Below are 134130 nucleotides of genomic sequence, written 5' to 3'. Positions count from 1 at the left end.
AGTCATATTTGCAAGATGTTTCAGCGCGCGAACAAAGGAAAAAGGACAGGGTAGACAGAAAGAGCGCTGACTTCCAACTAACTTTATTTCACAGAGTGGCAAGAATATATACTGCTAAAAAGGATGATAACAGAGCATAAAGGTAAAATGCAAGCCTAATCTACACATCAGTAACAAAACACGTGTGACGGGTCCTCTATTGCGTCAAAGTCCAGCCAGGTAATCACGTTCAGCCTGTGATAAAGCAATCGACTATGTGCTCACATTTATCTCCTAGCAAGTGTATTTTTTCGGCTTCGATAATTTCTCGGGTAAGCTGGTTCCTGTGCCTTGCCAATATTGAGCACTGATCAAAGAGAGGGGTGCACCCACAATCTCGGCAATGAATTCCAAGATGCCCTTGTACCACATTGTGCACATTGTTTCCGTGTTCTCGAAGGCGGTCATTTATGCACCTGCCGGTTTGCCCGACATAGATGCACCCACACGTGAGTGAAATCAAGTATACGACTCCCACTGCGCATGGGACGTAGCGTGTCCTGTGCGTGACAGAGCACGAGGCAGAATTTGCGCGAGGTGCATTGACCCGTTTGCAAAGCCTCTGCAATTTTTCCGGTGCAGAAAAAATCACAAGAACGTTGGCGTCACGAGCAATCTTTTTTAGCCTGTGTGAGACGTCGTGCACGTAAAGCAGTACGACAGGCCGGCTCTTTCTGACACTGTTTCGCTTATCCGGTTTGTCGCCTCGCTTCAAGACAGTGAGCAGCTTTTCCGCCACCGAAACGAGAACATGCGTGGGCTAACCAGCTTTGGTAAACCGCTCCACTTGTAGAGCAAAGCTGTGGTGTGCCATGGGGGGGCAGGACTTCGTTAAAGCATTGACAAGGCAGAGGTTAGCAATGCCCCGTTTGACCAATTTAGAGTGAGCTGAGCTGAAAGGCAGAAGTGGCTTGCCGCTTCTTGATTCATACATCCAGCAAACATGTCGGGATTCTGGCAAAAGCTTCAAATCTAGAAACTTCAGGTTGTTATCAGTGGGTGATTCATGGGTTAGAACTAGTGGTTTCAGGCACTCTCGGAAAACAGTCAACACGTCAGAGGAAATGGCCTGAAAATTTTGACTATCGCATTTCAACAACACTAAATAATCATCAACAAAACGGCAAACTTTAAAAACTACAGGGACGTCAAGCTTGTTTGACAAGACACGATTATGATGTGCTAGGAATATGTCATTGATAATGGGTGCCAAACATGAACCAATACATATTCCACTTTTTTGTAGGTAGTTTTTGTCTTGCCATGATACTAAAACGGCCTTCAAATAAAAACTGAGTAATTCTAATAAGGTGCTCTTATGAATTCCAGTACGCGTTTGGAACGCTCATGATCCTAACCTGTCTATGGATTCCTCTACACATTTAAGTAGTTGTTCATACGGCAAAGAGTAATACAAGTCCTTAATATCCGCAGACATTGCCTGGAGTCCTGTGTTAGTTCGCCCAATAATGTAAATAACAGCGTCAGAGTTCTTGACCAAAAAAGGATCGTCTATTGTTAGATGTTTTAGCTTTTCCTGCAAGAAAAGGGCTACAGACTTTTGCCAGGTCCCCCTTTCTGTTGCAATGACCCGCAATGGGCAGTCCATTTTGTGAGTTTTCGCAGAAAAGAACAGGTCAAGGCTAAGCTTTTTGCAACTATATCGCCTTTGAAAGCTTTTGAAACCCCAGGGCCCCGGTAAGAGTTTTCGCACGCTTCTTAAGCTTATCCAGACCAATCTCATCATTCTAGTTGAAAAGAGACTGCATTTCCTGCATAGCTTTCACCTTAAACATTGAACGAGGAAGAACCGCAAAACCACCTTCCTTGTCAGCCGGCAGAAGTGACAAGGAATGTGCCTTTAGGTACACGACAGTGCTTCCTGTATTGACAACTTTGTTCGAAGGCTTACATCTCGAGAGCACCTGCACGCCTTGGGCAACACATCTATCACATTCAGAGTCAGGAGCACGACGGGCGATTTGCCTGACCAGAGTGAGGAGCTCGTGCGGTGTTCTTGAAGGTGCCACCGCGTACTTCGGCCCGAGGCATAGGGTGTGCTTAACGTTGTCGGGAAGAAAAGCATTCCCGAGAACAAGCACACGGTCCCTAGCAGCTGGAGATTTCCTTGGTGTGATGGCCCGCAGGTAAATGAGCGACTGATGCCACATAAACTCGACGTTTCGGTGTACGAGGCTTGAGAGTTCACGACACTTCTGTTTAACTGCTGTGCGTTCGTTCCCTAGGATTTGTAGTTGCAGGGCTTGACGGTACAGGCGAGCCTGTCGAAGCCATTCTGGGCGTAGAATCTTGGATATTCTTAAACCATGGCCAACCGAGGGAGTGAGGCCACCAAACAACGCCGTGACTTCGGGAAGAAGTATCTTTAGCCGGATGCAGTACGCCAATCAGCGTGCACGGCAAGCAGCCACACTGATTAAACTGACGAGAAGAGAAGGGCTTGTAGAAGAGGAGATATAGATGCCCGATGTACTAGAAATGTAACTCACAAGAGTGGAAGCTTGGGCTAGTTGGTGCGTAGTCATATTTGCAAGATGTTTCAGCGCCCGAACAAAGGAAAAAGGACAGGGTAGACAGAAAGAGCGCTGACTTCCAACTAACTTTATTTCAGAGTGGCAAGAATATATACTGCTAAAAAGGATGATAACAGAGCATGAAGGTAAAATGCAAGCCTAATCTACACATCAGTAACAAAACACGTGTGACGGGTCCTCTATTGCGTCAAAGTCCAGCCAGGTAATCACGTTCAGCCTGTGATAAAGCAATCGATGATGTGCTTACACATTTACCTCCCAGCAAGTGTATTTTTTCGGCTTCGATAATCTCTCGGGTAAGCTGGTCCCTGTTCCTTGCCAATATTGAGCACTGATCAAAGAGAGGGGTGCACCCACAATCTCGGCAATGAATGCCAAGATGCCCTTGTACCACATTGTGCACCTTGTTTCGGTGTTCTCGGGGGCGGTCATTTATGCACCTACCGGTTTGCCCGACATAGATGCACCCACATGTCAGTGGAATCAAGTATACGACTCCAACTGCGCATAGGACGTTGCGTGTCCTGTGCGCGACAGAGCACGAGGCAGAATTTGCACGAGGTGCATTGACCCGTTTGCAAAGCCTCTGCAATTTTTCCGGTGCAGAAAAAACCACAAGAACGTTGGCGTCTCGAGCAACTTTTTTAGCCTGTGTGAGACGTCGTCCACGTAAGGCAGTACGACAAGCCGGCTTTTTCTGACACTGTTTCGCTTATCCGGTTTGTCGCCTCGCTTCAAGACAGTGAGCAGCTTTTCCGCCACCGAAACGAGAACATGCGCGGGGTAACCAGCTTTAGTAAGCCGCTCCACCTGTAGAGCAAAGCTGTGGTGTACCATGTGGGTGCAGGACTTCGTTAAGTTATTGACAAAGCAGAGGCGCTCTTTCTGTCTACCCCGTCCTTTTTTTTGTTTGCGCACTGAAACATCTTGCAAATATGGTTAACGCTCACGCGTTAAAATTTCCCATGTGTGTTCTCGTCATTCCTGGGTAGGTAGTAAGCGTCAATCACCTGGGGCACATACCCGCCCATGGGTGTGTGTCACTGTGTGGCGGGAAGTGTTTGACGAGCCACACAAGGGGATTGTAACAATATTCATGTCTTGAGCAGGGCGTCATATTCATCAAACCATCTTACCCTCCTATGCTAATTCTGGTTCATATATATATATATATATATATATATATATATATATATATATATATATATATATATATATATATATATATATATATATATATATATATATATATATATATATATATATATATATATATATATATATTGCCACCATTGATGAACGAGCCACTGTGGCTCATACGCGTTTTTTGGGCGCGAAGAAGAGAACATCTTCGTTGCTCTGGTTCAAGTGAACTCCTGGCTGCAGGTCTTGTTTTTGTTCGTGACATTACTGGTGGAGGTGCTGGGTACGTGTACTTCGGCTGTGTCGGCCATCGTGGAGACAGCTACATCTCCCAGAGCAAGAATCAGCCGCCGCCTGCGTGGGTTATCTCCTGAATTTGGTCCCTTGGCATCGACACCCAGAAAGATAAAGATGGCAACTGCGATGACAAGCCAGGCGGTCCAAACCAGCGATGGCCATGATTCGCTTCTCGCCCATGTTTTTCACGTGCCACAGACACCAAAGCCGTTCCATGGAGACATCTTCGAGGATGTTGATGACTGGCTAGACCACTTTGAACGGGTTGCCAGTATCAACGAATGGGACAATGTTCGCAAGCTGCGCCGAGTTTATTTCTACTTGGAGGATTCTGCGAAGACGTGGTACGAGAACCACGAGGGCTCCTTTGCAACATGGCAAGAGTTTAGCCGACAGCTCCGTGACGCCTATCGCAACACCGAAAGGAAGGAGAGGGTCGAACAAGCCATATCCAGCAGAAACCAACGGCCGAACGAACGTGTATCCATGTTTGTCGAGGACATGCTTCGACTCTTCAAGCGCGCGGACCCTGCCATGCCTGAGGAAAAGAAGGTGCGCAATTTGATGCGCGGAGTAAAAGAACAGCTTTTTGCTGGGCTCGTGCGCAATCCACCGACGACAGTCGCCCAGTTCATCAGTGAGGCAGCTACGATGGAACGTACGCTGCAGCAGCGGCCGTCACAATACGAACGCCAGATCCCGGCCACCACATGCTCTATCGGCTCTGACAGCGAGAGAGAGACCCTCGCAGACTTCATTCGAAGTATCGTTCGGGACGAATTACGACAGCTGCAGGCAGTGGGATCCCATCCACCCATGTCAGCCTTCGCGGATGTAATCAGACAAGAAGTCCGGCAGGCCGTCACACCCCTAGCCCCAATCGCACCGCCGATTCCCGAGGCCCCAGTCCTGACATACGCAGCGGCATTGTGATCCTCTGCGCCACCGGCTACAGATACTGCTATGCGGCCAAGGTACCAGGCTATGCAGCCATTTCACGACACTGCTTCAGGCCCACCTCTCGGCTCAAGGTTTTCGAGCCCACCCACCCATCCACCGTCCATCTCAAGACAAAGTGGTAGCAAGGCAAGCACGTGGCGCACCTCGGATAACCGTCCGCTCTGCTATCACTGTGGCGAAGCGGGTCACGTATACCGGAACTGTCAATACCGGCAACTAGGTCTCCGCGGCTTCCACCCTGATGCTCGATGCCCGCGCTACGGTGAGCGCCCCCGCGAAATTGAAGCCTATCTCACGAGCCAACGTACTCCTTCGACTATTCGGCACTACCAGTCGGGATCACCATCGCCTCACCGGTCTACGTCACCCAGTTTGCCCTCATCGATTGATTGATTGATATGTAGGGTTTAACGTCCCAAAACCACTATATGATTATGAGAGACGCCGTAGTGGAGGGCTCCGGAAATTTAGACCACCTGGGGTTCTTTAACGTGCACCCAAATCTGAGCACACGGGCCTAAGTTTGCCCTCATCGCCTTCCGCTCCTTTCAGGAGCCGGTCACCAAGTCCCCGCAGGGGAAACTAGGAACGGCGACTTCTGGGAGTGAAGTGGCGGCCCGGCGAACTGTAAAAGACCCTCCTTCGACGCAACGACCAGACGAGGGCGATTCCGGTTTTGCAGTGTTCTCCGACAGCAAAAAGATTGTTTCTGCCGAAATTGCCGTCTTCGTCGACAATCATGCTGTTAACGCCCTCGTCGACACCGGTGCCGACTATTCCGTAATGAGCACAACACTGGCATCTGAACTGAGGAAGGTTACGACGCCTTGGCAAGGAGCTCAGTTGCGCACGGCAGGTGGCCATCTGGTGACGCCTACTGGTATGTGCACGGCACGCATTCGAATACGTACGTCAACATTTGCAGGCTCTTTCCTTGTATTGCGCGTGTGCTCTCGGCCAGTCATTCTAGGAATGAACTTCCTTCGTGAATACGGCGCCGTCATCGACCTCCGTGAATTACTTGTGTCGTTCGAGGATCCTTTTTGCGCTGCAACTGACAGTATGCAATTCCGGAAAAGAGCGCTCCGTGTTACCGACGATTCTCTGACTCTCCCACCTCGAAGCAGCCTCTTTGTCAAAGTAGAATCGGGACAGGACTTGTCTGACGCGGTAATTGCAGAGGCCAATTGGTCTCTCCTTATTTCACAACAAATCTGTGTTGCCCGAGGAATCATTCAGCCTAGCAACAGGCATGTTCACCTGCTGGTCACGAACTTCAGCGACGAATATCGCCACCTAACGAGACACACTGCCATTGCATATTGTGAAGAACTTGCCGATGCCGATGGTCCATCTACGTTAGCTTCATTTTCATCAAATGGCCACCCTGACGAGGCCTTCGTGAGCACTCTCGACGTAAACAAGAGACTACCTACAGCTCAACGAGAAAGCCTTTTGCGTATACTCGGCTCATTTCAAGACTGCTTTGCCACTACGTCAAAGGTTAAACAGACACCACTTGCTCAACATCGTATCATCACGGAACCTACTGAGAGACCCATCCGACAACATGCCTATAGGGTGTCGCAAAAAGAGCAAGATGCTATACGTGACCAAGTCCAGCAGATGCTTCAGGACGACGTCATTCAGCCATCGACCAGTCCCTGGGCTTCGCCAGTTGTGCTAGTAAAGAAGAAGGATGGTACGTTGCGTTTTTGCGTTGATTACCGTAAACTGAACAAGGTCACCAAAAAGGACTTTTATCCTCTACCCCGGATAGATGACTCGCTGGACCGTATACGCAACGCTAAATATTTTTCCTCCATGTATTTGCGTAGCGGCTACTGGCAAATCGCAGTGGACGAGCGCGACCGCGAAAAGACGGCGTTTATTACTCCCGACGGTCTGTACGAGTTTAAAGTGTTGCCTTTCGGTCTATGCTCAGCGCCAGCTACTTTTCAAAGAATGATGGATACGGTTCTCACGGGGCTCAAATGGCAATCATGCCTTGTTTACCTTGATGACGTCGTGGTCTTTGCAGACACGTTTGAACAACACGTCCAACGCCTTTATGCAGTTCTTCGGCAATTAGAACAGCGGGGTTGTCTCTCACACCCGACAAATGTCATTTTGGATATGAAGAACTGAAGTTCCCTGGTCACGTTGTGAGCCATGCTGGCATCCGCCCAGATCCCGAGAAAACCCGCGCCGTTGCCATCTTTCCCGTGCCCACAAATAAGCGCGACCTACGCCGATTTCTGGGGCTCTGTGCGTATTACAGGCGCTTTGTCAAAAACTTCTCGAAGATTGCTGAACCCCTCAACAAGCTTACAAAAGACGGTGTCTCGTTTGTTTGGGGTCCCGATCAGTGCCATGCGTTCGACACCCTCCGAAACCTCCTCCAGGCTCCGCCTGTACTAGGTCATTTTGACGAAAGCGCTGACACGGAATTACACACTGACGCCAGCAACGTTGGACTAGGAGCGGTATTAGTTCAGTGGGAAAATGGCATAGAGCGCGTGATCGCTTATGCGAGCAGAACGTTATCCCCAGCGGAGAAAAACTATTCCGCAACCGAAAAGGAATGCCTCGCTGTTGTCTGGGCCATAACAAAGTTCCGCCCATACTTGTATGGCCGCCCATTCAGGGTAGTTAGCGACCACCATTCCCTTTGTTGGCTCGCGAATCTCAAAGATCCCTCAGGTCGTCAAGCACGATGGAGCCTTCGGCTACAAGATTTCGATGTCACCATCGTCCACAAATCTGGGCGGAAACACACCGACGCCGACTGTCTCTCACGTGCACCGGTCGAAAATGCCAACACTGACCTTGAAGACGACGACACTTTTCTTTCTGCCGTATCAGCGACCAGCTTAGCGGAGCAACAGCGTCATGACTCGGAGCTCATCCCGCTCATTGACTACCTGGAAGGACGCAATTCCCACCTTCCTCGAAGCTTTGCGCGCTCACTATCTTCCTTTTGTTTCTGTGATAGAGTGCTTTATAAAAAGAACTTTCATCCTACACAAGCTATGTATCTGCTTGTTGTGCCAACTACGCTTCGTGGTGACATTTTACGTGCGTGTCACGATGAGCCATCATCCGGACACCTCGGCTATACGCGCACGCTGCAACGGATTCAACGCTTCTACTACTGGCCACGTCTCGCGAAGACTGTGAAGCACTACGTTCGCACATGTCGCGACTGTCAGCGACGTAAGATTCCACCTTTACGACCAGCGGGACTACTGCACCCAATTGGCCCACCAAAGGCGCCCTTTCATCAGATTGGCATGGACTTGCTGGGGTCATTCCCCACGTCTTCGTCTGGAAACCGGTGGATTGTCGTCGCTACAGACTACTTAACACGCTACTGTGAAACCAAGGCACTTCCAAAAGCCACCGCAGCAGATGTCGCTCAATTTTTTGTTAACAGCATCGTCTTACGTCACGGTGCTCCAGCTGTCGTCATAACTGATCGTGGGACAGCTTTCACCGCAGAGATGCTGCGGGAAGTCTTGCGATTAAGTGGCACGGAACATCGTAAAACAACGGCTTACCACCCGCAAACAAATGGGCTGACTGAACGACTCAATAAGACAATTGCAGACATGCTGTAAATGTATGTGGACATCGATCAAAAGAACTGGGACTCCATACTTCCCTACGTAACTTTTGCATATAACACTGCTGTTCAAGAAAGTACCGGTTTCACGCTTTTTCGCTTAGTCCACGGTCGTGACGTCACGACGATGCTCGACGCCATGCTCCTGCCCGACAACTTAGGAATATACCACACGGATGCCGCCAAATTCGCGCAGTGCGCAGAAGAGGCCCGTCAACTTGCTCGTCACCGCATTCAACGTCACCAAACCGCAGACGCGCGCCGCTACAATATTCGCCACCGTGAAGTTATTTTTAAGCCAGGTGATGAAGTCTGGGTGTGGACCCCTATCCGACAGCATGGACGTTCCGAAAAGCTTCTTCGCCGCTACTTCGGCCCTTACAAGGTTGTGCGACGTCTCAGTGACGTCACTTACGAAGTTCTCCCACAAGGCAATTCGAGACGTTCCCGTTTCACCCCGCAAACTGAAGTCATTCACGTTTCACGTCTCAAACCATACTTTTCGCGCTGTGAATCGCCAAGGAGTGACTGACTTTATTAGTAACTTCGCGTCTTTCTTTTTGTTTCGTCTTTTCCTTACATTTTTTCTATTTTTCTTATTTCTCTAACTTTTGTTCCCACAACCAACTACGTTATTCCGCCTTACGCCATTCATTTTGCTCGCATGCTAATTTTCATCTAACTTTCTTTTCTTTTTTTTGCCTTCATGTACAGCATCGAGACGATGCTTCTTGGGAGAGGGGGTAATGCCACCATTGATGAACGAGCCACTGTGGCTCATACGCGTTTTTCGGGCGTGAAGAAGAACAGAACATCTTCGTTGCTCTGGTTCAAGTGAACTCCTGGCTGCAGGTCTTGTTTTTGTTCGTGACATTATATATATATATTGATTTATTTATATATATATTTATATATATATATATATTGTGACGGGGCGAGGTCTTGGCTTACAGGATAGCGTCTACCGAGAATCGGCAGCCGAACAAACTGTCTCAGTTGCTTCTCGCGCAAGCGCCTAACGCACAGGCGTCTTCTTCAACTTCGCTAAGTGCCTCGCTTGCTCCTGTCGATGATGCACCGTAACATCACTCCCCTGCGGCGGAAGCGCGGTCACGGCGCTTAGTACGGCGGCGACGAACGAGGAGGGTGATACGGTTTCATTCTGGAAACGTGTACAACATCTGTCTGGAGTGAGGTGGTCGAAGAGGCATTGTTTAGGGGTGCGATCTCGTAGCTCACGTCACTAAGTGGTCGTAACAATTTCTAGGGGCCATGGTAGTGTAATAGTAGCTTCTCTGATAAGCCGACTTGGCGGTTTGGTGTCCAGAGAAGTACCAGAGACCCCGGCGAGAAGTGCACGCTTTGGTGGCGACTGTCATAGCGGTCTTTTTGGTGCGCTTGCGACAAGTGCAGCCGATCACGGGCAAGCTGACGGGCTGAATGGGCTCGAGAAACGACATCGCTGGCGTACTCAGTAGACAAGGGGGGAGCCGAAGGAAGGAGCGTGTCAAATGGTAATGCTGGATGTCGGCCAAATAGCAAATAAAACGGCGAATAACTAGCTGTGTCGTGCCGTGAAGAATTGTACGTGAACGTGACAAAGGGGAGTGCTTTGTCCCAGTCACGGTGATCTGGTGAAACGTACATTGACAGCATCTGCGTCAGCGTTCGGTTCAGACGCTCGGTCAATCCATTTGTCTGTGGATGATAAGCGGTGGTAAGCTTGTGCTCAGTGGAGCAGGCGCGGAGAATGTCATCCAAAATACGTGGAATAAAGTACCTTCCTCGATCAGTAAGCAGCTGCCGCGGAGCGCCGTGATGAAGAATGACTTCATACAAGAGAAAGTCAGCCACGTCAGTGGAACAGCTTGTCGGCAGTGCTTTAGTGATGGCAAAGCGTGTGGTGTAGTCTGTGGCGACTGCAACCCATTTATTTCTGGAGGTGCACGTAGGAAACGGGCCCAACAAGTCAAGGCCAACACGGAAGAATGGTTCCGTCGGTATGTCAATGGGCTGTAGGAGGCCAGACGGTAGCACAGAGGGGCGCTTGCGGCGTTGGCAGCGGTCGCAAGCAGTGACGTAGCGAACCACAGAACGATACAGTCCGGGCCAGAAAAAGCGACGTCGCACACGATCGTAGGTACGAGAGACGCCTAGGTGACCGGCTGTAGGCACGTCATATAGTTGTTCGAGAACGCTGGTACGCAGGTGATGGGGAAGCACGAGTAGTAATTCCGGGCCATCAGCGTTGAAGCTGCGACGGTACAGAATGTTGTCGTGCAGTTCGAACGGGCGAACGGAAGGGTCTGTTGGAGCAGAGGTCAGACGCTCGATGATGGAGAGTAACGACGGGTCACATCGTTGTTCGGTGGAGATATCACCCAAAGCGTGGATGGAGAGAACGCAGGGGTCTGAATCAAGGTCTGTCAAGTCGGGCGTTTCAACCGGATAACGTGACAAACAGTCTGCGTCTGTGTGGAGGCGTCCCGACTTGTTGTGGACCACGAATGAGTATTCTTGCAGACGGAGCGCCCAGCGACCAAGACGTCCAGATGGCTCCTTTAGCGATGACAACCAGCAAAGAGCGTCATGGTCCGTAACAACAGAAAAAGTTCGGCCATACAGGTAAGGCCTGAATTTCGTCATGGCCCACACTAAAGCTAGGCATTTACGCTCAGTGATGGAGAACTTCCGTTCGGCAGGTGAAAGAAGACGACTGGCGTAAGCAATCACGCGGTCCTTCCCGTGCTGTCGTTGGCCAAGGACCGCTCCAATTCCATGGCCACTGGCATCGGTCCAAAGCTCTGTAGGTGATGCTGGGTCGAAATGGGCCAGTATTGGTGGCGTAGTCAGCAGATGGATAAGAGCCGAAAAGGCGTCCGCTTGCTCTATACCCCATGCGAAGGGAACGTCCTTCTTTAAGATATCAGTAAGCGGTCGAGCGATGTCGGCGAAGTTGCGGACAAATTGACGAAAATAGGAACATAGCCCTACGAAACTTCGGACGTCCTTGGTTGAGCGTGGTTCAGTAAATTGTTGTACTGCTCGTACCTTTTCGGGATCTGGTTGAACACCATCGGCACTGACAAGGTGGCCGAGTATGGTGATTTGGCGACGTCCGAAATGGCATTTTGCAGAATTGAGCTAGAGAGCAGCTCTTCGAAAAACATCCAGAACGGCTGACAGACGTGTTATATGGCTATCAAAGGTAGGTGAAAAAACGATGTCATCGTCTAAGTAACATAAGCAGATAGACCACTTATATCCTCGAAGAAGGGAGTCCATCATGCGCTCGAAAGTTGCCGGCGCATTACACAGTCCAAACGGCATGACTTTGAACTGGTAGAGGCCGTCGGGCGCAACGAAAGTGGTTTTTTTACGATCCAAGGGGTCGACGGAAATTTGCCAATAGCCGGACCGAAGGTCGATATACGAAAAGTATTGGGCACCATGGAGGCAATCGAGGGCGTCATCGATCCGAGGCAAAGGGCAGACATTTTTGTGGGTCACTTTGTTTAAATGGTGATAGTCCACGCAAAAGCGCCAGCTGCCATCCTTCTTCTCAACGAGCACGACTGGGGAGGCCCAGGGGCTGGATGAGGGTTCTATTACGTCTTTTGTAATCATTTTATCCACTTCATTTTGAATTACCTGGCGTTGCTTGTGAGATACGCGATATGTATGCCGACGTATAGGACTGGCATCACCAGTGTTGATCCGGTGAGTCACTGCAGTTGTTTGGCTGAGGGGGCGGTGGTCAAAGTCGAAAACGTCTGTATATAATGTTAGCAGACTACGGAGGCTGGCAGCTTGCACTGCAGTGAGGTCGGGAGCAATCACCTTGTTAATGTCATCTGCAGGCAGAGTGTAATTGCGGCCAAGACAGGGGGATGTAGTATCGGTGTCCAAACCAGTAACGTTGCAGCTGTCAAGTGGAGATAGGGCGGCCAAACACATGTCTTGCGGAATAACTTGAGTCTAGAGACTCATGTTGAGTAGTGGTATAACCACTGTATTATTAGCGATGGCGACAACAGTGTGAGCAAGGGCGACGTCTCGGGCCATCAGTACGTCGACTATAAGAGTTACGAGGTAGTCACCATCGGGCACATGACGTGAGCACGACAAAGTGACATATGTAGCAGCTTGCGGAGGCAAGCGATTGTGGTGACGAGAGCATAAACGGGGAGAATAGTCAGCTGGAAAATCGGCAAACTGCGGCAGTTCAAGCTGAAGAGCACCAGTGGCACAATCAATGAGCGCAGAATGACGTGACAGGAAGTCCAAACCAAGTATTAGGTCATGAGGACACATTTCAATGACGGCAAACTGAACTTATGTAGGATGACCGGCAATGGACACACGGGCCGTGCACATCCCTTGAACATCAGGGGTCCTCCCATCAGCGACACGAAGTTTGTGGGAAGCGGCAGGCGTGAGCACTTTATGTAGGGGTCGGCGAAGGTTCGCGCTCATTACAGAAATGTGCGCTACAGTATCTATAAGGGCAGAAATAGCCACACCGTCAACGGCAACGTTTAACAAATTTTGTCTCGTCGGAAGCGTCAAGAGAGGATTTGTGGAGGGAGTCGGAAATGCAGCGTCACCTCCGAACGCTGCACCGTTTAGTTTTCCGCGTAGGCAGGAGCGGGGTTGAATGGGGACGACGGCCTGCGAGTCTGTGGTGAGAGAGACGACTGGCGACGTCCTGGAGGCGAACGCCACTGACGACCATGCGGTGACGGAGATCGGCTGTTGAACCTTCTGTAGTTGTTTTGCGGAGAAGGCTGCGCGGCAGACGCGAAGCGGGTGCTGTCCTGTCGGTAGTGAGGTTGAGATGAAGTCCGAGGTGGCGAGGACCAGCGGTAATTGCAGTAACGGACGACATGACCAATACGGTGGCAATGAAAACAAATTGGTCGATTGTCGACGGTTCTATACGCAGCAGGGTCACGAGATCGGGCCGTAAACTGCTGCTCGTGATAGGACGAGGGTGGATGCCATGAAGCTCGCTGCGGGCTGGGCAAAGCGCACACCGAGGGAATACCTATGCTGGCGATTTCTTGGCGGATGATGGCTTGAACCGTGTTAGCAGTGAGTGGGGTCGTGTCACTTGCAGCGGTGTGAGACGGAGCAGAGGCAATGGCTTCAAGTTCGCGCCGTACAATTCGGGTCACCTGATCCGATGAATCTAGAGGTGGTGGCTGTGTTCTTGCACGGTCTTCGCAAGATGATGTTGCAGCCGTATTCGGAAAGCGGGTAAACACGCTGTTAATCCGCCGGCTCTTCGCTTGCTCAAAGCGCCAACATTTTTTTATAATGGCGTCCACTGTAGAACAATTTTTGCAGATGAGGAGGTTGAATGCGTCATCCTCAATCCCTTTAAGAATATGCCCGACCTTGTCAGCCTCCGGACTCGGCATTGGCTTTGCGACACAACGACAACACATCTTCTATATAGGAGACGTAAGACTCGGTCGAGGTCTGCGCCCGAGACGGGAGCATTTTGTTCGCGGCCATTTTTCTTCCAATCGGCTTTCCGAACAGGTCCAACATTTTCTCCCTGCACACTGCCCAACTCTCAAGTTCTGTTTAATCGTTCTCATACCACGATTTGGCGGTTCCTCTAAGATAGAATAACAGGTTTGCCAGCATAAGAGTCGGGCCCCATCGGTATCGAGTATTCACACGTTCGTGCTCTGCCAGCCAATCTTCAACGTCAACTTCATCTGGATCGCCGGAACCGCTGAACGTGCCAGGATCCCGCGGGGGTTCGAGCACGAAGTGTGTGGTCGCAGAAGGAGATGTAGTTACCGCATCATCTCCGGCCGCAGGAACACCAGGAGCAGATGCAGACGCCGTACTCTCCGTCATCGTTGTGGAATGACCCTTCAAACGTCGGCCGCTGCGAAGTTCCGTTGCGAGGCGGTTACCCAGCACCTCCACCAAATGTGACGGGGGGAGGTCTTGGCTCACAGGATAGCGTCCACCGAGAATCGGCAGCCGAACAAAATGTCTGAGTTGCCTCTCGCGCAAGCGCCTAACGCACAGGCGTCTTCTTCATCTTCGCTAAGTGCCACGCTTGCTCCTGTCGATGATGCACCGTAACAATATATATATATATATATATATATATATATATATATATATATATATATATATATATATATATATATATATATATATATATATATATATATATATATATATATATATATGAGTGAGAACTTGCGTTTCAAATAAAACCCAAGACCAAGCCTACATTTTTTATTTAGCAAGCGCGCATTTGTACGAAATGGTTTCATTGGTTTCATTTTGCAGTATCCAACATTTGCGTGATACAAGTCGTCAAATTCGATCCCTACAACACCTACATTTCACTATACGATAGCTGCAAACATATCGCACTGTGTCCCAACACACGATGACGCTGCAGAGTGTCCACGTTGCATACACCTACTGCTACTTCCAGAACGAGCATTTCGAGTTGGGGTTCATGGGCGCCCCTTTGGAGCAGGAGAACGCGGCCGCAAACTCGGGCATGTTTCGCAGTGGCACAATGCAGCGAGAGCGGCCGGGCCAGTAGCGGCTCGTGGGCTGCCTCTTGGCGATCAGGTCACACCACTTCAGGCAGTGCGCCACGAAGAAAGTCTGCTCGGCGGTGAGCCCCACGTCAGGCACCACGGCCAGTCGCTCACGAGGCTGAAGGCGCCTGTACGCCGAGTACGCCAGCTGGAGGCCCGTGAAGTCCGCGAAGCCCTCAGAGTCGACCTTGTCGTCAACCAGGACCATGGCTCTTTCCGACTCCACCTGGGACAGGCGTCCAGTGAAAAGGGCGTTATGCTTATCCACAAACTACTCAGTTGTTAGCCGATTGCAGGGTTACGAGATGCGTAAAAACGATTGGGTAAGGCAGTGGTGCCACCTGAGAGCGCTGTTCTGTGGACATTTATCATACCCATTCTATTTATTTGTACATTGTCACCATCATAATTCGTTGGTTATGCATCATCATCGTTGTCGCGTATGAGCATCGTCATTTTGGTTTCACTGCAACAGTCGGATGCCCGGTTCTTGGGCCAAATAAAATTAATCCCAGCAAAGAATACAAACACATAGCAATTGCTGAACTTAGCAACCACATATGGCTTTACTGATAGTGTAAACTTGGATGGCAGCGTGATTTGGAATTTTGGCTGTTCAAATGTTTTGTTTTTGACAAGCATAAAATCATAAACGTATGTATCACTGAAAAAACTTTGCGTACCCTGTAGTGAGAGTGCTTTTGGGCCCACCTCGTCCACTGCCCTTGCAAACAAACATCTCTCAAATGTGGTGCCCACAGGCCACCGACCATGTACAGCTTCATCAAGCTGCTTGATAGCACAATTATCACCTTTAAAAATTGTGGACGCGGAATTTTCAGTGTCACTTTTATTAGCATTTAAACGGACACACCATCAAGCGTTAGTATTGCCGGTGCTGCTGTAGGTGCCGCCGTGCTGCTCCTATATGATGCTCAAAATTGGCGCGATAAAAGGCCTCCAAAGGAACGATATGTCTGTGTGCTCGAAAGGAATGCACATGTGAATGCATTTTATTCGAGCTAGTTTTGATGCATGACCTGTCTTCATTCTCTTGCAACAACAACAACAAAACAGGCTTTCTTCATAACACCAAATGGTAGCTTCTTCTAAACACCGTATAGAAACACTAGACGTGTGCCAATGTTAGAAAACTTCAAATAATGAATCGTATAGTATTGCATATTTGAAACACCGAGGATTTTTCTAATATTTCTAAATAAGGTGTACGGACGAGGAAACACCGTATTAACAAAGCGCTCAAACAGCGAGGGGTCTTTTTTACTACTTTTAACGACGAGGTTACCGAGATAACATGCAGCGTCAGATTTTAAGTGACTATCGACACTTTTCTTATCGCTGGATGAAGGCGTTATTGCTTAGAACCGCCTTTTCGTCGAAGCAAACGTGTCGCCTCTGTACGCCATCATCGCCGTGTAATTGCTGATGGGGTGGTGGGGTTACGGCTGCATTAGCTTACAGAAGTGTTACTTTGTACACGCTTGCACGACTAACACCAGACGCAAGTGTCACGTTCATGCAAATTTTTTTCGAGGTCATGTATTCAACAATAATATTTACCTTCCTTTGCTACTAAGGCCATGATGTGGTTTTTTATCTCTAACATTAAATGCTTATCTGATATAATGGTGTTCGGTTCAACATTGCTTAATTGTTCTGGGTCAGTTTTATTTAAAGGCTCGGGACAAGGAGCCTCATTGAGAATGCTGTAGTCTCTGCTGTATATCAATCTAGTGTTACTAAATATCTCGAATGCTTTAGTCGCTGGTGTGTACAACCTTACATTAGTTTACATATTTCTAGTTGTTCTTGCCTGTTCGTAGTATCGCCTTGTTGAACTTTTTGTGAGTATTTTTTGCAAGTTAGACGTTATAAAACATAACTGTTACGAAATGGTTGCATTACTATTAATAAATTATTCGAATAGTGCTTGATTCATATTTGTAATCGTATCGGTATCATAACTATTCTATTCACGATTGATTCGGTGTTGAACTGAACTATTGACACACCCTTACCAAATACATAACATGTACTCCTTGTTGGGCAATAATAATAATGTAATACGTGGAGCTAAGCGTCCCAAAACCACCATATGATTATGAGAGACGCCGTAGTTAAAGGATCCGGAAATTTTGACCACTCCAACAATACTAGACATCTTGATTTTAACTCTAAAAAATATGGTGACATGAAATATGGCAGAAAAAGTGCGTTCTTAGCTCCGTTCACTTGCTATGCATACGGGGTGTTCTTTTTTGAGCAATACAGTTTTTTTTCTTAAAATTATAATAGGTAGGTAGTTATCGTCTTCGCAGTCAATTTAAAGGCCAAATCGGAAAGATTTTGCCACTAATTAGACCAGTCAGAAGTTTTGAATAAGCCTTTTTATTATCAGTTTTGGGGTGGTTGCAGTGTTGATATGGCGAAGTTGTTCTACGTCACAAATTATGGCGAGCTATTGATTGATTGATTTGTGGGGTTTAACGTCCCAAAACCACCATTTGATTATGAGAGACGCCGTAGTGTAGGGCTCCGGAAATTTTGACCACCTGGGGTTCTTTAACGTGCACCCAAATCTGAGTACACGGGCCTACAACATTTCCGCCTCCATCGGAAATGCAGCCGCCGCAGCCGGGAATCGAACCCGCGATCTGCGGGTCAGCAGCCGAGTACCTTAGCCACTAGACCACCGCGGCGGGGCGTATGGCGAGCTATAGCTTTGAAAGATAAAAAAATGTCAAGCAAATTTTCAAAGATCCATCGTGGAATTTCCAGACCTCGACGCCGGAGCAACAGGAACTGAACGCACCGGATGCGCCAAAAGCTACCAGAAGGGCGGTCGTTGTGCTGCGTCACGCGCGAACTTCCCTTGACGTAATCTGAGCGAGACCGCCGTGGTGCGCGAGGCTATAATCTGGCTCCGTTTCACATACTCACTCTTCGCGCATCGTGCAGAGGCTCTCCACGTTCCAGGGCTCATAAAGCTCTTTTATCCGGGAGACGCCACATGTAGGCGGCACCTTGCCAGGTGACCGGACATCGGCCTTTCACCATAATATTCGAGCCCTGCAACTTGCAGAATGAAGTTAAGATTGCAAAGAAGGAGAAAACCATTGCACACCACGTGCGAAGAATGATGTGCTCTGCTAGCATGACACAACATCTCTCGCGCGACGCGCCATCATTTGAATTGCGTTAAGGGAAAACTCGCGCGTGGCACAGCACAGGCACCTCCCTTTCGGCGCACCCGGTGCGTTCATTTCCTCTTTGTCCGGCATTGCGGTCTGCAAATTCGACGATGGATCTACCGCCGATTTTTAAAAACTAGGCTCGCCATAATTTGTGACGTAGAACAACTTCGCAATATGAAAAACACCCTAAAACTGATAATGCGAAAGCTAATTTGAATAGTTTAGGGGCGAAGCTCCCAAAGCCTTGGGTCTGTCCATGCATATCTTCTGTGACCGGTTCGTAACCACCGAGTTGTATGACTCACTCAGCAGGTGGCGCTAGTGTGAGTGACTGACAGACGGACTGACTAACAGACGCGCGGATGGACGGACGGACAGACGAACGTACGGATGGAACTCACTGCCAATGACTGCATTGTGCAGCACATGCTTTCAAAATACGTACTCAAATGTGTCCATATGCAACCTACTACGATTCAAGGGACGTGCATATATAGACTTAGTGTTTGCAAACTTTCCACTGCAGCCAGTACAAGAACCTCTCTCACTTCATTTCACGGACCATGAAAACATAATAATAAAGGGACCTCGCAATCTAGCCACCGTGACAACGAAGAAATAAAACGAACGAACGAAGAAACAAAAAACAAACAAACGAATAAAAGCAAAATAAAAGGCGATTAGTATAATATGCGTGCAGGCTTACTCTTTACGTCTTTCTAATGATGTAATGGGCTAAATTTTCATGGGAGAGTTACGGTTTACCGATGATCTCCCCTCTCTCGAGCTTCGCCCACTAATCTTCATTCATTCCGTGGATATGGTGCGATTTTCTTTGTTTAGTAATCATTCCTGAGTAATCTAAACAGTATGTCCACCTTGGCCTAGAAATTAGTTGCGAAGATGAGAAGTGCCTAACTATTATAAAAACACCCTGTACATTGCAGTATAACCAAAGACAATAAAGAGGTTATTATTAAAACGATTGTCCTGTTGCCTGTCACGCGTTCACCTTTTCTTTAGCACTGAAATGAAGATTTAGTACAACGTCGGTACCCGCCCCACAATAACTTCCCGGTAGCGCCTGAGCTGTTGGAAAATTCGAGAAAAACATAATTGAAAAGACAGTGCGAAAGGCAATGTTGCGAAGGGCGATGTTGTGAAAGGCAGTGTACTGATCGAACAGTAGTGTTACGAGTGACACGAGAATTGGGAAAAGAAGCTATAGCATCATGAACTAAGAACATTACACGCTGACCAAATTTGCCTGAAAATTTTATTTTGATAATAGAGATGGAAGAGCACCAAGGTTGTAGAGTGGCTAAGAATAACTTTCTTCCCTCTAACGTGCACCACAAGAGTGAGCGATGGCTGCTGCCTTACCTGCTTGTAGGCCTGACGCAAACAGAGCACCCTTAGCTGGTACTGCTGTGCGGACAGACTGTCCGTGTCGAGAATGCGGCTGCCGAGGGCGTCCAGGAGTATGCCATTCACGTCGTATCCGTGCATCATCTCGTGACCAACTACCTGCGTACGTTTCGCAGAGAGGCATTTGCGTAGGCGTCTTCACAGTAATATTTCTTCACTTATTTTAAAGATACTATATTCGGTGACAACTTTTCTTGGCACTGAAGGGAAAGCTGTGGAGGCGGAGCTTCTGCACATGTAGCACTACACGAAGTAGCCTGATTTGGTGCGCGACTCGAAACGCTGTGGAAAGAGACGGGGGTAGACTATCAGCGCTTCATGTACAGACCTTTGCATCGGGCGAGGAAGTCCGGTCTGGCAACCTACGCATTCTTCCTCTCTGAAATGCGGGCGACGGCTTGGAGTGTGTGTGTGTTGATGCTGGTATGTGTGGTGTTATCGAGCAAATTGCCGTGTATTAAGCCAAGCGGCAGATTTTGTTTTTCTTCATTGCTATTATGGTCTGGAATTGGTCATCAGGGAACTACTGCGCTGTTTTTGGGTGCAGTAACAACTGCACCCAAAAGAAGTATGCCATGTGCGTCACCAGACTGGAGATTTGTGGCTGTGGACTCTTCAAGTTGCATCGTTTTCCTGTTGACGAGGAGCAGCGGCTTCTATGACTTGCAAACTTAAACAGGAAAGACTTCGTACCTTCCGCAGGTACTCGCGTATGTTCAGAGCACTAAAGCGCGAGACAGACGTGCGATTTTCCGTGCGATGTGGTGTGCGGCGTCGCATGGTGCGGCATGCCACATGCGACGTTTTGGGACATACGGGGGCGAAGAAGCTATCAGCGGCAGGCTCCACCCCCCTGCGGCGCCTCGGCATGACTTGGTATCCTCGTAAAGAGGCTCAAAACAAACAACATTACACAGCCACGCGTTATTCCCCCACCTCAAAATAATTAATAAATTGCATTCGGGAACGACAAGCACGTCGTAACCACGGCAACAGCTGATAATTTACGACTCCGACAGGTAGGCCTAGCATCGCGGGCGCCGGCCGGTGCCTGCGCCGTTCACACGCGAGCTCGTCATCGAGTGCTTGTTTTAGACAACACTATCAAGCATTGCGCTCGTATGCAATGCGTTAGCATACATTATTACTTTATCGATGTCATCGATGTGAAGAGCAAAGGTGCTAGCGAAGCGAGCCAGCGGAAAGACGCTGGTAGCTGTGCTTACCTGCGAAATGACCTTGCATCGCTGCTCACGAACTCCGATCTCGCTAGTGGTTTCAAAACAGGCGTTGTCGTGCGGAAAAGGTACACTTCAAGCATCACTTTATTCAATCCAGAATAATATCACGTCACCAGGGAAATGTTCTCGATGTTTGTCACGCCGCCGCAGTCGGCGATGTCAGCAAATCCACGCTCGCACCGCTCCATCGACTCGCCTAGAGCCTTGGACCACGGGTGATGGGAGCGGCGACAGGGAGATGGTGCCGCTAGCATCATGACGCAGTCGTATGCTCGCGCTGTGATTGGCTGCTGCCATGCGGCGGTGCGATGCTGCGACAAAAAATATCTGGCCGGTTTGATGCTTGCCGCACCGGCTATGCGGTGGTGCGACGCGGAGATACGTCACGAAACGTCACCACTCCGGCAGTCGCATCGTCGCACCGCACGCCGAATCGCAGAGAAAATCGCACGTCTGTCTCGCGCTTTATTCTCAGGCGAAAGAACCGCAACGACTTCGACACCGATGCTCAACCTCGGCTATGAACGGAAGGATCGGAGCCTACAGATATTCCAACGATGACAATATTTCCCTGATAAACAGCATCACGTAACATCTCTATCGCAGGTCACAGTACCACGGCGGCGATTAATGAAGCAAGAGCTTGTGCCAACGAAGCGTTGGTCACCAAACAGTCTGCTGTGCAGCGATACAAGTGCACTTAAGATCGTGATAAAGAGCTATCTGCGTTAAATTTGTCGGCGGTGATTCACCCATTTCCGCAGATTGCGCATTACGTAAGCTATGGTTTCTAAAAAGAAAACTAGCATCTGCACCCTCGCGTACTAAAACTCTAGCCTATAATGGCTGTGTTCGTTCTAAGCTTGAGTATGCTTCTATTATCTGGGATCCGCATACCAAGAAAGATATTATGAATCTGGAACGTATTAACAGAAAGGCCGTAAGGTTTATTTTTGGCAAATATCGCAGGCTTGATTCCCCGACCACCTTAATGCAATTAAACGACATTTCTACTTTAGAAGCTCGGAGAAAGTTCAGTCGTCTTTCCATTCTTTACAATTGTTTGTGTGGTATTGTAAAAATTGATCTCCCTGACTGTGTTAAACCGCTCTCAGTACGACGTACTCGTCATGGTCATGAACATGCTCTTACCCCAATTTTTGCCCGATCAAATGCTTTTAAATACAGTTTTTTTCCTAGAACTGTCGATGACTGGAATCGTTTGCCGTGTGACATCTTTCATTCTAATAAGTTTCTTGGTGACCTTGAGCGTCATCTTCTTTCCTAACCTTTTGTTTCTTTTGTATTGTTGTCTGTTGTTTTCTACAATTACGTTTGGATGTATCCACTCCTGCTTGGGCCAGCACATTGGCCTGCAGTATTGTGAAATAAATAAATAAATATGTCAACAGCTACAAAAAAGGCAAATAGAAAGATCGATCCAGATTGGGCTCGATCGAGGCGGAAGAAGAGCCCGAGTCACTTGTTGAGGTGCATGGCCAGTTAATTGCTTCAATCACTGCTTTTTGCAGAAAATGAGCAGTGACCGACACCGTGATGTTCTCAAGCACAGTCATACCACAGGCTGGGTCTTTTGTTCTATAATTGAAGCATCAACGAAAGCTTGTAGCCAACGCTAAATAGCAGCTCCGGACGGCGTCAGTGTACAAGCCGCGCACCCGAAACTGGACTGCGCAGGTCCCAGTTTACTTGTCATCCTTGTTCTCAATCGCAAGATATTACTCAATTATGAATCACCAACTGGCCCAATCGTCTACATTGATTATCTGCGTGACAGCAGTATTGCTTATCCGTGCACTGGAAAGCACTGCGCCAAAAAAGATAAAAAGGGGATGTGCAGGCACGTCAGCGTCGTTTGATGTAAGAGCTGTATTCAAGTGCACACTCGTAAAAAGAAACTAGTGAGCAAGATACACTCACTCCTTCAGAGTTGAGAAACAAGTTAGACAATAGTTAGTGCGAAGTTAATAAAAAACAGCAGTGGCACGAAGTGAAGACGAACCACTGCACTCCAATGCACGGCTTCATGCAAGAGCGGTAGCCGATGCGATGGCGTGGCGTAAATAAACAGATCTTAGAAGAGCGGATGACTAAAGCTCAACAAAGATATTCGCTATGCTCTCGAAGTGTTGTTGCTCATTCTGAAAAAGAAAGACCTAAAAATACTGCGCATTTTTAGAGCAGGAAGTAGATGCTATGAATATACTCAAAGTCGGTGCTGTGAACGTGGCGGACTCTTTCGCGGCGCTGTATAAAAAATAGATTGTCCCTCAACGATTTGAACCTCGTCAGAACGTCTCATAGACTAATTTCTCAAAGAGCCTGCATCACTTCTGTCAACATTCACCGAGTAAAAACCAGGGGCGAACGATAAAACCACAGCTGCACGCTAATCTTCTATGCAAACAGTGAGCTTTTCGCATGTCAGATGGGTTGCCAGAACAGAAAACGGCCGCCCGCTAACAAGATGGCAGCGCCCACGAAAAACAAAAAAAAAATGGCAGCATATGCACGATGTGAATGATGGAGAGTGGGGCGAAGAATTCGTCCGTCCATTCGTTCTTGCTTCCGTGCGTCCATGCGTCCGTCAGTGTGACCGTCCATGCGTCCATCAGCCCGTCCTTGCGTGCGTCTGTTCGTGCGCCCGTCCCTGCGTTCGTCCATGCAGCCGCCCCTGCGTCCGTTCATGCGTCCATCCATGCATCTGTCTATCCGTCCGTTCGTCCATCTATTCAACACTCCAAGTACCACCATCTCGCATCTTTTCATCATTTATTTCCCATATAGAAGAACCGCCATTCAGTGGACATTCCAAGGACTAAACGAGAGGTGGCACACGCACACTTTCTTACGGCTTGCGCTTCGGGTCTACTTTCCACCTTCAGCCACCTTGAGTTCATGGTATATACTAGTTCACTGTATTCATGGCACTGCGGCCCAATGCTCGCTAAACCTTTCTAAAATCAAGGAGGTTACGCCCAGCAAGTATAACATAGCAACCTTTTCCTGTCAGATAGTGTTCAATGTACATGCCAGTGGCTGCTAATGTGAAATGAGAGGCGGAGAATTCGGCTTTTGCTTTCTTACGGCTTGCGCTTCGTATCTACTTCCCATTTTTAACCACCTCGAGTTCATTCATGGTATATACAAGTTCATTGTATTCATGGCACTGCGGCTCAGCGCTCGCTAAACCTTTCTAAAGCTAAGGAGGTTACACCCAGCGAGTATAACGTAGCAACCCTTTCTTGTCAGATAGCGCTCAATGTACAGGCCAATGGCTGCTAATAGTAATAGCAGCCTGCGCGTTAACTAAAAGCCGAATGCTCCTCTCTCTCATTCTCCATTACCAGCCATTGACATGTACATTGAGCACTATTTTTTGTTGTTCAACAACGCACTGAAGAAGTCTCTCACCGGCACCACCTTGAAGGTCAAAATGTTATACTTGTTACATACTACGGGAGACGAACGGGTGTCGTTATAAGGAGTTTCTTCCCTAAAGCGTTTATGCTCGGCGCAACTTCCGGTGGCAGCACACCCAAAGCTGCGTAGGCGGAGCTTCTGCGCATGTGTTACTACGCCAAGTCGTCTGTTTTCGCGCGATTTTGGTTTCGCAAGCGCATCGAACATGTACTTTTCGCACAACCATAATGCTACAAGTATTACATATATATGAGAGGAAATAAATAAAATGTTCATTTTTTAAGGGAAAGACCACGGAGCTTCTTCGTTTTCTTGAACAGGAATATTGCTGCTTTTTTGAAGCGTTGAAATTTGTTAAAAAAAAAAGGTACGGCCGAGCGCAAGTACTGGGGCGATTCGAACAACGCAAAGCCGCACTTGGCCATATTTGGTCGGCACCATTGTTTTCATTCTTTTAGAGATGCAAGAACTTCCTGGAGACGCGCGCGTTATATATATATATATATATATATATATATATATATATATATATATATATATATATATATATATATATATATATATATATATATATATATATATATATATATATATATATATATATATATATATATATATTGTTACGAGTGACTGTTTATTTACAGATGAGGTGAAATGGCGTTGTGAAATAGCAGCGTAATTCTGAGACAGGCCTAGAACGCTTCCGCGCCATGTTGGCTCGCGCATCTTCGTTCCAATATATATATATATATATATATATATATATATAAATATATATATATATATATATATATATATATATATATATATATTGTTACGAGTAACTGTGTTTATTTACAGATGAGGTGAAATGGCGTTGTGAAATAGCAGCGTAATTCTGAGACAGGCCTAGAACGCTTCCGCGCCATGTTGGCTCGCGCATCTTCGTTTCAATATATATATATATATATATATATATATATACATATATATATATATATATATATATATATATATATATATATATATATATATATATATATATATATATATATATATCTCGACGGGCAACAGAAATCTGGGCTCTATCGGTTATGCACGGGCGTCTGATGTTCGTGAATCCAAGTAGGTAAAACGCAATCTCTACTCGGTCAAGAACGCTGTTTTTGCACAGTCAACAAGGTAATATACATGAACACGTTTGTTGCCCAGACAAAGCGCAAGGAACGGCTCCCTCCGTAGACGCCGACGGGAGGAGTGTCACGGCACGCGATCTTGAACGTTATTGTATTAATACTATTAGGCAGCCACAACACCAACCACGTATGCAACGCAATTCAGGAAAAGGGTCTATAGAGAGTTTTAGTGCTGGGTACCCAAACTCTTGGGGCGCTGCGGTCTTGGTGGCACGTGGCGTTGCGTACTTAACCCATACCCAACTGGAACGCAAACGCGAGCCGCATCATTCATGAAGGTCAGATACGCTCACAGCGCCATAGCGTCTTGTCGCGTAAGTATTGGTTAATTATTTTTCAGATTTAAAATGTTAAATTACACATACATAGTGACATGAAGTAAACTACTTTCAATAAATCATTTTAATATTATTACAATTATCAACACACAAAAAAACTTTTTCGTATGCGCCGCACTAGTGGCTGAAGCCGGCACCGTCGATGCCAAGCAATCCAGACGGCCGGTCCTAGTACGACAAGCGCGACAACAGAACAACGGTGTAACGTGTAACTCTGAGCAACTTTTAGCTTGTACGTATACTTCCTTATGTTAACGTGTTACCGGATACCGGTTTGCGTTTTGGGGCTCGCTCACTGGATTCCGTGCCGACCGGTTGTGCGCTCGCGATCTCCGACGTCAGCGTAGCTCTGGCCGACTGGGCTGGCCCTACGTCATCGCCTGACGCCGATCTTCGACGACAGTGTAGCTCTGGCCGACTGGACTTGCTCTACACCATCTCCTGACGCCGACAAAAGCTCTCGCAAGTGGTGCCCCGTCATCGGACTCCTGTGACCGTGTTTCCATCTTTCCTATCTCTCCAATCCCCTCATATGTCCTCGCTCGCTGTCCCAGCGCATCTCTCTCTCTCTCTCTCATATATATATATATATATATATATATATATATATATATATATATATATATTGTAAGGACGAGAGAAATAAGACACAACGCCTTTGCTGCAGGCCGGCTGTTCTTATTCTGCTTCGTCTTCCTCCTCTTCCTTCCTAGCATGCGAGTCTGTGCCAGAGAGAGTTCCAGTTTCGGTTTTCGTCATTACACTCGGCCATGACTGCTAGCATTGTCGTTGGGCCAAACGACAATGTTCTGGTAGGTAAGGCTAGCTGCAGCAGTTGACAGTGCTTCAGGTGGGCGAGGTTGGCTACATCGTCGTGGTCGGTCTCGACCACGCTGGAAGTTTGTCGAAATTGGCTCCGGCGGCCGACACTGGCTATGTCGTCTGGGTCGTTCACCGTGTCGTGATGGAGACTGGGTCCTGTGCGCGCGCGGAGCTGGCGGTAAAGTTTTTGGTGGGTGGGCTTGACTTTGTCGCCGAGGTCGAACTCGTCCATGATGCAACGTTTCCTGACAACTCGTAGAATGCAGTTCAGGTGGACGGCCCTGACTGTTCCGGCAAGGTCGCAGAGTAACCTGGAAACGCTGGTGTTTGTCCCACCGTCGCTGGTGGACTGAACTGCAGCGGGATGCCCTGCGAGGCAGCCATGATGACGTTTGGGCCATTTCTTGAAATGAGATGGGACGCAGCTCATGGTTGGGCATAAATACCACAGCAGAACTCCCAGACGTAGTCGAGCCGGTGGCTTCTGGCGAACTGTCATGTGCAAACATCGTATGCTGGGAGGAAACAGCAGGAGGGCTGGTCCTCGGCAAGTTCTCGATGGCAGTGGCCTCAGCGTAGCTAGGTATCTGGGCTTTCTCGAAGGAAACGTTCCTTGGTAGCCGAGTGTCTGCGTGGCTGAGCATGATCGTGGTCTGGTAGGGTTCAGTTGTGTCTAATACAATAGGATTGAGTGCCTCGATGTCCTCAGACGACGAGCGCGAGGGCCGTATCTCCGGACGAAGGTCTGGTGGCGGTATTTTCAGGTCGAATACCGATGCAGAGTCCGGGACCTGTAGTGTAGGATTCCAGCCACTTCGGTCAGGGTCAGCAGCAGGGAACTCCTGGCAGCATTCCGTTGACGAGCTGCAACGAACGATTGCAGCCTCGAGGCGGGGCGCTGCCTGGGCTCCATCCTCGGCCTCGGGAAAGATCGAGCTGGACTTGCTGGAGTCACAGGAAATCCGTCCGAAAGCGGCAATCAGGGCTGCACTCCATTCTGCCCAGGACTGCTGCCTGACGCCTTCGTACCTGTGCCATGCTGCGGCAGCATCCCGCAGGCGATCTATGGCCATGTCCCTCTTGTGCTCTTCAGTCGTTCCGAGAGCGTTGACGGTTGCCACCCATTCCTCGGCGTCGTCCTGGAAGCCGCGAAATTCCGGTAGCGCGAAGGAAATCGGCGATGGCGGGACGGCGGGCAGAACTCCGAAATGTGCCCCCGCCAAGCAGTTCACTTGCTCCGATACCTCCGCGAGAGAACGCCGGAGATTGCGACGGTTCTCGGGCGAGCTTACCTCGAAGTTTTGTGCGGCGGCCGCAGCCAACATGGCATTGAGTGCGCACAATGTTGGCAAGATGGCAGGACATAGCTTGGAACTCGACGCTATGAGGGCGTTGGTCGTGACACGGAGTTGCGCGATGGTATGCTGCAGCTCCGCTGCGCTGTCGTGTGATCCGCACGAAAAGCCAAGGCCCGCCTCTGCGGAGGATACAGTGACTGCGGTATTCGAGGTGGTACAATTCCTGACCAAGGACGCGTGGACGGCGTCCCTTGGAAATCCAGCTGTGGTCGGATTCGTGGACATGGGTTCCAGGGCGCTGGAAGCGTCAACGACGTTCCCAGGCAAGCGGAACCCGTGTGATGAGTTGTGACCTGGTACTGTGGCGTAGATGAAGCGGTGTTGCGCCGCCGGGTAGGCCTCGACGCCGTACACGGTGGGTGCTTGAAGCGCCGACAGGTTGCCAGGTATGGAGGAGGCATGTACGCCATCCCTAGGTGAGAGAGGCCCGTGCGCATGGTTGCCGTGACGTGTCGCGTCCCTGGGCAAGTTCCCCGAAACCACAACGGAGGCCTGGACGCCATCCGTCGGTGCTGGGATCGATGCTGGCCGCGACGGACGCCTTGCGGGTTCCATCAGCGAAGAAGCGTGACGGCGTTCCTTATCGTGAATTATATATATATATATAATATATATATATATATATATACCTTTAATCCTATCCTTTTAATCCCTCCTCACCCCATCCCTTGTGAGCTACTGTTGAGGTGTCGCATCCTGATGCAGACAGTCAAGGGGCTCACTTTTCTCTTCTTTTCCCTTTTATAACCACTTCCCTCTGGTTTGCGCTTACCGTCTTACCGAAACGTGCGTCTTCCAAATTTTTCGCAAGACATAAATGGTGATGCTAATTGCGTTTCAACTGCATTTAACTTACATAGGATTGAATCCCAGTTGCAGAATAATAGTATCCTGGTATATGCAAAAAAGGGGAAAATAGACGGTTACTGCAACGATGGTGTCAACATGTTGTGATACTTCGCACAACCACAGTCATGAACATGTTCACTTACGCGCAATGTTTTTGAGGTGAAAATAATTTAAAAAGTAACTCGTTTGTAAAAACGCCGCTGCACAGTTTTTGCACTAGACTTACAATGTACAATGTTTTTGCAATAACAATGTTGTGATAGCCCAGTGCACTATGGCCAAGCTAGATGGCGCCACCTATTCTCTTGGTCGGGGGCTGGCATATTTTTGTTTTCTATGTTTCAGGCCATTCTAGCTTTGGTAATCTGGCCGGAACAATGTAATCGCTATTGGAGCTCGCCCGTTGGCTTATTTTAACTCGACGGCTAGAATATCCGCAGTGCGGATACCGTGAGTTTCTGCGAAGGTGGACCTTAGAAGGCGGCCGATCCATGCTGTCCGAGATTTGGCGCCTTTGTGCCATGATACTTGTATAGTAGCTATCCACTATACTATTTGTGCTTAAATTAAAAGTCAAAGTGGTGGCACTGGCCAGTCTTGGCTTTGCTCGCCGTGAAGGTGGGTGACGTCTCAGGCAACATGATGCGCCACACGGAGGAATGAAAGGTAGGAGAGGCCCTGATGTCACTCGTTGTGAAGCCGCTGTGAGGGTGGCCGAGAGAGGGCGTTACGTGACGGCGTCATCATCATCATTGGGACTTGGCCGAGAGAGGGCACTACGTGACGGCGTCATCATCATCATCGGGACTTGGCCGAGAGAGGGCACTACGTGACGGCGTCATCATCATCATTGAGACGAGAGTGCTGGGGGTTGCGTGTGTGGGGAAGGGGGAGTTCGGCCTGGTTGGGAAGAGTGGCAACCCGTAGCGGTGTGTGGTGTGCGATTTAGGGTTGGCGCATGACAAGTGGGGGCTCGTCCGGGATGGCTTCAGGCCCGACAACAGCAGCGGACGACATGCCTAGGCTCCAAGGTGTCGTTGAAGAGTTGTTCTGGGCACCGATGGCTCCGCCATGGAGCGCGAACGAATCGCGGCGGTCGTGCGCGATCGAGTAATGGCGACGCCGCTGCCCACGGCTCCGCACGTGGGAGCATGGACTGCGATCGCTAACACTGGCGCGGTCCTTCGGGCCACCGACGACTCTGCGCCTCGGCTCGCCGGTGCGCACCTCCCCCGCTACTCCGGTGCTAGAGACTTGCAGTCGCCGTAGGAGTTTCTTGAACGTTTGGAAAACTTCTGCCTCGTGACGGGGGTCGCCGCCGATAAGCGACTGACACACGTGGTACCGGCTGCCCTCGAGGGTGGCGAAAAGTGTGGTGGCGGTTCGTGCGCGGGTTCGGCTCATGGGAGCCACCTTCCGCTCCGAGTTCTCGTCGATTGACGCGAAGCGTCGCCTGAAGGCGGAGCTCGAACAGCGCACGCAGCACCCGGAAGAAAATCTGAAAGAGTTTATATATGCGATCGCTACGTTTTACGACCGCATCGGGGAAGAGGTCTCCGAAGCCGAGAAGGTGCAGCGCGTACTGAGGCAGATGCACCCTCAGTTGCAAGATTTGGCGGAGGGGCATGCCTACAACGACCTCGCCGAGTTGGTGAAGGCAGCCGATGGCCTAATGGAGCGGGCTTGGCGTCGCCTCCAGTACAGACCACCGCCACTTCCGAGCAACCAAGTAGCCAGAGATCTGGCGTTCCGCCCTAGTCAGGCCCCCGACCATCACTCACTGCCGGAGCCGAACAGTATGGCGACGGCGTCGTTCGTATCGTTTGCTGCTGCCCCACCGGCACCGCCGACTTATCACTGGCCAATGCATCCAGCTGCGCTAGACCCGTCGTACTGCCGGGACCGACAGTACTCGTGCGACACAGCGCCTCCGTTCTCACCCTACGGGCCGGGACCGATGCCGCGGCAGGAGTCCGCGAGTGGAGCAATGCGTGTGCAGTGCCATCGCTGTTGTGGATTCGGCCACATATCTCGTAACTGTGCCACGGGTCGACGAATGGGGCCACCCGTTTGCTTCCGGTGCCAGCGATCGGGTCACATGCAAGCACAGTGCCCGGGAAACCGGTGGCAGTAGGTGCTGCCCCGGCGGGCCCCTACGGCAGTGCACACCAAGTAGCGACCACAGCCGGTGGCAAAGAGCCCCTTATCGACGTCCGTATCGGGTCGTCGACGTTCAAGGCCCTGCTAGATACAGGCTCAAGTGTAAGCTTCTTCGGACCGCACGCCGCGGCGGCGGCCCAAGCTTCTGGAGCCAAACCCAAGGCAGACGTACGCGTGCTGCGTTTGGCATCAGGCTGGTCGCAGTCAACCATGCCTCTGAAGTGCCAGATCGAGTGGGCTGCCGGTTGCCGCAGACAGCAGTTTTGTGCGTTCCTGACCTGTGCCGTGACGTTGTCCTTGGTAGGGATTTCCTGACGGTGAGTGGCATCTCTCTGCACGTGTCACTTGGTGGGTGGACTGTCGGCACAGAACCAAAAAGCATTGTGCCCTTTGTCAAGGCCGTTAAGGAACAGCCAGATGCAGTGGATGATTTTGTAGACAGTCTGTGCTGCATTTTTGCTGAGGGCGATGCCAGTGTGTGCGCCAGTGTGCCAGAGGCGACTGCAGCCTGCAATGGGATCATTCCCGGCCACACGTCGGACCTAGACCCACGCATGAAACACATTTAAAAGAGTTTAGCCAAATATTCACCACAACTCTGGGCTGCACATCCCTGGCAGAGCATCGCATAGACACGGGAGACACCCCACCTGTTCGTTGCAAACTGCGACCAGTGAATGCCAAGAAGCAGGCCATCATGGACAAGTGCATTCAAGACCTGCTGGCACAGAACCTCATCCGCCCTAGCCAAAGTCAGCATGCCAGTGCTCCAGTCCTGGCTGAGAAGTCTGGTGGCTACCGCATGGCTGTGGATTACCGCCAGCTGAATGCACGCACTAAGGTGCCAGTCTACCCCATGCCGAGGACTGATTGGTTGCTGTCACAGCTGGGACGAGCCAGGTGGTTCTCAAGTTTTGATCTTTCACAGGGTTTTTTTTTCAAAGCCCTGTTCAAGAGCAGGATATTGCAAAGACAGCGTTCATTTGCCATCGGGGAACCTTCGAGTTCATGAGAATGCCTTTTGGAGTTGCCGGAGGTCCTGCCACGTTTCAGACCCTGATGGACCGACTCCTGGAGGGAATTAATCACAAGTTTGCCATGGCGTTTCTTGATGATGTCCAGGTGTATTCGGAGACCCTAGAGGATCATCTTGAGCATGTTCGGGAGGTGCTGAAGCGGATAAGTTCGGCACAGCTGACCATTAACCCAGAGAAGGTGCACGTGTGCTGTCAATACCTGAAGTTCCTTGGCCATGAAATATCGCCCGGGCAGTGTAGGCCGGACAAGGAAAAAGTGCGAGCGGTGCTGGACTATCCTCAACCAACAACACTCAAACACAGCTGCAGGCCTTCTTGGGACTAGCAGGCTATTACAGAGGGTTCATACCTCAGTTTTCTATCACTGCACGTCCACTCACAAAACTCCTTAAGAAAAACCAACGTTGGCGGTGGGAGCTGCAGCAAGAGGAAGCCTTTAGAGCACTTAAGCAGTCCCTGGCCGACGATGTTGTTGTAAACTTACCGGACCTCAACAGACCATTCGTGGTGGAAACAGACGCCAGTCGAGTCGGCATTGCAGCGGTGCTTCTGCAGACAGCCGAGAGTGATGCTCAACTGCGTCCAATAAGCTTCATTAGCAGGGTCCTCACTGAGGCAGAGCAGCGCTATACAGTGCAAGAATGGGAGTGTCTGGCGGTGGTGTGGGCAGTGGACAAGTTCAGACATACCTTGAGTTCACCGAGTTTAAGATATACTGTGATCACTCCTCACTGTCCTGGATGTTCACTACAGACCAGGCCTCACCACGTGTAAAGCGTTGGGTTTCGCGGCTGCGAGGTTTTAACTGCAGGATCAAGCACAGGCGGGGTCTTGCAAATGTGCCAGCCGACGCCTTGAGCAGAGCTCCCCTTCAGCACCAGGAAGTTCCAAGCCCGAGTCTACACGAGACGCTGTTCCCTATGGCTGTTCCAGAGCCCAGCCCACAAATCAGCTTTGAGGCAGCTGCTGTAGCATCTGAAGTGGACGACACTACTGTCTTGATTGGTGCAGGGCTGCTCGCCCAGGAACAAGAGCAGGACCCCATACTGTCAAAACTACGAACTGTGATGAAGAGAGGGAAGCTTCCGCCCACTGACAGTGATCAACCTTTGATCAAAGACCTGGAGGAGACGACCGAAATGGAAGAGAGTGGGTTGCTTGTACAGCACCGAGGGAACAGGAAAGTACCTTGGCTACCAAATCATCTCTGCAACTTGGTCCTGCGACTGTACTATGACCACCCGATTAGCGGCCACTCTGGCTTTTTCAAGACCCTCAAACGCATTTCTCAGAATTTCGTGTGGCTGGGTATGCGCTCGGACATATCCAAGTATGTGCGATGCTGCCAGGTTTGTCAGTGCACCAAAGCCCAGCGGCAGAAGCCACAAGGGCTGATGAGCAGTCAATGGGCCACTGCCTTCATGGAACAGCTCAGCGTAGACATAATTGGGCCCTTGCCTATGACGCCTCGACGCCACAAGTACCTTCTCGTGGTGATTGACAAGTTCACCAAGTTCATTGAGCTTTTCCCATTACGGGCAGCAAACAGCAAGAGTGTGGTGGCCTGCATGATCCAGGTTTTTTGCAGACATGGCACACCTGTCTCCATTTCAAGTGATAATGGAAAGCCGTTTGTAAGCAGGTTGTGGAAGGGCCTCCTTGAGCATTGGGGCATACAAGATCGACACACTGTTCATTACCGCCCTGCCGGGCAAATGGTGGAGCGCCACAATGGCATTATCAAGCAGTGCCTTAGGGCTTATTGTTCCAACCACAAAGACTGGGACCAGCACATCCCTGAAATAGCCCTGGCCATGCGCACGGCTGAAAGCGTTGTCACGGGCTACACGCCTGCCTTCCTCTGTTATGGCCGGGAGCTGAGAACCCCACGGACACAGGCTGAGGCCAAAGACGACGCGGAGCCTCCTGCGACAGCATACCGTGCATTTGCTACTGAGGTCTCCAAGTGTCTGCAGGAGGTGCTTGACTTCTCCAGGACACACCAAAACCACATGTGGCGCGCCCAGAAGACTCGCTATGACGAGCACAGGCGGCCACTGACAATACAGGAGGGTGATCTTGTTCTGCTCGAAAGCCACTCCCTCAGCGATGCCACCAAGGGCTTCTCCTCGAAGCTTGCACCCTGGCGTTCGGGTCCCTTTCGGGCAGTGAGACGTGTAGGACAGAATGACTTTCGTCGCCACGGTGTGAGACACGCAGATCAGCTGACACTATACCATGACGCTGCAGGCGATGTGTAGTGGTGGCTTCACATTTTGAGGGGGGGAGACCTGTGAGGGTGGCCGAGAGAGGGCGTTACGTGACGGCGTCATCATCATCATCGGGACTTGGCCGAGAGAGGGCACTACGTGACGGCGTCATCATCATCACTGAGACGGGAGTGCTGGGGGTTGCATGTGTGGGGAAGGGGGAGTTCGGCCTGGTTGGGAAGAGTGGCGACCCGTAGCAGTGTGTGGTGTGCGATTTAGGGTTAGTGCGTGACACCGCAATGAAGCCGGAAGTCATATTGACTGGACCATAACAATGAAGCCGGAAGTCATATTGACTGGACCAATTCTCCTCTCTTGTTAACATATGAAGGCGAAGCAGAAGGTGCGACTCCCTCTCTGTCTCAAAATGCACGTGGCCAGCGCGCCGCGTGCGCCGGCGCTATCCGCAAACAACGGAACAGATTTCAACACGCTGTCCTGCCGCGATACGGTTGACGGAATCTCTGCGTATGGGTGTTGTACTTTTGCACTGTCGGTGTTTACGATAAACACGGCAAGTTGGACGTTAAGTTTTTTTTTTAATTTTATGTGTTCTTTGTGAAAATAAAGATGATATTTCGAACATTGCCGCGCGACGAACTAGGCACCGAAATTCGCACACCTTCTTTCAGATTACTCTTTCCCCCTTTTGCGCTTCTTTTTAGGCTTTATGAAATTTTCGGTCAGGCTGTAGGCTAGACACAGTTTTCACGGACGCTGCAAATTCGGAGTACGTATACGCGCGCTCGTTCCGTGGTTTAGTTCAGACACCTGGTTACAAGTACCACCTCAGGAAAATCGCGTAGATAACAATGCGGTACAAAGAATGGATGCTGTCGAACACCTGCAGTACGCCACGGTTAGGTGCGATGCCCACGAAAACGCGCACACCGCCGCTGGACCGCCTGAACGTTGCTACACCGCTACAGTGTACTAGAAGAGGGTAGCACTGTACTACATCAACAATAACAAAGCGCCGCCATTGTTCCCACTGAATATGGCTGCTGTGACGTATTTCCGCCACATTTTTTACGCCCTGCGCCAGCTGGGCATGCCCTCTCCTACCTTTCCTTCCTCCGTGATGTGCCAGCATGTGTGCCATGGCAGCTTATCTCCGCCAGGAGGTCAATGGTTGCAGCGTTATGGCCGCACGGACGCATGGCCCCAGTGCCCCGGCGATCTTGAAACGCATCTGTTTGGGGTTCCGCGCATGCGCGAAATTGCCGCTCCAACGTCCTTGGTACGCAAGCCGCTTGGGTACCCAGCACTAAAACTCTCAGTTAGTTTTACGTACAGTTTCCAATCGCATGTTTTCTTCCAAGCAGCGCTGGTGTTGCTGAAGACTGGCAGGTCGCCGGTGTCACTTTTTCGGTGGCTAGAGTGATTAGAGTCCCACTTTCGCTGATATCAATCGCACACAAATTCTCGGCGATTGCATATGCGGAAAACAGAACATTTCACGATGCAGCACTGTCTTCGCTTTTCTCTGTTCGATGAATACAGATCGCCTCACGAACACGCACTCCAACTCGCCCACAAGCTTCCATGTGAACTTGCTGCAACCGAGTGACGCCATCGCTGTTTACCGGGGCAGAGAAAAAGTGAAATGGCACCAGAAAAGCAGAAAACTCGAAACAGCAAAGAACGAAAAACTTACACGAGGGATCCTTTCTAACAGTAATGCGAACAATCCTGACCGTAACATTTACATCTTTTCTGTTTATATTACGCATTATGCTACGCAGTATAGAAAAGTTAGCGTTCGTGGACTACATGCAGAAGCGTCGTAAAAAAGGGCGTGCTAGGGTTTCGTAGCCTTGGGCTGTGCTGCCACAAAAAGTTGTCGACGAGTATAGACGCATATGCGGCTTTTCGTTTCAAGAACACATAAAAAGGCGAGATTTTCTCGCGTGTTCAAAAACGCGAAGTCCCAACGAATAAATTAACGAAAATACGTATATCCTAATAGTGTAAGCTGTGTCCTGTCTCAAATAGCTTCACGTAGAAAATAAAAGAAGGACGTCTTTACGTCACTATGAAAATACAGCCGCTGTTGTGGAACTACATTCACTGGCAATGGAATCTACGCAGTTTGTCTCTATAGCCTTCGCTCCAATGCAAAAAAAATTGTCGCCGAGTATGGAATAATTATTCTAGTGCACTGTACTGAAGGAATTTCCTGGGTCACTTTATAAAAAATAAATTCTCCGCCAAATACACAAAAAGAATTATGTTAGAGGAAATCGCTCGGATATGATCGGGTAACTCGGGAATCTTCCGTACAGCCGCAGCCACGTCTTTGTAGAGCACGCGAGCAGCCGGTTTTTGCTCTGCGGGGAAAAATCTTGAAGAAGTATCGGGCTCTGACATGGTTAGCTTGAGATTTATAGGCTACACGTGCTCCTGATACATGACGTCAATACTGCCTCGAGTTGTCACCCCTCAGGCGGAAATGACTGCTTGATGGCGTTAGCCACCACCCGATCTAAAGGGTACAGCCATATCCATCCATCCATCCATCCATCCATCCATCCATCCATCCATCCATCCATCCATCCATCCATCCATGGTGTGCACGTTAAAGAACCCCACATGGTCCAAATAACACCCCGCTGGTGCATTTGAGGTATAATAAATAAATAAATTTACGGACCCCCCCCCCCCCCACCCCACTACGGCATCTCTCAAAATCATATAATAGTTTTGGGACGTGAAACCCCACATATAGATTAAAGAAATCACCAGAGAGCCAGCGTCTTGAGTGGTCGCCTCGTCGATTGAGCATTTCTGAAATCACCGGGAAAGTGTACACGCCACCGCCGGACAAGGCATGAACGTAAGCAATTTGTCGAGCAAGGTCCTAAAAAAAGGTGTGGATCGTTGCGTGCTCACTAAACAACAATAGCTGTCGGGTTGGACTTATTGCCGCTGCGGCTCCCCCAGATGAAGTTGCACCGAGGTGGTTTAAAAAACACAGGAGTGTGTATTGAGGATTTTTTTTAAAGAGCCTCTAACTGAGGGTGAATAAAATTCGGGGGGATGTTATTGTCACTCTTCTGGACGCAGTATTTCCTTCTGAAACCACTCTCTCGTATTTCATGATAGTAAAATTCAACGTCTTCCAGAGCCACACGAAAATTCGTGGTACCTGATATTCACACCTTTCGTTTTGAGAGAACACCCTTATATGTAGCGACACGTCCACATATGATGGCGTACAACGCTTCGCGCACGCCACAACCGTGTTTTAACACAACAACGAAAAAAAAAGCTCGTTTCACGAAAATTCTCGAGTCAGTGTCGGCGTCATTGGTTGTGGGCGAAAAAATCACCATCTTGTCTATGACAAACAAACAAGAAAAACTCACATAAAATCAACAATAAAACTTTCCTCGTCTGAGTGAGAATCAAACGCAGGCCGCTCGCGTAGCAAGCAGGTATTTTACACCACACAGGCACTCGTCTGCTTGGAAATTTAGCGAAAATAACTTCCGCTGCCTGAAAACAACTTCATGGTTTACAAAAGCACGTGTCCTGTATACATAATTCACGTAATATCGCAGTAATATTGCGTGGTGCAAGCGTACATTGCCATCAGTGATCAGAAAGTGTGATTATTCACCATGAAGACATCGTCATTTGAAGCCGGCCACCCATTGCAAAAGGTACGCGGCCCCGTGCACGTTTACTGGGCGTAGTCCCATAAGAACACGTATCTGCATGGTATGTTCGAAACCATTTCGCGCGAATAATTTCTCGCGGTTTAAAGAATGCTACTCATTGCACTGAATGCAGCCATACGGCGAAAACTTCACTGACACTAGCCATTTTAAACTTTGTCCATTACATTGTAGTAATCCACAGCAATTTATTGCTCTCGAGAGATTTCATAGAATAAACAGTGTGCACTAGGTACAGGATGTCACTATCACAGTCAACTATTAAAAGTGAAACTTAAGGGTCAACATTTTTTTTTTACTTTCTCTATTTTCTTGTTTCAAATGCGCGTGCCTCTACATGTCTTATAGCACCAAGTCTGGCAGCAGCTGTTAGTAGAGCGTTGACGTCTGTGTTTGAGTGTGACCCAAAAGGCAGCATTTTTTCGTTTTTAATCTTAGTGAGCGGTCGTGCAGAACCACGTAATGTGCAGAATGTATTCGGAGGCAGCGGCCGTGGTAATACAGTTCACTGAGAAGAAAGAAAAGACCTGCACCGTCGAGAAAGGTTAAGCAAATGCATTACGAACCCTGTGCGTTCCTTCACGTAAAATAACGGGCACCCTGCTATAGCATAGCTGCACACAACAACGATTTATAGAACTTTGTACTTTACTACGGGAGAGCACAACGCCATGCCTATTGATGAAGTTATGGAAATATCGTTGTGTGTTTTCAGAAAAAGAGCTTAACGATTTAGAGTATACTAGGTACTCTACTATATATATGGGAAAGCATGAAGCCGTCCCGTAAGCCTCACACTTGATGTGACCGTATTGTGAGAGGGTGTTTACTCAACTATGCATGAAGCCGAGAAAACTTGACCTGATCTTTTATTCTAAAGGGCTGGATACTCAACGCTACGCTAACTCAGGTAGAGTTCGAAAACCCTTGTAGTTGCCCACGCTGTACTTGTTCATCTTACATAACTCACTGGCAACTACGGCAACAGCAACTGGAAGGCCGCAACGCAATAGTCTTTTACCTACATTTCTACCTTTGAAACTGCCATATGAATGGCGCCAGCTGCTTTTTGAAAACAGACTTATTTGCCTGAATGTTTTAACTGCTGTGTAACAAAGAAGTTTTCAGGAATATATGGTCAAGTTGGTAGCTCACGCTTAAACGTTCCCTCTACATCTCCATCTACAAATCCCGCAAAAACCTGGTTCCACTAATCGGGTCTTCGAGAAATAGCGTACATATGTTACCTATATATATATATATATATATATATATATATATATATATATATATATATATATATATATATATAGAGAGAGAGAGAGAGAGAGAGAGAGAGAGAGAACATTTCTGAAAGTCTGTTGTCTGTCATGACCTAAAGATTGATATTACTTTCTAGTTGTATACCTACTATTTGTAACAATGCCAAGTTATTCAGGGCATAACTATGCATGGTCCGATTGTAATCTTGTGTTTCATGCCTGCATGGGCCCGAGGAGGGCCTGCATTGTATGTAAGTAAAACAATAGAAAAATTTCAATGCAAGCCAATGAACTTCAGAGAAAGACTAGTGCTACGCGTTCTTTTGCGTGGCGCCTGCACTGTACAGACACTGCGTTTAAATAAGAACCGAATTTAAAGGGTGGGGTCAGTCACCCTCTAACGAACGCCAGTTTCGCGTTACATAGCCAGCTGCACTGTCAAGTTCCTCTGCCGGGAGAGTGAGCGCATGCGACGCTCTGTCTCTCAAATTTCGATCGTTATCGTTCCGTGCAATCGCTTTGTGTTTCTCAGACAATATCGCCATTTACCGATGTATCCGCAGTGTTCGTTTGCATTGCCCAAACCCAGTTAGCTAGGTGCTCTTTCAACTATAAGGTTCTCCCGCCAAATGTAGCACTTTTTAACAACAACACGGAGTTGTTAAACGAATATCTTCCCTCGCATATTCCAATGACAAAATGTGTAATGTGGTGGCATTATGCATTTGTCACTGAACAAACACGTACTAGCTGCTACGAACAGTTGTTGACATTTTCTTTAGTTGTATATCAATAGTATAACATTTGTTCTTACCTCATCTCTGCGATTACCCCTTAGGAGGCTGTGCTATGTACAAATTATTTAAATATTTGTTATCACGTTTACGACATCTCACTCCCTCTCGCTTTGATTAGGGTAATTGCATGGTAGCAATTAAACTGAATGGCATACCTGACCAAGACCTCCATAGCTGAGGGCGGCCGTTCCATGCTCGAAGAAGAGCGGCGGTTGCACGATACCTGCTTCGATGGTCATTGTGTTCGTGATCGGCTGGTAGAAGGCATTCGCTTCGCCCGTCGAGAAGTTGACCGTGTCTTTTCGGAAGAGGCGCTGCTTTATCAATCGGTGTGACTCCAACCATGTGGAGAAGAATTTCGTGCCGACATCCGGAAAGTCCGCTGCGTTGAAGCAGATATATGCGTGAGCTCGCTTCATTCAACCTTTATCGGCAAGCGCGGTGTTTTAGGGGCGAAGCTCCTTACGCGGTGTGTCGTCGCAGGAGCCACCTCTTTAGTCCCTACAATGTCCGCTAGATGGCGGTACTTGTAGATGATGAATATATGATGAAAAGATGCGAGATGGCGGTACTTAGAGTGTTCACTATAAATGGACAGAAGGACGGAAGGACGCACAGACGGACAGACACAATAACAAACAGATGGACGAATGGACGCAAGCACGGACGGGTGCACGGACGGATAGACGGAGAGACGGACGGATGGACGCATGGACGGACGCAAGTACGCTTGACCCCACTTATCATTCACTCTGTGGATATGCCGTGACTTTTTGTTGGTTTACATTGTGGATTTGTTTATGGTGCGGCTCCGTGAGTTCTGCCTCTTTGCTCGCGACAGCTGCTCTGTTTGGCAGCCGCCTGCATGCTGGCTCTATCTTGTTCTCGCTCCACGTGCGATGCGCAAAGTTACTCGTGCGCGGCGCATTCTTTGCTATGCTGAATATAAGTAGAGTCCTTGCCCTCTCCAGAAAATTGGCGCAAGCGATGCATGACGTGTGCGTTCCTGAACTACTTTTGATTGATATGTGGGGTTTAACGCCCCAAAGCCACAGTATCATTATGAGAGATGCCGTAGTGGAGGGCTCCGGAAATTTCGACCGCCTGATGTTCTTTAACGTGCACTTAAATCTGAGCACACGGGCCCACAACATTTCCGCCTCCATCAGAAATGCAGCCGCCGCCGCTGGGATTCGAACCCGCGACCTGCAGGTCAGCAGCCCAGTACCTTACCCACTAGACCACCACGGCGGGGCCGTTCCTCAAATACTAATGCTCTCTTTTTTATATTTCTTTCTTCCTTTTTTTTCATTATTGTGAAGTGCTCCTTCTCAACTTTTGGGGGCGAAGCTCCTTATGCTGTGGGTCGTGCGTCCGTGATGTATGTAGTAGTAATAGTAATAGTAGTAGTAGTAGTAGTAGTAGTAGTAGTAGTAGTAGTAGTAGTAGTAGTAGTAGTAGTAGTGGTTGTAGTAGTAGTAGGTAGCCACCTCCACGGCCGGACTAGAGGAGTGGCACGCACGCACTTTTTTCAAACGAGGAGGAAACTCGCGCACCTTAATCATAAATAAAAAAGATATAGTTGCTTCAGATGAATCACTTTACAGAGGCGAGTATTAGTGACTTAATCTTCAATGAAATTTGCCTCAAATTTGGTGCTTACAAAAAAAAAAACTTGTATCAGATGGAGGAGCACGCTGCGAGCGCCGACGAGTGCAGACGCGCTTCACGTCGGCTCCTGCTATCATGAACAACTTCGCAGTGAAAATCACCACGTGCATTTCTTAGAGTGATATCAGAGGATTCGCCTCGTCATCCAGATTCTCAGGATACCAAAGACAAGGTGGGCCAACTACTTTTCGTCTTTTTACAGCCTTTTCTCAGTGCACACCACACGAGACGCTGTTAAGCCTCGCGAAGCAGGCCAGTTTCCTCAAGGAGCTGGCGCTGTAAACCCAATGGAATCCACCGCGTCGGCAAGCGAAGCACAAGACACTGAGGCTGATTCGAGGACGATGGACGTACAACATGATGATGATGATCGCCAGCCACTACCGAGGGTGAAGAAGGCTGGCACGCCGTCTACTACGACGTCGTCGAAAGCCCGGACATGAATCGGTCAGGGACGCTGACGGCGTCCATGGTGCTAACAAGGTAGAACGCAAGCCAAAACGTAGGAAATACGGATGAGCTGCATCGAAAAGGCGAGCAGAATACCCAAGGTGCCGGTGGGAGACTACAAAATTGTCATCCGACCGAGAAGAGGCCTACGCGTAGCCGCACTCGGCCCAACTGATATAACCAAAGGCATACATGAAGCCGCGGCTACACCACCAGAAGTCCGGCACTGCGACGTGACATGCTTCAACAAGACGCAGAGCATCATGTTAGTGAGCACACCAGACCCCGACCGAGCTGATCAGTACAGAAAAATCAATAATATACTTATACGAGGCAAAGAATATGAAGTGGCAGCGTATGAAACAGCACCAGAAGATAGAGCCAAGGGTATCATTAAAGGAATCCCACTGGAAGAAACTTCTGGTAACATAAGAGTGGCCCTTGTCACTGACAAAAAAACCACAGCATCATCTCGGCGAAATGACTGGGGAATACTACAATGGTCATTGTGCTCTTCAGTGAAAACAAGGTACCCTCCAGTGCGTGCTATGATAGTAATAATACCGTACACGCTATACCGCAAGCAAATTGACTACTGCAAGCAGTGCAACAGACTGGGACATAGAAGTGACGTGTGCCCCAACCCCCAAGATAAACTGTGCTGGTTGCGGCATTCACAAACCCAAAGATGACCACAGATGCGACCCTAGTTGTCAAATCTGTGGAAATGATCACGTTACAGCCGATAAAAGCTGCACGGCCAGGTTCAAGAAAACTTACATTGTAAAACAGAGACAATGGGCCAGACTACGAGAACATCAAAGCGAAGCTCATCTCCACCAAGAGGACGTCCACAAGAGTGCTCGACATCGAGACACGAAAAACAACAGCAAACAAGATCCCACTCCGGTTCAAGGAACCACAGCCCTGCAAGATCCCACCCCAGCTCCAGGTCGGGATCGGTCTCTAAGGGACCAACAAACAAGGTGAGCTGGGCAGATAGAGCACACGGCTTGCGACCGGAGGGACCTCAGGAGGTCAAAAATAATAACGGTAGCAATAACAACAACAGTCAAGAGTTAGAGCAGCTTAAAGATGAAAACAGACGAATAAATAAAATGATACAAAAGATGCAAGCTCAAATAGAACTCCTCACTATGGAACGCGAATGTGGCAAACCCAGAAGTCCTAATATAACTAATACTGTAATGTAGGAGGAAACACCCATAGCTGACCATCGCATGGAGATGACTACCCCTCCGTTAAAACGAAAGGCCAAAACGCAGAAAACTACAGATCCCCCAAGCACTAAACAAGAAAACATCTCGCAACAAACAAGATTGGATAACATTGAGAAAAAAGTAGACCAGCTATTACACCGCGTTCCAATCTATCCTGGAAACCATCACTAAGACGTCTGTTGATCTGACGGCACTAGCAGCCAGGGTAAAAACGCTGGAACGAGGACACAACCAACAAACATTCGCAGACCTTCAGGGTGCAGTCGCGAACGTTCACCAACAACCGCAGGCACCATGTCCCCTGCAGGCAACTCCCACAAATACCAACCCCTCTCATCCACCCACTATATTTTCACGCCTCCCATACAAATAATGAACAGCGATGGCGAGGCGTGGTAAAGGACAACTACGCATATGGCAATGGAACTGTAGAGGATTCAGGGCTATGAAATCTGTCATCCAGCCGTACATCCGACAAAGTAACAAGCCAGATGTTATTTTACTTCAAGAAATGCATGGCCTCGCCACACTACCAGGATACCAGACAGTAAGTCCCGAGCGTGAAGAGGGAAATAAAGCTACCACTACACTAGTAAGGAGAGAGATTACGGTCAGAACCTATAATCTAGAAGGTGGGTACAACCATATAATGACATGACTTCTATCTAGGAAAACAAAAGGGAGCAGCACATTTATTCCTAATGTATACAGCAGTCCGTCAAATCACGGACAGCAATATCCCTCTCTATATAGACAGGCCGTGATATTAGCTGGCAGCGCCCCGCTCATCATAGCAGGGGACTTCAGCGCCGCACACGAGGCATGGGGGTATGATTACACCACCCCCAAAGGGAAACAGTTATGGCAGAGCATACAAGACAACAGCTTACTCTGATAACAGACCCGCATGCACACACACGCATAGGTACAAGCACCCAGCGAGACACAACAACGGATCTTACAATAACCAAGAATGCCCCGGGGCTACATGGCACAACACATTCGATGATTTAGGAAGTGACCATCGCATACTCGAAACACACGAACCATTCACCGATAGTGACAGGATTACGACCATGTGCAACACGAGACGTCTAGTCGACTGGGATAAATTTCGGGAGATCAGAAAAACGATTACCGAACATCCTGACGATATCCAGCAATGGTGCGAGAGCATATTAGACACCATCAAGAAAGCCACACAGGAAGTAAAAACAGATATCTCAGTTGAGCGCATCAATAACAGGTTATTTCACCTGTGGCGAACTAAAGAAGTGTTACTACACAAATGGCGGAGGCAAAGACACTACAGAACAATCCAGAAAAAGATAGCGCAGCTCAACAAAGACATTGAAAGTCACTGCAAGCAGCTGTGTGAGCAACAATGGGCGGAGATATGTAAGGACATGGGCACCCATATTGGAACATCACAAACTTGGAAGTTGCTAAGGTTTCTTTTAGATCCCACCAATACCAAAACTGAAGATACAATATCCGTCGTCTCACACGCGAATACGAAGGAAACGAGGAACAGCTAATGACAGACCTACAAAACATCTACATGCCCAAATCGCCGCCACTACAACATAATAACCATACAGACGAAGCCAACCACAACACGGACAAAAACTTTGCGGTAGCAGAGATTAGAGCGGTGCTCCACAAATTAAATGTGAAATCAGCACAGGGACCCGATGGAGTCACCCACCGAGCATTACGTAACCTGGACAATGAATTCATAGAATTTTTAACTGTATATATAAACAAATGTTGGACCGAAGGGGCAATACCCGACGCGTGGAAAGAGGCTAGAACAATACTTATACCAAAACCTGGAAAGCCAATCAACAAAGTAAATCTACGACCCATCTCTATAACGTCATGCGTAGCAAAAGTGATGGAACATGCATTTCTAAATAGAGCAAACAACAATCTTGAGGATGGTGAATACTACCCACACACGATGATAGGCTTCCGTCGTCACCTACCCACCTAAGACGCCATGCTGCAGATTAAACACCAAATCATAGACTACCCCACAAGACCCACACGAGCCATACTCGGTCTGGACTTGGGGCTTTTAGGTGTGAATACACTTTATAGGCGACCCCGAACCATCCACCGCCATCGGCGGCGTCCGCAGTCTTCTCTCTATCTTTAAAAAAAAGAGGACTTGGCGGGCCGCAGCGCGACGCTCTACCGGATAAGCCACGGACGCGACGCTGATATCAGTGTCAGTAACGCGCCTTATATCTTTAACGCCGCAGCGCGCGTCTCCCTCCCCCTTCGCTCGCTCCTCCGCTCTCCTCGCTCGCTACAGCTGCGCGTGCACCCCTCTCTCTCGCGCACCCGCCTTATCTCTCAGTCTCCCGTCGAGAGCGGGTCGTGCGATGGATGTCCCGGAGGCAACGCTACCATGAACAACGAATGCAGTACAACCGAATGCCAGCACTGCACCCGTCGTTGGAGGTGACGGTACCGCGGTGGTTTCGCCGACGTTGGAAGACAAGGCGGCGCTGCGAAGGGCTCGTGAGGGCTCATGAAGGGCTCGTGAAATACAAATATATGGGCGTATGGATAAGCAATGGGACCGAGTACCTGAGGGAACACGAAATATACGTGACGACTAAAGGTTACAGGAATGCAGCAGTGATGAACAATAGGGCACTGTGGAATTACAATAGGTATGATGTTGTGAGAGGAATATGGAAAGGGGTCACGGTTCCTGGACTGACGTTCGGCAATGCGGTCTTGTGCATGAGATCAGAAGTTCAAGCAAGATTAGAAATTAAGCAACGTGGAATAGGTAGGCTTGCTTTAGGAGCTCACGGGAATACACCAAATCAGGGAGTACAAGGTCATATGGGATGGACATCAGTTGAGGGCAGGGAAGCTAGCAGCAAGATAAAATTTGAGAAGCGATTGAGAGAAATGAAGGAGGAGCGTTGGGTTAGGAAGGTTTTCAGCTACTTCTACATGAAGAATGTCGATACAAAATGAAGGAAGCGAACCAGGAAGCTGACTGGTAAATGCATAAAAAACAGCAGGTGGCCAAAGCAAAAAGAACTATCGGTTAGGAAGAAAGTGAAGGAAACGGAGACTGACATGTGGAAAATGGGTATGATTAAGAAGTCTGCACCAGAGATCTATCGAACTTTTAAGCAGGAAATGGCCAAGGAAAGGATTTATGATAATACTCGGGGTAGTTCTCTACTGTTTGAGGCAAGGACGGGAGTACTGTGAACCAAGACATATCGGGTCAAATACGAAGGGGTAGACACCGTAAGCAGTGCGTGTGGAGAGGAAGAAGAAAGTGCCGAACACTTGATAATGTTCTGTAAAGGGCTTCACCCTATAGTTCAGGATGATGGCGCAGAGTTTTTCAAAGCACTGGGGTTTAGGGACCAGGAGGGCAAAATAGACTTTAAGCAAGTAGGTTTAACTAGAAGGAGGTTATCTGATTGGTGGCTAAAGTCAAGGCACGAGTGAAAATTAAACTCTTCACTGCAAAGTAGGAATCCTCAAACTCATTTTTTAAGGAAAAAATAAATAAATATAGTTTTGAGTTCAATAAATATTACGGCTTGGTGGCGCTAGCCACCGCCCGATCTAAAGGGTACAGCCATATCCATCCATCCATCCATCCAACCGAACGTAAGCGGGCGAAGCGTGCAGCGGATGCCGAACTGCGTGCTCGCGAGGCCGAGTGCAAGCGGGCGAAGCGTGCAGCGGATGCCGAACTGCTCGCTCGCGAGGCCGAGGACAAGCGGGCGAAGCGTGCAGAGGATGCCGAACTTCGCGCTCGCGAGGCCGAGGACAAGCGCGCGAAGCGTGCAGCGGATGGTGAACTGCGCGCTCGTGAGGCCGAGATGAGGCGTCAGCATTGAGCCGCGAACGCGGCCCAAGAAGCGGAACGACAACGCAAGCGTCAGGCGGAGAAGGGCGATGAAGGCCGGCGTCAAGACGCCGATCGCAATCGTCAACGGCGAGTGGATGTTCCCGAAGCCGTTCGAGCCAGTGAACGTGCCGCGCGGGAGAGGGTGCGAGCCCTGGACTTCGCTCGTCCGGACGCGCGTTTCAAACGCGACTTTGTGGATCGCAGCTTCGGTCACAGCTGCGCCGTGTGTGACCGGCTGTGGTTCGATAACAACCTGAGCTGCATTTCTGGCGTGAGGAACGAGACCAACAGGTTGAACGCGTTGCGGGTTCTTTGGAACGAGTTTGGAAGACGGTCGGGCGAACACCGATGTGACGACATGAATGCGCAAGACCCGCGGCTGGCTCCCTTCGGTGCGTTCCGGGTGTGTGCGTCTTGCCGAGAGTCCCTGCTGGCCGGGCGGGTTCCGCCGTTGAGCAAGAGCCACGGCTACGTGTACCCGCCTCGTCCCGCGGACCTCCCGGATCTGAACCCGGTGGAAGAGCGCCTCATCTCGCCTCGACTCCCCTTCATGAGCATCAGGCGGCTCACGCGGGGCAACGGTCAGTACGGCATTAAGAGACAGATTGTGAACGTGCCCATCGACGTTCCGAGCGTGGTGGAGTGTCTTCCACGGCTGGTTCCCGAGGACGTTGCGATAGACGTGCAAGTGAAGCGGAGGCTGGTGAGTCCGGCTACGTACAGGCGCGGACTGGTGAAGCGCGGTAACATCTTGGCGTGGTTGAAGCACCTGGAGCATGCGCCATTGTATGTCGCTAGCGGCGTGCGCATCGACTAGAGTCGGCTGGGTGTCTTCGATGACGATGATGCGGCCGTTTGTGAAGGTGAACGCGCTCAGGGGGGAGACGACGCGGATGACATCGAGACTGTCCCCGAGAACATACATTTGGACGACCCCGTGCAACTAGCCATTGCCCTCAATGCCATGTCAAAGACTATCTTCTTTAATGAGGAGAGTGAGCAACGACCACGCGCTCTCTTGATGAGAGATGATGGGGAGCGAAGCGGTGAACTGGACGATGCCGCTGCCGCTGACAAGCTGATCAATCAGTCGCATAGCCTGCACCTCGCTCCGGGTGAGAACCGCGTCCCACTGGCGCTCTTCATGGATGCGTATGCGGAAGAGCTCGCCTTCCCCACGATATACATGGGCGTGCCTCGCAAGATCATCGGTCCGCGTTCCACGCCATTCGCCATGGCCAGCAGCGAGATACGACGCACCGACCGGCGTGGAGCAACGCCGGAGCACGTCTTGTACATGGCCGCAAAGGTGATGCGGTACAACGTTGCGGAAAGCAACATGATGTTTCGCCCCAACGAGACCACTGGTTCCATCACGCGCGAGCAGCTCGAGAGTGGCGGTAAGAAGTTCCTGTAGGAGGTGCTGGACCGCGACCTCGCATCCATGCGGGGCGTTTTAAATACGGTCCAGTACTGGCAGGATCGCAGGAGTGAACTCTTCGCAATGATCCGCCAGTTGGGCAAGCCGCACGCATTCCTGACCATGTCCGCGTCCGAGGTCCACTGGGAGCGCCTGCTCGAGACCCTGGAGCGGCTGCGGGTTGGGCCCGACGGCACGCCTCGGCCCGTGTTCGAGATGATGGCCTGGGAGCGCGTGGAGCTCGTGAACGAAGACCCCGTTGCCTGCACGATGTACATCAACAGGATCTTCGACGTCATCATGAACGTGCTCGCCGACCAAAACTGCTCGCCGTTCCGCCCGTACGTGATCCGGGATTACTTCAAGCGGGTGGAGTTCCAGCAGAGAGGAAGCGCGCACGTGCACGCGATCCTGTGGCTCGAAGAGGCGCCCGACGAGGAGCTCACCGGTGAGGAAGGTGCCATGCCCAAGACCCTCGAGATGGTGGCCCAACTCCTCATGCTCGACACTACGCTCCTCAGGCAGCCGCGCACGCAGACGCATCAGCACACCCACACGTGCTACAAGCGCGGCCGCACCAAGGGCCGGTTCGGGGCGCCCTTCATGCCCAGTGATGAAACGAGGATCGTGGTGCCGTTTCCACCTGCGCCGGAGGGAGACGATGCGGAGAGTGAGCGGGAACGCCAGCGCCTCAAGGCCCTCAAGAAGAAGTATGATGAAATGCACGAGGGCCTCGAGTCCGGCGACATTGAGGATCTCGCCTCGTTCCTACGCGCTTTCGGCTTGCACTCCGAGAAGGAGTATATAGATGTCCTGCGCACCGGCCTTTCCCGACCCTGCGTCCTCCATCGAAGGACCCCGGCGGAGAAGTTTGTGAATGCATTCAACGCGTGGATAGGCCGGGTCTTGGATTCGAATATGGATATGCAGATAATACTCGATCACTACGCGTGCGCTTCCTACGTGGTGGACTATGTCAATAAGTCCGACCGCGGAATGTCCAACCTCAAACGCACCGTTGCCGAGATCCTCAAAACGAATCCCAACGACGACATCGAAGCCGTGATCTGCAAGCTTCGTGTGGACATCCTTAAAGGAATGGAAATGTCGGCACAGGAGGCGGCCTGGTTTCTGCTCAAACAGGACATGTCGCACAAGAGCCGGGAGGTGGTGTACGTCCCGACGTGCTACCCCGAAGAACGGGTGCGCGTACGCAAAACGCGTGCCGAGTTGGAGGCGCTCCCTCCGGGCTCCACCGACGTCTGGAAAGCGAACCTCGTGCAAACGTACGAGCCCAGGCCGCCTACCCTCAACGACGTATGCCTGCCGACTTCGCCAGCAAGTACCGGCCGGCGAAGGGTGATTGCCGTTACGTGCTCAGGGTACGGCCGGCTGTGATACGCTACCGCGGATACAACCCCGGTAACGATGTGGAGTCGTATATGCGGGAAACTGTCCTTCTATACGTCCCGTTCCGAAGCGAAACGGTTGATGTGTTCGATGGTAATAGGCATGTGTCCATCTACGAGAACAACAATCAGTTGATCGAGGTGAAACGAAACGAATACAACCCGGCGGATGACGATGCACTGGTCCAAGAAATTGTGGAGGTCCACTACGCCGAGATGCTGCGGCTCAGGCGAGAGAGAGAGGAGGATGAAGAAAGAACAATGCAAGAAGAAGAAGAATGTAATGAGGATGACGGGTGCGCGCGGGTACAAATCCCCGAACGACGAGATGTGGATGCTAGTGTGTACGCGGACGTGCTGCCTAACGAGCGCCTGCTCCGACTGCTCAAGGAGGTCAGTACGCCGTGTGCTGTGGTACGCAAACGGCGCGGAATCATGGAACGAAAATAGTACGTCTCAATGATGCGCAGCACCAACCCCGAGCAGTACGAGTTGCTGCGCGAGATTCTGCACCGTCAGACCACGCCGGGGCAGCCTCCGCTGCGGGTCTTCTTCACGGGACCCGTGGGTCGTGGCAAGATCTTCGTGCTCAAGCTCGCCATGGACGTGTATAACCGCTTTGCGGACTGCTGTGGTGCCGTTGGCTGGGAAGACGGCTCCTCCTTATCCGTCCCTTCCGTCTACAATGCGTATGTGATCTGCGCCAGTACGGGAAAGGCCGCCGTTGCTGGGGGTGGAACCACCATCCACAGTGCCTTCAAACTCGTGTGGGCTGCCCGTGGAAACCGACAGGACGCCCGCCTCGGAGTCATGGGGGACGGTGGACTCCGACCTAGTGACCTTAACACCTTCCGGTGTGCCTTCCGCAGAGTAAATTGCGTCATCATAGACGAAGTCAGTATGATTTCCGCCGACCAACTCAAACTGGTTGATTGCCGTCTGCGCCAGATCACGCAGCGACTCACCGAACCCTTCGGTGGACTGGACGTCATCCTCTGCGGGGACCTGCGGCAGTTGCCGCCCGTGCGTGCCAGCGAGATCTTCAAGCGGCCCCGCAGTGCTGATGATCTCCTCGGATTCAGCACTGTCACCTGGCATCATCTCGAATACTTCCCGCTCGTGAGAGTCGTGCGCCAGTCCGACGTCTCCTTCTCCGCGGTCCTCACCAAGATTGGGAACGGCCGCGCGCTCGAGCCCGAAGAAGTAAAGCTTCTCGAATCCAGGTTTGTCACGGTCGAGGAAGCCACCGAGCGCGCGCCCTCGGCCGTGCGCATCTTCTACTCGAACGCCGATGTCACGCGTTTCAACGAGACCGTGGCCCGTTCGCAGGATGACTTCGTGGTGCTTCGCGCGCGTGATCGGTACCTCGGCTGCAAGACGCCGCATCTGCTCGAGAATGCCAAGCGCAGGGTTGCCCGCATGGTTCCCAGCGAGTTTGCAAATCTGCCCGGGGAAGTCATGGCCGTGGTTGGCAAGCCCTACATGATGACTCATAACATCGATCTCGTGGATGGTCTGGTCAACGGTGCGGTTGGAGTCTTGCGCCTGTGTGAGCTCGCCGGCCCGTTTCCCGATGATGGAGATGGAGTGGATGAAGAAGGAGAAGGAGACGAGGATGAAGAGACGCGCGTGAGGCGACTGTGGCTCGAGTTCGATGTGCCCGGTACCGGAAAGCTCACGCGTGCGCGCGCCGCTCGGGCCGTTTACGAGGCCCGTTCCAACGGCTACGACGTGACCAGCGAGAACAGGATACCCATCGAGATGCAGTCGGCCACCGTAAAGGCCGGCATAGCTTGTAAACGGACGCAGTTCCCCCTTGTCCAGGCCAGCGCCATCACCGTGCACAAATCTTAGGGGGGAACCTACGCCTCGGTCGTGTACGACTACTCCAAGACGCACCCGCAGAAGCTCGTCTACGTTGCGCTCTCTCGGTGTACCAACCTCAACGGACTATACCCCACCAACGCTGAGGGAGACCACACCTTCTACCACAAGCAAGACAACCCCGACAAACCCATGCTCGATGATTTTCGTAGGCTCGAGAATCACCGTCTCGTCACCGTCACGCAGCGATACCTCTCCGCTCTGAGGGACCAGCATTTCCGCAGGGTGTGCGAGGGTGGCAGTAGGGAGTTCACGCTCGTGCTCCTAAATGTCCGCTCTCTCGGCGCATGCACTGGACGTTGCCAAAGACCCCGTACTCTCCAGAGTTGATCTCTTCTGCCTCACGGAGACCTGGAACCACTCCTCCGGTGACTGCGCTGCCGATGTCTCCCTGAGTGGCTACGATCACGTGACCCGGGCCCTCGCCGAGAGAAGGGCTGGTGGAGTGGACGTCTTCCTAAAGCGCTACCGGCCCTTCAGTGAAGAGCTCAGGCGACAGCAGGACCGGACCCAACTCCTGGTCTTACAGCGTGCCGACCTCGCTCCTGATGCATCGCCGCGAACGTGTCCCACTGACGACCCGTGCTCCTTCGCCCGGAGTGGAAGCCGGGGCGAGTACTGCGGCGTGTGCTTGGTTGGACACGTCTACGCCAACGTCCTCTCGCATGCCGTGTGTACTTCGCCGCTCAGAGACGACTCGCCGTACGCCTCCGTCTACACCAGTGCCTACTCCGGCGATGCCGTCCTGGTTGTGACCGTCTACCTGGCCCCGAACCTCTCGAGAGATGACGTCTTGGAACAGATGGATGCGGCGATGGAGAGTGAGTCTTAGCGCGCGTGTCCCTCGGTTCCGATTGTGGTGGTGGGTGACTTTAACGTGGACGTTAGAAAGGACAATGACTGGTTGGTTGACCACATGCTGAACAATTACTCGATGACGTGTCTGTCTCTCGTGTTTCCGACCACGATCAACGGTGGCTTCATAGACTTGGCGTTCAGTAGGAACTGTACGGTCCGCTCCGTCATGCCGGATCCGCTCACCGTACATTTCTCGGATCACAAAGCGCTGGTACTAAACGTGAGCTACAACGATAACACGAATAGGTGCTAATCTGTAGTATAGTTTGTGTGTGTGTGTGTGACGCGCTCACGATGTGTGCATTTAATGCATCGTACGAAAATCGTGAAGTGTAAATAAATAATACTTCGTATATAATTTATCTGTGTACAAAAGCTTCATGACAAACATTACTTAAATTCATTAATTACACTTTAGTCATCATCATCATCAGTAATAAAACTCCCAAGCATTTCCCCGAAGGTGAACATAATTAAGTGCGAATGCACGGGGTGATGATATGAGGGGGAGTAAAGTTAAAATCCGTTGGCATTCGCCAGTGAGTTAACTTAAACTCCCCCGTGTGATCAAATTGCGATTCCCAGGAACCATTACACCATAAAGGCACCATAGTGTGATTAATAAATATAATAGTGCGAATTAATAAATATTCCTCATAGCATCACGCCGTGCATTCGCACTTAACCATGTTCACCCTCGGGGAAATGCTTGGGAGTTTTTTTGGATGTACTGGAAGTGGTGACATGACTTCCACTGCTTGAACTACCAGGCTTGGTGCGACGCTGAGAGTTTGTGGCTCTAGACAACTTGTCGGGAGAACACGTATTTTCAGGAGACAAAGATACCGATCGTGAGGCTTGCGAAAATCTGTCTCTCCTTAATTTTCGTGATGGTGACGGGCTCCTACGATTGATGTCTGGATGTCTTGTTGAAGACTGGAGGGGGGGGGGGGTTAGAAAAAGTGGGTAACGATTTAGAGTACAGGGTACTCAACTAACGCCGAAGCTCTGTATAGCGGCACCTGTTCATCCCTCGTAGTCGTAGTAGTAGTGTGCAACAAGTGTTGCATTTTGAATTCGAAAGTGGTGCCGGTGAGAGATTTATTCTGTGCGTTGTTGAACAATAAAAGACAGTGCTCAATGTACATGCCAATGGCTGCTAAGGGGATGAGAAACAGGAGAGTTTTGCTTTTAGTTACGTGCACGCTGCGAACTTTTAATTGTTCAACAACGCACAGAAGACAACAAAGGGTTGCTACGTTATACTCGCTGGGCGTAACCTCCTAGGTTTAAGAAAGGTTTACCGAGCGTTGGGCCGCAGTGCCATAAATACAGTGAACTAGTATATTTCATGAACTCGAGGTGCTTAAAGGTGGGAAGTAGACACATAGCGCAAGCCGTAAGAAAGTGTGCATGTGCTTCCTTTCGTTCAGTCCTTAGAATGTCCGCTGGACGGCGGTGCTTCTATAATGACGCGCGTATGTACCAGTGGTGAGGACAACGAAGCAGCGCGAGTGTCTTTGGCCGAGGGCAAAAGACGAAGAAGTCGTTGCTGTCTGTTTCCTGAGATCGATAAATCGTATTTGTTTGAGGCGCTTTGTGTGCTCGTCAATCTCGCGTCGTCCCACTGGTGGAGGTGCTTGGTACGTCTTCATGCTTGGCACCCCTTTGCGGACCTGACATTCAAGCCCGGAATCACTACCACCCGTCGACACACCAGTCCACCGTTCCAGCCGCCGTCTGCGAGGCCTAGCTCCCGAGCTCAATCCCTTTCCAGAAACTGCCAGCAATCGCTTGCCTCCTTCAACCACCATGGCCATTGCAGCTACATCGCACATGACACTTCAGAATCCCATGATTCCTGACTGCTTTCATGGTGAGACCTATGAAGATGCACAAGACTGGCTGGACCAGTTCGAACGCTGCGCAAAGTACAACCAGTGGGCCACCCCAGAAGACAAGCTCGCGAATGTTTACTTCTACCTGATAGACAATGCCCAGACGTGGTACATCAACAGGGAAAGAAGCATGGCTACGTGGGATGACTTCCGCAACCAGCTGATTGACACCTTTAGTAGTCTTGACAGAAAGGAGAATGCGCAACGTCTCTTGGAAGCTCGAATTCAAAAACCAAACGAGAGCGTCGCTATGTTCGCCGAGGACATGACCCGTCTTTTCGGCAGGGCGGATCCCGAGATGCCGGAAGACAGGAAGCTGCGGTATCTAATGCGAGGCGTGAAGGAGCAACTGTTTGCTGGGCTTGTGAGAAATCCGCCAACAACAGTAGCTGAGTTCACGAAAGAAGCCACAGCTATTAAACGGGCCCGACAGCAACGGTACCGCCAGCAGAACCCGGTCAACGTACGAGCAAGTAGCCCTGTTACGACTGCGGCGAGCCTCTGCGACAACAACAGGCTTCTGCGGGAAGTCATCCGGGAGATTTTGAGGAGGAGCTTCGGCAGCTTGGTTTAATTCCAGCAGCTGAACCGACGCCGGCATTGTCTTTTGTCGCTGATGTTGTCCGGGATGAGGTCCGCCAGGCTCTCTCTTCATCCGGCTATAATGGTGTGCGACGACATTTTAATTATGCTGATGCAGTCCGACGCCCCGTCGTCGCTCCTTCAGCACAGCAGACCCCAATGACTGGACCACCACCAACCCTACAAACACAGCCACTGTCAGCACCGACCACTTTCGCAACCTCACCGATTCCTCCGACAAGACAAATGCTGTATAACCAACATGCCCCACAACGTAGCCCCACAACGTGGCCCAATAGTGAGTTTCCACTTACCTACGGGCGTCGGAAAACCGATTTGTGGCGTACCGCTGACCGTCGACCGGTATGCTTTCATTGTGGCGAAGCTGGGCACCTCTACAGAGTTTGCCGTTATCGCGACGCTCAGTACTCGAGATTTCCTCGCTACCCTGATTACATTGCGTACGACGATCAACGCATGTACAATTACGCCCCCGTGAACACACCGCCGCAGAATCCAGTAATGCCCAGATCACGTTCTCCATCTCCTGCGCGGCCCAGTTCACCTAATCGTCGCAGTTTTGCCGACGTCACCAGGGGCAGGTCTCCTAGCCCGCGACGGGAAACTAGACGCAGCGACCTCGGGGGTGGGGTTGCCAATATTCGAAATTCCGAACAGCCCCCATTGCAGACAAACGACAGTTCGAAGCCATAGATACCAAAGAAGACGACAGCAACGACTAATTCGACGAATGAGACAACTGCCGACGTAACCGACGTTATCAGCGCGGACCTCGTCGTTCACATTGACGGCCACCAAGTGACGGCACTTGTGGACACTGGCTCCCACTTTTCTATAATAAGCCTACAGCTAGCCGAAAGACTAAGGAAGGTGAAAATTCCATGGCAGGGACCCAATATAAGAACTGCAGGAGGTCAGTTGATGACACCGGTTGGAAAGTGCACGGCCCGACTCTTCATTGCTGGTTCCACCTTTGTCGCCACCCTCGTCATTCTCCACGAGTGCTGTAAACAGCTCATATTGGGAATGGATTTCTTGCGCGAATACGGGGCTGTGATTGACATCCGTGACAGAAGCGTAACGTTCACTGTAAGCTCGGAGACTGCTACAGATAAGGAACACCAGCCACCTCGCTTCCGTATCGCCGATGACGACGTCATACTGCCGCCACGAAGTTGTTCTCTCGTATCCGTGCACTGTGACAAATTACAAAATGGTACTGGCATCGCTGAACACATCAAGGAGCTCGCATTCACTAGCCGCATTTCTGTTGCCATGGCTGTCATCACTGTTATTGACGGATGCGCTGAACTGCTATTGACAAAGTTCAGCAGAGAACGCCGACACATAGTTAAAGGCACGGCTATTGCCTATTTTGACGAACTCTCGCAAACAGAAGATTGTCATTTAGTGGAGGAAGCAGCAGTGTCTACTATCACTACACCGACACCTGTAGACGTTGGTCCGATGTTATCTCCCATTGAGCGAGACCGCCTTCTCACGCTGATCAACAAGTTCCACGGCTGCTTCTCATCCACATCAAGAGTTGGTCAAACGGCACTGACGAAACACCGCATCATCACGGATTCTGATGCCAGACCCATCCGGCAAAATCCTTATCGAGTCGCCCCAAAGGAGCGTGAGGCAATTCAAAAGCAGGTGAAAACGATGCTAGAAGATGGTATTATTCGGCCGTCTAACAGTCCTTGGGCATCACCTTTAGTACTCGTCAAAAAGAAGGACGGTAGCTTGCGTTTCTGCGTCGACTACCGTAAGCTTAACCAGATCACAAAAAAGGACGTCTACCCTCTGCCGCGTATTGACGATTCATTGGATAGACTACGAAACGCACGCTACTTTTCGTCTATGGGCTTACAAAGCGGCTACTGGCAAATTGAAGTGGATGAGAGAGATCGTGAGAAGACCGCCTTTGTTACGCCTGACAGACTTTATGAAGTTCAGGTTCTTCCTTTCGGTTTGTGTTCGGCACCAGCAACATTCCAGCGTCTCATGGACACGGTTCTGTCGGGACTTAAGTGGCAAACCTGCTTGGTGTACCTCGATGACGCGATTGTCTTTTCGGCGACTTTCGAGGAACACTTACGAAGGCTCGAAGCAGTTTTTGAAGCAATACGCTTGGCCAGTCTTACTCAAAAACTATAAAAGTGCCACTTCGGCTTCCACGAACTTCGATTCCTCGTTCACGTCGTGAGCAGCCAAGGGATCCGACCCGACCCGGAAAATATTGCCGCCGTGGCAAACTTCCCGACACCATCAGAGAAAAAATCAGTGCGACGTTTTTTAGGACTCTGTGCCTATTACCGGCGGTTTATTGCTAATTTTTCGCGCATCGCATGGCCATTGACACAGCTTACTCGGGAAGATACCCCCTTCAGATGGGGCGAAGACCAACAGCAGGCATTTCACGAGCTTCGTCAGCGAATGCAAACACCCCCCGTGCTGGCCTACTTCGATGAAGACGCGCCGACAATACTTCATACAGACGCTAGTAATGTGGGTCTTGGAGCAGTGCTCGTACAGTCGAAGGACAACAACGAAAACGTGATCGCCTACGCCAGCAGGACGCTGTCCCGAGCTGAAGCTAATTACACTACGACGGAAAAAGAATGTCTTGCAATGGTATGGGCAGTCCTGAAGTTTCGTCCTTATTTGTACGGCCGCCCGTTCACCGTTATCAGCGATCACCACTCTCTCTGTTGGTTAGTCAACTTGAAAGATCCGTCTGGCCACCTTGCACGATGGAGTCTTCGGCTCCAAGAATTTGACTTCACTGTTGCCTACAAGTCGGGAATACGACACACCGATGCCGACTGTCTTTCTCGGTCTCCTGTTAAGACGGCATCCTCGGACAACGACGATGACGACACGGCTTTTCTCGGAATTGCGGACACTGCCCACTTTTCTCAACAGCAGCGTGGCGATGCTGAGCTGCTACTACTTATAGATTACCTACAAAGGCGAGCGAATAGCGTTCCGAAGTTATTTGCGAGAGGGCTGCCGTCGTACTGCTTGCGAAATGACGTTCTTTATAAGAGGAACTTTTCACCCACCGGCAGCAGCTACTTGCTCGTCGTTCCTTCTTCGCTTCACCGTGAGGTACTGCAAGCCTGTCACGACGGACCTTCCGCTGGTCACTTGGGTTACGCAAGAACATTGGCGAGGATAAGGCAGAACTATTACTGGCCAAGACTTGCCGAAGTTGTCAAAACTTACGTGCAGGCATGTCTAGATTACCAGCGCCGCAAGCCACCATCCATCAAACCAGCTGGCCTGCTGCAGCCTGTTCGAGTACCGGCGACACCGTTTGCACAAATTGGCATGGATTTTCTGGGCCCCTTCCCAAAGTCTGCCACTGGAAACAGGTGGATAATCGTCGCCACGGATTACCTGACCCGATACGCAGAGACAGGCGCTCTGCCACGGGCAACGACAGCTGAAGCGGCGCAATTTTTCATCGAAGCCATCGTCTTAAGACACGGTGCTCCCGCAATAGTCATCACCGACAGAGGTACTGCGTTCATGGCCGAGCTTTTGGACACCATTTTCCGACTAAGTGGTACAGCTCACAGGAAGACAACGGCGTATCATCCCCAGACCAACGGGCTCACCGAACGCCTCAACAAGACCCCGGCTGACATAATAAGCATGTACGTAGATGTAGAGCACAAGAACTGGGACATCATTTTGCCCTACGTCACGTTCGCGTACAACGCGGCTCGTCAAGAGACCACTCGGAAGACACCCTTTAGTCTCCTTTACGGACGCGAGGTTACAACAACGTTAGACGCAATGCTCCCTTATGAAAATGATGGCAATGAGACAGACGCCGAAGAGCTTACCCAGCTGGCAGAAGAACCCAGACAACTTGCCAGGTTGCGAATCACCAAACAGCAAGACGACGATGCCAAGTATTACAACCTCCGGCACAGACCCGTCGTATACAACGTGGACGACAAAGTATGGGTCTGGACACCTGTTCGTCAGCGTGGGCTCTCTCAAAAGCTGTTGCGAAGATACTTCGGACCCTACAAGGTTTTGCGATGCATTAGTGACGTCAACTACGAGGTTGTTCCGGACGGCGTGCAGTGTTCAAAGCGGCGCAGACATTCACCAGAAATTGTCCACGTGCTTCGGATGAAGCCTTACTTTCAGTGACTAACTGTGCAGTTTTGGTTTCGCCTTGCTTCTCAAACGTTTAACATCGGGACGATGTTTTTTTAAAGGGGGAATAATGACGCGCGTATGTGCCAGTGGTGAGGACAACGAAGCAGCGCGAGTGTCTTTGGCCGAGGGCAAAAGACGAAGAAGTCGTTGCAGTCGGTTTCCTGCGATCGATAAATCGTATTTGTTTGAGGCACTTTGTGTGCTCGTCAATCTCGCGTCGTCACAACATGAGGAATATATGATGAAAAGATGCGAGATTGTGGTACTTGGAGTGTTGAATAGGTGGACGAACGAACACACAGACAGATGCATGGACGGACGCCCGGATGGCTGCACGGACGGATGGACGCATGGACGGACGCAGGAGCGGATGCATGGACGAAAGCAGGGACGGACGCACAGATGAACGTGCGGACGCATGAACAGACGCACGCACGGACGGGCGGATGGACCCACGGACGGCCACACAGACGCGCGCATGGATGGACGGAAGCAAGAACGAATGGATGGACGGATGCTTCGCCCATCATCCATCATTCACTCCGTGGATATGCTGCCATTTTTTTATCGTTGCTTGAGTGAGAACATGCACCATTGAAAACACAGCAGAAACTGCGGTAGGCAGAGCATCTTTATCCTACCAAGACAGCGCCGCCGCATTTTTGTGACGTAAGTCCGGTGGAATTTTTTCATGCGTATAGCTGAGCTAAGCCCCATTTAACGTTATGGCAGTTTTAGTTTTAGGCTAATTGTCATGGTTCTTTTTGGGCATTTTAGGGGCGAAGCTCCTTATGGCGTGGCTTGTGCATCCCTCGTAGTACGTAACCACCAGTGGCACATACCCGAAATGCGTATAACATTTGACTTCCAAGGAGGTGCCGGTGAGAGATTTCTTCTGGGCGTTGTTTAACAATAAAAAATAGTGCTCAATGTACATGCCAGTGGCTGCTAATGGGGAATGAGAGACAGGAGCATTCGGCTTTTAGTCAACGCACACGCCGCGATCCCCATTAGCAGCCATTGGCATGTACATTAAGCACTATCGGACAAGAAAGGGTTGCTACATTATACTCGCTGGGTGTAACCTGCTTAGTTTTAGAAAGGTTTAGCGAGCGTTGAGCCGCAAGACCATGGATACAATGAACTAGTATATACCATGAATGAATTCGAGGTGGTTAAAGGGAGGACAGGAGGAGGAGGAAAAAACCTTTATTGATGCTGGCTGTGCCAGATAGCCCTTATCCCCACCGGGCTGGTTGACATCCCTAGTCCGGGACGTCATTAGTCGAGGCCGCCACCCGAGCCCGCTGGACTAGAGTACGCTGTTCCTCTAGTGTGGAGCTATTGAGTAGGGTCGTCTCCCAGTCCTCATTGGTGGGGTTGGGAAAGGGGGTTAATTTTGGGTTCATTTGGCAGGTCCAGACCATATGGTAAGTGTTGGCCACTTCCCCACAGTACTGGCACTGCCCACTTGTTTTTGGGTCGTAATATTTTAGTATGGCTGGACAGAGCAGCGTATTTGTCTGTAGGCGCCGCAGGATGCGCTCCTCCGTTTTCGAGAGTCCCTTCGCTGGTGCAGGATACAAGCGCCGTTGCTCAATGTAGTATTCTTTGATTTCTCGAAACCGTGTTAAAGGTGTGGGACGTTCAGGTCTATCAGGGGAACGGGGAGTTTCCCGCGAAGTAAGCACGCGGGCCGTTGCATGTGCAGCCTCGTTACCCTGTAGACCCTGATGTCCCGGAGTCCATATAAGACGTTTTGGGGTAGGATCGCGGTTCCTGATTCTGAATTTTAAAAGTCTATTAGCCAATGAAGAGATTTCTCCTGCAAGATAGCTCTCGCAGGCTCTTCGAGAGTCTGTAACTATTTGTTTTCAGTTTGGATGGGATACCGCCAGTGCAATGGCCACCTCCTCCGCCTTACTTGAACTTGTGGCTTTGAAAGTGAGGCCGTCCACCTGCGTTCCTTGATGTATTACTGCCGCCGTGTAGTATCCCCTAGGTGACGGCCCGGCCACATCGACGTAATAGACCCCATGACGGGAGCCAAGCCGTTGTTCAAGTGCCACAGCGCGCGCTTGCCTTCTACCCTGGTGCGCCTCCCTGGTCATATTGCGGGGAAGCGGGGACACCCAGAGTTTTGTTCTCCAAAGTTCAGTAATACGCTCCGAGTTTTCGATTTCGCATTCGTGCCGGATCAAGAGGCGGTCCAGTAGGCGCCGCCCGGAAGGCGTCTGCGTAAGACGCGTATATTGATTTGTGAGGTGGGCTTCTTGGAGCTCTTGTATAGAGTTAAAGACTCCCAATGCAGAGAGTTTCTGATTTGAAGTGCTGATGGGTAAATCAAGTGCGCTTAATTACTTTCCTAAGAATAGCATCGACTCTCTTCTCTTCGTGTTTAGTCATTCTTAAGTACGGTATTGAATATAGAATCCTGCTAGTTACACAAGCAATGGCGAGCCGAATCGCGTCCCTTCCTCGTAGCCCCCCACGCTTGTTTGACACTCGGCGGATCATGTGCCCTACCTGTTTTCCAATTTTCCGTAGCTTGTCTAGCGTGGTGATGTTTTTTGTTCGGTTGTGAATCAGAAGGCCAAGGATTCGTAGTTCTGAAACCTCTCGTATTGTTGATCCTGATACCATCAAGTTCAGGGTCGTCCTATCTTTAATGTTTTCTCTGATATGCAGGAATTCAGATTTGGATGGAGCGCACTGCAACCCACAGTGGGCCACATAGTCCTCCACAATGGAGGCGGCCTGCTGCAGGCGGTCTTCAATTTCTCCTAAACGGCCCCGATTCATCCAGATTGTTGTGTCATCGGCGTATATTGCATGATATATTCCTTCCACTACTGCCAATGCTTGCGGGAGCTTCATCATGGCAACGTTGAATAGCAGCGGAGACAGGACAGCTCTTTGCAGGTTAAAGGGGGGAAGCAGATACGAAGCGCAAGCCGTAAGAAATTAAAAGCTGAATCCTCCTGTCTCTCACTTCACATTAGCATCCACTGGCATGTACATTGAGCACTATCTGACAGGAAAAGGTTGCTACGTTATACTCGCTGGGCGTAACCTCCTTGGTTTTAGAAAGGTTTATCGAGCATTGGGCCGCAGTGCCATGAATACAGTGAACTAGTATATACCATGAACTCAAGGTGGTTGAAGGTGGGAAGTACACCCGAAGCGCAAGCCATAAGAAAGTGTGCGTGTGCCACCTCTCGTTTAGTCCTTGGAATGTCCACTGAATGGCGGTGCTTCTACATGGGGAATATATGATAAAAAGATGCGAGATGGTGGGACTTTGAGTGTTGAATAGATGGACGAACGGACACACAGACAGATGCATGGATGGACGCATGAACGGACGCAGGGGCGGATGCATGAACGAACGCAGGGACGGGCACACGAACAGACGCATGAACGATCACACAGACGGACGCTTAGACGGACGAATGCTTCGCCGCACTCTCCATCATTCACTCCGTGGATATGCCGCCATTTTTTTCTATCTCTTTGTGATCATTGCCTGACAGTTTTCTGAAAAAATGTGGCAGCTTACTTGCCCCCCAAGCTCCCCCTTTTTTGTTAGTTAGGCAAGTTTACATTTTTTAATTTATTCCTAGCCACTTTTAAAACTACTTGTTTTAGTTTCTGTTTATTTATTTGAAGTCATTGTTAAGAACTACTTGATTTAGAGCGTGATCACGCCACATGAGATCTCTAATTGGACGTCAAGCCGGCCTCCTGTGTGCTACGTACTTAAATTATTTTGTTGCACAGTTTCAGCCTGTGAGAGGACCTCATAATAAAAGGTGTGGATGAAGTTTTAATGTTATACGATTGTATACCATTACCTAAAGGTAACCCGAAAGTAACGTTGCACATGCAAACTTAAACCTCCTTGATAACCAGAGCAAGCACGCGGGCTCTGTAGAATATTAGGTTTCAGCAACACCATTGATCGGTTGGATATTAAGAAACGATGTGCTAACGTCTCGAGATCTGTTAGGGACGGCTTTCAGCTCTCCCATAGTAGAGTACAAATAAATCGTTAACAATTCAGGGCGCCATTGTCGCCGTACTCGGCGATCGCATTCGGACATGATTCGGTTAGCTAGCCAGATTTAGAGACGGCTTGCTACTCTCTCATAGTACAGTCATAGAGAAATAAAAAAGGTGAAGAGTGGACACTCCCGTAGACCCCAGCGGCCCAATCGACTCTAGCACACCTAGTGGTTGATGAGAGCAAGTGGCTTGCGCTTCCGGTTTCGGTTTCACTGGCGCAACTTTTGAATTACTTTGCATAACCGACGTTTGGCTATGTCGTAAGTTCATAATTTCAGACCACTATTCATCGCCCAAATGGATAGTTTTTGTAGGTCGTTTTGATTTAGCGATTCCCTGTTTTGTTTTGTTCAGTGGTTCGTGCGAATCGGTCGTGACGTAATTTTTATTTTGATTAAGTTATAAAAAAAAGAGATGCAGGTAATGATAATTCACTATCGTTTTATTCATCGCGCTTGTGTTTTTCTTTTGGAACAAGTGATCAATGTATATATCAGTCAAAGAAACAGAGCATCCGCAATGTTTTATTCAAAGGCAAGGTAGAGTATGAGAATATAAAAAGCACAATATGACAAAGGTAGACAACAAATGCATCTCGCCTTACAAATAAATTGTAACAAATATTGTAACAAATACATAGAGAACACAGACAACGCACACATCGCTAGAGTTGGCAGAAGCCGAGAAACTGGTGAAGTATGACACACCGGGCCAGTGGGTAAGTAAGGATCTATGGCAAAAACAGAGCGAACAATGCTGATGAAGAAGGAAGAAGTGACATATACACAGCAATGAAGTCGCGAATCACGCCTGGGCTTAACTGAAATAATGCATAGAAAAAAAGAGCGCACAGAAACCACACGACACAATATAACAGAAAGGCAAAGGTGCAGTGTGCTGGCTGTGCTTAAGAACAGCTAGTCCAAAATGAAAAAAAGCAGACTTGATGCCTGCTTGTCCTCAGAAAGGTAGGGCTTTGCAGCTTGCTCACTACGTGAAAGACAAACTTTATGCTACAACACTGGCAGGTCTTGTGGCTTTTGTTATGCGTCGCCTTCATCAAAAACTTAAGATCCCAAGTGATTTGCGTTTGGGTGTTGCTGTGACGCTTGCGAGCTAAAATAGATTGTAGTCATCACTTTATCCAGAATTGTGGACTTTAATTGGTGCTACGAGAGCGGTATTACAGGGCTAATAAATAGCAGAAGGAAACCACTTTGGCTCATTATTTTTCACAAAGGCTCTACATCGTACGTTATCACTCACAAGCTATATAAAAATAAAATGGCAGCGTCCGCAGCCCCATCAAACACTACAAGTTTGGGTATTCTTTTGAAAATTTTGATGGGCAAGATGAGGAGGTTGATGAGAAGCTAAAATACGAAAAGCGTGATAACATGAACCGTGCCCACTTCATACTGTGTTCCTTACCCGCTCGAAGACATTTCAACAAGCGGTTTTGTTATCGATATATTACTTGAGCTGGAGAGATAAAGCATACACAGTGACCAAGCGACCCACAGTAAAGTGTACAGTTTGCCCGTATTTGCTACAAAAAATACAGACAGGATGCCCAACATTCTTTTTAAGGTTATGCAAATCACTTCGAGCGAATACACAGTGTTTGTACTCCTCATAGCGGGTAACCAAAACAATGAATGCAACGAAGGAGTGGTTAGTCCAGTTGAACTGAATATAAGCATATAAGACCATAATGAAGTCTGCTGTAACGAAGTAATAACATAACAAAGCTATTGCAGGATTCGGCTCAACTCCAATACTTTAGTGTAAACCCGCCGCTAATTGCTAACCTTTGAACTTGTCAAGCTGCATGCCCGAGATTGAAGACTGGAACCTAACCCTGTCTAAGTTTCGGTTCACAAAACGCACATGCCAACATAAACGAACCCGGCAAAACATTTTCAGAAACTTAGCGCGACACCCAGCAGAGCAGAAATGAAAATCGCCAACACTTGACAGATGGTGATACAAAACATCGCACACTTTCAGGTGATGTGCAGTGGCCTCAATTATGGCAAGAAAGCGAGATTCAAGTTGTTGTACGTATGCAAAAGCTGCTTCTGATGGCACAGTGAGATTCCCAAAAAGTTTGCTGGGGACGTGGTATGCTTTGAGCATTGTGAAATACTGGTGGGTACCCTTAAGCGTCTCACTGTCGTCTTTCAGTAACTGTGGGCAACTGCAACCGTCACATGCATTCCGAAGGAAGTGTTTGATGAGAAAACCAGCTACATAATATGCAGCGGAGTCATCGATAATATGGGAGTGAATGTTTGTCGCAAGTTCAGAGAGATCGTCTAGAGCGGGAAAGTCGTCAGGCTGTGGCTGTGCACACTCCTCATTATCCACAAGAGACGCACTGGTGAGGGAGAATGGCGACAGCTGTTCCTGGAGGAGGTCACATTCATCATCCTCGACATTTCCGTATTCTGACAGCTTGAAGAGTTTTCTTATGCAGATGTGCTTCAGGCCACAAATAAATTGTGCTACATTGGGGTTGGTGTTGCAACCCTGTTTTTGCCTAATGTGGCCAAATATGTTCTCCAGAGGATCCTGTTGAAGCCTGCGTGTTAACAGGTATTCAAAATTGTAATTTTTGGAGAGGTCGTCCCATAGTTGACAAATTGCCTGAATTGTAATTTGCCAACCTACGATGGTTTGTGGTTGACGTCTGCCAACAAACTGCCATGATGCAATCCAGGGAAGCTGGCCTCGGAGGAAGTCAATCAGCTCTGAATCATTTTTCATGATTGCATGCCGCAGCTTTTGCGAAGTTCTTTTTTTACTCGAGCTGTTCAAGGCATCGAAAATCCTGTCCATACGATCACAAAATTGAGCTGTAGTGATGGCCGAGGCAGGCAGCACCTTCGCATACACCATTGCCGTGATAGCAATCGAAACTGATGCACTGAAGACCTGAGTTGCTCTGCTGACCTTCATATTAGAAAAAGGTTTCTGATGAACGTGCCGTTCAGTCAACTTTGGAGCCAATCGCAACCGCAACTCATGTGAGGATTGGTAAAGGCTTACAATGTGCGACCAGTTAACGATGTCATCCCCAATGTATAACTTGTGTGCTTGGACATTATTGCGCGTTGTTTTAATTAAATGCGGAACATCAAAAATGTAATATACCCGCTCACCATTAACTTCAAAAAAAGGCTTTGCTACAGTCACTTTTAGTTGGTTAGCGAGACTTACATTTGAACTGCCCTGGTCACAAATGACTGCTTTCACTGCAATATTAATGCTCCTAAGCTCCAAAATGAGTGACACCAGCAAGTTATGCATAACAGATGATGGTGTTGATGTGTGCCCTATAGTAAAAGCAACCGGTTGAACCCACTTTCTCGAAACACCAACAAGAAGAAAAACCAGTGCTCGATCAGCGATGGTTGAAGTGCGATGAGTGCCATCATCTGTAAAACCCTGGACAACGTCTCTTGAAGCATCATAGTACAAATTCTTTTTGAGTGCTATTTCGTCGAAAACTAAAGCGCACACTCGGTCCCGTTCATTCCAAGCTTGAGTATTTGTTGCAATGGAAGAAAGGATTCCTGGAATTATGCCTGGAGTCATCTTTACATTAGCTAGCCACCTCCTTAATGAACGCCGGGAGGGCAAAGAAAAATACGGAGCCAGAAATCGGTATGCTCGTGGACCTCGGAAGTTTAAGTGAAGAGCGAATTTCTTGAACCACACGGGAAACCGCTTGCCCTTGCATTTGGGCCTCAAGCGAACATGTGCAGAAAGAAGTTTAAAAACCTCCTCGGTGACGTGCGGTCGGATAACTTCAAGGGCCTTCGTAGTCGATGACGGTGCTTGGTGAGGCTGTCTCTGCAGTCTTTTGATAGTTTTCCGCTGTGCTGCTACTTTGGCTTGCAGATGTTTAATGGTTTGCTTGTACTTCATTGATGGAGACATTGTCGCTGGCACACAGGAACGCACTGCAATAAACAAAAAAATTGATGTAAAAGCGAAGAACAACTAATCCCATACGAGCACTTTCCTCGCTCTTTCAGACCCAAGGTGCACAACTTTCTGTGGTACAAAGTTTTCGATTCCACTACCTAAAAACAAACCATTCACAATGTTGACAATGCACAAAAAAAATGAAAATCACTGAGAGCCCACCCTTACATTTTGTAAGTGCACACGTAGTGTCCTTTTGAGGATAGTTTCCTCAGAATGTCCTAAACATAAAATAGCACATTAAAAACTGCTGCAATAAAAGCATAGTCACCATTTTCTCTAAGGCACTCAGGCGTGGAGCTGTTGGCGGAGACGTCTTCTGGAGGGTCTTGTGAAGCTTGTTCAGTGCCTCGGACAATGCTGTCGGAACAATCTTGCGAGCGGCCTGCGGAAGTCTCTATATCAATCCACTCTGGTGTTGAAGTGAACATACAACTTACCGGCCACACAAGTTCCTTTTGTGACAGCTGAACGACTGGTTAAGGTTTTCTCCGGCAAGACGAAATCATCAGAAATTCTTTCACCAGCTACAAGGGAGCTGCCACCTGCAGAGGTTTGGTCAACAGTCAATTTGGGTAAAAAAAAAAAGAAATCGCGACACTGAACGCACCCTGTTCATCGGGGCACCTCAATGTGTGGGAGCCGCTTTCTGAAGCCTCTACCGCAGGTCCTGAAGAGATGAAATTACGACAATGTGTCAGTAAGAGGCTTATAATAACACAAACTGAAGCTCATCCGCACCTTGCAGTGCAGCTTCTGCAGCCATGTCACAGTCACTACTTGAAGCGACGCTCAGAGAACCTGCATATATGTGCAGTTGGTACAAGTTACAAAGCTTGTAGCATGGGGAAGCTTAAACAGCTCTTTCAAACGCATAAATTGGTCGAACGTGGAAGAAAAGAGACGGCACCAACTAGGAAACAAGTAATTTGTGATTTTTGGAATTATCAACAGTGGCAGCTTTCACTGATGAAAGGTATACGTACATGTGCACTCAGGCTTGAAGATAACGTGAAATAGCCCTTTAAAGTCTTTCAAAACAAGTTGCGCAGGTCCAGAGCATCAAAAAATGACAGAAATGTAAAGCTGCTGTTAGGAAGGTAATAGCCCACAATTCACAGAACTTAAGACTTTCCAAGTGTTACTTCTGTAGTGAGGTTTCTCTATCGGCTACAGAGATCTTCACGGTTAACTGTCGCCACTGATTCAATACAAGTGGCTGCTATTGCACATATTTGAGTTTCAGTCAATCACTTACATGGTGCAGCTGGTTGCACACTGGGAACAGCCATTCTTGTAAGCCTTGTGTGCCCAGGGTCCATGAAACTTTGAGCAGTAAAATGGTCGCTACAAACCCTGTACGTTGCGTACAATAGGCTGGCCGGCTTACTCAGGAGATCATCGCGTCCAGCATACTGCATCCATGCTTTCATCCTGCATTGGCAATGAACTATCAGCTGAAAGGGGAAGTGCTTGAATAGTGATTTTTTATTGTTACCCTCACTTAGCAAGTACGAACAGTAAGCCTACAGACATGCAAACCATACAAAAGCTTTAACACACCTGCCGTCCCGTGGTACGCGGAAGAAACTCGTCCCAGGCTTCTTGTGGGTTCTGCCATTGTTGAAGCACCACGATACACAGCAGTAGCTGCCGTAGCTTGGACCGCCGGACGGCATGGCGTCAGCGCGGTCTGAAAATGTTAGTAAGTGGATGCTTCGCTGTCAAATTACAAAAAAGATATGTGCACGTCATAAGTGTACCAGCAAACCCCTTTGAATGATTAGCTAATCGATGCACAATACAAAACCAGTGATACATCTCTGACCCATAAAACTCTGACTTACAAAGATATACGTCAAGACCACGAACAAAGATCTTCAGAAGTTTCCAGGCCGCTATCCCTTGTAATGCAATGGTATCGCGGCCTGGGAACATTAGAACACCTTCGTGCGTACGCAGTATCAGCAGTACATTGGGAAGAAAAATCGTAGTTGAAATTTGTGCGGTAAAATTATATTGGAAACGTCAAAAAAATTTGTGGGCAGCTTGCACTAGTGGCACAAGGCTAGCGAAGAAACGAAGATGATGGCCACTTGGCTAGTCCAGATTTGCCTCCGGCACACCAAGAATTATTCGTGTTCCGAGCCTTCGGGAAATGCGTCGTGAAGCATGCGAGGCCCAACAAACGCTTCTCAATATTTTGCACCGAGCCTACGACCTAGCTGCCCAGCTATGCTCAGCGCACAGACGATCGCGTCCGTGGCAGACGCAGCACGCGTCGCCTCGGCTTGACGCCGTGCCGCCTTTTCTATACTGCATACGTTGCACAATGTTCCCGTCTAACCGCCGCATAGAGCCACAAACTTTCTTTTTAGCGAACCTCCCAGTCCTTACAAGCTTCAGAAAAAGGTTACAACTGCGTGAATGACACGCCACGTAAGAAACAAACTCGCACACACGAAGCGCAACGTGTGTGTGTGCATCTTTCTATGTTTGTTGCATGGTGTCTTTTTCGCGCAGGCGTAACCGTTTTCTGAAAAAATGACCCAACAAGACCAACAACATGTCATTCAACAAGCTTCGCTTGAAAACGTGCCTCACCTGTTATCTCACGCTTGAAAACGCCGACGCAGCCGACGTTGACGAAAGCGACGAAAGCTTCTCGCTGTCAGTCATGCATGGGCTTGTCGCTGGGTAGATGGTGTTTATGACAGTACGGCTGAAGAAAAATAATCGCGTAAGGTGTGTTGAATAAATCGTTTTTATGTATAAAGAACATACCAAATTTGGGCGTGTAATTATTAATTTGTGAAAACAATTCTGTTGCATTGATTATAACTGTGTTTTTTTTTGCGCTTGCGCCCTCTGACGTGTGGTGGGAGCACTAGTTCGTTACGTAGTCGTGACGCACTTCCTGAGGCCAGGTTTCGCGGAGTGTCCGCTCTTGTCTTCTTCTTTCTCTATGGTACAGTACCCTATACTCTAAATAGTTATCAACTTTTAGGGGCGAAGCTCCTTAGGGCGTGGGCTGTGCGTCCCCAGTAGCCTGTATGTAGCCACCTCTAGTTTAGTTCTTGCAGTGTTCACTAGATAGCGGTACCGTCCCCTGTATGTAGACACCTCTCGTTTAGTTCTTGCAGTGTTCACTAGATGGCGGTACCGTCTCCTGTATGTAGCCACCCCTCGTTTAGTTCTTGTAGTGTTTACTAGATGGTGGTACTTGTAGCTGATGATGAAAAGATGCAAGATGTTATAAACTAGAAAGCGGTACTTGTAGTTGATGAAAGACGCGAGATCTTATAAAATAGGAATGATGTCACATATGGCGCGTGTCATTGGTTGAAGGCAATCGTTCGATTTAGCGCGGCGACGTTCGCTAGGGGGAGCGCTGTAATAAAATCCGTTCGCTGTTGGCGCGCGCTCGGAGTCACCGGATGGATAAGGCTGCACAGCGGAGAGAGCGCAAGGCGGCAGCAGCGCGCGCTCGCAGACAGAATCCCGATGTGCGAGCGCGCGAGGCAAGGGACATCGCAAGCCATCCATCGTCTAAGAACAAATAAAAGTTGATTTGTGTATATACACACACAGCGTTTCTCACGTCTTTACATGATGATCGACTGGGCGAATTACACAGAAGATTTACAATTTACCGATGAATCCCTTCGGAGCTTCGCCCATTCATCATCATTCACCCCGTGAATATGCCGTAACATTTTTTTCTAAACACACAGGTATTTGGGCGCTTTTAGCTTCACGCTGTTGCCATAGAGAAACATACTGTATTAAGAGTGGCCACTGGGGCCTATTCGCAGCCCAGCAAGAAAGTGTCCGACCAACGCGCGAGCGTTAACAAATACCCGACATCGGTAGAGTTAACCCGACGAATACAAAGAATAAAGGTCAAGGTCTCGGCTGGAATAGAACCCAAGCATTCTGACTGCCAATGAAGCATTTCAATACAAATCTATCTATCTATCTATCTATCTATCTATCTATCTATCTATCTATCTATCTATCTATCTATCTATCTATCTATCTATCTATCTATCTATCTATCTATCTATCTATCTATCTATCTATCTATCTATCTATCTATCTATCTATCTATCTATCTATCTATCTATCTATCTATCTATCTATCTGTCTGTCTGTCTATCTAGCCGCCTACGACTTTTAGCTTTCCTGACCGTTCCGATAATGGTATCGATACCAAACTTAGTATGGCACAACATCACTGTATAAAGAATATATTTGACTAGTCATAACAAGAAAATCATGATATGTATTTCATGAATGTCATGATTTACGTTTCGTGTTGCTGCAACTTTTGCGGTGGATTTCTTCTTATGTCATGTTGCAAAACTGGTACGGTATGATATGATTGCATTTCGAAGACAAGCGGCAGACCCTAACATGAAAATCTAGACATGCGTGTCGTGTAGCAACATGACTACATGCCGCGCTCATGACGCGCTCACCGCCGTTTTAATAGCTATACATGTACCAAACTCGGTGTAACGCGACGCGAACGCACGACATACGTAAGTGACACATTCAAACATAATAATCAAAACATGCGTGTCATGTAACAACATGACTACATGCCACACTCATGACGCACTCGCGGCTGTTTGGCTAGCTTCACATATGGCAAATTTGGTATTACGTGACGTCAATGGATGACGAAGGTATGTGACTGGCGCATACATGATAATCATGAGATGCGTGTCACGTGAGAACATGACTACATACCACAGTCAAGGCGACATTTCGTAGTGACGCGGTGCGCCTGCTCACCGGCGTTCATTTCGTCGCGTCACGCCGACGTTGCCACCACGCCAGGCACCGGTCCTGCCATATACTCGCAGGCCCGCGCCGCACTGCGTTGCTTTGACGCATGCGCGTTTCAGCCTCCGTCACGAAAAGTGGGAGACGCAGTGTTGTCTGGGTAACGTACCGGCGCGAAATGCAGCATGTCGCATTTCGCACCGGTTGCCGTCAGGCCGCACCAGCACCACCGGACACTGGTCGCGCCAGTCGCACCTGGCGTCAGACCATTGAGTGCACGTGTTTTGCTAATGTAGCGTCGATGTGCCCAGCGTGCGCACGCGTCAACGCTACGGTGAAGTGTATTTGGCCCTTCATTATGCGCTCGCGGCCGTTTTGCTAGTTCTGCATATGCCAAATTTGGTGTCACGCGATGTCTGTGGATGATGAAAGTATATGACTTGTGCAAACAAAATAATCCTGACAAGCGTGTCATGTAAGAACATGAAAATGTACTACGCTCATAGCGTGCTTGCGGCCATTTCGCTAGCCCCATATATACTAAATTTGGTATAACGTGACTTCAATAAATGACGAAGGTAAACGACACTTCCAAGCATGATAATCATGACACATAAATCATGTATGGCATCATTTAACTCAACCTTGTAACATTGTGCTGAATTTAAAGTGATATATCAACCTTTTTCATTCGTGCTTGACATATCATCGACTCCCACTGTACGTGCGATCTGCCAAGTTTTTAAACACATTGTGACGGCTCAGTGCTTTTTCTTAGTTGAGCACCAAGGTACTCAAAATCGATAATCAGTTTTTCAAAACACACATTACAAAGCACTGCACCACAACCACTTCGGCATGCTTCGGTGCTTTCCACAGTCCGAGAAGAAGCGATGAAAACAGCAAGCGTAATTCCTGCAGCGGAGCCCACTTAATATGTCGTTTTCTCAGCCATGCCCGTGTGTTTATAATGATAACAACGCATTACCAACTACTCGGTTTCCCGTGCTACTGCAACAAGGCTTTGTTTGGGTAAGCTACAGATATGGGATTGGTGCCAGGCATTTCTTTCCGGGAAACGACACATATGGTCACAATGCGTTCAGGCATGACAGTGGAACAAAATATGCACATTTCAGGATCGGCGCCCAGATGCGAGTCATTATGGGTACCAGCGTCGATATTTGTTTCGATTACTGACGGCAAATCCCCATTGGAAGTTATATATACATGGGGTGCAGGAAACGCGTTCCTTCAAGTCAGGTTGTCCGCCGTGGTGCGTGGTGTAGCGGCAACGGTGCTCAGCTGCTGTCTCGAAGGTCGTGGGTTGGATTCCGTTCGCGGCGATCGCATTTCGATGGAGGCGGGAAGCTAGAGACGGGCGTACTGAGTCATGTCAATTCACGTTAAAGAATACCAGACGGTCGAACTATCGGGAGCGCTCCACATAGCCTCCCTCAAAATCCCATCATTACTTCAGGACGTGAAATATAACGTATTATTATTATTATTATTATTATTATTATTATTATTATTATTATTGTTATTATTATTATTATTATTATTGTTGTTGTTGTTGTTGGCCGCGTTAGGTTAATGGACACTAACGCTTACAAACATCCCCCCTTTCCACTTACTTCCCTGTCCTGGCTCATGCCAGACTAAAGTTTATATCTGCTGCCCGCCAGCTCACGTGGGTTTTAAACCACTGTTTACGTAAACAGGGAGTCCAAACTCGACCCTTCGTAACATGCAGGATAACGGGAACAAATGATTGAGGTAAGTAAGTGGTACAATGTACAAAGTAACTACAAGAGCTTAGAACTCATCATACTATATATACATAATTTTACCCAGCCAGACAGATCTCTGTCAAATGTGTTCATTTGTATATTTTGTTGACTTGCTTGAGCGAAGTGTTCTTGATGTTGCAATAATGATGTTCCAATAAAAGGAGCGCCAATGTCCTGGCTAAAAAAAGTTTACGCGAAACACACTCTTCGAATGACCCAGTTTCGGAAGTCTCGCGTTTCCTGCGGGTACACCGTTCGCTCACACGGCCACCCAGGGATGTTGCTTCGTCGAGGTTGCGACAGATGTGACACGCAGTGCCATTATGGTGCCACGCATGGCAGTCGCCTTGTTCCAGTCTACACAACCACTCGAAAACCAAACGTTCCGAAATTTTGTGGTAGCCAACCCTCAATCTTCGGATAATTCAATGACTAGAACTTCCAAACCTCTCAAGTATGTACGGTATCTAATTGATTCTAAGTCTTGGTTAACTAAAAGAACAGTGTTCAAGCATTGTTCAGTAGAAAGGGGTGATATAGACAAAAAATTTTGAGGACATAAATCGAGAAAGTACTAAACATTTATGCTGCAGACACAGAACGCCCAATGACTTGGCTCACCGTAGAACGCTTCCCTTTGAGCTACTGTGTCGGCGTCCTTGGGATAGCCTACGACGAGGCCCATATTGGAGGCCTTGTTGATGCCATTGCTTTGCATCCAGCCTTCCATCCAGCGTGCACTGAGGAGCTTATCACGTAGAACTGCCTTCAGATTGACAGCCATCGCAGTCGCCGAGGAGAGTACCGCTGGTGGGACCACTGCAAATGCGAGAAAGCCGTGGCAAACGAGAAGCAACTGACCGTAGTAAGCGAAATCACCAAAGGCCGGCATCTGATAGCCTCCTAAACCATGGAAATAGTTCATAGAAAACATTCATGGAAAACATACATAGCGATATACAAGAAGCAGCGCTAGAACGAATACGAAGTTAGAAGAAGACAGCACATGTATACAAGGGGCGCTTTTCAGTAGAAACTTTTGTTGTGAGTAAAGCGCACTTTGTGCCTTGTTTTCGTTCTTATGTATTTCTTCTAGCGCTGCCTATATATGCAGCCGCGTGTCAGAAGGATATGCCACACACTCCTAATGTTGTACCAACCGCATTTCTCACAAAAAGAGAGAGCCCCTTCTTTCTCGAGTATTGCACGGAAGGCACAAGCCGACGCCGCTGCCTCAGGGGTGGGGTCATCCACATTTACAGCCTATGTAAAAGAGATTATTGTTCCCAGCCAACGCAAAGTAGCTCGCTACATACGAGAGCTTATCTTGTCGTCTCTGTAGTCTCATCCTTTTGGATGGTATCACAGTCTGGAAAAAAAACACCAAATCTTGCAATAATGCCACCTGAAACATCAGGCAGAAACTCGTCATCACCTAATGTGTTTTACCGGCGCCTAATCATGGCTAGTTAATTGCTTAAACATAAGGAAGTTCTTGTGTCTGCAGTAGTTATTGCGAACAATCACGCGAGAAAGATTTTGTGATCATCAAACTGCTAGGATGAGCCACACGCCTGCAAATCAGCCGAAATTCGTGATGTCATGCTAATTTAGAAGTGTGGCAGCTTGGGCAAGTTGGTATGGTATGACTATAGTTATAGCGCCAGAACAAAACAACAAAACAGAGACAAGAAGGACACGAAAGACATGAGTGCTAGTGTACTTCATGTCCTTCTTGTCTCTGTGTCGTCGTTTTGTTCTAGCGCTATAACTATCGTCAAATCTAATATTCGGGCACTGCTATATTGATCTGAAATTTTTCTAAAATGTCTCTGAACTTTTATACTAGATATCAGCATTTTTTGACCAATCGATATAAATATGTCAAGAGCCTCAGTCTACTGAATTAGTGATACAATATTTTATTTCAAGACGCCCACAGCCGAAAAAAACTTCAAGTCTCTGCTGAAGATGCAGCATAGTCACAGCGAAAACTGAAAGAACGGCCTTTCAGAGCCCGTTGTGAACTCTCTTAGGGCTACTACTACAAGTACGTATGCTAGGTATCCACTACGCGATAAACCGTCACTTTTGTGAAGTTTTCAAGCTCCATCTACGCCATTATTCGTTATTCCGTAAAGGAGCGAGGTAGCCGCTAGACAAGGCAATATCTGCATTTTGTTCATGCGGTGGCAGCTGACGATGAACGATTATGGCTGAGCCTTTCGTAATGGGTTGCTGGCTTCAAACTACTTTCTATAGTTCGAAGTTCACATTGTGTGACGCCCGGTTGTTCCTTCACGCTCTTACCACGCTATATTTCAAATGCTTACGTGATTCCCTAGCAAGGAAGGAAGGAAAAGGAGGGCGACGAAAGGCAGGGACGTTAACCAGTTTGGCATAACCGGTAAGCTACCTTGTACAGGGAAAAGGATGGGGGAGATTGAAAGAAGGGTAAAGAGAGAGAGGGCGAGCAGACACGCACACAAGTCTTGTGCGATATGCTACATCGCATTCTACAGCCGCTCGTGCAAGTGTGTTGTCATTATGAATTCTCTGGCAACTAATCCAAGCACACTTGCGAGGTAAGCACTACGCTATAAAGCATAACTATTGCAAAGTATTCCTTGATCGAGAGGCATCTAATCTGCTATCATTCTTTATTATGCAAAGAAGCGGGGTACCCGCTACACAGCTGTGAGGTATTATGAGCACTTTGTTGATGCTGAGGCTGATGGCGATAAAAAAGTTGGCTGAGCCCTTTGTAATGCGTAGGGGGCATAAAGCTACCCACTCGATAGAGAATTCGCATTGTGTGACGTCCGGTTACAATTTTACTCTTATGACTTGCTACATTACACATATGATATGGTGGTTCCTTTCCGACATAAAGCCAGTATGCAACTCTTCTTTTTTAACGGAGCGTCGAACACCGGCATGGCTCTGTGGCTGACAAACAGAGGGCCCTGGTACGAATCCCGTTCCATCCTTTTTTTTACAATCTCCCGACTATCTTTCGTTTTGCTCTGGCGCTGTTAGCAAGCGATGGCCTGGAAACTCGTTTAACAAGATTGTTGGTGTTTGAGGGTTTAACGCACTCACAGCGGCGGATATAGCTGCTCATGACAGCCATTTCCATGATGCCGAGCACAGTCCTGAAGCAGGTATCGCGGAAGTCGTCATTGTTCGCTTTCGCCATCAGGCGTCCGCTGGAGAGTGGCAGAAGCTGGCGAATCAGGTTCCAGGACAGGACGAGCCATGCGTCGTCGATGCTGACATTGGCGAAGAGCAGCTTGACCACCTCCGTCGAGTTCGCCCACACGACGAACATGTCGCCGCTGCTGTACGTGCCACCTGTGTACTGCACGACTAGCCTCAGCCATTCAGCTGAAACACGGGTGCATGCATGTTATACTGTTATAAAAAAGATGCACCATACTTCTCTAGAGGGAACCATAAGTAGAGGGAAACAAGTTCCGTTAACAACGGGCACCTTGCCCGATGTGAACGCGTATTCTTTCTAAGCGGAGCACACCATAAGTTCACTGTAGTTTATGCTGCTGTTACTCGTCTCGAACTTTTGTCGGAGCACGCCACGCGGGTTCATCGCCACGGCAAACGGCAGCGCGTGCGTTCGTCGTGCGCCTGCAGAATATCGTTACCCGACGCTATCACGTGATTGACGAGAGAGTGTAAGGGGCAGAGGCCAGAGCTTTTTACACAGCGACTTACTCGGGCCCATACGCGCTAGCGCCTGTCAGCGCGTTCTGATTAGGATACAATGCGCTGGTTCGTCGTGCGTTGGCAGAATATCGTTCGCCGACGTCATCACATGATTGCTGAGGGAGTGTAAGGGGGACAGGCTACAGGCTCACAGCGTCTTACCCAGCCCTTTACACAGGTCCAAACGTGCTAGTACGACGTGAGTGTGTTCTGGCTGTGCTTGGGCCGCTGTTGCGCACGTGCAGTAAGGATGGACACGCACACCGGATTTAGCTCGACCATAAGCTGCTGCGCATCTAAAACAACGTTGATCCGACTACGTGCGTTAACAAAATTACCCTTGTAGAACGTTACGGCACGTGCTTCTTGAAGAATTTGTTTGTTGTACAAGTAAACGCAAGAACTGTATAGAAACTCACTCCTATGTCAGTGATCGTTGTCCGTGAGAATGATGTTAAGGGCGATTCCAGGACACTCAACAACGTCGGTAAAATGTTACATGCGTATGAACGTGCTGACTTTTCCGAATCACGCTCTTGTGAAGGACATCGGTGTTGTGAGAAGCGCGTGTAATGTGTGAATACGTTTTTTTCCCTTTACTTTCGTTAGGGGGCTCTATTTAGTCACGTGTTGTCAAGATTCTTGTCATTTCAAAAGAACGTTTGCTTTAAAAGCACATTACAAAGAAATCAAGCCCGACGTCAACTTGTTTAAGTACTTAACGTCACAATAGTTCTAGAACAGGCCCAGTAACTACCTATCGCATTATATTGATTTATTGAAGATAACCTTACAGATGCACATGCCCGCTGTATACTCATTAGGCTCAGAACCGCCGCTCAAGTTCCACCCAGGGCGCAATATGGAAGGAGTGTTAAAGATGAAAAATAGGCAGACGCCGAAGCAAAACGTCATTCATTATATAAAATAATTAAGCCCATTGGCCACCTTCACGCGGTGCCATCTTTCTTGCATCGAGAGCACACGAAGTACAGGCAGGTTGTTAGGCGATGGGTAAGTAAAAGGCTCACCCTTGTCAATGAACGCTCCCGTTAATGTTCCAAATTCACCAACAGTTGTGGAGACGACAGCATCGCTCGATGTTGCTTCCAACATGCGGACCAAGGGTAGCACTGAAATAGAAACAGAAGAGGAAGATTTCCTTCAGCGGGAACTATTGTGATTCGTCGTTCAGCAATAGTCAAATATTTTCTCCAATGCGCGCACATGCTAGGCCAACTAATATTTCAAAATCTCTTCCTTCTTGCATCTTACACGTCCTGTGGAAGAGTGCGCTAAAATAGCCCATTTAGGAACTTGGAACATATTCGCATTATACTTAATTATTGTCGTGAAAGGCAGCGCTTTAGTAAAATACAGGACAAGTGGTGAGGTGGTACATTGGCTACAGCGCTCCACTGCAGAATCGAAGAATGCGGGCTCGATCTTATAACTTCAGCGGTTGCTTTACGGCACAGTCTGCTTGCGTGAAGATCGTGAACTGCGTGATTTCACAAAATTTCTATGCGAGAGTATCAGAAATATCTGGAACACTCCCCTATTGTATTCATCACCTGAAACACCATATAATAATTTGAAGACAAGACGCTACGCATTAAAGGTCCACACAAGCGTATATTATTTTGTATATCTGTATCTATAGCATAGCATGTAAGTGACACGCGTAATGTAGCTGATAAATTCTTACGTCATTATAGCAGGTCGTTTTATACCTGGCATGCAGTACGATCTTTCTTGGTTAGCAAAGTCACTGTCAAATGGGTGTAGGCTCCACAGAAAGTATAAGGTTATCTTTCGACGCATACCTAGTCACGGCCAGGTCATTTTCTGAGATATCGCGTTGATGTATAATATATACCTAGCATGCAAGTCTTCCCTTTTCACTAAACTATGCTGAAGTGTCCTGCAGAGTGTTCGGCAAGAAAAACACGTACACTTTTGTTCGATCTTCATGATGTGATCTGTCAGCCCCGAAGCGTTCAGCTGTGGGTCGTACTCGCGTAGATAGATCTGGCCGAAATTGGCGGACGCTCCTAGTTTCATCCATGACACGTACTCGTCGTCCATCTTAAGCTGCAGTGATTGAGAAAAAAAGGAAACATCACTCTTGTAATTGTGGCTGCAACACTGTCACGGACGGCCATTTTTGGCGACACCGCGTCACGGCAATTAACGAGTGCCGTACTCCCCGACTGACCGTGAGAACGGCGGCGCATGAAAGGAAGCCGAGAAGGGCAGAATAGGGTGCTCTTCTTAGAACGTCGCCGCCGACAGTCGACCCTTTTGTAACTGCGCCGGCGTCTGCAAGGTCGTAGAAGGCCGCGGTATACCCCGAACAAGGATTAGACTACAAGACGCACCGGCTGAGAGCGAAACGTTTGACTGTTTGACCGAAACGCTCTGGTGGCCAAGCCTTATGACAACAACCCGACAGGTTGTCACTCTCGCTAGTTGAGGGCCCTCTCCCAGTTAAAAAGGGGTGAGGTCAAAATATTTTTTGAGGCGGTGTTTTCCATCAATTAAACACGCATGATTGGACCCAGGTAGAGGTCTCTTGTCCACAAGGAAGAGAGCGAGGAGACACGAGGGGGATTTAAGCGCAGGATTTCGCCCTGCTAGGCAGACTAGTCGATGACCAAGATGGTGTAGAAAGAGATCAACAAGCATCTCTTCTAGAAGTTTTTAGTGTGGCTCTGTATCGGCTGGCCACCTAAACTTAGCCGTTCGTCTAGTTTTGACGCGATATTAACGTCTGCAACGTAGACATCGGGACTTCTCCTCGAGTTAGCTCAACCTGCTCGAAGTCACCTGCAAGCCCTAGCCTCCCGGAGCCACCAGCGTTGCAACACCGCCGACATCGCAGTCGTACCGGAACTCTCTTCGACTTCTCGCATCCGATCGTCGGGGACACAACGCTGCCGGTCATCACACGTATGCCTTCACCTGTTTATATCTTCGAACGTTCTCCTCCGTCGTTATATTCTTGTTAGTTTGTGTAGTTTTTTATAGTTCTCTCTCGTAAGCTGATTTATTGTTTCTGGTATATATTTCTTTAGTTGTATCAAGTGTCGATGTATTTTGTTAGTTGTATTGAAGTGTTGTATTAGATCCCGTGTGCTGCAATATCACTAGAGTAAAGTTTGTTTTGTTTTCTGACGTCTCTGATCTCTTCATTGTCTCTGCTTGCGTACGGAACGAACCAACCTGCTGTCATTCCCGTCGCCGACTTCGCGCTGGCGACGCTAGATGGCAGCTTGTAACAAAACTGGCGTCCGCGAGACAGGATGTTCCGTACAAGAGTAAGACAGTGAGGGGTGAATGAGAACCGTGCGGACAGCGTGGTGATAGAGCCGCACAGTTGAAGCGGATGCAGCCTGCATAAGATTGCGCTGGTTTTATAGTGGCATTATAGTGACAGTTTGCAGTATGGAGTGTATGAATTTGGATAAGTGGATCCCGCACGGTAAACAGTTAGGCCTCGAGGGCGCCGAACTGAGGCAATAGGTTGAGGAGCAGCAGGAACAGGCGTTAGCCAGAGAAGAGCGGGCACTGGCCCGGGAGGAAAGGGAAAAAGAAAGAGAGAGAGAACGCGAAGAAAAGGAGAGAGAAGCGGCAAGGGAAGCGGCTAGGGAAGCCGGAGAATGGGAAGTGCAGTTACTGCAATTAAAGATTCGCCTCAGTAAGGGTAGCAGGGTGAGCCGATCCAGCAGTGAGCACGGCGATGCCGGCGAGGAACTGTCATTTGAGCGAGACACATGGTGTCAAGGGCTACTCACGGTTCTGCCTTGCGAGGCAAATGAAGCTGTTGCGCGACTCAGTCAGCAGAACGCGAACAACGAGGTAGTTAAGGCAGAGATGCTCCGCATATTCGGAACGTCTGTCTGGACAAAAGAAGAGCAGCTCAGACAAGAGTCTGAAAGAAAGCGCGATACAGAAAGACAACAGTCTGAAAGCGAGGCGCGTCGGAAAGCGATGAGCGTTAAAGTGTGGCAGGAAGTGCTAGAACAAGAGATCGCGCCAAAAAAGGGCCCGCGTATTCTAGAAGGCATCAAGAAAGAGTATGCTGAGAACGAGGCCTTGGCCGGTCTGGAGGTAGAGACGATGTCGAAAGACGCTCCTTGCGTGAATGAGGAGAGTGCCAGCAGCCCTAATGGGCCCAGTAAGATGCTGGAAACCTCCTTCGTGCCTCAAGAGTACGTTTCGACATCGTCAAATGTAGGCATGATTAGCACAGTGGCGAATCAGAGCGAGGACGCGACGCTTCAGGAATGCAGCGATGCCGTCGGAGAGGGCCCAGTTGATGGCTTCATCGGTGTTGACAAAGCTAATTTGGCCCGACAGTCTGTCGTGACACAGAGTTCAAAAAGCATTATCGGGAGGGAAGACCTAGCACCAGCTCCAACGAGCTTCCCAACCTTTGAGGTCCCGAAGCGACATGATGATGGCATCGAGGGAAAGGAGGTACGCAAACATCACCGAAAAAGAAAGAAGAGGAAGCGTACCACACTGCGTGAACCTAGGGCTGGTCCCACTCCGTCCCGACGGAGACGAAAGGCTAGGCCGTTAATCCGTTTCAAGAAACGTCAATGGTGGCGTTCATGGAGGCACAAACGGCGAGCCAGGTGTGGAGGGGGAAAGAGAGGTGCGTCACCCAAACGAAACGCGCGGTTCATATTGACGACTTCGGGAAAGCGGCCTTCCCCGAAGGTTCAAAGTCGAAAAGGCACAACGGCTAAGTACTGCGTGGGGGCGACCACAAAGACACTATTACCCAGGCTTCCCCCTTGTTTCTGGCGTCCCTTGCACATTCCTGATGGGACCCGGCCAAAATGCAGAATGAGGCGTGACAGCAGGACACAGCCTGGCGTTCGTGCTTTTCGTAACCTCTGGCGTGCTGGAAAGCCGCCGGGAACGCGACCCCATCGTGTGCGATTCAAGCGAATGTAATTGAGAAAAGGGGGGCGGTCAGTTTGAAGAATTGTTGCACGTGCGTGCTAAGTATGGTTACTTAGTGTGGCTTTGCAGATGTAGACTTTAGTCATAATTTTTGCAAGTTACGTGAGGTGGTGTAAATTGTTCAGAAGGGAAACCGCCGAGCCAAAGGCTAAAAGTTAGCTTCGAATTAGTTTAATCATGAGTGCGAAAATTTTCGTAAGGTAAAAACCGAGAAAATGTGTCATTTTTCTAGTTGTTTCAAAGGTTTAGTGTGGCATCGTATGCCTCCACTGCCATGGGGATGTGGCATGAATGAGCATTTGAGGAAGATATTAGCACAAACCGAATGATTTTGTAAATTGATTAAGATTGGCGTGACCCGGTACAGTTGTCGTTGCGCGCATTGAGAATTGAGGTCTATGAGCATGTTATTTTCTTTTTCCTTTCGTCGGTTGTTTTCTGTGTGTATGTGTGTATTGCATTGTATAAGAAGTGTATTTTGAGTTATTTTCTTTTTGCTTGGTGCATTGGTTGTTTTACTTGTTGTAATGCACATTGAAGGATTGCACTACAGTAGAGGAGCGCACCGGTTCCGTTTTGTTTCGTAGTATACATTCGTGCAGTGTATTCTGTATTGATGGCTGCCGTACACGGCTATTTCCTCTTTTTGTTTCTATGGCGCATTGATATTGTGGCGTGTAACTGAAGCTGGTACTCTAACAATTGTTTTTTTTCCTTTTGTTGTTACTTTGATGCACTCTGCCTATTTATGTTGTGTATGAGAGGGACAGTCCTCATGTCTCCCTTGTTGGTGGTGTTTTGTTCCTTGTCGTCAAAAAATTCCCCTCCGTGTGAACAAATGTTATGAATAACAATCTGAAAGTGGGGGTAATGTCACGGACAGCCATTTTTGGCGACACCGCGTCACGGCAATTAACGGGCGCCGTACTCCCCGACTGAACGTGAGAACGGCGGCGCATGAAAGGGAGCCGAGAAGGGCAGAATGGGGTGCTCTTCTTAGAACGTCGCCGCCGACAGTCGACTCTTTTGTAACTGCGGCGGCGTCTGCAAGGTTGTAGAAGGCCGCGGTATACCCCGAACAAGGATTAGACTACAAGACGCACTGGCTGAGAGCCAAACGTTTGACCGTTTCCACGGGGAAAAGCGTGGGAAACGCTCTGGTGGCCAAGCCGTATGACAACAACCCGACAGGTTGTCACTCTCGCTAGTTGAGGGCCCTCTCCCAATTAAAAAGGGGTGGGGTCAAAATATTTTTTGGGGTGGAGTTTTCCATCAATTATCGCGCATGATTGGACCCAGGTAGAGGTCTCTTGTCCCCAAGGAAGAGAGCGAGGAGACACGAGGGGGATTTAAGCGCAGGATTTTGCCCTGCTAGGCAGACTAGTCGCTGACCAAGATGTTGTCGAAACAGATCAACAAGCATCTCTTCTAGAAGTTTTTAGTGTGGCTCTGTATCGGCTGGCCACCTAAACTTAGCCGTTCGTCTAGTTGTGACGCGATATTAACGTCTGCAACGTAGACATCGGGACTTCGCCTCGAGTTAGCTCAACCAGCTCGAAGTCACCTGCAAGCACTAGCCTCCCGGAGCCACAAGCGTTGCCACACCGCCGACATCGCAGTCGTACCGGAACTCTCTTCGACTTCTCGCATCCGATCGTCGGGGACACAACGCTGCTGGTCATCACACGTATGCCTTCACCTGTTTATATCTTCGAACTTTCTCCTCCGTCGTTCTATTCTTGTTAGTTTGTGTAGTTTGTAATAGTTCTCTCTCGTAAGCTGATTTATTGTTTCCGTTATATAGTTCTTTAGTTGTATCAAGTGTCGATGTATTTTGTTAGTTGTATTGAAGTGTTGTATTAGATCCCGTGTGCTGCAATATCACTAGAGTAAAGTTTGTTTTGTTTTCTCACGTCTCTGATCTGTTCATTGTCTCTGCTTGCGTACGGAACGAACCAACCCGCTGTCATTCCCGTTGCCGACTTCGCGCTGGCGACGCTAGAGTGGCAGATTGTAACAAACACTGTCCCACGATGACAGCATATTACTCGGCAAAGTTGACTGTACTGAGCGGAATATCGTTTCACAAACAACATGAGAAACTACAGCGTTCCCGTGCTCCAAAAGAGACATTTTAGAAGTATTCCTTCTAATTTAAGCCGTTAAACAGAAAGGCAAAATGTAGTACACGTGTAAGCAGTCGTCAGCACACTCGACAAATTTACTCTATGTATTCCGTTGGGAAATAGCCTAAAAATATTCAAATGCTGGTGAACTGAATGCATCTACGTCGGTGTAAACTCACACTGCCTATTTGTCACGGTAATAAATGTAGTTTATGAACTTTAGTGAATGTTAGGTCATTGTTAGCTTAACGCTAAATGCTTTTTCTTGCATAATTTAAGTACAGCCCCTTCCATCTTGAGTCTTCCAAAAAAAAAGTGTACCGCGCCTTAACGCACCTGTAGACTGTCTATCACGTGACAGCTTGGTTTTGCATGCTTTGGAAAAGCAAGATGACCATTGACTTGCGTTGATTCAACGTCATTGCATTTCTTGGCATATAGTATATATGTCTTGTGATAAGCATATGGTTGCATATACATGCTAATAAGTCCAAAGAGGACAGTTCCAGACGACCGAAGCGTGGCAGCCAATAACTCCACGACTAAAGAAATAGTCCCGCTCACGCACGCAGCAGATTGCCGAAGGCCGAGTCATTGGCACCGGGCTCATGATGTTAGGCTGGAGTGTGCGTCCATTGGTACAGACTTGTGAGCATCCACCCTTGAGGAGGAGTACCACGAATTTGTATCTTTTTGTACACACTTCGACAGCACACCGGGACAAGGGACACCACACCGGGACACCACAACTCTCACAGGCGCTGTTCGGCGCCGTCGCAAGCGCGAACGCTCAGCGAACGCGTACACGCAGCGAGCGCCCTTGGCCATGAATGATTGATTGATTGATTGATTGATTGATTGATATGTGAGGTTTAACGTCCCCAAACCACCATATGTATGTGAGAAACGCCGTAATGGAGGACTCCGGAGATTTCGACCACCTGAGGTTCTGCGTGCGCCCAAATCTGAGCACACGGGCCTACAGCATTTTCGCCTCCATCGAAAATGCAGCCGCTGCAACCGGGTTCCACTCGACCATCATAAAAATACGTACCCTATCAGGGCCAGCGAAGGTTTTAGAACGTTGATCTCCGACACTTTACATTATTATTATTATTATTATTATTATTATTATTATTATTATTATTATTATTATTATTATTATTATTATTATTATTATTATTATTATTATTATTATTATTATTATTGGGAAGGTTAGTTGCAGTGCATTCCCTACTAGGCGGATTCGACCGGAAGTCGCAAGTGCCCCGTGCCTTGGAACCAAGGAGATTGAAAAACTGGCAGATCTCACGTACTGTGAGATTCGATGATATGCGAAGCACAAATAAGGGAGGTCGATATGTCACTTTGAAATCAGCACAACGTTACGAGCTGGAGGTAAATTATGTCGTAAATGACTTCCATGCCTTGATGTTTGCGCCTGGCGTTCGCCATCTATTCACTTCACGTTATACCAGTTTTGGTATATGTATAAAGCTAGCGAAACGCCCGCGAGCACGCTATGAGAAACGCATGTAGTCATGTTTCACATGACATGCATGCCGTAATTATCTTGTTTGGACGTGACTTTTAACTTGTCGTCTATTCACGTCGTGTGACACCAAATTTAGTATATCTGGAGCTAGCGGAACGGCCTCAAGTGCGCTATGAGCGCTGCGTGTAGTCATGTTTTACATGACACGCATATCATGATTATCACTTTCAGACGCGTCATTTACTTGTGTTGTCTATTCACGTCTCCTGATACCAAATTTGGTGTATGTAGAGCTAGTGAAACGGGTGCGAGCGCGCTATGAGCATAGGATGTAGTCATGTTTTATATGACACGCATGTCATGCTTATCATGTTTCAATGTTTCATTTACCTTCGCCGTCCATTCACTTCACGTAATGCCAAATTTGGTACACGTGAAGCTAGCAAAAGGGCCGTGAGTGCATCATGAGTGTGGTATCTGGTCATGTTCTTACATGAAACCTATGTGATGATTATCACGTTTGCACCATAATGTATTTTTGTCCTCCATTCACGCCCCGTAATATCAAATTCGATATATGTGAAGCTAGCGAAACGACCACGAGTGCACCATGAGCGTGGCGTGTAGTCATGACTAGTCATAACAGAAAAGTCATGTCATAATTTCCACGTTAGGGTCCTGCAGTTATGTTCGTCATGCAGTCATGTCATACCATACCAGTTTTACAAAGGTCATGTGAACGAAACTTCCGCAAGAGCAGCAAAACCATAAAATGTAAATCATGACATTCATGACATATGTGACGCTATGATGAATGGGCGACGTGGCCTCGCTCATGCGCCATGTTCATTCCATTCTGACTTCTTCTTCATCGGCTTCTCTCAATCACCGCTTGATACGTCACACGATTCCCCCTCCCCCTGAAAGAAGGCATGGATTACGAACAAGAAAAAGCAAACAAAAAGTGGTTAAAAAGTAACAAGTGTCAAAATTCACAATTGGTTCTATGATTCAGGGGAGTTCCGCAAACTTTCAAAGACTTCAGGGAGAGTGCAGCAGTAAAGTTAACACAAGATTTCTGGTGGGCGAGGCTGGTGGTTGCGTCCTGGATAACACAAAAATGCTTTGGACGTAGAGATAGGGGTAATCACAGCTGGTATTCTTGTGAAGAACGAACGAAGTTCGAACATCTTGCAGAATCGACAGCTCCAATATTGTAGGCTTCGAGCGCCTCGTCGTGCGTGATACACAGGCCGTGCAGGCAGCTTGCGTGCGCGTTGATCGAGGTTGATTGGGCGCTGCCTGTGTTCCTTCCGAGTACAAAGGGTGCTTTTGTGGCTTTTGGAGATTTTTCTATAGCGATGTCGCAGATGTTTTGATCAAAGGTGCATTTTCAATCTCCGGTGGAGAATGTATCCACGACGATGGGCCTTTTCGCAATGTTCTTTGAGCCTTAAGAGTGATTTCGATGAAGTTTTCTTTCGTCGTTGACAATGCTGAAGAATAGGTTGACGTTGTAGTTTCTTGGTTTCGTCGACTTGCTTGTGGTGTGACATTGATCGTGGTGTGCCCGGATTCTTAACAAGCCCTCCGCAGGCTTCTACGACGCCAACCAATGCAGCTGTTTCTGGCGCAAGACAATGGGAGGGGGAGGGGGTTCGCGCACTTGAATCTTTTGTATTCATAAACCGCACATTGTTGGTCATTGCCTGAAGGGTACTTGTGTAATCAGAAGTCGCACCTACGCTTTTGTTTTCAGTGTTGGCAGTGAGGTTGTGCACTGGATTGACGTCGTTTCGATCTTGGGATTGATGAACACTAGACGCTTCTGCAAAAGCCTTTTCATCACAAGATGCTGATTGTAAATGCTTCTGTCTTTGTGGAACTGCTGAGCTGAATGCTAAGTCAGTTTGAAAAGTACGCATGCGGCACGAAGTATTCAATGCATCAGAGTATTCAATAGTGGATTCAATTCTTTTATGCAGCGAAGAGTTAAGCATTAACATTATTTGCGCGGATGAGGAACCAGGTTGAAGGTTGGGAAAACGACAGCGTGGTCTTTCCATGAGCATGTGGCTAACTTCACCTGACGGGAATTATAAATTCATGCTCTGTGCTCGAATGCGTGAAGGCTGCTTATGGCTGCGATGACTGAGTTCAAATGCACTGAGAGTGTGTGTTCTAGTCGAATCTTCATTAGAGTCTTAAAACCAGATGATCATTTATTCTTTTATCTTTTGCCAAGACTCGACGTTGTCGAATATGTGGGTGAGGTAAAATATAAATGCCTCAGGGGTGACGTAATCGCTGAAGTTCGTAACCATCTCCCGTTCCGACCAATATGCAGCGGTAGCGTGGAACTCGAACAAGTCAAACCAGTCTTGTACGGGTCCATCGTCCGCTGCTCTGGTGTACTTGGGGATGGGAAGGTCAGTAGATGCTTCTGACATGATGCTGGCCGATGCGTAGTGCTAGGCTCTTCTACGGTAGTCCATGTATGCTCAGGGTGTCATGCGGAGAACTGCGTAGATGATGAGCGACTGATGAAGGGGCTGGCAGGTCTTAATCCTGTCGACTCGTGTGACGCCATGATGAATGGGCGACGTGGCCTGGCTCATACGCCATGTTTATTCCATTCTGTCTTCTTCTTCATCAGCTTATCCCAACCACCGCTTCATACGTCACACATATATGTCATGATTTTCTTGTTATGACTAGTCAATTATGCTCGCCATACAGTCTTGTAATGCCATACCAATTTCGGTATTGATACCATTATCGAGATGGCCAGGAGAGCTAAAAGTCGTAGGCAGATAGATAGATAGATAGATAGATAGATAGATAGATAGATAGATAGATAGATAGATAGATAGATAGATAGATAGATAGATAGATAGATAGATAGATAATGCTCAAAGTCGCCGAAGTTAGCTAAGAAATGCTGCGCCTTTTAAAAAACTCTGGATAGGAGTACTTGCAAGGAACGGGCCTCGAGTGCTCAGCAACCAAGTCCGAACTTTTAATGTAAAATCCCACAAGTAGAGGCCGCAAAACCCCACGTGGCGGGGAAAGGGAATACTTCAAAATACGCGTTCTGTTGGCAGGCAGCACTCCCCTACCACACGTAGACAGAGTTCGAATTCTGGGTTTACACATACAGGCAAATGGCCATAATGGTGAGACTGAACTGGCTCCGTCACTCAGTAGACGACGCGATCAGACTCTTGCGTCGTATCACGAATAGACGCAACGGTCTGCGCGAACACTGTGCGATTCGTCTCATGCACGCCTACGCGATAAGCCGAATAACATACGTTGCCCCTTACCTCAAGTGTATAGGCTCAGAAAAAAACGAAATCAACTGCATGACACGAAAGGTCTTTAGGAGAGCTATCGGACTCCCGATCAACGCGAGCACCAAAAAATTTCTAGAGCTAGGACTTCACAACTCACAAGACGAGTTAATTGAGGCCCATGACGTTGCACAATACGAATGCTTAACCAAATCAAAGACGTGTAGACACATCCTTGAGTGGAGGTCCCTGCCTCAGTCCGCGACCGCTTGATCGTTCCGCCGATTCCTAGGAATATGCACCCGATGCACCACATCGAACGCCATAACGAGCGTGCTAGACAGCTTCAAAAGAAGCTTGGTAACAGTACGGACGTGGTATATGTAGACGCCGCGAGATATGGAGAAGGTAGAAGAGCCCACGCAGCTGTAGTCGTTGACCATCAGGGCAAATGCCTCGCGAGTGCCACGGTGACGACGGGACACACGGAAGCGGCCGAAGAAGCCGCGATAGCCTCAGCACTCGCCGCAGCGCCCCACGCAGATATTGTGATAAGCGACTCGCAGGTGGCTGTCCGCAGTTTCGCGCGCGGCTGTGTCTCGCGGAAGCGGTGCGCATCCTTCAAATGTGCGGAGAAGGCGACTCGACGTCGCGCTCACAACCCCAAATTCCAACGGTTTTCCTCCTATGGACTCCAGCACACACCAGCATTCTGCTCGCGGGGAACGAGGCGGCCCACACCGCGGCTCGAGGTTTCCCTCGCCAAACCGCGGCCCACTACGTGGCCGCCGCCTCTGACTCCGAGTGTGGGGCGATGCATCTGCTGGATCAAGACACTTTGATAGGCACGCAAAAAATGGCAGCATATCTACGGAGTGAATGATGGGGAGTGGGGCGAAGCATTCGTCCGTCCATTCGTTCTTGCTTCCGTCCGTTCCTGCGTACGTCTGTGTAATCGTCCAAGCGTCCATCCACCCGTCCATGCGTGCGTCTGTTCGTGCGTCCGTCCCTGCGTCCGTTCGTGCGTCCATCCATGCATCTGTCTGTGTCCGTTCGTCCATCTATTCAGCACTCCAAGTACCACCATCTCGCATATTTTCATGATATATTCTCCATATAGTAGCAGCGCCATCCAGCGGACATTTCAAGGACTAAATGGGAGGTGGCACATGCACACTTTCTTACGGCTTGCGCTTCGGGTTTACTTCCCACCTTTAACCACCTCGAGTTCATGGTATATACTAGTTCACTGTATTCATGGCACTGCGGCCGAACGCTCGCTAAACCTTTCTAAAACCAAGGAGGTTACACCCAGTGAGTATAACGTAGCAACCCTTTCTTGTCAGATCGTGCTCAATGTACATGCCAATAGCTGCTAATGGGGATCGCAGCGTGCGCGTTACCTTAAGGCCGAATGATCCTGTCTCTCGTTCCCCCTTAGCAGTCATTAACATGTGCATTGAGCACTATCTTTTATTGTTCAACAACGCACAGAAGAAATCTCTCACGGGAACCACCTTGGAGGTCAAAATCGTAAGGACTGCTACTGCGGGTATGTGCCACTGGTGGTTACGTACTACGAGGGACGCACAAGCCACCCCATAAGGAGCTTCGCCCCTAAAGCAATATTCAGAATGGTCATGACGTGATACAACGCTCCTTGACTTCTCAACATTATAGGCTAGAAAAGCGTAGGTTCCCGCCACCGCACTAGAAATTAAACAGGCGCGATGCCGTGAGCTTTCACTTACTCCAAACTGATTCCTACACCTAGCCCAGTCGTTCTACGCCACCTCTAACCGAATCTATACCCCACCGATATATATGTGTAAAGCGTGTGGGCACAGAGCAACGCTGAACCTCATGCTCTGGGAATGTGCCGGCGACGACAGTCGTGAAAACGCCACCAAACGCGATGCGCCTATAGCGGCCGTCAGAACCAAATCGCACAGAGCCTCGAGCTCACTCGTTCCTGCCACCGCCCCGGCTGCGGGAGTCGCGGGGGACCTTCTTCGTCGGCGTCGCTGCCGCTGGGAAGCGGCCCTCCAAAGCCCAGAGCTGAACGACCAACTCTGGGCCGTCCGGCAGACCAAGGATGCCGCCATTTCCAGAGACTTCAAGCCGCCACCTAAAGCCACCGATACTAAATATCCAGCCTATTGCATTCAATAAAGTCTTTTCACTCTCTCTTGAGGGGAAGCTTTCACTATGTATTGGCAGCAAATCTGAAGCCAGCATTTGCCTGAAGTTCAACTCAAAACACCGCTTTTTCACGTGATACAGAAAACCGAGATGAAGTGTTTTGGTTCTGTTAACGTGAATGGTAGCCTGGACATTGAATAATAGGTCGCCACCTATTATCGAAATTATTAGGAATGTATAATCACACTTATACTGCTCTCGACTAATGTTTTCCAAGATTTCAAGGCTTCCTAATGAAACCAGTAACACTAGGACACATGCTGAGAGGTATGTATCTGAGGCAAGCACCGCTGCAGTTGTACAGCGTGGGTGCTTAACACTGTCATCTGCCAAGGACCGAAACAGGGGTGTCACACAGGTCCCGTTAATTCGGGAGGCGATCGCCGGGCTAATTTCAAGGGCCGAAGTATCGGCCCCCCGAACCGCACCACGAAAGCGTGGACAATTTAGAAGTGGTCCTTTTTGGCGCGCCAGTGGACGCCAGCTGTGGCCCAAAGAAAAAGTCATAGCTGAGAGTTGATCGACAAAACAAAATTATATTCTCAATAATGGCAGATCGAAAACAATACACAAGAATGCACACTCCACAATAGTTGCATACAATATGTGACCAATCAAACAACGTACTACACAGTACAATCAGCCACACTCGAAACGACAGACACAGAAAACAATACGCACTACAATGCAGTCGCATGCATTGAACAACCAAGACACTTAAAGACACAAAGATAGAAAACCTATTCAGTCCAAAGTTCTTGGCACAAAAGTCTAGATGATACTCTTCCGAGAATCACTCACTCAAAGTGCAGCGTTGTTGTCGTTCCGCTGCCCCCGAAGTTTCTCTTCCAGGAAACCTCGCCGAAGTTTCTCTTCCAGGAAACCTCGCGTCTTCAATTGGCCACTCTCCAAGCTTCAAACTTCTTCGCTTCACACACGCAGCTGTTGCCACGCGTCTTCGCTCGATAGCGGTAGACACACGTTCTTGCCTGTAGCTCGAGCCTTCACCCCTCAGGTGAAAATCCTTTTTTTCTCCTGCTTTGTCCCTACGGACAAAACCTTCGCCGACTACACGGCGGAATCCCTACGCGCTGTGGCGCTAACTTCCGTCTTCTCCTGATCTCTCGTCTCAGCTGCTCGATCAAATATCTTCCGCACGAGATTCCAGAAAGTTCTGACCATTTCGTCGGCGCGATGCGCAGCGAAGGCTGGGGAGAGGGCGAGACGGTTCGAAGGCCGTCCGCGACGGATGACTCAACCCGGCATCACCACGCCCCTTTCCATCTAGAAATTTCCAGAGCTTGCTCGGCCGCCGACGTGGGGTGAGAAGGTTCGTCGGTGAATCCACGCTTCCGAGGGGAGAGGGTCGTGCGCCCAGGGAGTCCTTGGATGCTTGTTTTCTTTTTTTCGTTGACCTCGCGGCGTCTCTCCCGCGCTTTATCGCGAGAATTTGGCGGCGCGCCCTTTTTTGAGCGCTCGTTTTGTGACACTGCCCCCCACGAATATTATCTCATAATATTCAAAACCACACAAACGAGCGCGAACAGTCACCACACACTTAAAGACTGTAACATAGTCCGTTGCTCATGGCACGTCACGTTCATAGTAGATCACTCAATACAAATGTACATTGCAATTCAATCTCACAACACATGAAATATAACCACAGGTGCATGAGTACAACACTCCATCACATATTCCAGACAATACAAATGTACAAAGTTCTCTCATTACAACAATTACTATACTCACATCATTACTATACATCACATCACCGTAACAAACATTTTGACTCACTCGACATACACTTGTGGCACAGGAAAACAATCACATTAACTTAACATATAGCACTGTCAAACACATTCCAAATCGACTTCGACACCTATCCGGTTCATTTCGAGCGGCGCTTGCGCCCCTTTTTGCGGTGCTCTCTCGATCTCTTCTTATTGTTTTTGCTCGTTTTGTTCCGGCGAGCCCCTCCCTACGACGGTATCTGAAGCGGCGTCTCAGCCATCTTTGTCACTTCCGACACTGCTAGCGGGTCATGACGCTCAACCGATCCTGTCCTGTTATTCATCCGCTTGTTCATGTCACGACATTGGGCCTGGCTGGCCGACTCCGTCACCCTTACACTGTCGGTTGGTTGAGGTCGTGCCGACGCAAGTCCAGCTGCCCAGCACGTGAACTCATTCAACACAATCATCTTCTCATTGGCTGTCTCTGGCACCCAGGCTTAACCTTGGGCTCGAGTGAGATCCTTCACGGGATTTTCCTCGCTGTATCTCGCGGTCCCTGTGTCAGCGGAAGCTCCATCTTCGGGTCTTCCCCCAAACATTCTGGATCATTCAGCCCTCGCGCCCCGTCGATGTTTTCGATGACGAGGTCGTACAGGGGGGTCGTCATGCATAGAGCGTTAACCTTCCCGCTGAAGTACGGGGTTTCAACCTATATCTCTGCTTCGGAAAGCATCCGAACCATACTGTCAATTAAGCAAACCAGTTTCGTTTTGCCTGTTAACTCACTTTCCCGTACCAAATTTCTCCGCACGATAACCGTGGAGCTACCGGTGTCTCTTAACACCGTAATCTTCTTGCCCGCAACTTTTCCAGGCAGCGTTGGCATTCCCTTCGTGACACCGGTTGGCTGTTATGTCATTACAGCACCCACAATAGAAATTTTCTACCCATTTTTCAACTCTACGAATCCATCGATGACGGCATTATCATCGGATTTCGGTGCTGCTAGCACACAGGATACCTGGTGAGTTTGACTCGCTCCGTTACGACATGCGTCTGCTTTGTGCCCAGTCTGACCACACTTGAAACATTTTAGTACCGTAGGGCTCGTAAAGATCGTTCGACAGTTTTTCGCGCAATGACCCACTCGGTTACACAGACAACATCGCGGAATGCTCTCCGGTGCACGCTTCTTTTCTTCGGGAGCCGATTTCTTCGAATCTTCGGGACACTCCTTCTTGACCTGGGCCCAATTAGTGCCACCTTGCGCTTCCAAGAATTGATCAGCTAACTCAAGCATGTCTTCAAGTGACTTAGCTCTCCTCTCTTTCAAGTACAGCGACAGGCTTGGGTGGCAACTAGTAAGAAATTGTTCTCTAATTAGGAGCTGTCTAAGCTGATCGTACTCCTGCGCTGTCCCTGAAAGTTCAATCCACTGTCGAAATATTGGCAAAGTCGGGCAGCATACTGCGCAGCCGTCTCACCATCAGCTGGCTTTCCTGTCCGAAATCTGTCCCGGAATCCTTCCACTGTAAATCTAAATCGCTTCAGCAAAGCAGCTTTCAATTTTGCATGTGTTGCTGCATCAGTCGGCGTCAGCCTACCGTACACACTGAGCGCTTCACCACTTAAGCAGGTACTCAAAGCAGTTGCCCATTGATGTTCCGGCCAATTCTGGCTCCTTGCAATCGTCTCAAATCGGTGAAAGTACGCGTCAAGGTCGTCCCTCCTTTCATCAAACGCTACGAACAGCTTGCTTGGGTTCAAGCGGAAGCCATGATCTTCCAGTTCGCTGCTTTCAACTCCAGCTTGGACGGGAGTTTCACTTCGCTGTTGCAAACGGAGCCGCTCGAGTTCCATCTCGTGCTGCCGCTGCCGTTCCCTTTCAGCCATCTCCGCTTCTCTTTCTTCTTTCAGCTGTCGCTCCCTCGCTTCTCTTTCTTCCTTCAGCTGTCGCGCCCTCGCTTTTCTTTCTTCTCTCGCCCTTTCGGCTGCCAACTTCTCTCTCTCCAGCTCAGCTGCTTTTTCTTCCTTGGCCCTCTCAGCTGCCAACCTCTCTCTCTCCAACTCAGCTTCTTTTTTCGCTTTGGCTCTTTCGACCGTCAACCTCTCTCGTTCCAACTCAGCTGCTTTTTCTTCCTTGGCTCTCTCAGCTGCCAACCTCTCTCTCTCCACCACCTCTTTCTCCTTCTGGCTTACCCATTTCCGCAGTTCGGCGCCAGAAAGACCCATCTTCTCACCAAGGGCAACTAACTTTTCGAGATCCATGGTGTCTCGCAAATAAAGTCTTGCCGCGTGTAAAAAGTATCTGCCTTAATCAGTCTATCGGAACACTCTCCTGCACTCGTTAACGAGAACACTGAGCAACACACAAAATCGTTCCGATAGCAGTATCAACAGCTCGAAGCTCTTTCTCACTAATTTGGACACACTGTGCACCAAAAAGTCCCTGTCGCGGACGCCAGATTAATAGTCACACAGGTCCCGTTAATTCGGGAGGCGATCGCCGGGCTAATTCCAAGGGCCGAAGAATCGGCCCCCCGAACTGCACCACGAAAGCGTGGACAATTTAGAAGTGGTCCTTTTTGGCGCACCAGCGTACGCTGGCTGTGGCCCAAAGAACAAGTCAGAGCCGAGAGTTGATCAACAAAACAAAATTATATTCTCAATAATGGCAGATCGAAAAGAATACCCAAGAATGCACACTCCACAATAGTTGCATACAATATGTCACCAATCAAACAACGTACTACACAGTACAATCAGCCACACTCGAAACAACAGACACAGAACACAATACGCACTACAATGCAGTCGCATGCACTGAACAACCAAGACACTTAAAGACTAAAGAGATAGAAAACCTATTCAGTCCAAAGTTCTTGGAACAAAAATCTGGATGATACTCTTTCGAGAATCACTCACTCAAAGTCCAGCGTTGTTGTTTTGCTGCCCCCGAAGTTTCTCTTCCTGGAAACCTCACCGAAGTTTCTCTTCCAGGAAACCTCGCGTCTTCAATTGGCCACTCTCCAAGCTTCAAACTTCTTCGCCGGAAACACGTCGGCTTCACACACGCAGCTGTTGCCACACGTCTTCGCTCGATAGTGGTAGACACACGCTCTTGCCTGTAGCTCGAGCCTTCACCCCACAGGTAGAAATCCTCTGCTTCTCCTGCTTTGTCCCTACGGACAAAACCTTCGCCGACTACACGGCGGAATCCCTACGCGCTCTGGTGCTAACTTCCGTCTTCTCCTGATCTCTCGTCTCGGCTGCTCGATTAAATACCTTCCGCGCGAGATTCCAGAAAGTTCTCATCATTTCGTCGGCGCGATGTGCAGCGAAGGCTGGGGAGAGGGCGAGACGGTTCGAAGGCCGTCCGCGACGGATGACCCAACCCGGCATCACCACGCCCCTTTCCATCTAGAAATTTCCGGAGCTTGCTCGGCCGCTGATGTGGGGTGAGGAGGTTCGTCAGTGAATCCACGCTTCCGAGGGGAGAGGGTCGCGCGCCCGGGGAGTCCTTCGATGTTTGTTTTCTTTTTTTTTTCGTTGACCTCGCGGCGTCTCTCCCGCGCTTTATCGCGAGAATTTGGCGGCGCGCCCTTTTTGAGCGCTCGTTTTGTGACAAGGGGACAGCCTTATGCTCTCCCATAGTAGAATACCAAGCACTCTAAATCATTAACAATATTTTCTGAACACACGTAATTGCAGCGCCGCACCTTCCCTGGCGGATCAGGGCTGGAGCATTATGGGAAAGTGGAGCGCCGGGCTGGCAAAGCAGACGCTTTCCTGCTTTCGCATGCTTTCATCGCGTGCCGTGAGAGGTTTTGGCTGGCGTAAGGTGCTGCTCCCGTGAAGAGACGGCTACTTCTGAGTGCTCCGGCTTTCATGCTCGTCAACTAGATTGTACTGTTCGCCACATATAGCCAGAATCATCACAGAACATGCTGAAAAAGAAGAAAAGTGGCGGACAAACCTGCTCTGCTCGATGGTGTCATAAGACGCGAAAGACATCGGACGTTTTGTTTCATTGCTCAGTACTACTTAAGGACTTGATTTTTTGTGATGCTGCAGCTAAGTTGGACCTTTGTAAAGATATTTGAGTTCTCATTCACTGTGATTACGGAGCTGGGGTTTTACCGTTGTAGCATATACCATGTAATATGCGAAGTTATAAAGGTGACACCGTTAGATGCCTCATTAAAGAATCACCAGGTTCCTTGCACATTCACCTAAGACGACACGAAGGTGAACAATATCTAGTTTTTATTGTCAGTCGATGTGCAGAGTCTACCACTCCAGTCCATGAGTTCAAGCAGGTTGATACTATGAATGCGAACCCGTCTTCCTTCGCGGCGGAGGGAGAGCACTGTTGAAACTTGGGCGTGGGCAAGTGCTGGCGTGCCTTGAGTAGGGTGATTGCCCTTTTTGCGCCCTCTGCCGAGGCCCCTGCTGAGACCCACGCGCACCCCCATCCACTCCACCCTTCGAAAAATTGCTGCACATAATGAGGCTTTGCATTGCCTTCATGATCAGACCACCTTGAACAATCTCGGATATCACGCGATAACGTGATCACATGAAGTCACATGATAATTTAATGATATGTCACAATTTTTAGTGGTGTCTGACGCCTTATAAGTTGTCACCACGTGATCATTTTTCGGATCACTCAACATCGTCGACGCGGGACGAAAACGGTCAAGTTTAACGTTTGAGAAGGCACCTAGAGTTCTCGCCTAAAAACAAAAATTTTCCGTCGGTGGCTATGGCATCCCGTGGCGGTGCCATGGTGTCAACAAGCACAACGCAAAAATTATCGCGTCATCGCGTCACCATAGGACGCCATCGTGACATCATGGATCACAAAATGTGTTCCGTCACACACCTTACACATTCTGTAACGTTCTGGACCTTACACATAATGTGTAAAGTCATCATGATTGTCTAATGATCCCGTCATCACACGACATCGTCGCTTTACAGTGCCTGTGTGATCGGCCCACCAATCACGGAAGGCCAAGAAAAACCAGGTGAGGTACTAAATGTTTGGAATGCCTCCGCTCATAGAACCAATGCAAAGCCACTTTAGGTGCAGAAAACCTTCGGATGGGTAGGAGAAAAACCAATAAACCAACTGAATAAAAAAAATACGGCTTTCGCCCTCAAGTCACCTAGGGTAAATCTATAAAAAACACTAGGTTTTTTCCAGCCTTACTTTGTGTTTATTTTGCTGTTTACTGCTTGGTTATCTTCAGTTGTATCTGCTTGTTATTCACCATAAAACCAAAGGCCTCAGCCATTGTGGCTTCGCGTACACCGGTACTTGGGGGGGGGGGGGCGAGAGAGGAGGGGTTTTCTGTGTGAAGGCGAGGAGTGCTAGTTGTAGTTTCATTATTACGGATACAAAAAGCGATTCTCGCAGCCAGGTAACGTTGCCAACTGATATAAACGCTACAGCGGTATTTTATACATTTCCCACACTGAATGAGGCTTCCAGCCTCACCATTAGAAGCCTTAAACAGCATTACTTATCAACGTTTTCTGGCTTAAACGTACTGTGCCCAGGCACTGACTGCTTATTACCACCATGGGAATGCTCTATTCTACGGCATTTTTGCTTCTGAATACGCCTGAAGCGAGCCCTTCAGATTGTCTGTTCATGGCTGTTTTGGCAAAGGTGACTGGAACGGCTGTATGTTTTCTGTGGCTTGGAGAGCCGTCTGCATCGAAATGACATTTTACTAAATTAGCATTACCTCAAACTCTAATGAAACAAGAATCACGGAAGCTCAAGCTGTAAACTAAAATATTGTGTAAATTGTGCACACTAACGCCCATTCTGTTATATATTTCTTCCCATTGTTACCCTTTGCGCCGTCAGGTCATAAATTTTTAGGTTCCTAAATAGAAATGACACGGAGACAGCCTGTTTTGTGCTATTTCACAAAAAAAGATACTGCGAAGTCAATTGCGCAGAATATTCTCGCTTTACGAAGTGCGAAACTGCGCTGTAACTATGCAATCTCCGCACCCGACAGTACTCACTTGATGTTCGCTCTATGGGCGTGTTGGCTGGTTTTTACTATACTCTCGGCGTCCTAAGTGCAAAATTTCTCAGGCACAAACTTTGAAACAGGCAATTAGAATTCTAATCCACCAGCATAGTGGAGCTCAAACCCATTTATAGGGGTTGGATATTGACATTGATTATCATGCGCGAAGTGCCACGGTCTTGCACCGCGAATCACGCGGAAACATAACTCGAGTGATAGTGCTTATCATAAAGTACCAATAGTAAAGCTGTACGATTATGCTGAAAATGGAAGAAAAGCTTCCGCTACATGGAAATATGACGAACGAAGTGAACGGGCTTGCCGTGAAAGCCGAGTAACGTTTCCAATTTAATGCGCTCTATCGCGGTATACGTTAGCATGTTCCCGGGTCCCTAATAAGTTTGCTCACTTTATTCTTTATTCAATGATTACCCCACTTAGCCCGAAGGCGCTGCAGCCGGGGGGTTACAATGTCGAGAAAAACACATCTTCATTATTACAGCACATTTGTTCATTTGATAAGTGATTCCATTCTCTAATGGAACGAACAAAAAAGTTTCCAAGCATTTCCGAGAGGTTGAACATGGTTAAGTGCGAATGCACGGGGTGATGCTATGAGGGGTGTTTATTATTTCGCACTATTATATTTATTATTCACACTACGGTGCCTTCATGGTGTAATGGTTCCTGGGAATCGCAATTTGATCACAAGGGCGAGTTTACGTTAACTCAATGGCGAATGCCAACGGATTTTAACTTTACTCCCCCTCATAGCATCAACCCGTGCATTCGCACTTAACCATGTGCACCCTCGGGGAAATGCTTGGGAGTTTTATTACTGATGATGATGATTAAAGTATAATTAATGAATTTAAGTGTTGTTTGTCATGAAGCATTTGTGCACAGATACATTATATACGAAGTATTATTTATTTACACTTCACGACGCGTCCGGACGAGCAAAGTCCAGGGCTCGCACCATCTCCCGCGCGGCACGTTCACTGGCTGGAACGGCTTCGGGAACGTCCACTCGCCGTTGACGATTGCGAGCGGCGTCTTGACGCCGGCCTTCATCGCCCTTCTCCGCCTGACGCTTGCGTTGTCGTTCCGCTTCTTGGGCCGCGTTCGCGGCTCGATGCTGACGCCTCATCTCGGCCTCGCGAGCGCACAGTTCACCATCCGCTGCACGCTTCGCCCGCTTGTCCTCGGCCTCGCGAGCGTTAAATTCGGCATCCTCTGCACGCTTCGCCCGCTTGTCCTCGGCCTCGCGAGCGCGCAGTTTGGCATCCGCTGCAAGCTTCGCCCGCTTGCACTCGGCCTCGCGAGCACGCAGTTCGGCATCCGCTGCACGCTTCGCCCGCTTACGTTCGGTCTCACGAGCCCTTCGCAGCGCCACCTTGTCTTCCAACGTCGGCGAAACCACCGCGGTACCGTCACCTCCAAGGACGGGTGCAGTGCTGGCATTCGGTTGTACTGCATTCGTTGTTGATGGTAGCGTTGCCTCCGGGACATCCATCGCACGACCCGCTCTCGACGGGAGACTGAGAGAGAAGGCAGGCGCGCGAGAGAGAGAAGTGCGCGCGCAGCTGCAACAAGTGAGGAGAGCGGAGGAGCGAGCAAAGGGGAGGGGGTATAAGGCGCGTTACTGACACCGATATCAGCGTCGCGTCCGTGGCTTATTCGGTAGAGCGTCACGCTGCGGCCCGCCAAGTCCTCTTTCTTTTAAAGATAGAGAGAAGACTGCGGACGCCGCCGACGGCGGTAGATGGTTTGGGGTCACTTATAAAGTGTATTCACACTTAAAAACGAATTGTGCCTCTTCTATGAGTGCAGATTGAAGCACGGTTATCACGCACGATATTCCCGCACGAATGTGTTCGTATGTCCGCGCGCTGAGGGGAAACAAGATGAGCCAACGCTTCCGCAGCACACGCCTTTGCTCTTTCACAATAAAGTTTTCCCGAACCAAACGAAACGCTTCCGCGAGCAGACGACACTCCGCCGGTGCTCCGGCTTCCCATAATGCTTTGCGGCCAGCCTAGATGGTGCGCGCCAATTTCTAAAAAGGCCCATTGAGCAGATGGACGCGATATGGCTCCCAGACGCCTCAGAAGTTTTTAAATACAAAGCATTTCCTAGCGATCTATCTATCTATCTATCTATCTATCTATCTATCTATCTATCTATCTATCTATTTATCTATCTATCTATCTAGCCGCCTACGACTTTTAGCTCTCCTGGCAGTTTCAATAATGGTATCGATACCAAACTTGGCATAGCATAACATGAGGGTATGAAGCACATATTTTACTAGTCATTACATGAAAATCATGACATGAATGTCATGATTTACATTTCAAAGTCGTGCAGCTCTTGCGGTGGTTTCCTTCACATGGCATGTTGCAAATCTGGTATGGTAAGACATGATTGCATGGGGAACACAAGCGACAGACCCTAACATTAAAATAATGACATGCGTGTCATATAACAACATGACTACATGCCAAGCTCATGATGCACTCACGGCCATTTATTCAGCGTCACATATACAAAATTTGGTATTACGGTACGTGAATGGATGAAGATGGTACGTGACTGGTGCAAACATGATAATCATGAGATGGGTCTTATGTTACAACATGACTACATTCCACGCTCATGATACTCTGGCGGCCGTTTCGCTAGCTTCACTTATACCAAACTTGGTATTACGGGACGTGAATGGATGAAGAAGGTGCGGTACTGGCGCAAACATGATAAACATGAGATGAGTGTCATGTAACAACATGTCTACATGCTATCCTCACAATGCGCTCGTGGCCATTTCGCTAGCTTCACATCTACCAAACTCGGTATTACGTGACGCGACCGTACGACATAGGTCAATGAGACATCCAAACATAATAAACACGACATGCGTGTAATGTAGCAACATGACTACATGCCACATTGATGATGATTGATGATGCCGACGGACGCTGGTCGCGCCTCGCGTCAGACTATATAGTGCTCGCGTTTTGCTAACGTAGCGTCACTGTGCCCAGCGTGCGCACACGTCAGCGCTACATGGGAGTATATTAGGCCCTTCATGATGCGCTCGCAGCCCTTTTGCTAGGTGCACATATACCAAATTTGGTGTTACGTGACGTTAATGGATGACGAAATATATGACTGGTGCAAACATGATAATCCTGACACGCTTCATGTAACATAATGTCAACATACCACACTCATATCGTGCTCGCGATCGTTTCGCTAGCTCCACATATACTAAATTTGGCATCACGTAACGTGAATAGATGACGAATGTAAAAGACGCATCCAAACATGATAATCATGACACGAAAGTCATGTACGGCATAATTTACCCCCACCTTTTAAGGTTGCGGTGATTTGAAAGTGGCATATCAACCTTCCTTATTCGTGCTTCACATATCATTGATTCCCACGGTACGTGGGATCTGCCAATTTTTTTTAGGGGTGAAGGTCTTAATAGCGGCACCCGTTCGTCGCTCATAGCCGTTGTAGTATGTAATAAGTATAACATTTTGACCTCCAATGTGGTGCCGGTGAGAGATTTCTTCTGTGCGTTGTTGAACAATAAAACATAGCGCTCAATGTACATGCTAATGGCTGCTAATAGGAAATGAGAGACAGGAGCATTCGGATTTTAGTTAACGCGCTCGCTGCAATCCCCATTAGCAGCCATTGGCATGTACGTTGAGCACTATCTGACAAAAAAGGGTTGCTACGTTATACTCGCTGGGTGTAACCTCATTCGTTTTAGAAAGGTTTAGCGAGCGTTGAGCCGCAGTGCCATGAATACAATGAACTAGTATATACCATGAATGAACTCGAGGTGGTTCAAGGCGGGAAGTAGATACGAAGCGCAAGTCGAAAGAAAGTAAAAACCGAATTCTCCTGTCTCTCATTTCCCATTAGCAGCCATTGGCATTTAGATTGAGCACTATTTGACAGAAAAATATTGCTACGTTATACTCGCCGGGCATAACCTCTTTGGTTTTAGAAAGGTTTAGCGAGCGTTGGGACACATTGCCATGAATACAGTGAACTAGTATATGCAATGAACTCGAGGTGGTTAAAGGTGGGAAGTAGACATGAAGCGCAAGCCGTAGGAAAGTGTGCGTGTGCCACCTCTCGTTTAGTCCTTGGAATGTCCCTTGGATGTCGGTGCTTCTATATGGGGAATATATGATGAAAAGATGCGAGATAGTGGTACTTGGAGTGTTGAATAGATGGACGAACGGACACACAGACAGATGCATGGATGGACGCATGAACGGACGCAGGGGAGGATGCATGGACGAACCCAGGGACGGACGCAAGAACAGACGCATGCACGGACGGGCAGATGGACGCATGGACGGTCACACAGATGGACGCATGGACAGACGGATGCAAGAACGAACGGACGGATGAATGCTTCGCCCCACTCTCTATCATTCACTCCATGGATATCCTGCCAATTTTTTTTCATCACCGCGCAAGCGTCGTAGCTTGCGTTATTGATTGTTGCTAGGTGCTCTTTCTCTGTGTGTTCTTTTTCTAGTGCCACGCAATGTCCAGCTATTGCGCATAACCAGTGCGAAGAGCATGCACTGCGGAAAGTACTGGGTGTCACGATTCATGTGTACGCACACACGTTTGCTGGATTGCTTATAACTAATGCACGGTATTTGCATGCGAAGCTCTCGAATGTGCATTTTTTGGTACTTATTGAATGCGTGGAGATCCGCTAGGTGGCGTAGGGCGGTGAGGACGTGCTCACATTGCTCTCCGCTTTATGAAACGTTTTCAGGCGGAAATTTTATTCAAGTCTTTTCGAAGAGTGCATCATCTTTTTCGTGAAGTTGCGAGGATTCGAAGGACACCAAAATCTGGGACCTGGACCAGCTTCACGAGAAACTATCAACATTGGAAGACACGACGTGCACGAACGTAGCTTACCGTATCACCGGCTTTGGTCGGCGGCGCCGGGACGCTAAACCGTGCGGAGTACGGCGACTGGTGTGTGTGCGTCGACTGGCTCACAACCATTCGACCAACTTTCTCCGACATTTTCTGACCGAGTCAATGGTGAGTGCCATTTACCCTCCTTTTCGGACTATACGCCATGCGCAAAGGAAAACGGAGGTCGGCCCATTTCCCCGTTTCTACTGAGCATGCATGCATAAGGACGCCTGGAAATTCATCTACATGGACATCGACGAAGACCCTCCCGGCGCATCTCTGGTGTCGGAGAATCAACCGAACGACGCGAGTAGCGTCTTGTCAAATGAGGAACCAAGTAACGACGACCGAGCGCCCAGCGCCACGTCTCTCGATAACAAGAACGATGACGACGCGGGTCTAGCTCTTACTTCGACAGTGGATGGCTGGCATACCGTCCTTTCACGCAGAATAAAAAAGAACCATAAACAAAGTCAGAAAGAACCCGAGAAGGGACTACAGAAGAAAAACGAAAACTCAGCAGGCCATCCGCCTGTCGACGCAGCACGAGGCAGCCAAGTCAAGCGAGATTTCCAGCGCAGAAAACGCCGAGGACCGACGCCCCTTCCAAAGGAAGAAATAAAGGTTACCCTGAGACCACATAAGGGCCTCACAGTGAAAAATCTATTTGGATCAGAGCTCTCTATGGCAGTGATAGAGGCCTGCCGGAACAGCTTTGGAGGAGAAAGTTTTTTGCTGCGGGTCCACCCCGGATCGGACATCATAATATTGTCCACGCCACACGAACAAGTGGCGGGCCGGCTGAGAGAGGTCAACCAATTGAAAATCAGAGCACGGATTCACCCCTTCAATGCATACGTGGCCGACCCAGAAGACGTGCTGCGAGGCATCGTTGACGGACTACCGCCCGGAACCACTCAGGCCGACCTGATGGCAAACCTACGAATACGGACACAGGGGGCGAAGATAGAGAGAGCCAGGATACTGGGCTCTTCGAAGTCAGCAATAATAACTTTTGCGGGTGACGTGCTCCCCAGGTGCGTGTATTTCATGAGTGCAGAGGCAATCTGTTATCCATACAAGCCTACCGTACAGGTTTGCAAGATTTGTCGATCAACTGGACACCGAACCAATGTGTGCCCGACTCCGAACGCCAACGTGTGCTCCAAGTGTGGGACGTGTGATCCTACTCAAGGACACGAATGTGCCCTGAACTGCACCATATGCAGTGAAGAGCACGCTACAGAAGACAAATCGTGCAGAAAGAAGTTGAAAAATGTAGCTCTCCGAATATCACGACTGGAGACGCATCGAAGACAAACAGAGTGTACCTACGCCGAGAAAGATTTCCCGCAGCTTCAGCAACATCAGCAGAAACCTCCTCAATGGTTCAGCTCAGACCGAGAGGAAGCGACGCTCCAGAATCAGCAGACATCTAGATCCAGCTCCAGATCACAATCAAGATCGAGATCAACATCAAAGACCCCGCAATAGCGAAACATCAGCAAGCCTGTGGAGGCCCCTAGCAAGCCAAACTTGAACAAAACACCGAGCAGCAGCTGGGAAACAAGCTCCGCCCATGCAGGAAAGAAGAAGCAGCAGCAGCAACCACTGGCCTTAATACGGAGGATGTACAAAACAACCAACCAAAGAAGGTGAGCCGGGCGAGTCCAGTGCCTCCCAATGTTCCGGTAACTGATAGCACCCAGTATAGAAAAATTCTAGAGGAGAACAAAAGATTAACACAAGAAATTAAACAGCTTAGAAATAAAATGGCTGCGGAGCGGAAAGAATATAAAATGACCATCTCGTCAAAGGAAAGCAAATTATAAAATGCAATTAGGAAAATACAAAACCCAGGGTCGGTAGGCAACCCCACCGAGGTGCGAGAGCGTCTAGCCAACATGAAAGATAGCGCAGAAACGAGCGAGGAAACGATAGACGAAGACTCGTTCGCTACTCATTCAGAAAGCAGTGAACTAGTAAAGCAAGTACAGACGCAGGTTCAAGCAAACAGGGAAAGCATATCTGCTTTACATAAACTTCTAGCTGATTTCATGGCAGAAATGAAAACGTTTGTCGTAGAAGAACTGAAAATACAGAGGCAGTATGTTAACGATGCTGTGGGAGGCCTGCAGAGGGCACTAAACAAACGCTCCCTGTCCGCCCCAGTTATTGACAAACCATTGAAGGCGGGCAGCGACAGCATAGATACGACCATTCAGCATGGCCAAAACATAATATAAAATAGTGTAGAACATTTAGAGATTTGGCAGTGGAACTGTCGCACTTTTCACAAGCGCGCCACAGCACTCCAAAATTACATGAACTCGGTACCAATTCAGCGAGACGTAATATGCCTGCAGGAGGTTGGGCCCAAGATGGTCAAACTGCAGGGATATTATTGTTTACAAGATCCAAATCATCCCCACGTAGCCTTGCTGGTTAGAAAAAGTATTGCAACAAAGGTTGAGCAAATAGAAAGTTTGTGGATAAATCATCAGATAATCACCCTCCTTCCTCTGAAGAGAGGCAAATGGAAAACGGTAATAATAAATATATACAGCCCTCCCAAAGATAAACATAAGGACTTTGGGGCACTGCTTAAAGATTTCGTCGGTACTGCAGGGGCGAGATATCGACTTGTGGTATTGGGCGACTTTAACGCACCCTGCACCACCTGGGGTTATTCGAGAGATTCCCCTAAAGGAACGCGTCTCGAACACGCCGTATCCAAACTAGGATTGAGCTTAATTACTCTACCCACAACACCTACGAGGCTTGGTAACAGCGTAAGTCGAGACCCGTTCCTAGATCTGACATTCACACATAATAATAACGACACTAACTGGACAAACCTGGAAGAGAATCTCGGCAGCGATCATTACATAATCAGCATTTCCCTATCAACTCCAAAACTACGTAGGATTATAGGAGACGTGGTGATCACTGACTGGGAAAGGTACAGACGACGCGATCCCCCACCCGACTCTGTCTCAGAGTCACTTGGGGAATGGTCAGAGTACATAATCTCAGTTCACAAACAAACATCTAAACGTATCGCAAGAACAGCAGAGACTCCTGCAGTCGACAGGCACCTGCTCCACCTGTGAGAGAGCAGGCACCGTATGCTGAAAATGTGGAAAAACCAGCGACTCAACCGGGACCTTCTCCGCAGAATCGCTGTTTTAGGAGAGGAGGCAAATCAATACGCTAACAAAATTGCAACTGAGGGGTGGATCCAGTTCTGCAGTTCACTACAGCACACTCTGAGCACTGCGAAAACTTGGGCCATCCTAAGGAACATGCTTGACCCGGAAAAATCAAAATCGGCCACAAACAGTACACTACAACGAATAATGCATGATTTTTTGGGAACAGAGGAGGAGCTAATGCAAGCACTTAAGGACAGATTCATAGGAGAGAATACCGATAGTTGCAGTATTGAAATTCAGTACACTGGTGCGAAAAACGAGGCACTCGACACCCCAATCACCAAGGAAGAGGTCTTTGTGGCTGCCCAAGCAGCCAAGAGAAATTCTGCCCCTGGTTCAGATCAAATCACAAATGAAATGATAAGGAACCTCAGCGATAAGGTTATAGAGGCACTGACAAACCATTTTAATTACAATTATTTGCTCAAAGGAAAGATACCTGAGGAATGGAAAGTAGCCAAAATAATTACGATACCGAAACCCGGGAAGAAGCCATCTCTGCAGGCACTCAGGCCCATATCTTTGACGTCATGCATGGGAAAGCTTTTCGAAAGGGTTGTTCATAATCGGCTCCAAAACTTTATACAGGACATCAGCCTTTTTTCAGCCACTATGCTGGGTTTCCGCAATGACCTCTCCACTCAAGACGCATTTTTCATATTACAAGAGGACGTTTTGAGCTATATACCTACAGCAGGAAAAAATATAATACTAGCCTTTTATTTAAAAGGAGCATTCGACGATATTTCGCATAAGGCCATCCTAACAGAATTAAACAACATCGGATGTGGAACAAACACCTACAATTACATCAAGGCATTCCTCACAGAAAGGCGGGCTTCGATAAGCGTAGCACAAGTCACGTCCAACGCTTTTGAGATGCCAAACAAAGGTACCCCTCAAGGAGCCATCCTCTCTCCCCTGCTCCTTAATATCGCCATGTTAGGACTCACGCGAGCTCTGAATAAAGTTCCGCAGTTAGGATACACTCTCTATGCGGATGATGTCACCCTATGGGCAACGTGTGGATCTCCGGCTAACACAGAGCAGACACTTCAAGAGGCTGCAACAGCAGTTGGAAACTTTGCGAAGGCAAGCGGGCTATGCTGTGCCCTAGAAAAATCTGAAATTATCAGGGTGCATGGAAATAGATACAGAAGTAACGGAAGCATCGACATACACATTGAAGGTGTCAAAGTACGTGAGGTGACCGTCGCACATATTCTGGGTTACTGCGTTCAAAGTAATGGACGAGCGAACCATACAATAAACATATTAAAACCATCCACGAAACAATTTGCACGAATGATCCATAGAATAATATACTACAAACAGGAAATGAAGGCAGGAGACACAATTAGATTAGTACAGGCACTTGTACTGTGTAAGGTTACGTATAGTCTACCTTTCCATGTGTTAAACAAATCGGAAGAAGAAACCATCGAGTCTATAATTAGGGGTGCCTACAAAGTGGCCCTAGGGCTACCGGTAAGCACACCAACCCAGAAGCTTTTGGACCTTGGTATATATAATACATACCCTGAGCTAAACACAGCGGTACTGACGGCGCAGAGAAATTGTCTAAGTCAAACGAAAGCGGGGAGAGAGATACTTGCTCGGGAGGGCTTTCCGCCATACCCCCAGAACCTGGACGAGGTTTTTGCAGAAATCCCGGATCCCGTCCGCAGCAAGATCTCGATCTCACCGCTGCCCAAGAACATGGGCGTAAAAACAAACAGAAAGCGCAGAAGGGAGAGAGTGCGATATGGCTCCGAAAAACATTAAAGGACAAATCAAATGTTTTGTATGTGGACGCTTCAAGGTACAATTTTAAACGGTCAGTTGCATCAGTACTAAGCAACGACAACTACATGGTGACATGTGCATCGCTGTGCACGTCCTCGATCGCCAAGGCGGAATGCTTTGCCATTGCCCCTGCATATAAAGCGCAGGAACAGAGAGATGAACCACAGACAATTATCATTTCCGACTCACAGGAAGCGAGCCGTTTCTTTTTAAGAGGCCACCTTCCGATAAAAATAAGCTAATTCTTAGGCGGGAGATTAACGAACGAATACGGGCTGATCTGGTGTCCAGGACACGCAGGCCTGGAGGGGAATGAAGGTGCCGACGCTTATGCTCGAGGGCTCACGAACCGAGCAGAGATTCGACAGCACGTTCGATCCTTTGAAACACTCCAAGAGGAAGCTATCGAGGAGGATAATGACCCGTCCAGAATGGCCCCTCGCGAAATTCTTGCCAACCAGCGAGGCATGCGACAAAAATACAGCGCCCCCCCAAATCATTAGAAGGGGAGGACGCGATTGACCTCCGCCGAATTGAAACGGGAGTCTTTGTCAATCTTCAAAGATTACACAAATTTTTATCAACGCTGTATGGGCATTCCCTGCCCACACACCATTAGGTAACGCGGAGGCCAGTCCGAATGAAGTGGTGCACAACGTGGCTCGAGGTCTTACGTTCCGAGTCACGTCAGACGAAGTGGCCACCCAAACTGACCTTTCTGCGCCAGTGTGGGAATGGGACGATCGACTCACTAAATTTAATGACATAATTCAACACTATCGACTGCAAAGGCGGGAGTACCCTCCACCTCACTCCAAGCTGAATCGGGCCCAGTCCGTTCAGTGACGGCGGCTACAAACACGCACCTACACGAACCCTGTCATCATGCACCACATATATCCCGATGTCTATAGTTCTAATCTATGCCAGTACTGTACCACCAGAGCCACTCTTGACCATATCCTATGGGAATGTCCAGCATTAGTCAGAAATTCTGGGGTCGCGGCCTCCAATGAAGACCGGGCGCGTTGGCGGACTGCGCTGCTCATTTCGGGCCTGGACAAACAACTTTGGGCGATCAAGCAGGCCAAGGAAGCTGCCGGGATACACGGTCTCTCCATTGGCCCCTAGGTGGGAGCCCATCCCGGCAATCTGCCGGAAATGAATAAAGTCTATATATCTAATCTGTAAGGGCATGCGTGTCCGTGGTGTGGCGGCTCGCCATCGCTCTACCACATTTGGTGGGGATGCCTAAAACGACCACCGAATTTAGATACCTTTTTAGGTCAGTACAAGCTTTGTACTACTTTCTAGCAATGAGAGGCACAGCTCGCCAGCTCTGACCCAGAGATGCAGCTTGCACTTCTGCGTCACGTCAGGCAGGTGGCGGCAGCCAGTGGAGCCCTGGACTTGGGGGCCCCACCCATCAAGCTTATGAGCCCTGTGCCACACCCTTGCAAATAAAGTTTTTCCTTCCTTCCTTCCTTCTTCAATGCGTGAATTCAAAACGCACGTGAACTTTTGTTTTTAGCGTCTGATATACGTACAAAACATGAACTGAAGGCATCGTAACGCGTTGTTTGAGGGTGTGTCGTTCATACGCAAAGGCAATACATTTTCGTTGTTATGGAATTACACGTTGTGCGCACTGGAATAACCAACTTCACGTGCACAGTTTCGCATGCAAAACAGCGGTGTCCTCTTTTCGGCGTAAAGTTACGTAAACAGGTTGGCGGTGCGCCGAATATCTACTAAGCAAGCTCTTAAAATCGTGCGGTACTAGGCCCACTTCATAAACAAACAAAAAGCCGCTGATCGGGGAATAGATCGAGAAATCTGGCTGCGAGAAAGGAAAATATAAGAATGACGCCCAGCAGAACGCTAAGTCGCTGCCAGGTAGGTTCGAATAACATGACGCAGGGACTGAATGTTTTCAATCATGGCGCATACCAGTACCTTTTGTACTGATACATGAAAACGCCCCTCGGAGAATCAAGCACACGTCGCTCGAGCTTGCCGCGCGTGAACAGCGCGGTGTGCGTGTGCCTGAAGCATTTGACTGCATCGAAAACCACACAACAGGCGCTAAATTTACGCCGGACTAGAACAGAAACTTTGGCTAGTTGACGGTTCATCGTTAAGTAGAAAAAAATAACGCTTCAAACGGATGAGAACAAGCGAATCAGCGCGATGTCTTGTCTTCGCTTGTACTCGCCATGTTTGCTATTTTATGCTTGAAGAAAGGCTATTTTTATACTTGATGATTTACGCCAGGACTACAAATCTACGCAGAAGCGAACCACGCAGCGTGGCATGTGCTGCTTTGTTTCCCACGTACCGGTTCGTTTAGCACATATATTTGACGTGACTTCCGTCACGCTTTTCTCAATGCATTGAAATAAAATTGGGTCTTTCCTGAGGTTCCATCCTCCTGTGTAAGTCGTGGCACGCAAGACTGATTTTGGGCACCTGTTCGTTTTCTTGAACGCACTGCACTGGCGTTTCGCTGTAACTATTTCACCGAAGTTGACCTTAGCTGAGCTTGAAGGTCAGATTCACGCAATGAGGCGTATTCTGGGTTTATACCGGAAGGGTTAAAGCTATCACTCTAACGACTCTGTTTCCGTAAGCGGTGCTCACTCGGACAACTCGACTAAACTCGGGAGAGTGAAAAAGGCTGACCAGTGAGCCAGATCAGTCTTAACGAGTCCGAGTTAGTCGACTATAGCGAGCTGGTTTGCCGACTTACATAGTTCAAAAGAGTGTGAGACTTACGTCCAAAATTTTCTTTTTCACTGCCTTCGCGACGATGAAGTTGAACTGAACGACGGCTGGAAAGCCGTACTCCAAGTTCAGCCTTACGATTTTGTCGGCGATGCTGAACTTTGGATCGGGTGACCTGTTGGACACGTCGAGCCCGACCAGGTTGAGGAACTTCTTCAGTGACGACACCTGCATCGCCAATGATGTCGGGGTGACCACTGGCTCCTCAGTAAGGCAAACGAGTTAATATGCGAAAGCTGGAGCAGTCCGTTGACAATATTATTTCACCTGACGATGGTTATGGTTTCTCATTAAAATTTGCATATCCCACGTCCAGTGGGAATCGATGATACGCGAAGCACGAATTAGGAAGGTTGATATGTCCCTTTGAAATCAGCACAACGCTACGATGCGGAGGTAAATTATGCCGTACATGACTTCCATGTCATGGTTATCATGTTTGGACGTGTCATTTGCCTTCGTCATCTATTCACGTCACGTTATACCAAATTTGGCAAATGTGAAGCTAGCGATACGGCCGTGACCGTATCATGAGTGTGGCATGTAGTCATGCTGTTACATGACACGCATGTCATGACTATCATGTTTAGACGTGTCTCTGACGTCCGTTCGCGTCACGTAAAACCGAATCTGGTACATGTGAAGCTAGCGAAACAATCTCGAGCGCATCTTAAGCGTAGCACCTAGCACAGATGCGTGTGATGCCGTTACGTGACACGCATCTCATGATTATCATGTTTGAACCAGTCACATACCTTTGTAATCCATTGAGTTTGCGTAGTATCTAACTTGGTGTATGTGAAGCTAGCTAAACGGCTGCGAGCGCATCATAATCGTGGCATGTACTCATGTCCTTACATGACACGCGTGTCATAATTATCATTTTTGCAGTGGCCATATACCTTCGTCATTCATTGGCGTCACGTAAACCCAAATTTATGTGGAGCTAGCAAAACGACTGCAAGCGCATCATGAGCGTACCATGTAGTCATATTGTTAAATAGCATGCATCTCATGATTATCATCTTTGAACCAGTCACATACCTTCGTCGTTTATTCGTGTCCTTTGACACCATATTTGGTATATGTGAAGCTAACGAAACGGTGGAGAGTGCATCATTGAGGGCCCAATAAACTCCGATGTAGTGTTGACTTCCGCGCACGCTGGGTGCAGCGACGTTACGCTAGCAAAACGCGATGCCGGGCACGACTGGCGTGACCAGCGTCTGTTGGCGTGGCCCGACGGCAACCAGCACGAAATGCGACATGCTGCATTTCGCGAAGATGACAATACCCTGACATCACTGCGTCTGCCTCTCCTCGTGACGTCCGGTGCGCTCAAACGTGCATGCGTCAAAGCGAAGCAGCGCAGCACGCGCCCGCAAGTATAAGGCGGGCAGATCGGCGTCTGGCGTTGCATCGCTGGAATGACGCGACGAAACGAACGCCGGCGCTCACGTGCACTGAGTAACGTCGAAGGGTATTAGCGCCTTGAGTGTGGCATGTAGCCATGTTAATGACAGGCATCTCGTGATTATCATGTTTGCACCAGTCACATGCTTTCGTCATCTATTCACGTCCCGTAATTCCAAATGAGGTAAAAGTGAAGCCAGTGAATGGGCCGCGAGCACATCATGAGCGTGACATGCAGTCATGTTGTTGCATGACACGCATGTCATAATTATCATGTTAAGGTCCGTCACCTGTGTTTGTGATGCAGTCATGTCATACCATACCAGTTTCACAACATGTCCTGTGAACGAAATGACCGCAAGAGCTGCAGGACCATGAAATGTAAATCATGGAGTTCATGACATACATATCACAATTTTCATGTTATGACTAATCAATTACGCTCGTCATCGAGTTATGTCATACCAATTTTTTTATCGATGCCATTATCGAAACGGCCAGGAAAGCTAAAAGTCGTAGACGGCTGGATAGATAGAAAGATACGCTCAAATTCGCTGGAGTTCGCTATAAAATGCTTTGCAATTAAAATATCCTGTAAAGCTAAAACATAGGCCTCTAGCTTTGCATTCGAATTGAATTCTACTTTATTAAAATCTACAGCACTCTACCTACTTGCTTTGTCATGTTAATTCACTTATCCATGTTAGTATGCTGCCCTCACTACATCCCATGCTGTTTTCTTCGTGGAGTACACAAGCTGGTAGAAACCACAGTCTATCTACAAACAGTAGTGGAAAAACAATTGATGAAGAAAGATCCTCCGATGCTCGCGTCACTGCAATAAAGAACTGTATCACTCGATGGCTGGAGGAGCTTTTTAAGCTTGTTGCGTCTAACCATATCTTCTTATGATTTAAATGTGGCCTGCCAATCCATATGTCAGCGTTCTTCGTTCTAATACCTGCCCTTCCTCAGCATTCGATTTCACGTTTGCCTCACCTCACGCATTAGAAACAGCCATCGATGCTGGGACTTCATTTTCTGATGACTATTGCATACATATAACAGAAAAGCGCATCCACTGTAGCGCTAAAGCCAGCAGGAAACGTATATGTTGGCTGCATCTCTTGATCGGGCCTTGTCCCGCGGCGTCGGTGGCGTTTGCACTCACACTACGCATGCGCAACTCTCGTCATTTCCTTTCTCCGACAGCTGCGAGTTACTCTCTCCACTTCTCTCCTACCACCTGCTTGCGCTCTCTCTTCCTCTCTCTTCTCTAGGAATCCCTCCCAGCAGCATTAACACCCCCATTGCGCATGCGCGACCTTTCCCCTTTCTCTCATCTTTTACGCTCATGGTCGTCAGCAGGATTTCCTCTTGGAAATGCGAATTAGTCTTGCATCGCGGCTGGGTTAGGGAGAGAGCACAGGTGTAACTTTGCTGAGGGCAAGTGCTGCTGAGGCTTGAGGGTGATAGGTACCCCCTTTGGACTCGGAGCCTGAATGTCCAACAAGATGGAATGTACGACGAGACAAAATGTTTAATGGGTCATGTTACCAGCGAGAGTGAATGTCCACCGAGACGAAAATGCCCAACTGAGACTGAATGTACGAGTCTGAATGTCCACTACTAAACATTTCGTCTAGGTGGACCTAGAGTCTCGTTCGATATGCAGGCCGCAAGCGCCCCTTTTTCGCCCCCCCCCCTGCCGACGTCCATGCTTACGCCCCTCTTTTTCGCTTCGCAACGCTGACGCACGGAGCGTCTGCTAGCGAGTTTCTTGATTGAGAGAGAGCAACAACTTTATCGGAAGGCACAACAAGGGCGTTGAATTCAGTGAGCCGACGGTGCGAAGAGTGGTGGCCAGTGGCATGCCACGACCACTTAGACCAAGTTAACCACTTCTACCTGAAAACCGTAGTTCGTCGACAATTTCAGGGACTCCCACGCCTCGAGGGAAGAAGCTGGCAGTAATATCTTTGGTGGAGGGTTGCCCCCGCATATGTGATATTGAGTACTTTCAGGCAACCACAATGTCAGCAGTGGGGTACAATGTAATCTGGGTAAACTTTAGATAGCCGATGAGCGCTCGGAAAAGAATTTATTTGGATTGGTCTCTGACACCCCTCTGCAACCAAATTGGTACAATGTTTTCCCGCGGAGTCTATACTGAAGTTAAGTATCGCGGTACGCAGAATGTCTAAGATTAAAGTTCGCGGAACATCAACAGCTACAGAGATCAGAACGTCTGTCGAGCATTTGTAACAACCGCTATCGCGCACCTCGGATCTAGAGGTGTTCGCCATGCTGACGCAGGCTCGGAACAGACCAGCGGCCTTCTGGATGGAGTTCTGATGTGAGGGCGGCACGTTGATGGTGTAAAGCAAGGCCTCGGTCACATCACGCATGTATACGGTCATCTGAAAATGTGTAAGTCATGTTGACAGTCATTGTTATAGCAGCACGACATCATCATCATCATCATCATCATCATCATCATCATCATCATAATCAGCCTGACTACATTGCAGGGCGAAGGCCTCTCCCCTGTTTCGCCAATCAAACCAGCCCTGTGCTTTCTACTGCCACGTTATACCTGCAAACTTATTATCTCCTCTGCCCACTCAATTTTCTGTCTCTCTTTCACGCGTTTGCCCTAATTATCTTGGGATCCAGTCACTTACGCCTAATGACCAGTGGTTACCCTGCCTACGAGCCATATGCGTGGCCCATGTCCGTTTTTTGCTTTGTGGTGCACAGTTAGATAAATGAGAGCACAAATGAGGCATACACAATTCCGGTAATCACCACCTTGATTTCTACGCAGTCATAGCTACGTTATTATCAGAAAGTTCCATATAAAACGGGCCACCAATGATGATGGCGTGTCGTACTGAATGTCTCAACGACCAAATCCCATAATTTAAGAACGGGGTACCAATAATAATGGCATGTCGTACGGAATGTCTAATCGGCCAAATAACAGCATTCTAGATTGCAAAACAGCTTTAGAGGTCTACAAAAAACTGATGGAGAATCTGCGGTAAAGTGATGAAATGCCTTTCATGATTTACAAACTTCAGCTTTGGTGACATGTTGGATGTCCACAAACAAAAATTACAGTGTCTGAATTAACCAAGTTTTCTAGATATTTTTACCTTATGCCCTCTTTAAGAACTGACCATGGCAGCTGGTGCAATGTTGAATAGCAGTGCTCAAAGAGGGGAGCTTAATTTCAATTTATGAAAAAAAATCAATGTCATTTTAATCGGTATATTATTATTCGTGTGGGAAAGGCAGTTCGCCACACAAGGAAAGCTTCTTTAAATTCTGTGCTGGATATATTCACAACATTTGCTGTAATCGTGGCCACTATATTATATGTGGCCACGATTACAGCAAATATTATCTTGGTCACTATATGTATACCGTGGCCACTATATCGTACAGAAAGTGAGGCGAAGTATATTGACGCGACAGCGCTAGCGAGCTCGCTTAGCAGAATTTCCGGCGTTGGTGTCGTTGACTGTTACCGAAAAATCATCTTTGCGTGAGCGAAAACTCTAGAACGAGGCGAATAACATAAACAATACAAAATTTTGTATTGTTTAGCCACCTTTCTTCTGCCGCCCCTCTTCATAGCCACCCCTCTTCTTGTGCGTACCGTGAAAATAACTTCCTCTGCTTGCAAATCAGTCAAAGTAACTCTCATGCTTTACAAACACACGTGTCCTGTATTCATGCTTCACAATACAACATTAACTATTGGCGTAGTAATGCATGGTACAAGCGTACATTGCTATCGGGAGTCAGAACATTGGATTATCAATAATGACTTGATAGTTGAAAGCCAGCCACCCACTGCAATATGTTCACACGCTACTGCACCCTTAAGGCCACGTAGCGGTTGCCTAGCAAGTTCAAAAACGTTTCGTTCACTCAGTGCTTAGAGCGTCGCTGGGCGTCTGTGTTGTTCATACGACCTTCGAGTGGCTCCTGCTTCCTACAATGATATTCAAGTGAATTTTTCGAGTGCGCATTCAGCTTTGTTTGTGTCGCATCAGTGAAAGTGCCAGGACTATTTTGATGCCAAAACCTGCTGCGTGAGTGGACTATTTTCACGTTTTGGAACGTTTTTTCTTCGGAGCCGGCCACCGCCTGGGCTAAGCCTAACGAGGTAAGCCCACGCTGGCGCGACGCCAGCCGCGTCGCCGTTCCCGGGTGCCTTTTTCGCTCTTTTCAGGGCTTATTTTCAGAAAAAAAATGAAATATCAGGTGGTGGGGGAGGACATAACTCCCGAAGAGGTGACAGAAGACCGAGGTTGGCAGTCTGCAGGCGCCAAAAGAGCTGGCGCGCGCTCGGCAGGCGCTAATCCTAATGGTGCTACTCTAAACGAGACGAAGTCGACAACGGCCGAGGCCCCGCGAGGCCGCAACAGTGGCAATAACATCAAGGCTAGAATCATCCGCGCTGGCCGGATGCCCCAGCTCCCCAGGGAGGATACGAAGATCGTGATTCGGCCCCGCGGAGGCCTCAATATTGTCAAAACCGGCTGCACTGTGGTGGCTGATGCAATCCTGGCAGCCACAAGCATCTGCGCCGAAGATTTGCGGGGCGACACGCTATGCCCCAACGTGCAGCAGAATATTATGGTTGTCAGCACACCTAGAAGGGAAAATGCCAACCACTACGTCAAAGTTCGGCAGATCGTCGTCATGGGCCGAACATACGAGGTCAGTGCCTACGAGGCCGCCCCTCATTCCACGTGCAAGGGCGTGATCCGAGGTATTCCACTTGTAGACGGCCCGAATGATATTGACAACAAGATCGTAAATGAAAGAAATCCGCTCGCCCTGGCAGCCAAGCGCATAGGCAGCACCGGTACGGTAATCGTCGCCTTCGACGGTCATAGAGTCCCAAACTTTGTACGCTACGGCCCCACCCTTGTGCAATGTTCGCTTTATCGCAAGAAAATAGTCATTTGCTACGCTTGTGGTCGGCTCGGTCACCGTGCTGATGTGTGTCCCAGCCCAGGCGACGTCGTATGTCGGGGCTGTGAGGCTTCAAATCCTGACGCACAACACAAGTGTACCCCCAAGTGCAGGCTGTGTGGTGGGCAACACCTCACGGCTGACAAGGACTGTAGGCAAAGATTCCAGATCCCGTATGTCGTGCGACGAAGGCGCTGGGAAAAGTCTCGCGCCACCGATCAAGGCCAAGCCACGGCACCGCCTTCACCCCATACAGATGGGCAGCTGCTTTCCACGGATGGGCAGGACTTCCAGCAGTCACGTGGTTCCGGGGGCCGTTCCAGGCGACGTTCTCGGTCCCGTTCCAGGGGCCGTTCCCGGTCCAGGAGCCGCTCCAGGTCCCGAGGAGGAGCCCAGCGCTACAAGTCTGGGAGCCGCTCCAGGTCTCGATCCAGGTCTACCGGGCGTCAACAGCAGCCTAGCGGGGTGTCAGCGAGAAGCAAGAAGTCGGGCTCTATAACCTGGGCCGACACGGTCCGAGGAGGGCCAGCTGAGGTACTGTCGGGGTCACTCCCAGAGCATGCGGAGAGCGCGCGTGAGATTTCCCAGCTGAAACGCGAGAACGCAGCGATGAAGGAAACCATAAACAGGCTTTTGTCCGAAATTGCTGAGATTAAGAACGCGAGAAACCCACCACCGCAACCCGCCGTCGCATGCGTCGCCGATACAATGCCGTTACCCATGGAGGTGCACAGCACTAAAGCCGGCGACAGCAGCAGTGAGGGTCAAAGTGCTCTCAGGAAAAGGGCCATCGCCTACGAACAGGGAAGTGTAGCGATTCGAGTCAGGTCTGAGCTTCGAGACACGCTATCCGCGCTCAGTGAAAGCATCAATAAGCTCGGGGAGAATTTCGCCCAACTGCAGATCACCCTGGCCGCGCAAAACGACCGAGTATCCAAGCTAGAGTCGTTTCTCGAAAGCGTAGTGAAACCAGCTCTGACCTCAACCGCCGTCGTACAACCCCAGCCCGGCGCTACGGGCCCCATCGTCCACGCTATTCTTAGCCAATCTGAGGGCAGCACCAGCCCACAAAAGCACCAAGATGGCCAAGCCAAGTGAGACGTTTCTTATTTGGCAATGGAACTGCAGGGGCTTCCCTAGTAAAAAGGCGTCCTTGCACCAGTACATTCGATGCTCTAGCGAAAAACCCCTCGTCATTCTGCTTCAAGAAACATTAACTCCAAACGTCACACTGACTGGTTACAAGCCCATATCGCGTTATTCCGATGGCCGGGGCGTCTGCACCTTGGTCAGTAACAAGCTCACACACATCTCTCACGACCTCAAAATGGCCACCAGCAGCGCCGGATATGTCATGACCGAGATTCTGCCGCGCAGCTCGGACCGAAGCAGCATCTTTTTTCTCAACGTGTACAGTAGCCCTAAGGACCGACGGCAGCGCTTCAGGGCCCTCATAAAGAAGGCCGTCAACTTGGCAGGTCCCAACCCCCTGATTGTGGCGGGCGATTTTAATGCTCCGCACCACACTTGGGGCTACCCGTACAATACCAGCAAGGGCGCGGAACTGTGGCAGAACGCGGCAGACATGGACCTGACTCTAATCACCGACAAGGCCTTTCTAACTTGGTTGGGCACCTCATCCTGCAGAGACTCCACTCCCGACTTGACCTTCGTCAAGAATCTCCCCGATGTACAGTGGGCCAACTCAAACATTGACTTAGGTAGCGACCATTACGTCCTGGTGACGCAGTTCTTAATGGTCCGAGAGGGCACGGGAGTTTTTTGGACAAACTGGGACCAGTTTCGCAAAGTCCGCAACGACCGACCCCTACCTGCAACCAGGCCAAGCCTACAGGAGTGGATTAGCCAGCTCAGATAGGACGTCATAAGTACCACCAAGAATATTAGTAGTGACCTTCCGGTTGAAAAAATGGATAGCCACCTTGCCCACCTGCTCGAGGCCAAGCAGTCACTTCTCGCCCGCTGGAAAGGCCGGCGCCTCAATCGCAGGTTGCGCAAGAAAATCTCCGACCTAAACAAGACCATCGAGGAGCACTGTCGCGTTCTCTCCAAGCAGCAGTGGGACGAGGTGTGCAACTCGGTAGATGGCCAGATGTGTAATGGCAAGACATGGAACCTGCTCAAGCACCTGCTCAGCGAGAGTAACACCAAAACTAACCAGCGGAACGTACTAGCGCGAGCCATGCACGAAGCCAAGCAGTCCTCTTCAGAAGAGGAGGTTTTGAAGCAGCTGGTGCAAAAGTACCTCCCTGTCGACTCGAACCCCGCAACAACGTACCCCGAGTACTCAGGACCGGCCAACACTGAACTGGACGCCGAGATATGCCACGAAGAGGTTCGGCAGGCGCTTTACGGGCTTAATGGGAGGTCTGCCGCGGGCCCCGACGGCATAACTAATAAGACCCTGCGCAACCTAGACGACCGGTCAATCGACTACCTCACCGAAGTCATCAACGAGGCATGGAAGAGCGGCGAGGTCCCCGACCCGTGGAAGGTCGCGCGCACCGTGCTCATTCCTAAGCCGGGGAGGTCACCTAACTTGGACAACATGCGCCCTATTTCGCTGACATCCTGCGTGGGAAAGGTAGCCGAGCATGTGGTCCTCAATAGGTTGACTCGGTACCTGGAAGACAATGGGCTCTACCCGTACACCATGATTGGTTTTCGGGCCAAGCTTTCGACGCAAGACGCTATGAAGCTGCTCAAGCACCAAGTCATTGACTGCAACACTCGAGACATGCGGGCCATTCTCGGCCTCGACTTAGAGAAAGCCTTCGACAATGTTGCTCACTCTTTCGTGTTGCGGTCGATTGCTGAGCTCGGCCTTGGAGTCAGATTCTACAAATATGTCAAATCGTTCTTGACCCGTAGGAGAGCCACCCTCAGTGTGGGAGACCTTGTCTCCGAGGAGATCGAGCTGGGATCGCTCCGCACGCCACGAGGGTCAGTGATATCGCCCACCCTGTTCAATCTTGTCATGGTCGGGTTGTCCAAGAGGCTCTCATGTATCGAAGGCAACCCCCCCCCCACAATTTACGCGGACGATATTACCATTTGGTGCACAGGTGGCAGCGACGGGCAAGTCGAGCGCTTCCTGCAGGAGGCCATAGACACCACGGAAGATTACCTCCGTCCCACAGGCCTGAGGTGTTCTCCAAGCAAGTCCGAGCTTCTCCTTTACCAACCCACTAGGCGAGGGCCCAAGCCCAAAAACTGTCAGCCGATCTCGAAGAGTGATATCAAGCTCTACACCGGAGATGGCTGTGCAATACCCAGAGTTGACTCCATTCGGGTCCTCGGCATGACCATCGAGTCCAATGGTTCCAACGGCAAGACTATACTCAAGCTCGCCGCCAAGACGGATAAAGCGGTTCGGCTGGTTCGGCGGGTGGCCAACCGCTACCAAGGCCTCAAGGAAGACAACCTAATCTGCCTGGTCAATGCCTTTGTGCTCTGCCACTTTTCATATGTCGCGGCCATGCACGATTGGCAGCGTGCCGAGCGTGACAAGATCAACGTCTTGCTCAGAAAGATTACCAAGCGGGCCCTCGGTATCCCGATCAGGACGCGCACCGAGCGCCTGCTCCAGCTCGGAGTACACAATACGTTGGAGGAGATTGCCGAAGCGCAGGAGCGGGCCCAGCTCGCGCGCCTTTCGAGCTCCCAGACCGGCAGATATATACTCCGAGGGCTCGGTCACTCTCCGGCTGAAGTGGACGAGAAGATGAGACAAGTGCCCCGTGAGATTCGTGACCTCATCACCGTGGCACCAATACCGAGGAATGTCCATCCCTAGCACAATCGTGGTAGGCGACGGGCTAGAGCTGCCACTCTTCTCAAGCAGATTCACAGTGAGGAGCACGGCGTCAGCTTTGTCGACGCGGCCACGTACCGTGGGAGCCGCGCCTTCTCCGCAGTCGTCGTCGACTCCAAACAACAAATCACCAACTGCTCATCGGTTCACACTGACGATCCGACGGTTGCCGAGCAAGTGGCCATCGCCATGGCCATCCTGGAAGGTGAGAGGGAGGTCATTTATAGTGACTCTAGGTCAGCTATTCGCGCTTTCGAGCGCGGTGTAATCTCCAAGAAAGCCCTGCGCGTGCTCCAAAGTGGTGGCCGCGACGGCATCAAGCACCACGTACTGATTTGGTTTCCTGCACATGTTGGACCGGTCCAAGGCGCTCCCCCCAACCTCAACGAGTCTGCCCACGAGGCCGCGCGCGCACTAACCGACCGTGCGGGTTCCGGGCAACGATTCGGGGCCAACGGGGTTGCGCCTGCCAACAAAACAGGGACGCGCCTGCCACGTACAACGAAATAACAAAATATTTTACCTCGCGCGGAGACTATATCCACTCCCTCATCCAAATCTTAATAGGCCACAGGCCCTTACGCTCAGACTACTGCAGACCGACACGTACCCTAACCTGAGATCCCTTCACGCTATTTATCCTGACGTGTTTCCCAATGACGCTTGCCCCGCATGTGGGGATGTATCCACGCTGGCGCACATGCTCTGGGAGTGCAAGGCAATGTACACTAACCCCAACACTACATCGGTCAGGTGGGAGGCGGCCCTACGCAGCTCGCTCCTGGCCGACCAACTTTGGGCCGTTCAGCAGGCCCGCGGAGCGGCCGATAGGCTTGGCCTAACAGTCCCGACGTGGGAGTCGCCCACTGCGCGCTGACGCGCGCCTTGCAGGACCTCAATAAAGTTTCGCAACCAACCAACCAACTCAGTGCTTAAAGCATCCCCTCTTAGATGCGAAGCTTAAGGGTCCCCCAAATTTTCAAGCGGGGCTATTGTGCGCTTTAGTACGCGGTCATCGTAGCGTGGCAAAACGCCCCACGCGTCGCACATTGAGCACATGCTCGCGCGAACACATAGTCTTTGTCGAGTTATTCGAGCAATGATACGTTAACTAGAACAGGATTGAACAGGGTCCTCAGCTTCCCTCGCAACCCTAGTACGAAATGACTCGTCTTATTGGGGATGTACAATACAGCTACTGAAGTCTTTGAGGCACAGCGGCACGCCCAGAATAGTCGGCTCTCACTCTCAAGGGCGGGCAGCGAGATCTTGTTAGAAGCCAGCTTTCAGGCCCTATTCATGGCGCCAGAAAAGTCCCAACTTTGCACACACGCCATGAAAGCGATAACAACTGATCCGATTCCCCAAAACATACACCCGACCTACATCGAAAGACGAATAAAAGCGAGGGCCAAGGCCATACTTCGCCAAGATCATGCGCAACGATACGCAGGTCCTCTTCTTTGATGCTGTAAAATATTGGAATCGAGATGCCTACGCAGTCTCCGTGGTGGACGCCCATGGCTCGCTCGTCAATGCAGACACGGTAGTTACAAACTATACCCACGAAGCAGAAAAAATGGGCAATGCGCTAGCCCTTCGAAGCTGCACGGGAGCTTCTGTTATTTACTCGGACTCTATAACAGCTATAAGAACTTTTTCGGTGGTCCTGGTCTCATCGAAGGCAGCTACGGTTGTTAAAAGGAAAAAAAATCCCATCCTCACACATCACATGGTTTCCGGCTCACATAAGAAACAATTCCGTCCTCCCTGGCTGCAACCCAAACGAGCGGGCTCAGCAACTTCCGCGAGAACTCTGTCATTTTTCGCGTCTGCAGTCTGCCCTCTCGCTTCACTGCAGTCTGCAGGAACCTCGACCAGAAAGACACCACTCGTATTATACCACGAACTCACCTGTCATCATAGAATAGAAAGTCGAACTTTTCCTCCTGCTCCCTCAAATCTCAACAGAGCACAAGCAATCACTTACAGACAGTTGCAGACCCGTACACACATTTGACCAACGCCATTAAGCAGAATCAATCCTGACTTCTCCACTGTATGTCCACACTGTGGCCCCGAATAACAATTTTGACCACATACTCTGGCTGTGCCCTGCCAACTGGGGCACAGAATTTTGCAACCAGTCCTCCTGGTACTCTCTCCTTTGAAGCACAGAGCTCATCACTCAGCTCAAGGCTGTCCAGAGAGACCCAGCCATCGCCAAAGGACTCTGTTTACCGGTACCGACCTGGGTGGAGCCGCCGGATTGATTGGCGGGGCTTTCGGTACCGCTTTTTTTCTTCTTAGGTTCTCGATAAAGTTCATATTTAATGACTTGAGCACATTGAAGATCATCACTCGGGATGATAAAAAGAAAACAAATAGCGCGCTTGGCGTAACGCAGGGAAAACCAGCTATAACAATACAAAAAATAGCAAGCAGGTGTGCAACAAAGAAAGAGAGAGAGAAAGGCAGAAATAGGAATAAAATTATAAACAGCAAGAAAGAAAAAGAAATGGCTAAAAAGAGGGATGTTATAAATAGAAATTGAGACAGAAAAACATAAAAAAAACATCGAAAGAAAAAAATTATGAGGAAAGAAAGAGAAAACCGAAGAGAAACAAAGTAGGCTGCCGAGCTCCGCACTTCTGTTAGGGTTCACGTCCGCAGTGCGAAGCCACCTTAATTTTTTTTCAATAAAAATTGGGAATTTACAGGCACATATGCACTATAGCAAACTTTCACTCTACAGACTAGGCGTGACTCTGCCGTGTTCATTCCAAAATTTTCTTGTAGGCCTGCTCAGCTGACACTCGCCCATCACACTGCGCTAATTTGCGAGCTCGACACTCACCGAAGCCAGTACGGTGTACTGAGGTCCAGTGTAGCGCGAGCACACGAAGCTGAAGAAGTCGTCGCACGGCTTGAAACTTCGATCTATCGCCGATTTCAGGAGCTCCATCGCGTACCGACAGTCGCTGGTGTTGCATTGCTCAGCCACATCGTCTCTAATCTGCATTTCGGATTAGAGATATTATAGCGCTCAATTTTTTTCATTAAAAAGACTGCGGGCTCCTAGAAGACAGCTTACTTCTATGCCCTCAGATGTGTCCACAAACGCAAGTTTCTTGCCGAAACTGAAAATTTTTAGGAATGAAACAAAACCATCTCACGCGCAGTGTCCCGAGGAAACTGAGTGAAGCTTTCAGAAGATTATTATGTATAAACTGCTACTGTTCATGAATATGAAGCCAGATGCTGGTTCATATTCTTTTTATTCTAAAACATGTAGGTTTAAAGCATATAGGTATTTCGGGAAACATGCAAGAGTGTCAGAATTATTCAGTGGTATCTGCGAAATGCACGCGTTCATATACGTAGTTTTAATAATAAAAAGTCACTGTTTCTCCGTTAAGGGACGAAGCAATGATTGCGACAGCCATAACTTGGAATGTCATTCTGAGAACGGCAAGCAGATCGGAACTTGCAGCGCGCTGCTTACGCACAAATCACGCACTAAAACAACACATACATGACGAAAGCGAACTAACAGCGTTTACCGCTCGACACGTAACGCATTGTTCTAACAAAAACGACGTACTAAATGTAATCACAGGTACAAATGAGTGCAAATTAACAAGTGTTCCAGTTGTTATATACCGCACTGTGTATGAAAAGTGCGCTCTTTTTTCAAACGGGGCCTGTACAGAGACCGAAGTCGCCTTTGTGGTCCCGGTAACTAACGCACTCGTTCTAGCGAAAGCCGAAGGCAAGGCACGCGATTCTCCCCACCAAAAAATGAGCGCGCGCACACAAGCATTCCCCCCCCTCCCCTCCGCGGGGTAAAGCACGCGTGAGAGATAAGCACGCATCGGTGCATCCCTGACGTGCGCTCATCTCTCATTTGTACATTGCCGCCCTAGCGCGAGTGGCTTTTCAAATTCTTGGGGACCTTCGACGCCAAAATTTTGGTCTGTCTTTCTGTACATTTGTCTGTTTGTTCACCCTTAATTAAACAACCCCAGACGATACCCCAAATGGCCGACCCCATCCGCAGCGCCCACCAATATTGCTCAAGGTTCGTCGTTCGTACTTGTGCGATTGTCCATTCAAAAGCGATTATTGCGCATATCGGAGACACCATAACAACACGTCAATATTCTGTATGTGCGTCTCTTACTAGAAAAAAAAGCATAAATAAGTAATTCTAAGGACCGTAGCGTTCACCACGTTGCACTGACCATGCAACGCTTGCACGAAAAGCCAAGTGCTTCTAAGCCTTTGCAAAGACGACACGGTGGTGGCACCGACCCGTCGCTGTGCGTTTTACGCCAGATCACATCCTAGATGGGCGCGCAGGACACGCGCGTTTCGTTTTCCATTATAACTGCCAGAGAGCGCTCATGTCTCACGTCTGACGTGACTTAATGCGCTCGTTCGCCTCCTCTGCACGCTCGAGGCACTCTAACGCAGTGCCTCCAGAATACCATTCACCGATTTTCTTGCGCAACGTTTTGTTCACTCTCTCCAGACGCTAGACTATCGTCTTCCGACGACATTTGTAGTGTAACATGCAGATACGTGGCCAATTTTGTTGTTCTTTCATGAGTGGTCATTTATATAGATACGTATACATATGCGGTGAATGACGGCAGTGACGGCAAAAAACAAGCCGAGATTGTCCACATATCATTGCTATCGCAATAATATCTGGCATTCAACGTCCCAAAACCATTGATTGATATGTGGGGTTTAACGTCCCAAGACCACCATATTGTTACGGGTAACTTATTAAATAAATTAAATACGATGCTCCGTGGTCGGTGAACAAGATGGTGACAGTTCATCAACAACCAGCCACCGACCTCATCTTTCTCTTTCTTGCAGCGAGGCTGTGCCGGCTGTTGTGTATCATAACCCCCCGGTGGTAGAAGCACCATTCCGGTGCTTCAGCAACTCGGATGCGGCAGAAGGAGTGTGATAAGGCTTGAGTCGAGCTATGTGCACGATGTCACTCGAAGGTGACGATGATGACGTTGAATCGGCTGGAACGGTCTCGTATGTAACGTCAGTCACCCGGCGAACGACGTGGTATGGTCCAGTGTAGCGTGACAGCAGTTTTACAGAAAGCCCTACACGCCGAGTGGGGCATCAAAGGAGGACAAGGAAACCCGATGGAAAGTGCACGTTTCGATGATGGGAATCGTAGAGCTGACTTTGGTGCTCCTGTGAGGTCTGCAGGCGGCTGCGGGCGAGTTGGCGTGCGTGGTCGGCTCGCGCGATGGCTTCGCCGGCATACTCAGTGACCGAGGGCAGCAAGGTGTGAAATGGTAGGGCGGGTTCTCGGACGTATAGAAGATAGAATGTTGAATAGCCGGCAGTGTCGTGACGTGACGAATTATATGCGAACGTCACAAATGACAAATGAACGTCCCAGTCCTGGTGGTCGGCCGCTACGTATTTAGAAAGCATGTCGGTTATGGTGCGGTTGAGGCGCTCCGTAAGACCGTTCGTTTGCGCATGGTACGAAGTGGCAAACTTGTGCTTGGCAGAGCAAGAGCGCAGGATTTCATTAACGACAGCTGATAGGAAGGTCCGGCCACGGTCAGTGAGAAGTTGGCGTGGAGCTCCGTGTACTAAAATAATATCATATACCAGAAAGTCCGCCACACCGGTTGCGCAACTCGACGGAAGTGCTCGTGTGATAGCGTACCGTGTCGCATAGTCAGTGCCGACAGCGATCCATTTGTTGCCTGAGCGGGAGATCTGGAATGGGCCAAGCAGGTTGAGGCCAACTCGAAAAAAAGGTTCAATGGGAATGTCGATCGGCTGAAGGAATCCAGCTGGTAGGGAAGATGGCTTTTTGCGGCGCTGGCAGGGCTCACAAGCAACGACATAGCGTTGAACAGAGCGGGCAAGACCAGGCCAAAAGAAACGACGACGTACACGGCACGGTCGTATGTGCGAGAGACGCCCAAGTGGCCCGCCAAAGGAGCGTCATGAAGTTGGTTGAGAACAGTCGCACGAAGATGTGATGGTATGACGGGGAGCAAGTCATGGCCATATGGATCGAGGTTACGGCGATACAGGATGCCGTCTTTTACCAGGAACATTTGTAGAGATGCCTCGCGAGGCATTAACTCAAGCTTGTCAATGATGGTTCGCAGGGAAGCATCCCGGCGTTGTTCGTGGCCAAGGTTGAGTAGCTGCGTCACAGACAGAAGGTCTGGAAAGGTGTCAGTATGGGCAGCCTCTTCCACAGGGTAGCGTGATAAACAATCCGCATCTTTATGTGACCGCCCTGTTTTGTACGATACGGTGAACGTGTATTCTTGTAATCGTAGGGACCAACAAGCGAGGTGTCCTGTGGGATCCTTAAGTGAGGCCAGCCAGAAGAGCGCGTGGTGGTCGGTAACTACCCGGAATGGACGCCCGTATAAGTATGGGCGAAACTTGGCGACTGCCCACACAAGAGCGAGACACTCACGTTCCGTGATTGAATAGTTGCGCTCGGCTGTAGATAGCAGGCGGCTTGCATATGCTATAACACGGTCATGTCCGCGTTCGTGTTGCAATAGCATGGCCCCGATGCCATGCCCACTAGCGTCAGTGCGAACCTCGGTTGGAGCTGATGGATCGAAGTGAGCTTAAATCGGTGGTGTTGTAAGGAGCGTCGTGAGCTGGGAAAAAGATGAGGCTTGATCAGCGCCCCAGAAAAACGGGTTGTCCTTCTTCAGGAGGTTTGTGAGTGGGCGTGCAATGATGGCGAAGTCCTTAACAAACCGTCGAAAGTAGGAGCACAAGCCCACAAAACTGCGAACGTCCTTTGTTGACTTCGGAACAGGAAAGTCTGTGACGGCGCGAATTTTCTCGGAATCCGGGCGGACTCCTGCGGCATCGACGATGTGGCCAAGTACGGTTATTTGACGATGAGCAAAGTGGCATTTCGACGAGTTCATTTGACTTCCGGCTCGACGAAAAACTCCGAGAATCGCCGATAAACGCTTGAGATTGGAGTCGAATGTGGGCGAGAAAACGATAACGTCGTCTAATTAACATAAGCAAGTTGACCATTTAAACCCTTGGAGCAATGAGTCCATCATTCTTTCGAATGTGGTCGGCGCATTACAGAGACCAAAGGGCATAACTTTGAAGTGATAAAGCCCGTCAGGAGTGACGAATGCGGTCTTCTCACGGTCCATTTCGTCCACAGCAATCTGCCAATAGCAGGATCGAAGGTCGATAGTGAAAAAATACGTAGCACCGTAAAAGCAGTCTAAGGCATCGTCGATTCTAGGCAACGGGTAAACATCTTTATTCGTAATTTTGTTGAGATGCATTATATCTACACAAAAGCGCCATGTTTCATCCTTCTTTCTGATCAGGACGACAGGAGAAGCCCAGGGGCTACAAGATGGCTCGATTATGTCTTTTGCAAGCATCTTTTCGACTTCCTGTTGTATGACTGTGCGCTCGGACGCGGAAACATGATATGGACGTCGGTGAATGGGACTCGCATCACCAGTATTGATGCGATGAGTAACAACACTCTTTCGGCTTAAAGCCGTGCTGGCGAAGTCGAAAATGTCACTATAGGACTCCAGGACGTGACGAAGGGCTTCCGCTTGATCAGGAGCGAGGTCTGATGGTACCATGTGGTCAACGTCGACGCCCGATAAACGTGATAAAGTTGGTTCATGGTCTGAGGTGCAGCAATCATCCACTCTGAAGGGTTCAACCGTATGGTCTTGTAGAGTAGTAATTTCGGCGAGGGAGATACCTTGTGGAAGAATTTGGGCAGTGAGGGCAAAATTGACAATAGGAAGGCATGTGCGGTTTTCAACGATTGTCAAAATGGTGTGCGGAACAGCGACGCCACGCATAAGCATCACGGCATGAATTGGTGCCACCATGTAATCGCCGTCAGGTACAAGTGGTGTAGAGAAGAGGTCGATATGTGTGACACAGTTAGGCGGAAGGCGTGCGAAATCAATGCAGCAAAGGCGACTTTGGGGTGGGTTGGTCAGATCAAAAAGTAGAGGCATTTCAAGGTCAAGACAGCCGGCCTAACAATCTATAAGGGCTGAATGAGCGGTTAGAAAATCCATGCCTAGAATTACTTCATGAGGGCAATTTTCTATAACGGTGCAAAGAACAGCAGTGCTTCTATCGGCGATAGTTACACGGGCAGAGCACATGCCGATAATCGCGGCAGTTCCCCTGTCGGCGACTCGAACGGCTTGGTTCGAGGCGGGTGTGATAACTTTATTTAGGCAGCGACGAAGAGCAGCACTCATTATGGACACATGCGCGCCGGTATCGATCAACGCGCGCACAGGTACATTGTCTAAAGTAACGTTCAACAGATTCTAGGTGGTCGGTAATGTTACACCACGAGGATTTCTTGCAGAGGTCGTCGTCAATGCAGCTTCACCTCCAGAAGCTGCACTGCCTAGTTTTCCGGTCGAGGGCGCTGCGAATAGGTCGGAGAGGCAGGACGGCGTTGTGGGGACGAACGAGATTGACGGCGAGCAGGGGATGGTGAGCGGGCGTAGCGAGGTCTCGTCAGAGGTGCGGCAGAATCCGAGGGTGTGGTCGGCATAGGAGAATCAAAACTAAATGTTGAGGACGACTGGTGCACAGAAGTGGCCTGGGTAGGAGGCCCATAGTGTGCCGGCGGAGCCCAGCGATTGCGGCAGTGGCGAGCAATATGACCGACACGTCGGCAGTTGAAGCATATGGGCTTGTCGTCCAGTGCACGCTATTCGGACAAATTGCGCTGTCGAGAGTAGATGGAACCAAATCGAGGAGCGGAGAGACGACGATAAAAAGGCTCGGCAGAGTAGACTGGTTAGGCCGACGTTCGATAATTCTTGATGAACGACAGCTTGTATCAGTGAGATGGTGGTCGGTGAAGGATCAGGCGTTGGAAACGAAGTAGCTACTGGTTGGGCTGCCTCGACCTCGCGACGAATGATGCGGGTGAGGTTGTCACATCGGGGAACTGGGGGGACGGCGTCATCACAAGAGGAAGTAGCAGCTGTGTTCGGCAGGCGCGTGATGCCGTGGGTGACGCGGCGGGCTTTAGCCTGTTCTAGACGGCGGCATTCTGTCAGGATCGTGTCGATGCTCGTGACATTATTAAAACCAGCAGGTTGAAGGCATCATCAGCAGTCCCTTTGAGGACGTGATTAACTTTTTCTTCTTCTGACATGGGCTGGTCGACCTTGCTACAAAGCGCCAAGACGTCAAGAATGTATGAGACGTACGACTCAGTAGACGTCTGGGCGTGAGTGGCGAGAGTCTTCTTGGCAGTGAGCTGACGAGCAGATGAATCGCCGAAAAGATCAGGGATCTTCGATTTGAAAAGATCCCAGCTTGGGATTTCGGTTTCGTTGGTTTCGGATCATGTCCGCGGCGTGCCGTCGAGGTAGAACACAACATTGGCGAGCATGAGCGTGGGATCCCAGCGGTGGGTAGCACTGACTCGCTCGTACCGGTGCAGCCAAGAGTCAACGTCGATGGTACCGTCAGCGGAGAAAGTTCCAGGATCCCGCAGGGGTGGCAGGGTGACGTAGGTTGTCGACTCGGATTGAGAGACCGGTGGGGATGAGGCACTGGCAGGTAAAGTAGCCAAGAGTCCCCGGTGTTGCGACCGCTGCGCGTCTCCATCGAGGTACGGGAGTCGTCCACCTCCAGCAATAATGTTACACGTAACTTATTTAATAAATTAAATACAATGCACCGTGCTTGGCGAACAAGATGGCGACAGTTCATCAACAACCAGCCACCAACATCGTCTTTCTCTTTCTTGCAGCCAGGCTGTGCCGGCTGTTTTGTATCAATATGATTACGAGAGACGCCGTAGTGGAGGGCTTCAGAAATTTTGACCACCGTCCCAAAACCACTACTGATTATGACGGACGCCTTAGTAGAGGGCTCCGAAAATTTCGACCACCTGGGTTTTTTTTTTTGGGGGGGGGGTGCACATACTTATAAGCTCCAAAGCGGCATGCTGCCATCATTCACAGGGGTTATGGTGTTCCGCTGGCGCGTGTATCATCGTCGATTCGATACCTAGCATATACTACATTTGATGTGCTTAAACAACACCAGTCTGTCTTAACTCTGAGTTCTTACCCACATTGTCTCGAATTTGATGAACGTGCTCATAGCGTACAATACCTCAGTGATCCCAATTAATTGCATTCGTAACACATCGAATATTTGCCCTTACTATTTTACAGGCTGGGGAGGGCGAGGACGTTACAAAACCGGTGTGCTCGCGGACTGCGTAGTGCACGTGTGAATAACTGCCTTTTAAGTGAAATATACACAAAGGCCAAGACACCTTACAACATAAAAAAGAACAGTTTGCTGTTTAGTTTATCATATGTTTTAGAGAGAATTACTATTCTCAAAAAGAACATATCGCAAACGTGATAGCAATAAAAAACTCAGATGATCCAACATGCCTTGGCAATCAAAGTTATGGTAAGCATGCGAATATAAGGTGACTGTGCTGCAATTTTTTTACTGTGTGAAACATTATGAAGTCATGCTAAAGATATATACAAATTCACGCACAGAAATACGTTAAACAGCCACAATTTTTCATATAACCGGTTGTTTCCAACTGCCTAACGATTCCAGCAGCAACATGGATATCAGTAACACCACAAGTGGTAAGCTGATATTCTCGCTGGTGCTCGTGAGGATGGTAGCCCTGGACAGTGCTACTTAAATCAACTTAAGCGGATGGCGCCTTATCAATCATTGATATTGACCCGAGGGGACGGCTGTATTGTAGGAGTACATATGTAACGTTCGATAGCCAACACTGTAACTACAATTGAAGTTTTAAGAAATATAGCCTCTATTTGAAAAGTAATTTCGAGCGCTGGTGTGGCTCCGTGGTAGAATATTTCATTGCCACGGAGAAGGCGGGGGTTCGATTCCTGCTGGGAGCCTGATATTTATTCTTTGCATTTGTCGGGACAAAGCTGCCGATGTGAGCTTTTTCTTAATTAATGCTCACGCGTTAAAATTACACATGTCAGTTATC

At 49.1% G+C, this 134130-nt stretch overlaps 2 protein-coding genes across 4 annotated transcripts; both read right to left on the bottom strand.

The window, feature by feature from the left end:
• Nucleotides 1–14859: 14859 nt before the first annotated feature.
• LOC119182263 (neprilysin-1) lies at nt 14860–126072 on the bottom strand. Its single transcript, XM_075891973.1, has 10 exons — nt 125920–126072; nt 116518–116655; nt 112814–112990; nt 80117–80255; nt 79193–79294; nt 77541–77825; nt 75060–75257; nt 40435–40661; nt 19802–19945; nt 14860–15429 (listed from the first exon to the last, which is right to left on the bottom strand). The coding sequence occupies exons 1-10, from the start codon at nt 126025–126027 to the stop codon at nt 15082–15084; spliced, it is 1866 nt and encodes a 621-aa protein (XP_075748088.1). The 5' UTR covers nt 126028–126072; the 3' UTR covers nt 14860–15081.
• On the bottom strand, nt 64283–70829 carry LOC142814633 (uncharacterized). 3 transcript variants are annotated; one of them, XM_075893694.1, is made up of 8 exons: nt 70459–70817; nt 69418–69547; nt 69113–69288; nt 68596–68655; nt 68465–68524; nt 68295–68399; nt 68126–68239; nt 64283–67829 (listed from the first exon to the last, which is right to left on the bottom strand). In XM_075893694.1, exons 2-8 carry the CDS (start codon nt 69531–69533, stop codon nt 65668–65670), a joined length of 2793 nt encoding a protein of 930 aa, XP_075749809.1. In that variant the 5' UTR covers nt 69534–69547; nt 70459–70817; the 3' UTR covers nt 64283–65667. The 3 variants fall into 3 exon arrangements, with proteins under 3 accessions (XP_075749809.1, XP_075749808.1, XP_075749810.1); XM_075893693.1 differs by having other exon boundaries at nt 69418–70817; XM_075893695.1 differs by having other exon boundaries at nt 67795–67829; nt 68126–68399; nt 69418–70829.
• Nucleotides 126073–134130: the final 8058 nt, after the last annotated feature.

This window comes from Rhipicephalus microplus, chromosome 4, assembly GCF_043290135.1.
Source record: "Rhipicephalus microplus isolate Deutch F79 chromosome 4, USDA_Rmic, whole genome shotgun sequence".
Taxonomy (NCBI): Eukaryota; Metazoa; Arthropoda; class Arachnida; order Ixodida; family Ixodidae; genus Rhipicephalus; species Rhipicephalus microplus.
Note: the sequence above shows the minus strand (reverse complement) of the source record. Positions and strands in the feature narration are given on the sequence as shown.

Coding starts and splice junctions, on each gene's coding strand:
- LOC142814633 (XM_075893693.1), bottom strand. CDS start 69,533: ATGCCGTCCGGCGGTCCAAGCTACGGCAGCTACTGCTGTGTATCGTGG. Junction 69,289..69,417: donor CGCGTACCACGGGACGGCAG/GTGTGTTAAAGC, acceptor TTGCCAATGCAG/GATGAAAGCATGGATGCAGT. Junction 67,830..68,125: donor TGAGTGCCTTAGAGAAAATG/GTGACTATGCTT, acceptor TGTTTATTGCAG/TGCGTTCCTGTGTGCCAGCG.
- LOC119182263 (XM_075891973.1), bottom strand. CDS start 126,027: ATGGAGCTCCTGAAATCGGCGATAGATCGAAGTTTCAAGCCGTGCGAC. Junction 79,295..80,116: donor CATGAAGATCGAACAAAAGT/GTACGTGTTTTT, acceptor TTTCTATTTCAG/TGCTACCCTTGGTCCGCATG. Junction 77,826..79,192: donor GGGAGCGTTCATTGACAAGG/GTGAGCCTTTTA, acceptor CCCGTGTTTCAG/CTGAATGGCTGAGGCTAGTC.